This window comes from Chamaea fasciata, unplaced genomic scaffold (assembly GCF_029207755.1).
Source record: "Chamaea fasciata isolate MVZ Bird 193981 ecotype frontalis unplaced genomic scaffold, bChaFas1.0.hap1 SCAF_1, whole genome shotgun sequence".
Taxonomy (NCBI): Eukaryota; Metazoa; Chordata; class Aves; order Passeriformes; family Sylviidae; genus Chamaea; species Chamaea fasciata.
This window is the reverse complement of record NW_027094086.1, coordinates 130,101,708-130,223,603: the sequence shown is the minus strand read 5'-3', so window position 1 is coordinate 130,223,603 and position 121,896 is coordinate 130,101,708. Positions and strand designations below refer to the sequence as shown.

Genomic DNA, 121,896 nt, shown 5'->3' with positions numbered 1-121,896 from the left:
TATTGATAGTATAGTTATATAGGCAACTGACACACCTTCCTAACATTTTCCTCTAGTCTTCTAAGAAAGTGCTATGTAGAGAAATGTATTTCTGATACCAGTGCCAAGGGGTGCACGATGAAGGACCCGACTGTTGCATTATTTACCTTAAATAAAGCATTACAATCCATGAAAATTTACTGTTATTTAGGCCTGTGAAGTTTAGGTAGAAAAGTACAGCTTGCTAAGAAGAATACAAAATACAAGTCTCCTGTTCTCATTTTTAACGGCTTACTACTTTAATTTCTTAAACTGCAATTACTAGTAAGGTATGAGTTAAGTTACTATACAACAGCACAGTTCTTCACATTCATTTTAGCTTTTATTTGAAAACTTAGAGGCAAGTGCTTGTTGGGTTTTTTTTATAAAAGCTTTTTTTTTTTTACAAAATATTGCACACTGTTTTAGCATGCAGTTTACACGGAAGAAATAGTCAAGTGCACTTAAAACCCTGAAATACAACCAGAAACTTTGAAGATTTGTGTTACAGATATTATTTTAATTGCAAGGATATGTTTCAGACTGCATAGGATCCCACCTTACACTTGGGACCCAACTTGTTGAGCCCCAGCCCTGACTCTACAAAGAGCAGGCAGAATGCTTACAAACTGTATCTGACTTCTTTGTCATCTTCATTCCTGCATCCTGCACTGCTCTTAGCCTGAAGAAACTGAATTAATCAGTAGGAAAATTAATTTAGGAGAAATAACTTAGTACCTCCTCTATGAGCATTTGTTACTGCATATGTATTGTAATCCAGGGTAGGATTTATAAAACTTTCTGAAGTCCTCTGAGTAAGGTTCATCTGTAAATCCCTGTCTCACTCTCCTCCATACATACATTTTATATTGCACAGCAAAAGTAAAAATCTATTTTACAAAACAAGCATGCTAAACATTCAATATGGCTTCTGAATGATTTAAAGTATTTCCCTTTTGGCATCCTCATGCAGTATTTTAGAATAAATATGAATACAAAGTATGAGAAAGTTACGAGTAAAAATAAAGCGAGCTAAAATGTTTGTCAGAAACCAAATAAAAAACGGGAGTTTATCAAAAGTAGTTGCTCAAAGGTCTAACTGGTCTAACTGGTCTTTTAAGCATATTTATCAATATTATCTTAAAAGTACAGGGTGTCTACGAAATACTGCAACATATACCACCCCCTTGATGTTCCACGCAATGCACGAAAGGTAAATAGGTTATCTGAGACTTGCCTAATGGCACTCGTGGTCCCATATTTCTCTGGGAACAAAAGCTTCACTGGACTCATGCTCATCGAACTTGGTAAACCATTTACATTTTATCAGCTTTATTGGTTAAGCTCAAGCCCTACAATAGTTAATATATGAAACACAAAAATATTTATAAAAATAATAGATATGTTGTATAGTTTTTTTAAAAAAATAAACCATGCAGCTTCTGTACAAAGTTTTAAAAACTGTACAAATTCACTTTTCCATTGTGTAAAATTCATGTACATGGAAGTCCTCTTATGAGGAGGAACAAGTTGTTTTTTGCTCAGCCATCAGATGTCATCTTGTAACTACTGTTCATTTCCATCACTCGTTTCTTTCAGTAGGCATTAGCTGGCCATTTAATTTCATCAGGAGTTTTACAACAAGTCCTGCCTATGTAAAGGGATGCAATTAAATTCTATCAGCATTTCAGAACTATGGCAATCAAGTACATGACAAAAGCAATTCTCAGCTTTATCCAGTCTCAAACTCCATTACTTTCAATCACAAGGTTACTGGCTCCAGCTCTCTGAATCTCACTATATTTGGAATTAATCTAAAAGAATGAGGGATTGGGCATATGCAAGAAACAGTTTCAATTAAGCAAAAGGTTTATCCTAATGATTATAGATGCATTTTATGTATTTTGAATTCTGAGGCTTCACATGCTATGAAAACAAGCAAACATTCTGAAATATTAATAGTAAGTTTTTAAAATAATTTTTGTGGGGGCTTGTCTTAGGCTTCTTTTATACTGTGCAAGGGTGATCAATCTCAAGAGAAGAGAGGATCGTGTATCTAATTTAGGAAAAAAATAATTGAATGGAAAGGATGTAAAATGATAGTGCTTACCTGTTTGGTATGCACAATAAAGCTCATTTTGTTTTCCAGACTGTGGATTTGGAAACATGTATCGCCATCTCCCAACTGCCACATAAAGCAACCATACTTTAGGCTGAGGAGTAAAGCCTATGATCAAACGTAGGAAAGTGTTACTCAGAAAATATCCTCCATATTTGCAAACTGAACTTTCCTTCATTCACAAAGACAGGATTCAGACTTAAACCATTATGTTCCACAATGCAGTTGTAGTTCATAAAGTAGTAAAATGAAAAAATACAAGACTTGGTTAGTGACTTATAAAGACCTTAAAATCTTGAAAATTTTCAGCCAAGTTTAACTAAACATTTGGATGTGAAATTACCTCTAGTACAAAGATTTTAAGAGAAGAGAATTAAGTTTTATAGTTATCACTGCCAGTTCACTTAAGCTGACCTTTGTTTCCATGTTGAGGAGGTGCAGCCCTTTGACATTTACTCCTACGTACACTTTGATGACTTTATGGCTACTTGAACTTGCTTTGGTGAATATCTGTCCTGTGAAAAAAGCTGCTCCGTAAGTAGGAATTTCCCAGCAATTCTGCAAGAACATGCGCTGAAGGTGATGCATCTCCTTACTGACACCTTCACTGGTGCTGAGATTCTGAAAATAAAGAAACAATGGCAATCAGCAAGTCCTTCCAAACAGTTGTGATTGTTTGAAGAAAATCCACTGTTCAGTGCAATCCCTACTAAATGCGTATTTCCAAAGTGCCTTCCCATCAACCATCTTCCTACAGCTAAATAAAACCTCAGAGCCATGGAAAGGCTCAAGTGGTAGAAGAGATGGAGGCAAAACCCAGATACCAATCTGAGCCTTGGAAATCTGAGCACAGACACACAGCCTCTGAAGGGCCCCATAGCTTTGCCTCTCTCAGAAGTAGTTGGGACTTGGGATCAGCAGCTATGTACCCATCTGATACCGAATGCATCACAATCCTTAAAACTAAGTATTCTTCCGCCTTTAAAGGGTCCAATCCAGTGAGTCATGGTAAGATGAGCAAGTACCTCCTTCCAAAAACATGGATTGTTTTTTCTTTTCTAAGCAAAAGAGAGGTGCAGATCTCTCTTCATTAGTGGAGCCTTCATTCAGAATGAGACAGGCTTCTGTTCCTTCCTCTTCAGCAGAGTGCAGCAGTCAGAACAAACTATTGCTGGAGTGCTCCTCAAACCAGAATGATAACAACCACTCTAACAAACAAAAAACTGGTTGGGCCGTGGACAAGATCAGAAGGCAGACACAAGGGAGAACACAAATCTTCAACAGTTAGGGGGCCATGAATGTGGGTATGGTAGACAGGATCAGCCTCTCTGGATCCACACCCTGCCTTACAGCTTACCTGAAATCTACACAGGCATTTCTAACATGTGAAATCTTCAGAACAAAAGACTGCAACTGTCTTCCCCTTCCCCCCATGCCCCACCCCCCCAAATAATGTCCCAAAAGCAGAAGCAAGAAAGCTATGCTTATTTTTACATATGATTTGATGAGAGTAGAGATGACTTCACTACACCATAGTGTTAGTCCACCTGCACCCCCTCCTTCATCTCTATTAGAAAGAATAGGAATGATCTGCTAATTTCTGACAAAAAAGGTGTGGGCACCAAAAGAAAATTTATGACTAAGTAATCTCATCTCAGGAAGAGGGGCAAGGTTTGAAAACATTCCCTAGGCACCTCTGCAGCGTTTCCTGGCAGCTACCTTTAGTGATGCACATCAGCTGGTACAGTTCTCTTTCCGACATACCACACTTTTTCCACAATTACTTGTGAAGACCACGAATTTAATCTGATCTCATTTGGAACCTGCAGCCCTCAGTTAGATGCATTCTTACACAAGCAGCCCAAGTCCAAAAAATTTAAAATTTTTGTTTAATTAACTGCTCTAATCAAAGGAGTTTGTGTGTGCACACATGCACATCAGCAGCACTACCAGATCCCCAAAACACAAGTTACACAGAAAAAAAGGACTTTGGGGATCTGTTGCTAGAAGCAGACGTGGAAATTTAAATCAGAGTAGATCTTTTTCATGCCTGTGCCTGAATTGGAAGTGTGCCCAATACACAGCTAACACTGAAGGTAAATTAACAGATAACAAACACATTTACTTCCAACAAAGAAATCTGTAACTGTACAAGAAATATATTCCAACAACCCATCCCAAGAATTCAGAACATACACATTTTTAGCTTTTTATACCAGTAATTCCATTCACTAATTGGCAACCAAACAGTCAAAAATGTTTAAGAACAGGTTCTTCTACTACCTGCTTATTTATCTTACCTTGTATTCATGAAGTATCCTGTTTGTCCAATGAGGAGCTTTGCTTTTTAGTTTAGTTATTGGTACGATAGATTTAAGATTTTCTTCACTAAGAGAAAAACAAAGATGAAGAAAGTTTTTCTTCACTAAAAGTAAGAAAAAAGAACAATGTCTGCTACAGTGTACCTTCAAGTCACCTACTGAGCTAGACAGTCAGCTCCTACTCTATCTTGCCTCATCAGAAGAGATCGTTTCCTAAGAAACAGTCCAATTCTCAGTTAATGAAGATCCAGCTTTACATTATACATTTTGTGTCACACATCATGGACATGGCATGGAGAGGAAATGCCAGCAGGACACACACGACTCATACTTGGTTAGAGAGCAGTTTGGTGAATTCCAGGTTGGAAGCCAAAATCATATACAAAATGCCATTTACATCAGCATATCACATAGTCAGAAAATATGACAGACTGTAGATACTCTTCCTTCCACTCCTGCAGTCAGCACTACCAAGGACTCAGCCTAATTAATTTCCATGTTAAAGATATGTATTACATGACATGAAAGAGAAGCTACTTACATCAACTGCCTTTTTTAAAAAACCCAAAATGCAGGAAACAAAAAACAGTAAAAGGCAGAATGCAAGCCTTTGCTAGTTTGCTTTTATGTACAATTACGACAATCTCAAGATCTAGTGATGTAACCTATTTAAACTGTATTTGGAAGTATACATGATCTGCCAAGCAAAAACCCTGCACAGGACAGTGCATCAGATCTTTAAGGTCAAGGACACTCTCATACAACAACAGTCTGGATATATCTTTGTAATTACCAGTGTTTTAGTGAACATTTATGTCAACTACAAAAAGAAAAAGCTGATTATGAAACTCCTCATCTATATGAAGAAGAACTGTGTGAACATGGATGGAAAGCATGTCCAAATGGCTTTTAATCTAGCCCAAACTATCATTGCAGGTAGTCCTGCCTGTCGAGCCAAACACTTCCACTGAGGAGGATGAACTTGGAACCACAGTACAGATATGCCTCAGTGAGGAGAGGAACACCACCCTGCAGCTGCTGGGAGTCAGCAGGGAGTAGTTACATACAGAACTCAGCAGCACTGAACTGCACACTCGTACAGGAGGGCAGTCCCACTTAAACACCGTTCTCCTTATGCTCCATCCACCGGCTGTGCAACTGCAGAATGATACATGCAAAAACCTGCCAGGCCAAGGCAGCTCAGCTGATGCTGTGAATAAGGGAAGATGAGAAGCACAGCAGCATTCCAGAACAGCACAGCTGCTGTTCCATGAATGAAGTCAGGTGGAGATGGCAGGGGGTGAAGGTGCACACAGTAGAGAACTGGAATCTTCATGGGCTCAGATACTGCTGTAGAAATGTATGTGGGAAGAACAAGCCATCCCAAAATAGCTCAGCTACTGTTGTGCTGGCATGCAGAGGGAAGGGGAGAGAAAAATACCATCTGGCTGAGCCCTACTGGTGCTATGGGTTTGACCAATTTAGTACAGCATTTCTCCTACAAATGACAGAAGAGAAACAGTATCGCTGCATGGTCCGTCCCAAGCGGGAAAGTCAATCCCAGACATTGGTCTAACCACCATAGTAAGATGTTTCTTCAACATTGCTCAAAGCCTCAGTCCTGTCAGAACCCTTCAAATGAATACTGTTCTTTATTTTGGTATTACTGTATCTCAGGACAGATTTTACACACTACAGAACCTCCGCCCCTCTGTCGAGGACTGCAATAATTAAGATTAATACATTTTCACACATGATGTCCAACTTCTGTTAATGCTACAAGGGTTATGTGATTACACTGAACTATAACTCAGTGATGAAGAAAACCAACAAATATATCATACCTAAAGTTTGAAGGTTCCATGGTAAGTGCTATCTAAAAATACTTAACGTTACTCATAATTTTAAGTTTTAAACACATACTTACTTTAGAAAGCCCTGTTTATGTTTCTTGCTCTCATAATTTCCATAGACTATTTGCAGAAGCAGACTAGCCAGTGTAATCAGCTTTGCATCAGGTGATGTATAGAAACCTTTCAGTAAATTATATCTGGCCTCATCAAAAAGTATAAGAATAGCCAATGGATCTTCAATCTGTTAAAAAGATTTAAATAATATGATTTCTTTGTAAAAAGGAAAATAAGCTTAGAAACTATAAATACCATTTCTCACTGAGTCAGAGACAAAAGAAGAAGGTGTGATCCTGACTGAAGTGTACATTTTAGTGGTGCTTTGTAATAGAAGCATTGCTTTTCATTGACTTACTTCAACATTTAACTGATCTAACACAAATGAAAGGCAGCTAGCACACCATGCCCAATCGAAAAAGTTCACAAAAATACTGGTATCTGTGGATTTTTCCCCCCTATTATTTCATTTTTGGTAATAGGTTTGAATAATCCCATTGAAATCGACCAATTAAATAACTGAAAAACAACAGCACAAGGAAGAAAATCAGGCAGGTTGTTTTTAGCTGTATGACAGACAGAGACTGACAAATGGAGACATTGGATAAACCCAACTGAGAGGGTGAGAAAGAGAGAGAGGACAAAGAGATGGCAGGAAGACAAGAGAGAGAGAGGGAAGAATGTGAAGTCTCAAAGCATTACAGAAAAGGAGATGTCAGGTTTAAGTAAGTTTGGAAATTACTACAGTCACTATACACACTGAGTGCTGACAGTCAAAGTGTTCTGAGTCTGACCATAACTTCATTCACTTCCAAGTGCTGACCTTCTTTTCTATTTCCAGTGGAAGTCTCACATCCCTTCTCAGGAAAAGCTGTGAAGTTTCCCTTTGAGGATCCAAGTTTGTCAGTTCAGTGAATATTTCAGGCCAGTCTCGAATATGCTGCAAAGGCTTGTGATATGGCTTCAGCTGGAGACCTGAAAAATAACAGGTTTGTGTCTAAATAAACAAGCAGAACAACCCAGCACGTACATACACACACAAATGATTAAATGCTGCACCAAACCCAGAGTACCTGAAATCGAGGACTCATTAAACATTTTCCCTATGTTTTCTAAACTGCTATATAGAAAAAGTTTGGAAAATATGGATTTATTGACAAAACTCTAAGCATCAATTCGTTAAATGCAATGCTGTTGAAACTTCGTTATTTGCAGTTTCTCAGGAGTGAAGTGCTACTTAGAAATTCAATGGAGTACCAAGACTGATCTTAAAAACACAGTAATAAAACATGAGAGACTGTTGTCTCTATTATTATGGCAGAAATACGAAGTCCAATAATCTTATTTCTGACAGAAAAATACAAATATAATTTATCTTTTTTTCTCTTTTTGCATATATATAAAAACCATGAATTTTTCAGAACAGATATTCTTCTTTTTAATATGTAAAATGTCTTGATTCTTAACAGGCCAAAGTCAATCAGTGTTTCATGTTCTCCTGTGTATATGAGAGCTGAGGAATTGATACAGAGCTTTCAACTAAGGTCCTACAATGTACTAGAGTCTGTACCTTTGGCTTACTCAGTCACCCTGCCTGTCCTTGGATTATTGCTTGGCTTTTTCTGGGAGTGAGGTTCGAGAAGGCTGTATCTGCCTCACGCTCACTGCTCTGGCTTTCACACTGTGGCATTTCACATTTTATGAAAAACTTGTATGTTATAGCACAACATCTTTCACTGAGAACAATCTGTTCATTTAACTTAACCATCTTACATTCAAACACAGAAAAGCATCATCTGTCCTACAGGCAAGAAACCTAAGGTCCTTACAGTTGTACACAAACCGCAACATACTTTATAATGAAGCTTTCCATTAGTTGTTTCAAGCCATAAATCAGGAGCTCATTTTCAAATCTAGGCTAAATGTCTAGAGAATTACTTGCTTTTACACAAACAGTGTATCAGTGAGCTCTTCCCCCCAAATGCAAGCGTAATACCTCAATGATTCTATGAAAACATTATATACATATTTAAAAAAGGCAAAAGCAGCAACACTTTAGCCCTCAAACACTTCCTTTTCTTCTCATTAACATCTATGTTTAGCTGAGGGTTACAGTTGTCATGTGGCATACAGCAAGTAAAAAGGCCAATGGTATGACACTGGAAGAAAAAGATAATAAAAAAGATTTCCTGCAATAATTAGAGCTACTTAAAAAAAAAAAAAAAGTAACAATACCACTGTAGTGGAGCATTGGCAACAGTAAATAAAATTTTAAATGCAAGGCTTCTGTGTTAATGACACTGTCAACACAGTATCCTACCAGAACTGAACTAAGCTTTGCAATGTCCCATAGCTATCCTGTTGCAGCAGTATTGTTGACCACATTATCTGAAAATATCCAACCACACTCGTTGACTCTTTTGGGCTTCTATTTATCTTCTGCTATATATCTCAAATAAACTCTGTAATATCTTTTTTATTTAGATCAGAAATACCAAAAAATACCACAAATATAACCATGACATTTTACATCAGAAATCTCTGCCATCAAATATATTTGAAACCTTGTTTATCAAAAATTACTATCGTGCAAAACACAGGACAATTCATATGATTAAAGGACCTTATGAAAAAACATTAATCATCTTACTTTAATTAGTAGTTTTAAAAAGACTAAGCATTGGTAAAAACAACTACATGCATCCAAATTCAGACGCTCTGGGAAGAAAGATACAGATAAAACCGGGATAAGCTTCAAGTGAGGCCTATGGTGCCAAGTAACAGAAAGGCAACCTGGAACAGCCTCATCTTCCTGGAGGAAATACATTATAGGTGCCAGAGTGATAGAGTCAGACCTACTGAGGGCACCCAAAAAGCTAAAACAGAGAAGCTCTCCACAGCCCTGAAAGCAGTTTGGAGACATCAGGCCATAAAGCCTGTCAGAGAGCATGTCTCCTACTCTCCTAAGACAGCATTACTTTTTCCTAAAGGCAAACAGAAATAAACTATGATAAATATAACCATTAAATATAACCCTCAATATACCCATTGTCCTTTTTACTTACTGAGGTTCTCAGAACAGATCCAGATAGTGAAGTACTGCTGGGTTTCTTGGGACAGGCGCATGCCCTCCATGATTTGCTGGACGGTTGTGTTGTTTCCGTGTTTCAGCTCCACAGAGCGATATGACCCATCCATACGATAAATCCGTGCCTTCTCATACTACATAAAAATGGGACCATATTAAACAAACAACTTGTTAAAATCCTTTCTGTTGGTGTTTCTAGAGAGGAAAAGTAGTTTTACCATATATCAGCAACATCTATAATGTTGGGAAAAAGAACATTGCACAACTCCTACATATTTATTATTTACCCAAATTGCTTGTTTCATGTTCTGTGCAAGTTCTTATACTGTGCTTTTTACAACAGTAACTCCAAGAAAGATCTTGGTGGTATTTTGAAGACTTCTGTTGAACTCAAAGGTAAGTAGGTATTTAAAAGTTATCTGAGGGATCTGGGCTCTACTGCCTATGTATATCCCAAAACGTTCACTTTGCTATTACTGGCAGGATATGAATTTTCCCCCCTTATACTAAAAAGACTTATTTATAGAGGGAAGCACTGTTCTTTACTCAGAACCTGTTACAAGAATACAATCTCACTAAATCTTATAGCACTCCTGTAATATAATCTAAATAAATCTAATAAACAATAAATCATTTTTCCCTTCAGAACTCCCATAGGTTTCACTGAATTGCATGTGAGCCCACAGGATGCCTCCTGAAAGACATACATAAATATAAATCAGGTGCTTAAAGCATATATACACAAGTCATAAATCAATGAAATGTCTTGTTTTCATTTCTGTAACAGGTTAGATGCTTCAACTGCTTGAATAAAAATATTTCATGAATTTGTCAGTTCCTTTCCTCAAATCTACTAAGTCATCAAGAACTGAGTTCCTAAAAACTTCTGGAAAAAAAAGATGGATGGCTTGGAAAATGACAACTGATTGAAAATGAGGTTAGAATAGAAAACATCAGTCTATTTTTGCTGCAGTAGTCACTGTCATTCCTACTGTAGTAGTTTATAAGGGGACTTTATACATTGTATTAATTCAATAGCAATAAGTGACAACATAACATCATGCATTACACTCTGAAATCTACTTCAATATGTCCATTAGTCTTTAGAATCATTAGACACACACACCTTCACATGATCTACTGCGTAATAAGATCCTTAAAATAAAGGTCAGTTCCTTCCTTATTCATTTTGGAAGATCATTCATGCAGGTGAAATGAAGATAATTTAAAACATCTTGAAAAAACTGACAGGTTTAGTACCACCTACTTAAAGTGATATAGGTTGCATCTGAAGTCAGAGAAAAAAAACAGTGGGTTTATATCATTTGGCTAATTTTAAATCTACTTCAGGGTAAGAAGAATTGCATTGTAAATTTTGTTTCCCGTCATGGCTTAATCTCCACTGGCTGCCAAGGAAGCCTGCACTGACTAACTGAAGAAGAAAGCCTATTTCATAGAAGCCTACATTTAGCCAGCTGAATGCTCCTGTTTATCAACATATAAGATAAGAATGCATAAAGAAAGCTGGTGTTTGCATGATCAAAAATAGACATAAAACCAGTAGCTGATGTGATGCTCCTACAAATAAAGTGGAGCATCATGTTTACATGTCTTACATGTATTTCTTGAGCCAAGAAACAGAACAGAAACATTTCAAGAGACAAAGTGTCAGTTTGCCAATATTTACACCAACAATTTCAACTTGCTGCACATTTCCAGCCGGATGTGACTCTAGCTCTTCTGAAAGATTATGTGTAAATTAAATATAAACTTTAAACTATTTGGAAAATAAATTCATACAGGTTTATTTATGGCTTCCTTCAGTAGTTTTGCAGCTTCTTCCCACTCATTTTGTTTGTTCTCTTCACAGACATTCAGCGGAGATCTTCCTTGTTGATCAGTAATGTGCTACAAACAAACAGAAACACTGATTCTACATTGATTTCACTAGAGACAGGTAAACAGTTACACATTTCTGAGATAACTAAAATCCCTGATACCAAAGTTCAAACATTTAATTGATACACAATGGGAAAAGTAGAGGTAATGAAAAATATTTGACTTTTTTAGTAATTGCTTAACAAGATCATTGTGTTTATACATTGTGATCTGGACACCAAAATATTTCTCATACACAAGCTAGAAACTGTTGCAAAAACTGTTATTTCTATACACAAACAGAACTTACTCTGTCAATTTCTGGATGATTTAGTAGAATTTGTACTATTTCAGCATGCCCACCTCCAGCAGCAAAATGAAGAGGAGAGCTAAGTTGACCATTCAAAAGGTTTGGATTGCATTTCCCTTTCTCCAACAGCATTCGAGTAGCTTCAACTTTTCCATACCTGCAGATATGTTTAAATCAGAACAGACACAGCAAATACATAACCAATTTTTTCAGATGGTCCTAATTATGAAAAAGTGTTTTTTTCCACACTGAAGAGTTTTCAGCTTTCAAATTACACCATATACAATGGAACAAAATTAAGTTTGTAGAAATTAATATCAGCTCTACACTTCTTTGGTAATCACTGGTCTAGTAACTATTGACTGCATTCATTATAGACAAACTGAACCTTGCTTTAAGTTAGCTAAGTTTGGGTAGTTGCAGCAATTCAGTCATGGCAGAACAGAATCCAGCTTTGTCTGGAAAAAAATAATCAGCGTGAGAATCAGAGTTCAGCTTCTAATTGCCATGCAGATGGATCCTGAGAATTCTTAACCCCCATACATATAACTGGTAACTCCTGTGTATACTTGACGTATAAAGTATTTACAAACTTTCTGACAAACACTAAAAAGCAAGTAAGATTGTGGGCTTTTTATAACCAAGTTTGATTTTCACGTTATTCCTATCATCAGACATACTGACCATTATATGTACAAAAGACTAACTTCCATAAAGATAAAAGCATTTTTATGACTGAGGAAAGCTCTCAAGCTCTTACAGATTAAATCACAGAGTTATAGTCAGACATGCTGACCTCTGTAAAACACCTAGTCCAGCTTCCCACTCAAAGTGTGTCCAGCACCAAAACATGCTCAGCTCAGCTACTGCTGTGCTGTAAAACTGCTCACAGGCTTAAGCCAACACAGGCTGTGAACGTTACCATGCTAAAGCAGACCCAGTGCCTCCAGCAAGAATTAGAACAGACAGTCAGGACAGATAGAAGAGGCAATAAGTAAGTGATGAAATGATCTCCACAACTGGTCTCCCCAAAAACCATACAAATTCAACTTACCTTAAAACCTGAAGCAATGTTTCTCTTCAGAAGCTTAACATTAACATTATTATAATCAACAGATAAAAAGTCTAGAGGGTTTTTTTATTTCTTCTTTTGGGGGCTGATAAATTACATAAATGATAGCACTAAAGAATCATGATAGCTAGAATGCACTTGACTGGCAAAACTATCCTTGACTCACCAGCATGCATAATGGATTGGTGCCCAGTGGTCACTATCCAACTGATTAACAGAAAACTTTTTATCCAGAAGGTGGCTTAGTAAATCAGAGTCGCCTTCACAAGCACTGCGGTGAAGAGGGAAATCATCTACCCACTGGTGTTCCCTATGAATTAAAAGGGGAAACAGGAAAAACACTGTTCAGAAATATTACAACTGTTGAGAAAATCAACTTTTTAAAAATTACTAACATAGCACTAACCATAAATCTGCATGAAGAATAAAAGAGAAGTTCATGCAGCTAAAATTTGCCAGTATTCATACAAATAGGTTTTTGTCATGCAGAAATCAAGTCACAGCTGTATTTATTAGAGTAAGAAATACTTCTCTAATGTTTATGATTTACACCTTTCTTGGTTCACCCTTTAAGTATTGTGTTTCAATACTTCTATACTTTCAAATAGAAATATGTATTTATACAGTGAAGCCTAAAGTAATAGGAATCTCATTCTAAGTCTACCAAGTGCTACTGTAATAAAACAAAGCAAAGTTATCCATTAATGAAAAAGAAATGTAACATATTACTTGTCCTCTGTGACACTGCTCATGCTTCGTTGCCACTTTTCTCTTTTAGGAATCTGAATCTTTGAATAGTCTGGGGCTCCAAGGCCAAAGTATGGATTTATTACCACCTTGTCAACCTGTGAAGACATAATTTAAACACGGCTTAAAAAACATCTTACTGAGATTTGGCCACACAATCCCCCATTCCAGTCAGGTATTCTCTTGAAACCAAAGTTATGACAAAAACATTTTATAATGAAAAACATTTGAGAATTATGATCAAATATGAGGTTTTGAAAAACTAGTGCACACTCATTGCTAAATAAACAACTCTGATGTGAGCACACATTCATATAAAAAAAAAGAATGAACTTTAAAATGAAAATGTATGTATGTTTAACAAATACAAAATGGAAACATAGCTCTTACCCTATTAGTATACTGAAGGTCAGATCCAAATAAAGGATTATAGACACACATATCAGCTTTCTCCAATGCCAGCATTTTACTCTTTATTTCCAGGGCAGTATAACCCATGTGCAATGAGCTCTCTGTTTGACCAGGTTCTATAGCATAGGCAGGGTTTATTACATTTGTTTTGATTCTCTCAAGAGGAGATGGTCTGAATAAAGCTGGGATGGAGTGAGACTGGGTGTGCCGTTCATCCAACCACCTGCAGGAGAGAATGGGCAAGTAATTAATTTTCAGGTAGAAAAGGATCATTTTGGCCATGCTGTCCATTATTTTGTTTGATAAAGGATGGCATTTATGATAATCATGCATTTGAATTTAAAAAAAATTAAAATGTGCACAGCCAATTTTATAAGGCTAAATTACTCCCTGAATGTGAAATTTGTTAACCACACTCAGTTAAACAGTTGTATTTGCTCAGTTTTGTGCAGATGCAGACTCTCAAAGGGAAGGAAATTATACACTAAGAGTAACACTGTTTTATAACCACAAAATTTAACCATACCAACATGTCACCATTTCATTTACTTTCAGTTTATTAACATTGTTACTCTGAACAAATTTTGAAACTTAAAGCAGTTTCTTCAAGGGTGGGTTTCAATATCTGTGTACTCATGTGGTTCATTAGGGAAAGACAGGAAAAGGCAACAAACCAGAAGGTACAGTTTCCAAACTGCCAAGTCTCTTTCACACAGGCTACCACCCGCCTTTTTATAAAGTTCTGCTGAAGTTTATTCTTTTCTCAGTGCACTCCAACTGACATTATTGAAGAGTTTTAGAGCTCTTTATTCTCTGCTACCAGGGGAAGTCAGTACTGTACACCTGCTGCATTTGTCCTACCACATATGCAATATAACACAGGGCTCAGGACAAGCTGTTCATCTCAAGTTTTGGATAAATGTATTTTTACCAAATTGTTAAATTGCTTTAGTGTTATATTAAGAGGTGCATTAAAGGTCTAAAGCCAGGTTTGTATTTAGGTTTCTGCTCATGCTTTCTCACAAGCTTGAGGCAAAAATATGCTTTGCTGGAATACTATGAATTCTGTTTAGTGATTGAGCCTGGAAATACAGAAGAAAGAGAAGTAGGTACATGCTTTGGACATCCACTGACAGACCACTTGGATCTCGTCTGTCCCAGAATCATTTGTAAGGATGGCAGAAGATAACCTGCAGGTCAGTGCATATGCTTAGGCCTATTTAGTCCTAGATCCAAACTATAATGTCCTGCAAAAGCAGCATTCTCTTCACTTACTCATGGTCCTGGCAGAAAGAACAGTAAAATTGTAGTCATTGTGCCATAAACACCCTCTAAAGGTATTTTCAGGCATTTTCTCTAAATATTTGGTAGGTAAATTAATTATAGCAGTTTGAATCTTTGAGAAGTGTTCCAGATTATGTACATAGAGAATAAAAAAATATAAACTATTTTCTATTATACCTCCAAGACTTCTTATGAAGCTTGAAACATATCTAGGCAGAACTTGGAGCTTGAGGGAATTAAGCAAGCAACTAATAAATTTAACTGGTATGATGGTATACATGGAAATACTAAAACTCTCCTAATAAACTGTAAAAACCCTACACACAGAACCATTTAGGTAATAGCCTGTAGCATGATTTTTTACATTAGCCAGAGGTCTCAGCTAACTTCACTACTGCAAGTTTATACACACATCTGGTATTTCTTAGTTAAGGGTACATTAAAAAAACCCAAAAACCAGAAAAACAAACACCAAAACAACAAAAACACTGTTCATGTATTCAAATTTCAAACTACTACGAATTTGGCTAAAAAACTATTCACCTTTCTGAAAGTTAATTCCCTACTGCAAATAAATTTGTGTGTCGGGGGAAGATGCACTCCCTTTCTACAGGGAGATTTAATTTAAATGCAAATCTTAATGGTATACAATTAAAGGTTATTTTTACTACACTCTGGCAAGTGCTCTTACTCAAATGACAATTATGCCATTTACAGAAGATTAAACATTATGATTTTACAAAACATTCACTGTGAGCATGAACTTTCAAAAAGCTACTTGATTTAGATAAACACACCATTCTTCAGCTGGCAAAAAGACTTCTAGAAATATGTTGTTAAGGTTTGCATTTCTGATAAACATGAAAAAAATACCATGATGATTTCCTTTTTAACCACAAGAATGCTATAAAAACCACATAAATGCTATGTGTTACACTGACAAGTTATCTTTTCAATATATACTTATATTTTGAAATAAAATATCAAACTTTTCATTTTAATGTATTTTTTCTGATGGTGTCTCTTACTTATCCAAGGCAATTAACATTTTTGCAGTAAGTGTGGCAAAGTGTGTGCTGGATTCACTGCAGACTCTCATGATGTCTTGTAAACAGTAGAACACAGGGCACCCAGGACTGTATGTATACTTCGTATTATCTAAAAAAGAAACATAGTCTGAAGACACATCCATGAGAAGAATCTTATTTTCCCTTCTGCATCTTTTGTAGTTACACATCCCTAATTAAGACTATACTCTAACTTCAGACTAGAGTGACTTAATTTTCTCCAGATAATAATTGATAGCAATTACATACAATCCTTTCACAGCAATTCACAACCCAACAGGTTAGTCTTAAAACCCCTAAGTATTCTGTCACTATTCCATCGGTGTGATCAGGTTCATTTAAGGAATAAATGTTAAATGCATCCTGTTACCAGAAAAAAAAAGGAAGATGACTCAGGACTAGGAGGGGTATGTATTTGTACTCCTAACTCCACAATGGTATTTGTTTGATAGGTTTTATCAAGTCTTATAAGTAAAGCAAAAAATATTAAGTTTCCCCAAAAGCACACAGACATTTTACTTCAATATTTTTAAAAATATTTTCCTGACAAGTAATTTACTTGGCTTTCTAAAGAATTTATTTACTGTTTAGAGACTTACTAAGCATTCTTCTCTGAGCAGAGAACATTAAACTGTGTAGGATGTCTTAGAATTGCATTCAGCAAATTCTACACAAGTTAAGGCCTGTGTTTTGAAATATAACCAAGTGCACAAATACTCCTTAAACCAGAAGTGTGCTATTGTTACAAAAACAAAGGCAGTATATTAAACCAAAGGTTTCTTCCTTGATTTTAAGTAACTTCTTCAAAGTTTAAAATATTCAGGGAGTTTTGCACCTGCCTGCAACTTTCAATGTTTAAATACAGAAAAAGCCATATATCATATTAAAATATATTATATAAATATGTCATATTAAATATACATAATTATACATAAAATCATATATCAATGAGATAGATATATACAATTTAAATATACCATATAAAAAATAAACCCTGAAGTGAACTTCTGCTAAAATGGGTACAGCTTCACAAATCATACTCAATGTTACCTTTCACAACAGTTGGAACAATGTAAAGAGATGCCTCCTGGCCTGCCTTCTCTCCATCTAGAGGAAACTTCTTCATTAACACCACACGCTTTCCTAGCACATTATTTAAAAACACAAAACAGACAAACCACAAAACAATTAATTTATCATTAAAACAAAAAAAAAATCTGAAGTTGACTATCTGAAAGCTTACCAGACTCAATCTCCCCACTTTCTAGGAAGAAAAAATAATGATTATGAGCTATAATCTAAAGAAAATGAAGAAAATCGAAATGCATATGAAAACCTAAAGAACATAAATGCACATATACCCACTAACATGGAAAAATTGTATGACTGCAGCTCTTTTTAACTTTTCCAACCCCAGCTGCAAATTTTAGCAGTGTACAAACTAAGCTGGGCATAATTAATGCTTGGCCCATCTGAGTGGGTTGAATTAAAACTCTCCAAACTATGCAAGATCAGAGTTTTTGCTTTTAGAAGGCATTCCTCTATGTGTGTTAATTCTATTTAATTCTATTATTCTGTGTTTGCTGCATAATGAGCTCTGTTACATCCACTCAGCTTCAGTTATTGCCACCTGCAACATTTTACCACATAAACAACAGAAGTGAAGTCCACAGCAAAGACCAGAAGTCCTTTAGTCATTATACTTTATACACACCTGAAAATGTAATAAGCTGGCTAAAACAAATTTATCAGCACAAGTGTGAGGTTCTTTGCTAGATCAGCTATGTAACAACAAGGAAAAAAAAATGTACTCATCACATTCCATCTGTGAGCAACAGTTATGATAGAAGTATGTTCATATTGATAATGTCTTCTGAACAACTGACTTTATAATCTATCAGTTCTCCAGTCCAAGTCAAGTTTTAGCTAAAGTTCTGGATACAAAAGCCACTTTTGATCTGGTTTACTGGAAGTTTAGCTATAAACCTAAGCTGAAGAAGCAGCACGAAGATTCATTTATTAACAATCTTTTAGTAAGCATTTTATAGAGTTGGAAAGTAAAGAGAAACAAAGGTAAATGAAGGTTTTAGATGAATAGTTGGCTTATGTTTTTTTGATGAACCTCAAAACATACCTTCTTTCTTTATACTAATTTCATGCTTTTGCACAACCTTGCCATGCCAATTTAAAAAACATTTTTATGGTACTATCAACAGTATATTAGATTAAAATGGTTTTACCTTTAATACCCTGATTGGCTGGTGAAATTGGTTTAGTGGCTTCTAATACATAATCCAAGATGCTCTGGGTTATCTCAGTGCCTCCTTGAAGTTTAGTTTCCAGCAAAACTTTCTTTCTTTTTTTCTTTTGGCCTTCAATGGGAACTTCAAGCAGCAAAATCTTTCAAACAATAATGAAACCAAAGAAGTTTAAGCACAGCGGAAAGAAGGACAGAACTTTAAAAAAATATTATTACTATTATGCCACTGTAAACTTAGTAACAAAATTCAAGAAGTATTAAATGCTGAGGAGCAGAATGGTGAAGTCAGAATGACCTCTGCAGCAGACTAAATAGTAAAAGACAAGGCTACATTCTCTTCTGTTGTACTATTACACATTTACTATACTATTTAAAAAGCTAAACAACTAATACATAAAGTAAAGAAATAGTTTTACTTCATAGGATTTAGCTCGATATTCCCGAGAATTGAGGCTAGCAGTATTTTTTGGACGAATCACAGCAACATATGCATCTCCAATGTTTTCTGGGTTTCCCATCTCTCCTTCTTACTTTATCACTGGAAATAATGAATAAACAGGAAGAAAAGGTTCAGCTGAAAAAAAAACATCCAACAGCACACTAAACTTCAGGATGCAGTGCTCATATCCACTGATGCTTTGTATTATTCATTTATTGTTCTTTAGCTGGAGAAATGCCAATAGCTGATATAATTCTGCTTCCTTTTCATGAAAGGGGAAAATAGGATGTCATATAGATTTGATACAAATAAGCCTGTTCTCTAACCCATCTTTAAAATAAAAGCAATGTATTTTTCTTTCCTCTTTGTAACTATCTTCCCCATTTTGCAAAACAGACAAAAGGCCAAAGGAATTTTGAACTCTGGAAAACATATGAAATTGAAAAGGAGAGCTATTTCAAAGTGACAAGCAGTGTAATTTCTAAATTGTGCTGTAACAAGTACTGCACTTCTATGAATTCCACATCGATTTCAAGAAAACACCTGATTTTCATCTGCCCCCCCTGCAAAGTAGAACACAGTCTTGCCTACAGCCAAATAACAAAGCTGATAAAAAAAAACTACAATATGTATTCATTTTCTTAGTTTTATTTCAGTGGGGCTGCAAACTGGTGCAGCACAATTCATTCAAATAGAGTTTCTGAAAGGAATGTATCTTTAGTTTCTGAAAAAAGTGAATAGAAGCATTTAGATTAAAGAAAAAGCTTTGCTTACCCTTCTGTTAAACCAAGGTGACAATTCCTAAAATCACAAAAATGTACGGAAATTATATGGAAAACCTCTAAAGTTAAATCATATATCAGCTTCCAGAGAGAAGGTTATGTCTGACCATTTCCACCTTCCAGCTGATCATTTTCTTCATCTGCAAATGAACACCCTTTCAGTCCATAGCATCAGTAAGCACATGCTTTCTGCAGATTAATTCCTCCACATATTTTAAGTGTTAGTGTTTCTAGCTTCTCCACCTCTTCTAGAAGAAACAGAGGTCTTCAGATTCCTATGCCCTTAGTCCAGTATTTTCCCTGGGATCGAGACTACCTGAAAAGAAATTGAAAAACCTCAACATAAATAACAGCACGGATATTTTCACCATCAGTTAAGATAAATACATTAGTTAGAGGATTTAATCATAGTATATGAGCAGTATAATATCTGAAGAGAAACAGCTAATGATTTGCATTACAGTAGCATCCAAAAAACATTAAATAAGCAACATGCTGACTTACGAGAACTCATAGTTCAGGATATTAAGAATTTTTAAAGGAAAAAGGAACAACCGCCTCTTATGCACAGCTGGGAAAGGCCTGCTCCTTGGGTTTCCTTCCACATGCCTGGATACACAGGGTTTGGGTCATAGGCTTGTGTGGAGGGAACCTGCACTGGTACGGCCGGGTCACCTGGATGTCAGGTGGCAGGACAAGTGAATAAGCAGAGGGTGAATTCCCTCTGCCACTGCTCTGTACTAAATCCAGTGCAGAATGAGCATGTCTGTGAAACCGACAGCGCTGAGACTTGCAATATGACTCCAGAAAACAAAAAGTAAGAATGAAAAAGGGTGGGGTTGTAAGAATGTGACAACAAACACAGCCAGCTTCAGAAGACACCACCGCGAACTGATTCTAACCAAACTCAGGTGCCGACAGTTCCAGGCGGCCCCATTCCAAAGGCTGCCGGCCTGAGGCACACGCCGCACCCGGGCTTCTCCCAGCACCGCCGATCCTTCCCGCCTCCCGCAGCACCCGCCGGGACGAGGCGGAGGGCGGCTCCCCCGGGACTCCCGGCGGCACCACCCCCGCCAGGGAGGAGGGAGGCCGGGGGCATCGGAAGCCCCGCAGCGCTGCCTCGCCTGGGCACGGCCGGAGGGCGACGGGCGGGAGGCGGCCCCGCACCCCAGCATCTCCCGCCCCGCATTGCCCGGCCGGGAAGCACCCCGAACCTCCCCGGCCGCGCCCAGGAGGCGCCGGGCACCGGCCCCCGAGGGGGGCAGAATCCCCGCGGGGCGGGAGCGCCTCCTCCACCGTCAGGACCGCCCCGGGGCCGGGGTGAGGGAAGTCACCCCGGCCCCGCTCCCTCCCTGCCTGCCTGCCTTGCCTTCCTCGGTGGCGCCTGCCGCCGCCTGCCCGCCGCATCCTCCCGCCGCGCCCGTCGCCCAGGCCCCGCGTCCCGGCCTGCTCCGCCCCGGCCCCGCCCCGCTCCCTCCCCCGGCGCGGTGGATCCGCTTCCCGTCGGAGCCCCGCGGGCCTCGGCTGCCGATGAGTTTCCGGGTCGGCGGCCTGAACTTGTGCTGCCGCCGCCGGTTGTTGACCGCGGGCGGAGAAAGAGGGAGTGAGCCGAGGCTGCGGGCCGGGCCGGGAGCAGGAGGTGCGGCTGACTGACGGGCGGGGAGGCGCCGAGGCGGAGCGGCCGCCCGTGCCCGCGGAGCGCCGCCGGCAGCAGCTGTCAGCGCCGCCGCCGAACAAAGGGGTAGCGAGCCGGCGGCAGCCGCAGCGCCGTGCCCGCGCCGGGGGCCCCGGCGGGCTGAGTGACAGCCCCGGCTGCCCGCGAGGCTCCCACTGGAGCGGGCACTCCAGAGGGCGCCGTACCCGGAGTGGAGCGGGAGAGAGGAGCGGCCGCTGGGCACATGGAAGCTCTGGGTGGCAGGCGCGGAGGCGCCGGGAAGGGCCGGGGGGAGCCCCTGTGAGGAGCCGGTGAGTGCCCGCGGCGCTGGGCGAGGTTCGGGCGGCGGCTCAGGGAGGGCACGGCGAGCGGAGCCCGGCCGCTTGTGAAGCCTGGGGGCTCCGCACATCGGGGTGTCGGTAGTGCGTGCTGGGGGGGCCGGGCCAGGAGGCGGCTCCGGAGGCGCCTCGGTGCCGTCGGCAGGCGAGGGGAGCGGAGAGGGGGAGGCGGGAGCAGCCGGAGTGCGGAGGTGAAGAAGCAGCAGGTTACCGAGGTTAGTGCAGGGGGGCTGCAGGGGAAGGGGATGGCGGGAGCCGCGGGCCGCCGGGCCGGGGGATAAGGGGGCAGAGAGGCCGCCTCCGTTCCGGGCTCTCGGAGGGCGGGGGGCTCGCCCGGGAGCTGGCAGGGTGGGGGGGGATCGGTGGCAGCTACCCGGGGCGGCCGGGACCGTCGTAAAGTTTGCAAGTGCCCGATGGCCTGGCTTCAGCCAGGTCCCGCTTCTGGGCTCGTGTCCGCCTTGTCGGTAGCCGGGAAATCCTGCCTGGAAGGCAGAAGGGAAAATGTGTGAGGTGGCCGGAGTGGGAGCGTGGGCTGCGGGGCGAGCTGTGACAGTGACCTGGCTTCCTGGCTCGGTAACGCCGTAAGAGCAGCCATTGAATGCGTTTAAACGCTTGCGATTACCGGGGTGTGGGTATATATTTTTTTTTGACTCAGTGGAAAAAATTTAGTTTTGATACCGTAGCAGTTTTATATAAGTAGCAGTATCCCTCTCCCAGGCATGTCTAAGCACATACTGGAAATCGGGCAACTTTTAAAAATTAATCTTAATAATTCATGACTAGTCAGTTTACCTCTTATTTACAGTTCACATGGTATGCAGAGACTATACAGAGTCACGAAAACATTCTCGGCAGAGTAAAGCACTAATACTACTCAAATTGCTTGCATGGATCCCTCCATTATGACTAACCGTCCTTGATTGCACCTTCTTTGAGTGCATTTCTGTGCTTACCGGTTCCAGAAATGGAGTTTTAGTTGTAGACATAATATCAATAATGTGCTGTAATTTAAGTACATTCTCTAAAGAGAGAGACGGCTTTTGAGAGGATTTTGGCTGTAGAGGTTAGCAATGAGAAGAGACTGTGTCTTCCTTACAGAGATGGCTGTTTTATCCTTCCTTTCATCTTTTTGATTTTCAGTATGAACTGTGGTTTAATTTCTCTTTAATCCCTTTTGCATACAGGGGGAAATTACTCTTCTTCCTTGAGGGGGAAAAAAGGCTTTAGTCATAAGAAAAGCAACAGGATTTTTCAACTACTTAAGAGCATGTGACTTGTTTCGTTAAGATGTCTACATAGAAGTAAATTGGTAGAATTTATAGCAACTTTTTTTTTTCCTTTTTTGGACGTGGAAAGAGTAACTGGTTTTATTTACAAATCACAGAAGAGACTTCTGCAAACTTTAATTTCAGGCTTTTCTGTGATCCTGTACTCAGTGAATTCCTTCTTCAACAAATTTTACTTCACTCCTTAATCAAAAGACTATATTTTAATAATACAATCTATTATTCCTGAATTACAGTATTACTTTAAATCTCCTAAAAAGCTCAGCAGTGTCGGTGGTGCTTTGTATTCATGTATATATGCATCAGCAGAGTATTATGAATGAAAATTAATTTTAAAAGAAGGAAAAAAAAATTACAACAGTGCCACTATAATAATAATATCAATAGCCAAAACCCAAAAATTAGGTAAGTTTTATGCAGTCTCTTTTATTTTCACTTGTGCCATCCACACCCAGATAGCATACATACATACATAGGTATGTATGTATGTATGTAACTACATGATTAGGCTTATGACACAAAACATGGGAGTTTCCTGGATGTAGTTACATATTGCATGTGAGTTTACATGTATCTCTTACGTGTTCCTATCTGGCCTACGCACTTCAGAAAATTAAAGAAAACTAAGCATGTAAATATGAAAAGGAATGCCTTCTAAAGCTGTTGGCTTTTATTCAATGGAGCAGCTATAGAAATGGCTTTAGAAAATGTCATGATGTCTTTGTTCACTACATAAAGCCTTGTTAACGTTATGGTTGATTTATTCCATCCTGAGCAGTTTATCACTCTTGGTCTGTGACATCTCTGCTGTGATTGCTTATCACTATGTTTCTTTTTGCTTCACTAGTAGAGCTTTGTTTATTAATCATTAACTAGTTTGCCTAGCAAGTCTTGTGATGTTTTGGATTTTTGTTTGTTTGGGTTTTTTTAAGATTTTTTTTTCCTGTTTTGTGTATTGGAGGGGGTTTTGTTGTTTCTTTTTTTTTTTTGTTTGGGTTTGTTTTTGAGGGGTTTTGTTTGTTGGATTTATTTTTGCTGTTCAGATGTCATGTAGTTACCGTTACCTGAGAAGCTCATTATCTTCTCCTTGGAATCTGATAACTAGATGTTGCTGTCTGCAGTTGTCACTGTTGAAGTTTTGTCAGCTTTGCTAAGGTGACTCATGCCAGTAAGAAGAAAAATTGAGAAGCTGGAGGTTACCAATACGTGTGCTGAAGCAGTTACGTTTCTAATCATATTACTGTCTTTGCATAATTAGTAATGACACATAGCAAAGAGAGATCTGTTTTGCTTGAAGAGCAGCCCTGTGGAAATTCTGAAATGTTCAAAATGACATGGAAAATTCTGTTTTCAACATCAGTATCATCAGGCAAGACTCTTCCTGCTTTTGCTTCCTCCTCCTTAAATACGTACCACATAGTTTTCCATGAAGCATCATAGAAATCACACTTACGTGTAAATTTTAGGGGGAAAGATTATTTCATGCAAGATTATATTACGTTTTACACTGAAAGTTCAAGCCAGAGGTGTCTACCCAGTGTTTAACAACTGCTGGTTTTCTTCACAAAGCGAAGACACTGCTAAGTGTCTTCAAGAGTTATTGGAAACAGACAAGTCAGTCTTTGCTTGTTACAGTGGAAGGCCAAGTGCAAGGTCCCCACCTGGGTCAGGGCAACTCCTGGTATTGACACAGGCTGGGGGGTGAAGGGCTTGAGAACAACCCTCTCGAGGAGGACTTGAGAGTACTTTTGGATGAAAAACTGGACGTGAGCTGGCAGTCTGCACTTGCAGCCCAGAAAGCCAGTTGTATCCTGGGCTGCATCAAAAGCAGCATGGCCAGCGGGGTGAGGGAGGGGATTCTGCCCCTGTGCTCTGCCCTGGTGAGAGACACCTTGCCTGGGATGCTGCATCCAGCTCTGGGGCCCCTCAAACAGCAAAGACACGAACCTGTTGGAGCAGGTCTGGAGGAGGGACACAAACATGGAGCAGCTGTCCTATGAAGAGAGGCCAAGAGAGTTGGGGTTCCTCACCCTGGAGAAGGTTCCAAGGAGATGCTGTTGCAACCTTTCAGTATATAAAGAAAGCCCACAAGAAAGACTTTTTACTGAGACCTGTTTTGACAGGACAAGGAACAAGAGTTTTTAACTGTTTTAGATAAGGCAAGCACTTCTTTTGATCTAAAGCTTATTTGTCGTACTGCTAATATTCTTGAATTTTCTTTAAAGACTTTTGTTGAAGTTGCTCAAGAGAGATTTTTATTTGGTGGTGTCCTTAGATTTGTCTTTTAAATTCTGACCTCTGTTGGAGGATAATTGCAGCTAAAATATGGGAAGACATTGTAAATGGATTACTGGTGGGAAATAGGAAGGTCTCTCTGCTGAATGCTTGGGATCCTTCCTAGCTCGGGTGTCTTTGTGGAGCAGCTGCGTTACAGTGTTGCAAAGGAAAGTTACTCTTGTAACTTTTCTTTTTTAATTTTGTACTGAGAGGGAAGAAAGGGGACAAAATCAATCATCTAAAAGCAAGACTTACATTTGTGGGTAAACCTAGAAATCAATGTTTGCACACAACCTTCGTTATAGTAGCATTGTTCTTTGAGAATAACTTAGTGCAGTTTATATATTACATAGTGACAACTGAGGCACTATATTATAAATTCTGTATAAAATAGTTTTTATGTACAGGCTTCTGTGTTGGAGAAATTTCATTAAATTTCTTGGGGATTTTCCCTATTTAAAGGAGTTTCCTAGTGGCTTGTGATTACCGTTTTGACATACCTGAAGAACTTGTAGTAGTCATGATATGGTAGACTCCCTATGCTCTCTGCCCAGCTGAGTACAGTGACTTTAAGGGATATGGGGCAATGGTGGCAAGTTCCTGCCCAGTGCAGCAGAGGTGTGTCTCTTCTGTGACTGCTTTACCTTCCCAAATGCCTTTACCATAATGCTTAGGAGCCTCTGCACATGAAACCAGTCACAAGGATGATGGTTCATCTAGCTTGGTGCTGCCAAGGTTAAGTTGACCTGAACCCTGCATCAAATCTGTTCCCACAAAGCAAAAAGGATGGAACATTGTCGCAGGAGACTCCCTTCTGAAGGGAACAGAAGGTTCAAAGAGAAGGACCCACTTCTTGGGGAAGTCTCTTGCTTCCCTGAGGCCTGGGTTAAAGATATGGAGAGAAAATTTTCTATCCTGGAAGTTGCAAGAAGTATGAGGGCAATGATGAGAACATTCAGGGCCTTGGTTAAGGAATCAGGAGCACAAGTAGTGTACTTCTGTATCCTTCCAGTTGCAGGGAATGATGAGGGAACAATCAATTCCTGGCTCCAAGCCTAGTGTCACTGGCAGAATTTTGGGGGATTTAATCATGGGTTGGTTTACATGACACCAGGCCTTCTGGCGACAGACAGTGTACACCTATCTCAAAGGGAGAAAAAGATCTTTGCACAGGAGTTAGAAGGGCTCATTAGAAAAGCTTTAAACTAGATTTGAAGGGGGAAACTGATAAAACCAGGCTCACTAGAGATAAGCCTGGGGGCAGCACACCCATGTTTGAGGGATGGTGTGCTAGCAGTCCTTTGATCTTCCATTTCAGTGAAGACAGGGGGTGAAGATCCATGTGGCAGCAAAGACCAGAGTTTCTCCATGTGTTAGAAACCACAGAAGCATCTGAGAGTGGTCATACAGGAATTAGGACTTCTTCCCCAAAAAAGGTGGAGGTATAAATAGCCTGATTGAAGTGCTTCTGCTCCAGTGCATGCAGCACAGGCAACAAACAGGAGGAGGTGGAAGCCATTGTGCAGCAAAGACAATTATGATATAATTGCCATTACGGAAACATGGTCATTGTGCGATGACTCACAACTGAAGGGCTGCAGTGGATGGCTGTAAACTCTTCAGAAGGGTAGGCAGGGAAGGAGAGGCAGTGGAATAGCCCTGTGTTTTAGGGAGTGCTTGGATTGTCTAGAGCTTAATTATGGTGCCAATAGGGTTGTTTATGGGTGAGAATCAGGGGCAAGGCCAACAGCGCAGATATCCTGATTGGGAGTCTCTTACATCTAGCCAGCTTGCAGAGGCAGACAAAATATTCTCTGAGCAGCTGTGAGGAGTTTTACAATCACTAGCCCTTGTTCTCTTGGGGAACTTCAACTCATCAGATGTCTGCTGGAAATACAATGTAGTGGAGAGGAAACAGTTCCCAGAGTGTCTGGAAGAGAACTTCCTGACACAGTTGGAGAGTAAGCCAGCTAGGGAAGGTGCCCTGCTGGACTTACTGTTTGCAAACAGAGAGGCACTTGTGGGTGATGTGATGGTTGGAGGCTGTCTTGGGCACAGTAATTGTGAAATTACGGAGTTTTCAATTCTTGGAGAAGTAAGGGGGGTTCAGCAGAGCTGTTTCCTTGGACTTCTGGAGGGCAGACCCGCATATTGACGAGACTGGTTGGAAAACTTTTGGGTGCTGTTCCTAAAAGGGAGAGAAGTCCAGGAAAGATAGACATTTTTGAAGAAGGAAATCCTAGAAGTGCAGAAGTGGGCTGTCCCCATGTGCCTAAAGAAGAGCTGTTGGGGAAGATGACCAGCATGACTGAACTGTGTTCTGGTTTGAAATCAGGAAAAATAGGAGAATCTATGGCCTCTGGAAGGAAGGGCCAACAACTCAGGAGGACTACAAGGATATCATGAGGTTATCTAGGGAGAAAATTAGAAGGGCCAATTAGAACTTAATCTGGCTACTGCTGTAAAAGTTGATAAAAAGTGTTTCTATTAATATACCAGTAATAAAAGGGAGGCCTAGGAGAATCCTCATCCTTTATTGCATGAGAGGGCAAACAAAGTGACAAAAGATAAGAAAAGAGGCTGAGGCACTTAATGCCTTCTTTTCCTCAGTTTTTAACAGCATGACCAGCTTTCTCTGAGTACCCAGCCCCCTGAGCTGGAATAAAGAGACAAGGAGCAGAATGAAGGCCCTGTGATCCTAAGTGAAAGGGTCAGAGACCTTCTATGCCACTGACAGAGTGACCTGCCTAATGGATGAGCAAAAGGCTGCAGAAGTTGTCTACCTAGACATCGGTAAAGCCTCTGACACCATTTCCCACAGCATTCTCCTGGAGAAACTGTCTCCACTGGCATACTCTTCTTTGTGCAAAAAAACAGTGTCTGGATGTCCAGGCTCACAGAGTGATGGTAAATAGGGTTACATCCAGTTGGTGGCTGGTCACTCATGTTCCCCAAAGCTCAGTATTGCAGTCTGTCCTATTGAATATCTTCACTGATGATCTGGAAGAGGGGATCCAGTGCACCCTCCGTCTGTTTGCAGATGACACCAAGCTGGGTGAGAATGTTGGTCTGCTGGAGGGTAGGAAGGCTCTGCAGCAGGGTCTGGACAGGCTGGATCGATGGGCTGAGGCCAGTGGTATGAGATGCAACAGGGCCAAGTGCTGGATCCCGCACTTGGGTCACAACAGCCCTGTGGAGCACTTACAGGCTTGGGATGAATGGCTGGAAAGCTGCCTGCCAGAAAAGCATCTGGGATTTTGGTCAACATGATGTCAGCTAGGGGTAGCCTGTGATATGAATTAGTGGAAATATGATAAAAATAATTGTGTCTAATTGTGAAAATTCTTAGTTTTATTTTGTGGTAGTTGTCTTGATTGAAATAATGATTTTTGTAAAACGTCCTATTGGGATGTTAGTAATCTCTCACTTCCCCCCTCCCATCCTCACCTTTCTTGAGGAAAGATATAGTTTCTCTGGAGTTTTCAAAGCTTCTTTGGGGAAAATTCACTTAACATGTAAAATGCTAATTATATTTGTTCTGATGGCATATTTCTTGACTGGTGTATAAAGTCTCTGATCAATTGTGATTAAATAGACGTAAGTTGGAAACTGATTCTCCGCCCCAAGTACTTCACCTGATGATCACTCTTCTTGGAATTTAGCATAGAAAATAATTAGATTTTTCTAGTTTGTAATTCTGCTTTTGAAACAAGTCCTGCTTGTTCTTATGGCAGGTACTTTCAGAAATGGTAGGAACATCGTGTCCTGGTTTTGACCCTGGTTGTAAATTACTACAAATGAAATAACTTAGAGGAGAAAATTCTATTTGATATATTTATTAGTTTGAGTCCACTTAAGATTCCTGCTTCAGGGAAGTTCCATAGATGTTAGTTGGGATAAGCAATGCCCCCCCTGCCCTTTTATTTCAAATGGATTTCTTAGAGGAATTTTTGATGGCAAAGTTACAAACAGTATATTTCTATCAAAAACATTGTGTAGAAACTCAAAACTGACTGTATTAAGAAAACAGGGTTTTTTAGGATGCTCAGATGAAGCACTGATGATGATAATTGAAATATTTCCTGTTATGAACCGGCCTTTGGAGAAACAGCTGACAAATTATGAGAAAAGGTCATGATACATACTTGTCAATGTTTTTGCAAATAAAATACATCAAATACAATAAATAATCTAGGTCTAGGAAGCATTGTGAGTTAAATATTCTAAGACAAAGCATTTGTTCTTAATGAAAGAATTCCTGTTATTTGCACTCTCTGAAAGTTTGTGTATGGAAGTACACGGCCTGCAGTACTGAGACATTACTAATAGCTGCACAGCTTATTGCAGTATAAATATACAATGGCTCTTAATTTAGGCCCTTTTCCCAGACTTCTTGAGAGTCACTGACACAGATACTTTGTGTATTTAGTTCTCCATATTTAGAAGGATATGTTGGAGAGAAATCTTTCATTGGAGCTATTTCAGTGAGTCACTGAGTGCAAACTGCCCATTAAAAAAAATACTGAAGAGGCTTTATTTGGTGACTTACTTGTGTGTTGGAGTACAAGTTCTTTGTGACATCTCATTTACCAACCTGTTAATTAGTTAAAATAGAACTGCATGGAAGTCCTTTATCCTTTTCAGGACATGATAATTAGAATTCAGTAAAATTAAATAGTGCAACTTTGCATTTATAACCTTAATTAACTACCTGGATGAGGTGATGGAATGCACTGTCAGCAAGCTTGTTGATGACACCAGGTTGTGTGGGCTGGAGGGCAGGGCTGCTCCTCTAAGACCTTGACAGGTCAGAGAAGTGGGCTGACAAGAACCTCATGGTTGGTGTTCAGCAGAATCTGAACACAGGAACAGAGTAACTACACAGTAGTACAGCCTGGGAACCGACGGCTGGAGAGCAACATCGCAGCAAATGACGTCGCTTTGCTGGTGGACATGGAGTGGAATGTGAGTCAGCAAGGTACCTTTGAGCAAGAATGAAGGCAGTCGCTGAGAGAAGTGAGTATTTCTGTCAGCTTGACATTTGTGTGACGGCATCAAAAACAGTGTCTAGTTTTGTGCTTCTTGGTGTAGGAGAGGAGCTGACGTTCTGAAGCAGGCCTAGAGGAAGACTGCCAGGATAATTAGGCTACAGAAGCACATAATGTAAAAAGAGGAGCTGGAAGAGCTGGGTGTCCTCTGTTCAAAGAAGGCTAGGGCAGTGGATCTTGTTTTCAGTTAATGAGAGGGTACAGAAAAGACAGAACCAGACTTGGAGGTGTGGATGATAGGGAGAGAGACAACAGAAAACGTTCAAGCAAGGGATTTTTCAGTTAGACATTAGGAAAAATTATCATCATTGATATTGGGTCAGATGTTGGGATAAGTAGTCTGAAGAGGCTGTGGGATCTCCATGCTTGGAGATACTCTGAACTTAATTGAGAATGGTGTTGAGCAGCCTTTGAAGCTCTGAAGACTGCCTTGAGTAAAGGATAGAAGCTGTTGACCTCCAGAGGTTCCTTCTAATGTAAATAAGTGCTTGCTCCATATCTCATGATATGGTTGCACAATATCATGAGGTATGCTCTTTCCTCCCTCCTCTACTTATAACTGGTTCTGACCCAGCTGAAGTGTTTGGCCCAGAGAGCTGTGAAGTTCTGTAGAAGAGAGCAAAGCCATTGTCCTAAGTAAACTGTTCTGTATGGCTCTAACCCTGTTTTTTAACCTGACTTCTGCCTAGTCAAAGATTTTAAGTGATCAGTTTAATGCTTTGAGTTTTCATGTGTCTGTCGTGAAATAGACTAATCCTTAATGAGATTTTTTTCCCTGACTGTTGTATGTTAAGGGTTTTTCTTCTGTAATATGCCTTACTATTAGTAGAATTACTTGTGCATTCTTTCAGACGATGAAATAAATTAATAATTGTAATTGGGATACTGGCTTATTCTGGTTTTTATTTGTTTGTTGAAGTTGGGCGTTTCTTTCTGTGGTTGGTTTGTTTGGGTTCCCCCCCCCAAAATCATAAATATTCATAAATTCAGACTTTCTCAATAAGCAAGCTGCCTGAAGTTTATAATAACTTACTTAATAAAGGAATAGAAAGTTAAATACACTTGTCTGGAATAGGAGTTAGGCAGCATGCTATAGTATAAAATACTTTGTTGTAATCTTTAATTAAAAAGAGATAATTTGGAGGGTTTAGTCTTTGTTACTCTGGATGTATTTGCAATGTAAAGTGTGCAAACCTTAATAAAACAGTCACATAATTTTACTGTAAATGTGATGTAAGTTGCCTCTTGATTTAGTCTTTATTTCATGGAAAAACCTCTTTATTCAGAAATCCTGTTGATTTTTGCTGCATGTATGTTGCTGCATGAGAAAAAAATCAGTATGGAGAACCAGAGTTTAAAATTAGTTCTTATGAAGATGATTGGTTAACTTTTTTTATCCATCCCCACCTTCTTTTAGCTATTTGTTTAGTTTTCTACTATACTAATAGATGATGAAGATAATGAGTCAAGTTTCTCTTTAATTAGTCACAAGCTTGAAAAGTATACTGAATTAATTTCAGTTTTGTTAGGTTGTGGTATTAGGGTAGCCATGAAGAGTTACTTACTGATAATTATGTCCTTTGTTATTTTGGAAATATGCAAAGGTTCTTAATTTTAGAATCTGTTCATGAGTGCAAGGGAAGAAATGCTAAACCCCCAAATCATATGTTTTTTGGGAATAACTTCTGTAGAATAATACAATTTCTAGGAAAACCAAACAGTGTTTTCTGTGAGTTTTCAGCCTATTTTAACTTCTTCAAAGGAATGATGACATTCAGATCAAAGCAAACTGGGTTAGTGCTAAATGGAGGTGTTCAAAACAGTTTTTTTGAAACACAAAACCTCAGTATGAACTCTGAACAGAAAAATACTCTTGAAATAGTCTACCCATGGCTTACTGTGAAACTAAATCCTTTCACATTCCTAAAAACCAGACAGTCCACCCTAATCATGTCTTGTTTTAGCTGTTGTATCCTTTATTTTCCCCAGTACCGCCTGAGCCTGCTTACTGTAACTGTTTGATGATTCCTGTTCTCTTTCTGAACTGCCCACCCAGCTGCTGTATCCAAACAGCTGAGGGCACACAAGAAATGTTCTGATGCAATAATTGTATGTTGTGGCCCCAGTTCCCTACAGTTGAGAGATAACAAATCATTTTTATTTAAATGTGCTACATTCTATGAAATGAGAGTGGCTTTAAAATCTATGCACACAGATTTCAAGATATGAGAGCAGATATGATTTTGAATCAGTTTTCAAAATGGATTCAATGACATATAAGGCTGCAAAATGCAAAGTTTTGGGCTTCTTAAAATATAGTTTGCCATTCTAATTGATTAGGAAATAAGATTTCCATGTCACTCAGACACTTGATTACATCCTGAAAAAATGAGCAAGCTTTTGCATAGGTGGATTATATGCCTTTAGAGTAGGTGGTTCCATCACCCCCGTTTCCTGGAACATTCCAGCCTCATGCCTTTCTGTTGCAACACAATAGATTTTCACACAAACCACGGTTTGAAAAGGGAGTCTCTTGTATTTATTTCCTCTCTTTATAGAGGTATATTCTGATTACTGTATATTGTTAGTCATGGCAGGTTTTTAAGCTGTTAGATGTTTGCTTCAGAGGTACTTCTTACTTTATAATAAATAGTCTTCCATTTCTCTCATTTCTTCTCTATTGCTTTTTTTGCCTTTATTTCCTAGAGAGTAGTTTAGTGCAATTGGAACATCCTTCTTGCTGTGCAGGATGCTGTATGAGTACACAGAGTGATACCAGAGTAGATTTTTAAAGCTGTTCGTGCCTGTTGAAATTTTTAGAAGACCTTTAAACTTAAAACCTCTAATGAATATCTCAACTACTGATAAAATATTGTTTCTTCATATCTAGCAACAATTGAAAATCAGATCCACTGATTGTTCCCCAGCAAGTTTTAAGTCTATTATGAAACAGGGGTGCAACAGGATTAGTGTTACTGGGGGGTGGGGAAGGAAGGTATTGTTGTTGAAACATCTCTCTTTCCCAAAGTGCAAGTGGAGAGTGACTACATTAGATATGTTTCTCACCTCTCCCTCCTTCAACACGGTGTTTGTTCAAAAAGCTTTGTGCCAGTTTAGTAGTTGTTGTTCTCACTGGAGTCCTGCTGGGCCCCTGCAGTTACACTAAAGCTTTTTCACCAGTACCTGCTTTTTGACTGTCAGGGTAGGAAAGCTTGGATTTTTCCGTCTAGTAAATGCAAGCTCACCTTTGTCCTTTCACTGCCCATTTGAGAGGGATTTTAGTTGTCTTTCCACACAGGTCTTGCTTGCCTAGTGTCAAACACCTGAATAGCATGAGTTGCTGCTATTAACAATCATGTGGGGTTTTGCTTAGTGAAATTAAAACTGGACTCAGACAGGGGTACTCATTTTGCTGACATTTTTGTAAAGGGCTGAGGTGAAATTGCTGTATCAGTTACTTGTTGTGACTTTGCATCCTGATATAATTTGATACTCCTTTGTACACTGCCCAACATGGGTTATTGCAAGCTTGGGTGCAGTTTGCAGCAGCCAGTGCTGCCTTTGGTACTGTGGTGTCTGCTCTGTATCTGCAGTCTCCCACTCCACCCAGAAACATCTTCTAGTCCATGCTCCATCTACTATTCCTTTCCCTATGGCCACTGTCAGAGTCATAGCTGATAAAATAATGCTGGACTACAAAAGAAATTTCATGAAAACTGTTTTGACTTTAGCTAATGCAGTGGTACTGCCTTGCCTCTAGCAGCCAACCAACTGTGGGCTTTGCACAGTTTGCACATTGGTGATGTTTCTGCCTCTGTCTGAACTTCAGTAGGAATAAACACTGTTTTGAATGTATTTCCACTCCCTACAGTATGCACTGGTACAAATAGTCCTGCCTCCCTGTCACTGCTGCCATGATCTGGCTGTTTGGACCATCAGCATCCAGGAAGAAAACCCAGAAGAGGGAATTGATCTGAGTTAGATCTATTCTGCTTCTCTGTACAGTCACCAAAATAAACCAACAAGGGAAATCATGGAAATATGGATTAACAGAGGGGATGGATCAGAAACAAAAAGGGCAGTATCAGCTCTGGTTAGAAACTACAGTGTAATTTTCTCAAGCAACATTAGTGTCATACAAAGATACTGGAGGCAGATTTCCAGCTTGCTAAGTGCATGCTTCATAGTAACTATAAAATTTACTTCATAAATTTTGAAGCTTTTAGGGAAGTCTGATACAGGTCTCACACTGATCTGGGCAGGGAAGTGGGCCCTAGGGAGGAGAAGAACCCAGGAAAAGAATAAGAAGTATAGGGGGGAAATAAATGCAATTTTTTGTGGCTTTTTTTTCTGGCAGAGAGTGGGGGTAGGGAACGTTCTCTTGTGGTGCCTTTTACTTTGCAAGCAGGAAGAACTATTCTTAAATAAGTGCCTGTGTGTTACATTGGCACAGGAGCAGGTTTTTCATGAGGCGGTCACCAAGGGATTCCTGAGCATCACAACTCTGCAAGCTGCTGAGACTAATACAGCTGGTTCCCCCAGCTTTCGTCTCATCTGCTTGTCTTTGCTCCTGCAAATCTCTGCAACTGGCAGTGGGATTTTTCCTTTAACAAACTCTGTACTCTTGGACCTTACCCCAGTGCATTTGTGTCTCATTTTCAGACAGCCAAATATAAGTTTGCTAGTACCTAGCAAATGCAGAATTGATGATTGAACTTTTCCTAGGCATAGGTCAGGCTGCATAAGAACTGCTTTATGAGTCATGGTAGAGCAGGCTGAATGGGCTTGTCAAGCTGAAAGAGAGACATGATGACTTAACAGACAGCAGTAAACCTGCTCTTCTACACCAGCAGGCTGGATTCCATAGTCTCAAGTGGCCGTGCGCCATCTTGGGCTGGATATCTGCTGTCACTGCTTGCAGCCAGGTTTGGTAACCTTTAAAGTCTTCCCTTATGTGAGAAGACATGCCTGGCTCTGGAGGCAGCAGGAAGGGAAAGCATGTCCCAGTCCCAGCAGCAGCACCACAGCAGGGAAAGCCCCTGTGCAGATGTCCTCTGTGACTTTGTGAGTGGCATTCGGAAATAGCACTGGCCGAAAACCTCCTGTGCAGCGTCACTGACACCTCCTGCGTCAGGAGGGTGACCTGGATCTTTCTGTTCTGCATGACCTCCCTGTCTAATGTAGCAGCAAGTGAGGGACACAGAGGTCCTAAAAGTCACCTTACCTAACCAGAAATACCAAATCCATGGGTGAGGTAGCTGTGCTTCAGCACTGTCAGTCATTCTTTTCCTAGGACTCTGGGATCTCTATGAAGCAGATGTGGAAGGAACAGAGGTGGTGATGAACCCAAACTGTGCGAATGCCGCATTATGTATTTTGATAGTAGATGGTGGTGTGAGCGAGCAGTATTATAAACAAAGGGAATGTATGTCTAGTGAATGCTGCTTTTCAGAATGCTTCCTTGCTGGCACAGTAACTATCTGTAAAAAAAAGTAAGGCATGAGTTTTCCATTAAAAAAACCCTAAACAAGAGAAACATCCTACTGAAATCTGGGCAATACACAAGGGTCAATGTGTGGACAAGGCATCAGAGGATCTTGGGTACTGGATACCAAGCCAAAGGCTTTTGCTCAGGAGGGGAGCATTACCGTATGACCATTAGCAGTCTGAGATTGAACAGGCTTAAATCTGGTACCTCAGGGGATCTGATTCTGTGACAGTCCAGCACAACTGTCAATTACAATCTAATTTTTTTTTTCTTTCTTTTTTTTTGACTGCAATGTTCTGGTTCAAAGTGTGAAAAGTAAAATGTTTTCTGACTATAAATAGTGTTGAATGCTTAAATCTGTTTCTGAATAGAGAAATTTCCTTCATATTTGGAAGACTGGTGAAATTTTTCAAGTATGCTTCAGCCATGCAAGGGTTTTCTGTGAAGTGTCTCCTTGTTCTTCCCCAGGAAACATGAAGTGAAGAACAGTAGAGAGTGACAAGCTTTACTGACTACAGGAGAACATGGGAACAAGAAAATTGGTGGAAGAGAGGCAATTTTGGGAGGAAGTTTCCTTTTATTTGTGGTTGCAATGAAGTAGAGAGGAGTAAAATGAAGTGAGGTCTGCATATGTGATACTTTGAACGTTGCTAGAGTAAGAGAAAAGACTCATAAGACTGCTTCTGCTTTCCTCCTTCATAGCATCTAGCTGTAGTCTCTCCTTGATAATTAGTTCAGCATTTCTCAGAGAAACAGGTCTTTCATGAGAAAATGAGGAGGGAAGTCTAAAATAGTTCAACGTTCTTAAATGACAGAATATCACTATTCTATCTCAATGTAATAAATATTTTGGATGTGCTTTAGAGGTTTCCTCATTCTGGCTGAATCTAGCAAGGTAAAAGGAGATTAGCAGACACCATCCCTTTATCAGTTATTGTTTGCCGAAGTACTTGGTGATGAGAGCCAGGGTCTGATTTTTTAGGTCTAATCTCAGAACTGACGATCTGTTTTAAATCTTGTGGAGAAGCTGTAAAAACTCTGTTTTGGATTATTTTTTCAGGGCAAATATGATTTTTTTTAGAACTCATTGTTCTAAAGAAAAGACTGTGCAACCCCCCTGCATTTTGTCATATTTAACCACTCTCTTAAGAACTAACTTTGTGAATGATTATTGGAGGTGGGTTAACATGAGGCAATTTTTAAAGATTCCGAGACAGACTTGTTGGACAGCAGATGCCTTAAGCATGATGCTGTTCCTGGAATATTAGTAGAAATTACGTAATATGATGTAATAATTAGCAGTCATGTCAATAAATGTGATGTCCTGAGGATCAGTCAGTGTAATACCATGTTAGAAAGTCTGATCTCACAAACTTACTTAAATTCTTTGAAGAACTTGGCAAAATACATTTGTTATAATCTGGTTGAATTTTCAAGTGGTGTATCCCATGATCCCTTACTTGGAAGTTTTAAAGAATCCAAACAGCTTTGGGAAAGAGCAAGAGTCCATTGCATACAGAAGTCACTGGTTTAAAGATGATTATGGATATGGATGGAAATAAAGAGGCAGTTTTCACAGTGGTTGAAGGTTACTGATAGAGTCCCAGAGGGATCAGTGCTAGGACCTCTGCTGTTGAATGTGAGGATAAATAATATAGAAAAGATAGTAGTTAGTGATACTACAAACAGTGCTCACTGCAAAAAGATTTTATGAGACACAATGGTGGGTACAAAATTCAATATAGCTAAAGCTGAAAGATTCAAATGGTTGGGGGGGAAAAAAGGGTCCTAAATTTATCCTAATTATTACAGTTTATAAACAAGATCTCAAGGTTATATTAAAAACTATAGAGCTTAGTCCTTAGTGTCACTCGAAAAACTAAATGAAGTGTCAAAGGCTATGCTGCCATGATGTGAATCTGTTCATTTTGCATGTCCTTAATTAAAAAGGTGCTGGTGACATTGGAAATAGATCAGAAAAAGCAGAAATAATCCTAAAAATAGCACAGAATCCATTTCTTCAGAATTAGGGCTAATCAATCTGTGAAAGAGCAGAAAATTGGTATGACATAAGGGTGATCACCTGTAGAAGGTGATGTGATAGGAATCTCTAAAATCACAAGGGGAATGGAGAGAGCAAATATGAAAAGTTTCTTTGCTGTCTGCCTCTCAGTTCTTGTAGACAGTTAAAATGAAATTTAACAAATTGCCAGTTAAAACCAGATATTTCTTCACAATGAATAATCAAGCTGTGAAATTTCAGGATGCTCTATCTGTTAAAATTTTCCATAGATTTGGGTAGGTTTTGAACAAAATTGTGGAAGAAAAATGCAGTACAGGTTATTAATATAAACCTAGCATATCTACCTCAAAATTCATCAAGTGGTAAATTGCTTGAGACTGGGAGTGTGTTGTGTAGAAGTATCCATCTGTTTTTGCCCAGTTTTTGCACTTTTCATTGGTACACTCTGCTATTAACTCTGGACAGGGAAAGAGATGAGAAGACAAGGAATTTCTTGATCCAGTATAGCCATTATGTTTACAATACTTGAAAACAAAATGGGAAATAAGAATGCATATCTTGGTAACAACGAGCTTTTAAAAGAAGTGAAGTTGTATATTATCTGATTTTTTTATTTGTGAAGTCTAAAACAAGTAGAAATTTGGCTGCAAACCAGAAATGAAGCTGTTTCATGAAAGCCTACAATAAATTGTATTAATTATTAAAATGTTGACATGTAAATAGTAGAAGTGGTTAATGAGATAATTAGATTATCTAGTTATCATTAATAATGTTTGAGTATGTATATAGTGAAAATAATTTTCAGCTTGCCTTAGCTAATGTCTTGAAACAGAATTGCTGTTAGGGATCAAATTCTTTCAAAGTAGGAATAAACTAGTTTTTTCCCCATTTAGAGTCTTAGATATTTATTCCTAAGCAAAATTCAGATTTATTTTTGAAGATTAGCACTTTTTTTTTACAAGTCGGTCTGAAATAACTTCCAAAACAGCGGAGGATTCTTACCAGTCTTTGTCAGACCTAATTTTTAATTTATGCTACAACCCTTCCAAATCTACAGAGTTGAAAAAAAAACCTGTCGATTTTCCCTTTTTAGTTTTGTAAAGGCTTGTTTTGTGGTTTTGTAATTCCTCTTTTTTAAGTTGTGCGATGGAGCTATAAAAGATTAAAGGTTTTACTGTCATAGGCTCTTGTAGAAGCCAGGTAATTTTTCAGATCTTCAAACTGAAAATCAATTGAACCCAGAATCTCAAGAACACATTGGCTCCAAGAATCTATTACAACTTTTTAAGTATTGGACACTGTGGATGCTAACAGCAAGAAGATTCATGAGTAAATATAAGTGTTGAATGAAGAATTCTGATTTCAGGACAGGATCACTAAGTTGCTGGACTAAAGAAATTTCTTCCCTTAGCCGATTATTAATTGTCTAATTAAGCTTTTTACAACTCTTTCTGTAATAAATGGGACTGACTGCTTTTGGGAAATATAATGGATTCTATCAATTTCTAGGTTTGCAATCAAGGAAAACATTTTGTAGCATGCAGAAGAAGCTAAATAAAACAGGACTGCAAGTCCTGCAGGTCTTTAACATATTTTAAACTCATTTTGATGTTCCCACAGAATTCCTTTGGAGAGGATATCTGAGATTCTGCCAGAAGTTCAGCGCCATCCTGATCCTTTCTTGTCGCCCTGATTCTAATTAGTTAAATCTCAATCTTCTTAAGTGCAGGGATAGGAACCCTTATTGCCATCAAGGATTCTTTATTTCTCAGTACCTAAAAACTTGCTCTCTTTCTTCTCTGGAAAATCATGGACTGTTTCACAAATCTGGGCACTAGTTTTCATCTGGAATCTGCTGGTCTACATCTTTATCTTTTGCTGTATCAAGTAGCCATTTACCTAGGTCAGACATTGCTTTGACATAATAGTTTTGGGTCATCAAGTTTGCCTGAGATTATATCTTGCTTCAGATACCTTTGAACAGCCTCCTTGTCTGCCTGCCTTTAGCTTTTAGCATAACCACAGGACCAAAGAGATGTTTGGATCTGGTTTAATCCACTCTTACGAAAATTGCTGTTAAAGTTGAAAATTGTTAAAATACTTTGGAGGATGAATAATTCGATTATATAGGCTGATTATGTGAAGTATGATGTAGTCTGTGTGCTAAACCAGTGTAGCAAAACCATTCCTAGCATTCTACAACTGTATTGCAATAATTTAAGATGAAAATTTACTGCAAACTGGTTAGCCTTAGTACAAATGCCACTGGATTTGTTGGAGCACAGATGCTCTTTTATTGTTATGACACATTTCTGTGTGAACAGATGGTTTTTTGTTTTCAGTCATAATAAGAAATTGAAACAGTGGATGCAATAGTGAAATGTTCCAGCAGACACAAGATGTAAGAACCTGGTGACCTGGATGTTGTGCTTCAGAATATAAAGAAGGCTTTATATCAAGTTCTGCTATTTAAGAAAGACTGTAAGAGACAAATGTAACAAGACTTCTAGAAGAATGATTAAAAGAAAAAAATTACGTCTGTGATTCTATAATATTCTTAGGGCATTTGAGCTGAAGTGTATGCCAGGCAGGAGTGAGCAGGAAACTCCCCAGTTGATGTGCTCAAACTTCTCAACAATATTAGCTGTGAAAAGAACAGAGAAAAAAAAGTAAAATTAAAAATTACTTTATTTCTGTGATAGAACATCTGTTTTCTTTGCTTATGTATTGGATTTTTTAATATAAATACTAATTTTGGAGCACATTATAACATTTGTTTTTCCTTAAGCTTAGATGTCGGGAAGGGTAGTCATATTAATTGTTAGTTTATTTTTCTCTTTGTTTCTGAAGGAAACATCATTGTCCTGACTGGAGGGAGCATTGTATTGGTAAGCCACATAGGTACATACTAATTTAGAAATATTCAGCAGAAAAAAACATCATAAGAGACTTATGCAGCCTCGGCCATTTTCTAGATATAAAAATATGTCAGAATAAGGAATGTTTGATCAGGATAGTCACAATTCACCTACTTGTGTAGGCCCCTTATTATTATGTCCCTTAGTTAAAATAAATACCTACTAGTTTTGCCTTATTTGTCTCCCATGGCAATGGCCCATGGATGAGGAAAGTTGTGTAGAGTCCCTTCTTTCAACCTACTGCTGTTTTCCCTCGTTTCCTGCATTTTTCTTGCTCCTGGCAGTTCAGCCAGGCTTGTTACTTCTGCTGCTCTTTTTCCACTGTCTTACCTGGTTGCCAGAAGGAGTAGTGAGAGCTTCGGAGAAATGGCATGAGTGCAGTTATTGTCTTCTCTGTCTGGCTTCAGCATAACCCCTGGATATGATCACAGGGAAAGTTCCACTAACCATCAGGCACTGTGTCTGTACAGTTATTTATGATCCCAGTGTCTGTACAGTTACTTCTGGTAAAAGCTTCATGGAAATACTTGAAGAACTTCTCTATTAAAATGATAAAGATTTTACTACTTGGGTAAAACAGAATATTTTTTTCAGACGGCTTCTTGAAAATCTTTCTGATATTAAGACTGTATAATGTTCTGTTTCATGTAATTCTGATGCCAAATGGGTCAGATTTTGCAAAGTAAGTGACTCTGGTAGCTTGCATTTCTCCTCCTTCTGTTCCTTGTCTTACATGAGAAAGGTCAGTAACAGTCTGTTCTACAAAGAACAGCAGTCATTTGTATTGTAATAGTGTCTGCATCAGTCCCTAGGTATCTTGATTATGTTAGTAGGAGAACTAATAAGTAATAGAACTGCGTGGCCAGCAGGTCGAGGAAGGGTACCCCCGCTCTGCTCAACACTGCTCTTGTGAGATGCCACTTGGAGCAGTGTGTCCAGCTCTGGGGTCCCCAGTACAAGAATGGACCTGTTGGAGTGAGTCCAGAGGACTTCCACAAAAATGGTCAGAGGCCTGAAATACCTCTTCTATGAAGAAATGCTGAAAGGGCTGGGATTGTTCAGCCCGGAGTAGAGGAGGCTCTGGGGAGACCTTGTTGCAGCATTTCAATAATTAAAGGGGGTTCTGTAAAAAAGATAAAGGCTTTTTACCAAGGCCAGTTTTGGCAAGGCAAGAGGCATTGACTTCAAACAGAAAGAAGTAGATGTGGATCGGACATAAGAAAGAAATATTTTATGATGAGGGTGGCAAAGCTCTGAAACAGGTTCTCCAAAGTTGTGGATGCTCCACGACTGGAAGTGTTCGAGCTCAGATTGGACAGGACTTTGAGCAGCCTGGTCTACTGAAATATGTCCCTGACCATGACAGAAGGGTTGGACGTTTCGATCTTTAAAGATTCTTTCCACTACAAATCCTTCTGTGATCCAAGCTCAGGTAGTATTGGATTTCTTTAGCATCTTTATTCTCTTTCTGTTTTCTTTGGCTAGATACTCATCTTGAAGCCAAAAATCGTTATACAACAAGGTTGTGTTTCATTGTAAACATTTCATTACACTGGCGTCTAGAATAATCTTCCTAAATACAGACCGTATATGACATACTATAATTAAATTTTGTTATCCACGGCCTTTATGTAAATTGCTAAACTGTTTGTATGCAGTGGAAAAAACAGCCAAATATCTCCGCAGAGGTGTTCTGGCAAAAGCTAAAAATACTTCTTCAAGTTATGTGTTTGTTTAAATTAATTTTAGATTAGATCCATTATATCTTTTGCCATTTCCCTGCCAAAGTAAGAGTTTTGCTGGTGGGTATATTAAACATTTTATCAGAAGTTCAGCAGTCGCAGTTCTCCTAATTTTCTGGTGTACATAAGATGCAAGTGATGATCCTTGTCACTGCAGTTAGCTGAACATCTCATTCTTAGTTAGCAGTGATGACTCGAGATTGAGGGGAGTCAGCACAATGATAAGGAGGGTGCTTGGACTAAAAAGAGTTAAATAGTTCCTGAAGTTGTCTCTCAGAAATGTTGTAGAATGCTTCTTAAATACTGTGTAGAAAACATACTTTGTTAGAGGAATCCATCTCATTTTAGACACACAATGATCTCCCAGATTCTGTGTTTAGACCTTAAATGAATGTGTTGCTTTGAAGGAGTGCTGACTAGTTAAATTACCTCTTTGTTAAAAGGAAATTGATTTGTTCATTCATCTGAAAAAAAATCAAGATCTCTTTGAAAGATCAGCGGGGTCACATTGTCTTTTAGCTTTACACGGAGCAAAACTAGCACGTAAGAATGCCTCCAGGAAACAATAAAAGTATGTGCATGTTTCTTTCTGCTCCAGTATGTTTTTGAACAATGCTCGTCAACTGTCTCAGTTGAATGTGCTTTCTTTACCTCCCACTTGAAAACGTGGAAATAGATAGTCCTTTCATGTAACCAGAGCATATTTTACAAAATTTCATCCGTAGCTATTTATGCTGTTAATATACTGCACTAAGTAGAGATTTAGTCTAGTCTTCAAAGTGTACCTTGCTTGAGTGTTAGGAGGCAACTGTGAAAAAATTGCATATTCCTTGAAATTATGTGCAGTGTTCTTTTCAGTGCTTTAAGTTATTTGGGTAATAATACAGAAATTACAGTAAGGGTTGGTTATTTTATTTAAAACGTGCAACCTGTGGATCTATCACCAGTAGATAGAGCACTGGTCCTCTCAGTAGTATTGTTATGAGCCAAGAGTCAGTGGTAGTATACTGTGATGGTTGCTTTCCTCTGACATTCTCAAATACAGTATATTTTGTGAGATTGGAGATTGAAAAATCTAGATTTATTTGTTTCCTCACCTTTTTACTTTATTTGAAATGCATTGCTGGTTATAAAACCAGTAGGTTTTATGTTGAGATGTACTGACTTAAGATATTCATTATTTCCAAATGAGACAGTATGTTTTTAGAAAGGAACAATGTTTATTGTGTGCAGTCTTATTGTAGGTGCCTGACCTTGTGTAGCTTCCTTACATTTGAAGATTTACTATATAGGCCTCTTTCACATTTACAAGATCCAGTAACAGTATGACTTTACAAACTGATAACGCTTGCATATGAAAAAGCTTCCTCAAACTGAGAAACTTCTGCTTCAGGAAGATGCTAAGGTTTCCAAATGTATAAGGGATTTTCAGATTTTACTGTGTAATGTCCTCACGAGCAACTCTGTGTTGCCATCCTGTTTAGTTTCACTTTCTGTGGCTGTGCCTTGGCAGACAGTAAGTTTTGTTTTCAGTTCTATCAGTTTAACATCACTGAAAATGAAGTTAGCATTAAAGCTTTTGGCTGGTCAGATTCTACCAGAGGTTCTCCAGAAGGCTGGCTTTGGGCCCTCATGCAATTTCAGACTTGTTTCCTTGTGCTAAGCTGAGCAAACATACTTGAAAAATACATCCTGGGCTCAGTCAAGGCCAGGCACATTGCACCCTATAGAGATTGGTCAGTCAAGTTCCCTGTGAGGTTTTCCATAGCTCTTTATGTTGCCATCTCCCTTCCTCCTTTCATGTTCTAGCAGTGCCCTGTACCAGTTGTCTTTACTCGCACTTTTTCTGGGCAGATCAATCTGACAGAAATACACAAATTTCTTCAGACTTTCTGCCCCGTACAGCGTCAGTCTGTGAATCCCATCTGTCCCTTACTCTCTGAACTGTTGCTTTGTAACTCTTGGTGGAGGTTTCTCTGTAGTTTTTTGTCTATTGAATCTGATTTCAGAGAGGACACACATTTGTCTTAAACAACAACTCAGCTCAGTTCACTTAATCTCACATCCAAGCAAAGTGTGTTCTTTGCAGAGAGGCTCCTGTCCTCTGGGCATGTGTATGTGGGTAGGGACAAGCCAGAGAAACAACCTGGTGACTGAAGTATGTTCCCATGCTACCAGCATGGGAGGTGTTGCACTGGTTAAGAACATTACCAGTCTCTGGTTCATATTCTGCTGTATTTTATGTCTGGAACCTAAAAATACCATTAAGAAGAATATCTTCACCTGGAGGGTAGTTGGGCACTGGAACACACTCCCCAGGGAAGTGGCCTTGGCACCAAGCCTGACAGACTTTAAGAATCTTTTGGACAACACTCTCAGGTACATGGTGTGATTCTTGAGGTTATCCTGCGCAGAGCTGGGAGTTGGACTTCGATGATCCTTGTGAGTCCCTTCCAACTCAAGATGTTCTGTGATTCTGTGATTTCTCTTATAGCACTGACTAGAGTACAGCACATTAAATCACTAAGATTATTAAGGCTTCAACAGACAGTTGCATTGGGAACAACTCCAAAGTGTAATCTGAATTTCGCAGAACTTTGAGGGTTTTGTTGTTATTTAAAAAAAAAAAAAAATTCTACAGACATGAGGCCCTGGAATGAATTTTTAAATAAATTCACAATTACAGTTGAGACTAATGGATATTCCAGAGCATAATTGCAGAATGATGATTCCTTTTTTCCATCCTACTGAACTGCTGTTCACTAAAGGGAAAAAAAAAAAAAAAAAAAAAAAAAAAAAAGGCTACATCACAATTGATTGCTCCTTTTAACTTGTGCAGCTGGATTTTTCCCCACCGGCTACCTGCAGGAATGCTGTCTTTGTCCAGCTATCGCAAGGTACCTTTGATTTGGCTTCACAGTATCTTGTTTCTCCTGCCATGTGTGTACCTACCCCACAGTGGATTTACCATATTTCATTTAAATGGTGAATGCAAGTATTGTAGACAACACAATTAAAATTAGTGTAGCAATTACTTTAGCTCCATCTATGCAGATCAGATTTTTCTTAAACTGGTTCTGGTCTATGCTGCAGCTGCCCCAGTTGCATCCCTTTAAATGCAACAGTGCAAAGAAAACCAAAGCCATTCTTAAATTCCTTTTTTCTCCACAAACTACAATTCTGAAAGAAATGTGTCTGAAAGAAAATACTCCACCTGGATGAAGGTCTTTATGGCTGAGTCAGTAAGCCAAAGTCTCAAATAACTAAATTGAGCAATATCTTTAACCTTCAACTTGTGGGTGCATATGCCAGCATAAAGAGATTGTAACCTAAGTTGCTAGACTCTCTATCCCACAAGCATATAAATGAGGAAATAATTAATTCTCTCACTAGCTCACACTATGTTTTATTCAAGTCAATTCTCAACATTATTGCCACTTTTCAACCTTAGTATTTAAAGTACAGAGAAGGTTATATTGGTGATCATTGTATGAAGGGTGAGATGTTGGCATAGCAATTTTTTTTGTTGTTGTTCTGTATTTTGATGTGTAAAATGTAACAAGAGTTTGATAATGGTAAGTCCTTTTCACAGAGGTTTAAAGTGACAGAGACGCTTTCCTTATTTCCTGCTGATGACTTAGAACTTTTGGCACAAAACTTAGCATATTCCACTGTGTAAAAAAAAACGCTAAACGCCACCACTCTTTTCTGTAATCAATTCTCAAGCTTTACAAGTGCTTTTGTTACTTCAGACTCTGCAGAAAAGTTCTCCCAGATACAAGTATCCAGAGAGAACAATTTGTAATGAAATAAAATTTGACAAATATTTCTTAAATATTTATTATAAACATGTAAAAATTCGATTTAGGCTAACCTTTTTCTGCTGCATCTTAATTACAGCCATCTGTGCCATCCATACGTAAAATAGGTGTGCACATTCGAATGCTTCATTTTTAATTTTGTCCTCTTGGTAAAGTGAGATTTTTTTTTAATTCATTCTGTGTAGAGGGGAGGAGGCAAGAGAGGAAGAACAGCACTAACCAGGACTTTTTCTGCTGTTTCCAGGAGACAGCCTGGTATTCTGAGAGTTCTTGACCATAACTTTTGACTTGCTTCATTTGTGTTAGTCCATCCCAGAAGTGAGGATTAAAGTTACCAACATCACAATGTGATACTCATCCTAAGCATACAGGTCAGAAGGCTTTCTCCTAAACCTTGAAGTTGTTTGTGGTTCCCTTCTGCAAAAAAGTATGATTTATAATGTAGGACAGACTCTGCAGTAAGCATTTTAGATACTCAGCTTTTAAAAATCAGCTGTTTAACTGCAGTGTCCAAAGCAAATAAAACAGCTACCTTTTGAGCTAACTGTGCTTCAAACAGAAGATGTTTTTAGAATGCAATTTCAAAGTATTTCATACTTACATCAAAAGCCAGGTGCTTTTGAAAAATAAGTATTTTTGGATATCTTTTTATCCTTTTTCTGTAACCAGTTTGTTATCATTTGTTTTTTGAAGGGTTCAGAAGCTATGTAATGTACACTAATTTTAGTTAATGTATTTTATTTTAATAACATTAAGATTTAAGTATGAGGAGCTACATACGTAGTCTTACTTCTTTAATCTTGACTCACTTAACTTTTCCACAAGAATATTCTCATAGTTTACATGACAGACTGCTTAAGAAGTAGTTTTTAAGGTTTTTAAAGTCCAAATTGTACTTAAACTTTTTAAGGTTAAATTTTAATTACAAAGTGTTACCTTTTTAAAAAAAAGGTTGCACGTGATTATTAGCTTTAATCCTGATCTTTGCTCATTATATAAACAGTAGATTTTTTTGGTACAAGAAATATATAGCATTTTCTTCTCATAGTTAAACCCCTGAGTATTTTGTTACTGGTTTTGATAGTTTTTTAAGCAGTGTGATGTAGTACATTCTGTCTCCCTTTTTCTCATTCCCCAACCTTTAGAACAGCTGCTGTATCAACACATGCTAGTCCTACATTCAGTAAGAAATTCTGCTTCAGTGTTAAAGCAATTAAAATGTAAATTGAGAAACGTGTGCCATCTCATTAAAGATATGGTTCCTAAATGAGTGTTAGATGTATGGTGTTTCCAAAATACTGACCTGATTCCCCTTGTACAACATTTTCCCATTTTTTTCAAATTTCTAGCAAGCACCTAGAAAGGAGGAACTCCCTCTAAAATCCCATGAAGTCATTGCTGTTCTTCTTCAGACTCACTTCTATGATGATGTCCATGAAAAAAAATCAATAGTAATTGGGCAGCTGGTGCAACTGCTCTCAGAATCTCATTGCTTCCTTGCTCTACCCATGTCTTTCTTTATCCAGTCTTTTTTCATCTTGTACTCAATCTTCAAGCTCCTATGAGAATGGCTCTCTCTTTGTTAAATTTTTATAGAGCTGTGATACCAAAGTGTTGCTAATAAGCCATAGAAATTACTGTTCATTGCTAAAGCAGAGAAGTGTGATGGCCCTTATGGAGTTTATAAGAAACTTTCCTTAAATTTTAGGGTGTTTTTTAGGTTTTTTTAGGCTGGAACTTCTATTTGGCAATATGTTAATAATTATACTTTCAAAGTTTGAATTAGATGGTTGATTTTGGAATTCAGAAATAATATGGGATATATTTTCCGAGCATTGCATTTAGTTTTTCCAGTGTTTTTTTTTTGGTATAAAATGATGTTTGTGGTTATGACAGATGTTATAAGGCTATGCTAAAGGCTATGATACAGTCTTTCTGTTAGCACAGAGCTTGAAGATTCAGTGAATAGATCTCCGTACCAAAAAAAAAAAAAATCTTGTATTAATCCTGTAAAATTCTATTCAAGTCTTATTTTATTTAGATAAAGTACTTGAAAATTGTCAAGTTTGTGTGGTCATTTTTTTTTTCCACTGTGATGTGGACGTTAAAATATTGCCTAAGGATTTTAAATGCTGGATTTACAGAAAGAGGGAAGCAAGACCAGTGACACTGACACTGCACACTACCCATGTGAGCCCAGGAGCTGCTGAAACTGCTTTAGCAACACCTGAGTTCAGCTCACAAGAGCTCCCCAAGTCTCTGAGGCTGACTGGCTGATAACCTTCCAGACCACTTCCCTGCCACCTGTATCAGAGGAAATGTATGTATTATATGCCCTTCACCTCTAAAAACACAAAATGACAGGCTGAAGGAGTGAACTAAGTTTCCTTTCCCTTAACGCCTGGTTCCAGCTTTGCTCATTACCTTTCTGTTCTCTGAGAACGTAACAGGTTGGAAGCTCTTCATGGAAAGATAACTACACTAAAAGGCATCAGACTGGGCCCCTTTCAGCCATTCTCAGGTCAGAATTTTGTTGCATCAGCTGATATTTTGTCCTTTTTCTTCTTCAGTTGAGGTAGAGGTTGCTTTGGTGGCAGATGCAGTGGGGCTGTTTGCTGAAAGATGAACTGACAACTGCAAATGGACAGATCTTGAATATTTTACAGAAGGGCACTCATCAACTACAGCAGTTTGAGAGAGGCAGCAGCTGTCACATCTTTGTTTCTTCTGGACTTCCAGACATGCTGGGAGCCAACTGTTAGAGCCAGAGTACAGAGGCAACTTCTCCCTTATCTTTCTGTGTTTTTGCTGATCTGTTTAATTGCAATTCAGAAAACAAAAAATACTACCATGTGGCCCACCAAATTTCCAAAGCATAAAAGGCTAATGCCTGTTGTAGTGTTAAAGATGAAAGACCTTGTGGATACTATATGAGGGTGACAGACATTAATATAGTTTAACTTATCATGTGTTTTAAGTAGAGAATTGTTTTGTGGTTTAATTTTGACCCTGTCACTTCACTCCTTGCATTCTTACAGAGATCAGTTTCTTGCTATCACATCAAAAAGAAGCTGTTTAACATCGTCTGAAGGGCCTTCATTGGCTGTGCCCATTCAATCATCTTTTTTTTTTTTTAATAATGTGATGACTATATTTACATTAGCCTTCACTAAATTTTCAATACCTTTGCTTTCATTCTTGGTTCTGTGTTGGAGTTCATTTGTGTGTTTTCAAAGCCATGTCATAGTTCTGTCTCATAATCCTTCTTAAAATTCTCCCTTTCCTTTGACTGAGATTCATTTCCTTTGGAGTCTGGTCCTTTTACACAGGTTTTTTACTCTTTTTATTTCATTCACTTTTCTGTATCATATCTGTGTCCTATTTAGCCCTTTATTGGACTCATAGGCTGTAAGAATTTTTTTAAGAAAGCAGATGTCACTACTTTTTTCAGTGACTTATATGGTGCAGTCTGCATATTCCTAAAATTTCCAGATGATCTGATAATGTACATAATAGTTCAAGCAACATGCCTACATCTTTTGTATTAGTAGTTGCTGATGTCAGTACAACATTCTAATATATCCATACTGCATCAAAAGTAAATAAAGTTTATTCGGTGTACAAAATAAATAATGATTTTTGCCTTTTCTGCACAAAAATGACTTGAGCTTTTCAGCTCACCCCACAGAGACCCTCACTTCTCCTGTGTGTTTTCATACCCCTGCCTAAATCCATTCAGATCTCATCTTGAACATCTCAACAGAAGCACCCTGTCCCAGATTTCTCTCAAGTGCCTGGGGGGCACCATCTTATCTCCTTTCACTCTAAGTGTTCTCATTCATCCCAACCCAAGTTTGTTAAATGTTCCAGTTTGGGCAAGAAGCAGCATGTTCTGCAGCTGATGCAAGTTATCTGTGTGCTACTTTCCAGAAATAAATGCATGGAAATTGGCTGTTACGTTCTAATTTCAAATGATTTGTGCTCTTCTTAGGCATTAGTGGGATCTTCATTATTGATTTCCATGACAATTCTGTTATCTTTTAGGCATTTGTTCTCATCTCATTTAGTTTATAGTCTTGAGAGCTACTGGTGGTAGATAGGGATTAACAGATAATATAACACCACAAATGAATCTTGTTAAACTTAAGTGAAAGTCATTCTCTCAAGTTTTTTTTGAAAGAATGTTGAATGTAATATGAACTGCTGGTTGACTGAGAAGAGTGTAGAACTTTTCTTCATACACTAAAGAGTTTGTTGACTAAAGCCTGAAACTACCCAGTGTTTAGAGTAATGCAACTAGTTTTGCATGTGAAAACACATTAATTCATGGCACTGAGAGCTGTGACAGTAATGTGAACATGCAGTGACATTCTTGAAGAATATAAATATTATATCTGCGTATTATCTGCATGCTTATATTTTAAAATACATGGATGTCAGATACAAAATGCTGCAGAGTCTGTAGTGTGACTGAATAATCTAGGTTTTGGTTTGTATATATAATTAGATAGATGAAGGATGTCCATTTGGTTTTGGATGAGTGCCTACTTGGTTCTTCTTTAGGTAACTCTGGTCTCAGACAACATGTTTAGTACATGGAGGCAGCTGATACAGCAGTGTCATGGTTACCTCACAACAGTTCGAGATGAGGGCTGTCTTACCACAATTTTGTAGGAAAAAGGATTAAAATGAAGGCCACCAAGGCCACCTCCCTCCTTCTTGAACAGACCTGACCACACTAATGAGATTAGCTGGTGAGGCAACTGGTGACAATAGCTCTGGGGTAATAAAAGTGTGTCACTGCAGCTGTTCACCAGGTTTCCTCAACTACTTTTAGTGTGAATTTTATCCACATCCTGATTCCCTTGGATTCTCTGCAGCTCTAGACCCCTTGTATTCCTCTGTTTCGTCTGTCTACAAGGCTGGAGGGGCACCAGTAACTGTGTTGGAAAGCCAATGTAGAAATAGTAGCTTTGAGATAGTCCCAGCAAGTTGAATATAAGGTACTGGGCAGCTCCTGCCCTGTCTGATTTTATGTGCACAGCATTGTCTCAATCCCCTAACCTGCTGTGCTTGGCATATTTGGATGCCTGTGTGTGCTTTGTGGGGTGAAAGGTCTGGCATGGAGCAGTGTGGATGGGATGACACATGCACAAAAAAGACCCCCTAGAAGGTTCACTGTGCTACCAGCCACAGTCAGTGCTGACTCCTCTGCCTGTCCCCTGACATAAATCAACATGTGCTCTTTCCATCTGCACATCTGGATAAGCTCCTGCTGTCCCGTGTCATGAGCAGAGATGCTCTCTCTGCCCTTTTTGCAGCTCAGTCTGCTGGTTGCCTCCATGAGGTAAAGGTGAGAGGCTGGGGAGCACAGCAGCTGGAAAGTACTTTGAAGTACTGTAAGGTGCAGTTGGTTTGTGCCAGTACAAATGCCAGGCGTTGTATGGACCCATTCATTGTAGATCTAAGTGTAAGGGGTTAGGTGTTTAAAAGAGTCTGCTTAGCAGAGCTGTTAAGATTGGGGCCATGGTAATTTCTGTGTTCACCAGCATTCATCTTACTGGCACAAAAGGGTGCTGTGTACACTCACCTACACAAGCTCGGGTACTTCAAGCATATTTCAATATGATTTTCTTCAATTAAAAGTTAAACTGATGTCTGCTTTATTGCATGTTTTTGAAGAATTTTTCTTCCTTGTGCAAGAATTTTGCTTTAGATCTATTCTGGTTTTGAGGTAATGTCTAATTTTTAATTATTTCTCATTAATGGAAATTTAGTGTTCATGCTAGTCTTCTTATACAGGTTGATATTAGCCATTTCTTTTGCCTATACTTAAAGAGGTAGTGAAGATATTTGCAGAGGGAGGGAGGTCCACAATTTATCAGGGAAATGATCTGTGAAGAATTGGGAATTTGTGTGCATTTACCTGGAAAGATTTCAGCAATTCATGAGGAGAGTTTATGTACTATGTACTTCTTCACCTGCCTATTTACAGTGCTGTAGCTCTGCATTTTTTCTTTTCATCTAGGAAAAGGTATTTTACACAATAACACGAATATTGTTTGTCTTTTTTAGGCTGTGAAGCATGTTACAGAACCATACAAGTGGATGAAGGGGAAAGGAAGAAGTGCCATTGATAGCTAGGATAGCAACATGGGAAATACAACCACCAAATTCCGCAAAGCTCTTATAAATGGAGATGAAAACTTGGCCTGCCAAATCTATGAGAGCAACCCTCAACTAAAAGAAACTCTTGACCCAAATACTTCTTATGGAGAAACGTACCAGCACAATACTCCGCTCCATTATGCTGCTAGGCATGGAATGAATCGTATCCTGGGGTAAGCAGCATTTGAAATTTGGCTTGGGTGTGAAAAGCTGACCTAGCAAATGCCAAGAGTGTCAGCAGGTTATAAACACCTGATGTGCATGTGCATAAGTGAACACATGTATGGGCATGTGTGTGTTGCACAGACAGAATTTGCAACAAATTCGAGCAGTAATAGAAAATGCAAATTAGTCTGTAATTGCAGGTTGGTAGAACAGTCTTTAATTTTATTTCAGTGTCCGTTCCTTTCTTGTAACATTAGTCTGGGGCAGTTTCAGCTTGCTTCCTGAAGACTCCAATACCATGGTTCTTTGAAAATAGTGACTGTTCCACCATTCTTGATATGTTTTCCTGTCTTTAAGTAATCTCTTTGCAAAGCTGTGTGGATACCACACTAATTGTAGCTACTTCTAGATGGTGCTATATATTTATTCTTGTGTTATTCAGGCAACTTTTATTTTTTTGTGTTAGACAATAACAGTGAACATTAATATCTTGATAAATAAGTAAGTTTATTATTGCTGCAGTCAATATGGACAGCAATCCCTAATATTAGCTATTTTCATTCTTTCATATTTTTGTCAGTGCTCTAAGGTCAATTAAAGATTAACATCTTACCCATGTCCAGACATTGCAGACACAAGCTGTTCTCATCTAGTGTTTTTGTGAAGGTAGTACCAGGCAGACATTGCTAAAGCTCTTCTTCAGTAAGCGCTATTAGAGAGAATTTCATAAATATCCTCTTCTTCATATTAGGAAACAGAACAGAAATAAATAATCAACTGTGTTATTGGTAATATTCTTTTCATCTTTGTCTTTATGTCTAAATGGGCCTGTCGTATTCATAAGGTTTGTTTTGTACCTCATATGCTGTAACTTTACTAGCTTTCTGGCCTCTCACCATAAATTTTTACTCAGTGTTTTAGATTTATCTAACCGTTTTTTTTACTTTATAATATCTCACTTACCTCAGTTTTGGCTAAATATTTTCCTCTTCTTCCCTATCTATTCTGTGTTTCTATTTTTAATTTGATGTTTTCATTTCATCACTGGTGCTTTTTGTTTATTTTCCTCCCGTTCCTTATTCTTGAATTCTAAAAAGGAGTCAACTAAAATGAATTTAAAATAGTGTCGAGTTTTTACTTACACTTTCCATATGGTTTTTCTGCTCTGAGATTTTCAGGCTATTTCTCTCAAGAAAATACCTCTTAAGAAATTACAGCCTCATTGAGAAAACAAGGACACATGACATTGCACATATGAAAAGAAATAGTCATAATTACTGACTTCTGAGCAGTGCATTGGTTAATTGATATTGCATCATTATGATGGGTTCTCACATAACTGCTTTGTATATTTTAAAAAAGGTCTTTTAGAAATGCCATTTTGCTATTAGCTACATAGGAGCTTCAACATCTAAGTCTCACAGGACAACTTTTTTTTTCACATATTGCAAACTAATGATCAAAAGAATCATTCTTTTGCCTTGTTTGAGTCAAGGGTCTGTAATACATTTTTTGTCCCTAAACATAGGGTAGGTGCCTTTAGCTGCTGGAGTGTGGGTCTGAAAACACAGGCTGTTAAAACTGTAGTACTAGTGAGGAGTAGTTTACTGAAGATTTTTTAGTATTAACTTTTCTGATGTCTTTCTACTGGCTTCTCTTTAAGATGTGCTGCAGATAAATGTAGCCTTTTTATCTAAACATAGTAGTGGAAGTGAATAAATATAGGCCTTACAGTGTGTCTATTTGCTAAGTTGATAGCAGAAAGGGCACAAGCGCTTTGGAGTTAAGTCACTTATTTTTGATGCAGGAAGTCCTGGATATGACAGGGGTTAAATGAGCTGATTATTAAAAGGAATGCTTTGATTTACTGATAAAGTTCAGTACCTAAAAATAAATTAATTTTATTCTCTTTATATTTTGAGAGAAATTTACAATTATGAGATGTCCATAGTAGTATAATATTTTATGTTTATCACTTCATAAAACATTTTAAGTGTTGGGATGTCTGTAGCAACACTCAGTACAAGCTCTGGTATTTACTTGTATGCATACTGTGTAATTCAGTTTTTCTTCATAGCCTGAGATTTGTATTATTGTAGATGGATATGAACAGACTTGTGTTTACAGTTTACTGTGTGAGATTTTCTCAAAATAGAGGAGTGTGATGCAGTTGGTACACCTTTTCCATTACAGAATGTACTGAGAGAGATATTCTGGGATGTTTAGAAATGTCCTATCTGGCAATGCTGAGGCAAAGGGACAAATTCCCTGTTTGTACATGTATGGATGCTGTGACTGGCCAAATGCCTTTGGTGAAAAAGCACAGGCGTTGAGTTTGCAGTGAAAGGGAGTTGGGGACATCCTGCTGCAGCGATCTCAGAAGGAAAGTAGCAAGAAACTGGAGAGGAGGTGTAAGGGTCACAAAGCAAGACTCGCAACCTGCACAAACTTGGTTTAATCCAGCATGAAGTGTACTGGCAGAAACTTAAGCCAACAAAAATTTCTCAATGATTTTGAGCTGCGCAGTAATTATGCAGCAAGTATCTTAGTCATCTGGATGCTGCACTTTTCATCCAACATACACAGCCCAGAAACAGGATCAAGCTGTAAAAATTTGAAAATTTGCTGTTAATTTCTTTTCACAAGATTCAGCAAGCATTTGTTAAAATGCTAGGATTGTTTCTTGATCATTTTAATGAGTATCATAGGAAACTTTAGTATACTAGGAATGTTGAAATAAAAAACATTCCATTAATGTATAACTTGGTCTGCAGCCCTGAATAATGTTTACCTGACATACCAGTTTGTTTTAACATAGCATTTAATGTTTAAAAACCAAAAATTGCTGACCACAGCTAATTAGCACAAACAAGAATTTTCAAAGACTTGATCTCAGGCCAGTAAGCTTATCAGGAGAGAGAAGTCCCTGCTCCAGGGCTGTCACAGGATAACCCTCAGCCACCAGCTGTGACACCTCTCAGGAGGAGTTGACAGAAGGGCACTGTACTGATTTCATGGGGCAAGGTTCTGGTAGCAGGGGGCTGTGGGGGTGGCATCTGTGAGTAGAAATCAGTGTGCACCACACCAGGCACAACTGGCTTCTGCCACCTCCAAACCAGCCCCACCACTGGCCAAAGCTGAGACTATTGGTGATGCTGGTGGTACCTCTGTGATTACGTACTTAAGAAAGGATGAAAAATGCTGCACAGCATCTGTAAGAGGAGTGAAAAAAATGTGTGAGGGAAACAGCCCTGCAGAGACACCAGGCCAGAGAAGGAGGGGGAGGAGGTGCTCCAGGTGCTTGGAGCAGAGATTCCCCTGCAGCCTGTGATGCAGATAGTGGTGAGGCAGGCTGTCCTCCCACAGCCCCTGGACATCCACGTACAGCAGAGATCCATCCGCAGCCCCTGGAGGACCCCACAGCAGAACAGGTGGATGTGCCCTGAAGGAGCCTGCAGCCCGTGGAGAGCCCATACCGGATCAGGCTCCTGGCAGGAGCTGCACAGCCTGTGGAGAAAAGCCCACACAGAAGCAGCATTTCTGGCAGGACCTGTGACCCTGTGGGGGAGCCACGCTGCAGCTGTGTGTTTCTGTAGCCTGTGGAAGAACCCACGCTCGAGCAGTTCATGAAGCACCCTACATACGGATTTTGAGAGCTTTATACAACATCCACACTGGTCTCATTCTACTACAAATATTTATCATGTTTCCCTATGAATTAAGGTCTTGACAGGAGATTCGTTTTCAGGAAGATAGTTTAAATCTCACTCCCTAAATATGTGTAAAAATATTACAGACAAAGCACACTGGAAACATGTTTTCATTAGAAAACGCGGTCTTCGGTTGATCAAGCATATCCAACGCCCTCAGGCTTTTTTTCCTAAGGTACAGTTTAGACTATATCTGACTGCTTAGTTTAAAAGAATTGCTATCAATGTGGAAAGTTACTCACTAGAGTCTGGCTGTTGGTGAACCACTCCTGAGCTGTGACAAGAGAACAGACTTTCCAGAGGCTGGTTGAGATGGAGTGTCTGGAAATCACGAGGACTTGCCTGACGTTGAAAGGAAAAAAAAAAAAAAAAAACCTTAGATAAACTGTCATTTTGCAATATATGTGGTGCGACTTTGAGTTTTGCAGCTTTGCTGGGAAGCTTTTTGGATCAGTGACAGATTTTCCTCATTGTGTGTTTCATATTGCTATATCTGAGCACTTTGTGAGTATTCAAGCCAAAAGTGGATTGTTGTAGCAGTTGCTGCTGGTCCTGGCCTGAAGAGGGGGGAGGAGGAGATGACAGAAACATGGAACTGTGGGAAGACAGGACAGGTTTATGAAGCTGATTTTTTCCTAGAATTGGAAAAACAAGACTTTCTTGTTACAGAGATTCTGGAAGTTGAGGTGATTGCTGAAACTAAAGAAAAAAAAATGAAACCCACTTCTTTTAACATTCTTGATGTCTGCCATTCAGTAATTGTGGTAAAGCAGCTCTGACAATGAAGGCATAGCTAACCCAGTCAGAGAGAAACACTGGTAAATGTGCCTGGGACTTGCTCTTAGGAAATATCTCTTGTTTCACTGCTATAATTCGGGAAGTATATTTCACTTCAGAAGAATGACAACAAAGAACATCAAAATAGTAGTGGTTTCCTCTAGGCTGAACTAAATATGCATCTCGTGGAATTTCAGCCACAGTCCCCTTCTCTTCTTACTATGTAAGAGGTTTCAATAAGGACTCGTCCAAGCAATTGTAATGCAATCAAAAAAAGTATGTTGATAATACCAGTATGTTATGGAGGGTGAATTTGCCAGAAAACTTGTTGACCCCAGAGGGAATGTTGCATTCGTCACAGCACATTCAGGAATGTCTCTTCCCATGCCAGGTTTTCTTGGCTTTTCATCCATTTGCAGTCATGTTGAAAGTTAGTTTTGGATGATTTTGAGGGATATGTATATGGAGTGTTTTTCAGAACAAGATTTCTCTGAAGTTTAGAGGATATTAGAGGATTTTTATGCTGCAAAAATATATGTTAAGGAAAAGTATTGTTGAAAACCATGCTCTTTGCAGGTCATCTGGCTTTAGAGGACTGCTGTAGTCGCTTGTTTTCTGATAGGGTTGAAGCTGCTCTGAATTTTTGATAATTTTTTTTTTCTGGAGATGGAAATCAAAAAGAGGCTACTTCAACGTTTTGACAGACAGAAGTTCTGTAAATATTTAAGCTTTGAGATCCAAATAGACCTAAATTATTCATTTGAATAATTTATTAGAACGTCATTGTCTAGATCATTCACTTTGAGCAACAAAAAAGCAAACTTGTTTTTAGTTATCAACTATTTCAAATATACTTCTATATAAATTAATTTTATTCAGAGAAGTATGTCTCCACTCGTATTATTCATACTAGGTCTCTTTTGTAGTCAATATAGACATAGATAATAAATCTAGTCAGAATAATTAATGAAGGCAACAGCACAATTCATGTATTGTGAAGGTGACCATAAAGTATTTTAAATTAAGTATGTGTCAAAAGTGTCTGTTTCTTCCCATTGATTTCAAGCAAATTTAAGAGAACTGGATCAGCTGTAGTTCTCTGGACTGCGGGTCACCAGAGCTGAGAAGGTGGATCTAATCCTATTTTATACTAAATATGTAAAATTGAAAGCACCTGCAAAGTTTTAAATTGAACACTTTGGCAGTTTTACGATATGAGACATGAATGTACTTGTGGGAGATAACTGCTTGTGGTATAGTTTAGATGTTTTCCTTTCCTGGTGTGTGGTGAAAGATCTGTGCAGTGTTTGAACCTGTCCGAATGGGAGCACTGGTGTTTATCCAATTTCTTTGTTATCATTGCACTCAACTGCTGAATTGGTTCTGTAAAGTCCTTTTTAGATTAGTTATTTTGTGTGGTTGAATCTTGATCACCTTTCAAATTCCTTGGAATTTGAAATACTGAAGGGAGCTCTTGATTAGATGAAGGAGAATAATAAATGAAGAATATGATCTCACAGGGCTTTGTGGGCATGTTTATAAAGAAGCAAGAGGACCAAGTGAATTGAGCGCCCCTCATTTCAGTAGCAGAGCATCTGACTGGGTGGTAGAAAATAGTAATTTATAAGGTCGTTTTCATCATAGTCTGAAAAGCAGTCAGGATGATGGACAAACAGTAAAAATAGGAAGCCTTTAAAAGTGATCAAATTTTTACTGTGTCTGAATCCTGAAGAAAACTGCCAAAGGCAGAAAAAACTCAGAGGAGACACTTAGAGGAGCAGCTACAGATGTCATGTAGCAGCAATAGCATTTCCTGTGTTCCTCAAAGGCTGCCACCCAGCTGGGCACTGTCTTCTAAAGTACAATAAGGCAGGCTGAAAAACTCAGACCTTTATCTGGCTGACATCCTTGTTTTTCTTTCCCTAAAGCTCAAAATCTCAGTTAAAAGCAGTTCTCACTGAATAGATGTGTGTGGCCTCCCAAGGTATCTTCCCTGGTGTTCCTCAAGACTTCCTCACAAAATGCAAAACAGAAGGTAGACTTTATCCTAATCATAGTCTGACCTACAAGCAAAGATCAAAAGCCAGTCAGCTGCTGTATTTTGAGGTCTTAAAGCTGACTTTTTTTTCTATCTGACTTCTGATTATTTTAACCTTAGTAGGTTAAAGATACATGATGCTTATGAGTTTGCTGCTCACAGCTCAGCCTTTGCTCTCCAGTTGCAGCTGCCACTCTTGAGAGTGTTATTGCTTCTTACTACTAGGGTTTTTTGCACCCAGAGGAAATTGTTCTAATTTTCCTTTCCTTGGTGGAAATCACACATTGCAGAGTAAGACTTCTTTGGTAATGATTGGTGAAATGAGATCTATTAATGCAGTACACTATTAAAGGTTTCTTTTCTATGTTGTCTGTTCTCCTTAGTAGAGCCATCATGAACATTTTACCACAGGCAAAGTAAAATTTTATTTGGGTTATAGAGGAGTACAGCTTTGGTCCTTGCCAACCAGATTGACCACATCTTTATTTCAACTAATTTTGTTGCCAGGTAGAGTTTGTTACTCCATGGAGTTGATTGGTAAATACTGAATCATTGTGTCAAATGGCTTCACTTCACCCTGGGGTTAGAGGCACATGTGGCTTCCTCACCAGAGATCTGTTGGCTCAGATTTTTCAGAAATAACTCACTAATTTTTATATCTAAATGCAAAATACAAGCAAAGTATTCAGTGACATTGTATATAGACCCAGTTTTCCTTTTGGCCAAGGTACAGATTGGGGATGATTTGAATTTTTAAATTTGCATTTTTTTGTTTTGAATTTCGTGTAATAGTTACATCATTGGGACATGCGAGGAAAATAAAAATTAGTGTAATTAAAGATAAAGCAGCATACAAATTGAAAACATTTTTATGGAGGGAGAGATGAAGATGAGACAGTATCTGTAATACATTTGCGGTTTTTAAGAAATAGAAATAATGCAATGCCTGATAGTATTCACTGTTTCATTTCTTCATTATTGCTATGCAACTAATACCAACACTAGATATCATACACTGCCGGGTCATTTACAAACTGATACAATGGTAGGTGTCCTGTGCAGAAATACAAATCTGCGTGTTTAAAAGGTGACAATGAACACACTTGCTGGTAGTTTCATGTTTATTATTTCATCTCACATTTGTTTGAGACCAATCTAAAAATAATAGTCAACAGTTATGTGAGAAGAGAAATCAGCGTGTATGGTCTCAGAAAAAAATCTGTTCAAAGGAAGGATTTGGAGACAAGGCTGGAAGGATGGCATCTATGTTTGAGAATTGGTTCTCGCCATCAAGTGATGTATATAAGAAAGGGCCAGAGACAGAGATGCAAATCACACAGATTTTGCTTTGCAGAGGACTGTCACAAAAGCTGCTGGTAAGTAGCCAGCTTCTGTGGAAGCCACTTCTGATTTGGCATTCAGCTCTATTTCTTTTGAAATCCCACTCAGAATATTGAAATAAAAGCCAGAACAGGCATGGGATCTTGGAAACAGAATTCCTGACTGTCCAAGGGAATGCTAAACTTAAGTAACTCATCAATAAAAACAATAGTGTTCTGGTTACAAGAAAATTACAGATGTAATTGATACATTTTTGCTTTAGGAATTGTTTAATCTCTGTTTTGCTCTTCTTCCTAACAGTCATAAGAACCATAAATAAAGCATAACTTTTCTTTGGCCTGCAGTATAACAAATATAAAGATTAATGTAAGAAATGCATAAGAATCTTAGTGAAACAGAGAAGAAACTTTTAAGTACTAATAAATAACTTTCTAGCACTGTATAATGAATAAAAATACCAATAATTATATTTATTAGATCTGGTTTTCAACATCAGGTAAAAAACAATACTCTTCACAAAATTATTTAAAATAGTAATGACTAAAAAGATTTCTTAAAGTGGTTGCTAGTACACTGTGGTTGTTTATAGTGTATTTGGGAGGAAAGTGCTTTTAGTGAAAAGTGCTTTTCATGGTTATTCAAGGGTTGAATGCATCAGTATTGGTCTACTGTGTTGAAAGCTGAATGATTCAGTAATTGTATGAATTAATTCATTGCAAATGAGCTTTAAATTACTGGGTAACATGACTTGGCTCTTCTGTATGTTGTTGTAACTCATGGCTTACCCATTCTTCTCTTAATGCTCTTAAAATTCTTCTGTTAATACTCCTACTTCTCTTAAAGCTGTGAGCTTTAGGTTCATGCCTGCACTGGAGTTTGCAGTGTAACTTTCTTTAGCAAGCAGTACTTACAAGGACTGTCTAAGCCAAGAGTAGATGGGATGTTGTGAAAGGGAATCCTGTGCAGTTTATCCTGTTGCTGCAGCTCATCTTTTTCTAGTGCCTTCCTTGTCTTGTTTAAAGTGAGAATGCAGTTTTCTGTGTACTTTATACACAGTATATGTAAGCGCTTTGCTTTCAAAATTTGTTACTTTCACTTTCTTTAAGCATATTTAGATATGCTTTAACCTCCGGCTGTCAGAATTGATTTTATCATTTCGTTTTACACCAGTTTTTAGTTTTTGTTTTATTTTTCCACATATGGGTACATTTTTGTATGGTTTTTTATGCATACAAATAGAGCATAGAATCACAGAATGGTTTGTGTTGGAAGAGACCTTAAAGATCATCTAGTTCCAGCAATGTGTATCTATATATAGCTAAAATATAGACAGCATTTGTTTAGAGAGAGAAAGAAACTGTAAATATGGTGGTTTTTATGTCCCAGATATTAAAGATTTTATCAAAACTTGAAAAAATTGTTCTGTTGTTAGTTTCCCAAAGTGAGGACTTGTCCCAGTTGTTTATTATTCAAGTTCCCAGCCTTGTGATCTTGAGTTTCTTGCTGCTTTTTTGCAAATACAGATAGTAGTAGGTGTGAATGTTACAGCCCTTTCCTTTTTGTCACTTTTTCAACACTTTTATGATGCCTTTGTCACCTCAAGTTTGGATTCTGCAAAGTGCTAGAGATTGAAGCAAAATCTGGAAACTGCAACTAGAGTAAAGTCTGTCTGCCTTGTGGTTAAGTGATATTTCCCATAGGCAATGCATATTTTCACTCTCTCGGTACATTTCCAGGCAAAATTTAGCTTCTCATACCTCTGAAGTTACGAGCCAAATTGCAGGGATCTACAGCACTGCTCTGTGAAAGGCTTACGCACCAAATATCACTGTTAAAAATGGAGCCTTGTTGAGTAATGAATTTGTGGATGTAAAATGTATTAATTTGGCCATTTTTGGATGCTAGTCATCTCTGAACTTTAAGTCATGGGTTTGGCTGGGCTTTCCCGGCTTGACTTGACTTCCTTTATGCTGAAGATCTGATCATATCCAGCTCATCATATCCATTGCCTCTATAGAATTTCACTTCCTCTCCCTATCTTCTCTCTCTCTCCTTCTCATTTCTCTCTTTTTTGTTTCTGACTTTCACACCTTCCTTCCGCTACTTTCATTTTGTCTCTGGTTTCATACTATTTAAAGCTAATTCAAACAAGCAGATTCACTTTGGAGAGTGTTTGATACTGGTTAGTCTTACCGTTTCAAACAATTGGCTCTGAAGCATTTTGGCTGTATAGCTAAATCCCTTCCCTCTGAAAACAAACGAAAAGCCTCAAGCAAACAAAATATGCTGTAAATTTTTTTTGACAAGATCTTTAATCTCCAGTTTGGCATATTTGTATTTCCTAACAAATGCATCTATCATGTCAGCTATTGTGGAATGAAAGAGAGATTTCTCTAAGGAACATTTTTTGTTGCCAAAATAGGGCAACATAGAGGAGACTGTTTTGTGTTTTCCTCTGAATACTTTGTTGCCACATATTTAAAAGAATGGCGGTTTAGTAATAAGTTTTATTTGAAATTCAAATCACTCAGAGATTTTCAGGAGGAAGAAAGGACAGAAATCCAACTGACCAAACAGTTATCAAGACATTCTTCCATTGCAGGACCAGATCATCTGTGCCTAGTTTCTTGTACTGAAATACTTGTCTAGACTATTTTCAATGCTATCTGAAAGGGAAATTCCTGTCTACCCTGTACAACCTCTTCCTTTATTAATAAAATAGTTTCAGGATTGTTCTTTGTCCTGAATAAAGCATGAGTGAACTCTGAGAGAGAGAAAGGTGGTATGTATTCAAGGACAACAGAAAGAGGAGACGGCATTTAGACTTGTAACTATAGCATAAGGCAACAACTGAAGTAAATAACTTTTTTTTGGTCAAATTTGGTACATTTGCCAAGTTCTTATCACAACTGTTCTCCAAGAGCAACATTGTCTGATTTTGTAGGTAGGCAGGACCTGCTTTCAGTGATTGAAAGTGTTTTTCATTAGTCTTGGGGGTGTGGTCAGGGAGGGTGAAACCTGGTCCCATGCACTAACTTAATGGGGTTCCAGAATAACTGTTTCTTCATATTTGCAAAGTGTTTGGTGGGAGGGAACAGCCTGGAGAGGAGACATACAGTGACTTGTGCAGGTTTTATGTGTGAGGGGGTTTATGGGAACAGTGCAGGCATTTTTGCAGTGACTTCTTGAATGCATGTGCCATGCTTCAGATTTAGCCTGGTATTACCTTTCTGGGAACCTGAGGGAACAATACCTGTTCTTCCTCCCTTCACACAAAGTTCTTTTACCATTGCTGTCTCTCTGACCCCAGTCTTTCAATGAGGTGATCTTTCCTCTCTGCCATTGCCTACCATTTACTCTCCCTTAAGAAAAAAAGGTTTCAGTATACCTCAAAAGGCACGGAGCTTGTATGATTCATCTCAATTCTTCCACTTCAGATCTGGATTGTAACTTCTGTAACCCCTGCTGACAAGAGGCAGCAAGAGAGCTGCATTGTCTCAGGTGTTAGGATTCAGAGCTGATTCTAAGAATCAGCCTGTTCTCCTTTCATTCCTAAGGTGATTCTTTTTGTTGGTAATATTGTTGACTTTGAACTGCGTCAAAAGCATTCAAGAGAATATTTAAATTCTTGCCAGCTTCTGTCACCTGTGTAGGGGCATTATGTTGCACTTCTGTATTGAAAAAGTCAATAGTCATTCCTAAGTGCGTGCTGTGCTGGCAGGAATAGTATTTATAATATTTTAAGAAGTAGTAAGTGCTGCATCTACATCTGACTAAAGATACAGCAAAGGAGAAGGAATTTTTTAACAAATTGTTCTGTCATTATCTATTTGCAAACTACCAAATGCACTACTGTTCAGGACAGAGCAGAAGAAATAAAGTCCCTATTTCATCAATCTTATGCCTTAATAACATTTATCACAATGCAACACAGGGTTGTAGAATAAACTTTCTCGTATACTGACAAAGTAATTGTATATGGTACTTAGTGATATTTCAATAATTCACCCAGATCTTGGCTCTCAACTCCTAAGAGAAACGGAGGAGAGCTGTCCAGTAGTAATTCTCTGTTAAAGAACATCTGTCACTAACACAGGTAATCACAATCTTTGCAAGAAGGAGAGTTGTCATAGTCCACCATTCCCACTTGAAGGAAATGAGTGGAATAGTGTGCTAATTAGTTTTCTTCTATTTTTTCCCCTGTTGCAGAACTTTCCTTTTTGTTCGAGATGGCAATCCAAATAAAAGGAATGTGCACAATGAGACCTCTATGCACTTACTGTGTATGGGACCTCAGATCATGATCTCAGAGGGAGCTCTTCATCCCCGCCTGACACGACCCTCAGAAGATGACTGCAGAAGAGCTGATTGTCTGCAAATGATCCTGAAGTGGAAGGGGGCAAAGCTGGATGAAGGACAATATGAACGAGCAGCCATTGATGCTGTTGATAACAAAAAAAATACACCTTTGCACTATGCTGCTGCCTCAGGGATGAAAACCTGTGTTGAGGTAAAAGTTCACATATAATTATAAGTTCATATATATATTAAAAGTAACTGACATGCACAATGTTTCACAAAGCTTTTTTTCATGGGAGAGGGAATCTGATCTGTTAAATTAATTTTAAATTCTGTTTTTCATTAATTGGAAAAATTGCCAAGATAAACAGCCCAAAACAAACGCTGTAGAGAAAAATGAAAGAAAAGGATTACATATACATTAGCTTCATGAAAATAACCCCTCAACATGAAGAAGACTCACGTAGGCATATAAAAATAGGAATTATTACAAGACTGTAACAGTGGAGAAAAGGCTTTAAAGGTAGGCATAGGCATCCTATATGTGTAAAGAGAAGTGAAATAACAACCTGAGAGAAAATTGAGGCTCTTTTTGTTTTGCTGTGCAGGTGAGACTGGAAATGCTGTCCATGTTTCAAGAACATATTTGATGTCTTTAATTTAAAGTGTCTAGCTTTTTTAATGTTTGTGAAAGGAGTGGATAATAATGAGTAATTGGGAATGACTTTTGAAGATCTTGCCTCAGATTTTTTTTAAACTATATTAAGTAATGAGAACTAGTATTTCATTGTGCTGGTAATTTAATATAAAGAACGTGAGCAGACATCTAACATTTTCAAAAACAGTTAACATCCTCATAAGTCTGTCTATTTTAACATCAAAATTTGTATTTTCAATGGCAGCAATTACTTCACGGTTCAGCATTTGTATGAACTTCTGTTCATAATTTCATTATTCATTATTCCAACTATGCTCAGTAACTTAGTATCATCAGCAAAGCTTATCACCTCTTTTTTCACCTTCTCTTCTAGAATACAAGTTCGTATCTTAAACAGTCAGGTCCCAGAACCTCTGGGACTTCACTGGTGACCTCTCTCTGCAGTAAAAACCTGATGATCTTTCCTGACATTCTCTGGAGCTGCTTTTAGTATTGGTGTTACTTTTGCTATCTTCTAATTTTGTACCATGACAGATGCAGTAAACTGCATATTATAATAAATAGTTCAGAAGTTTCATATTTGAGCTTCATTAGGACTCATGAATATAAGTATGGTATACCATAAGATGGTACTTATGGTATAAGTACCATCTGATGCTGGGTATTTATATTAGTATTTGGTTTATTGATTTTTCTAGAACCTCTTGTGCTGAGACTTCATTTTGAGAGACTTTCTTTTGTGTCATTCATAAAGTATGCGTGGTACATCCACAGAGAATCCAACAGTTCATCCTGCTGTTCTGCTATATGTTATATGAGATTGCTTTTACACTTTGTCCAGCAACCAACTTTACGAAAACATTGAAAGATTCACTGTGTGATGTTTTAAAATTGTTTGTTCTGAGTTTTTATGCACATGGTATAACATCTCAAAAACCTGTCAGAGTCTTCTTTATTGGGGTTTTGCATTTACCTTTCCCAGACTTTGTTCTTTACGTATTCTTCATCTGGACATAACTTCAGCTTCTTATTTTCCATATGATTTTGTCCTGTTTCTCTCTCTGCAGATTCTTCTGATGTTTCTGGAATATTTTTCCACGCTTACTTAGTATCTCCTTTTGAAAGTAGGCAGTGGATTTCTTGACTTATTTAGTACTGCTTTTTGAAAGTGGGTGGTGGATTTCTTGTCTTTTTACCGCTTCTGCCAGTTTAATAAATCCTTGAGAATTGTTAATGAGTGGTTCTTTGACAGTACTATTTTGAATTAGGTCTTGCAGACTACTCTGGACAAAGTCAGGAGGTGCTTCTCGTCTCAGCAGCACTTTTATTCTTAGTAGCTGTGTTACCTTTATTGTTACGGTTTTAGTCAGGTCATTCACCAAAGCTTGCTTTTTTTTAATTACACAGTTGTATTCCACTGGTATTTCTTGACAGAGTTTGTTTGGGGTTTATTAAAAAAAAAGGTATACAGCATCACCTTCTTTGTGATTCGCACATTATGTTTGCTGGTTATATTCTGACAAGTTTTCAGATATTGTCTGAGAATTCTCATTTAAAGTTTGTCATTTCAGTTCCCCAGCCTCAGCTGTGCACCCTCTTGAACCGAATGTTCTTCTTTCATTAGTCTTTTCTGTAGAAGTTCAGATAGTGTCTTTTTATTTCCAATATCCAGCCCTTCTTTCATTCTTTAGTATACAGATCATCGTTAGTTTTTTGAGCTTCTAATGAATGAAAACTCATCTTCCTGATGCCATTTTCTAAGCTGTTATTTAAGCTCCTGCCTCTCTTGTTCCCTGCTCAGTACTGAGAGGAGTTAAGAGGATGCTGCTGTCAGATGTCCATACTTAACCTCCAGTAATACAGCCTGAATCTTGCCCCTATACCTTTTCTTGCCTCAGCCCCATGTTGTTACAGCTCCTCAAGCTCCACATCAGCAGTTTGTCTTCAACATGTGCTCAGAAATTATTTACGTACTTACTGATTTTCACCAGAGAGGCAAGTCACCATGCAGTTCTTGCTAGCTGAAGTATACTCAGACCCAGCTAGCTCTATGAATGGTAACTGAATGACATATAGCTGTTGTCTGGCTCTTTCTTTCATCCAAAATAAATCATGGTTACAAGATTGATTTAGAGCCTCTTGTGATATGATTTATTTGTAAACAAATATCAGGCTGTCTCCTAGGTCTGTGTTACTACTGCTTTTATTTTGATTGTCAAGTTTTTATACTTTCAGATTTCATAATGGAACTAATTGCAAAGGACTATATAAGTTGCTCTTGTTCTCTTATTTTAGTGCCACTTACTTGATCCAACTTCCTGATAAATTCTGCCTACAGGCATTTCACTTGCATGTGTTATGTCTATCCTTCCTCAAGATGAGACATTTGCTTTTAAACATATTTTTATTTACATTATTATACAATAGAGGACAAATGTGCATATCAAATAAGAAAATGGGAGATAGCAATTAGCATTGAATGACCTCTGAAAAAGGTTGGTGAAAAACACGCACATAAAATGATTTGACATAAGGAAGGTTGTTTCTGGTAGAGAAATAGTAAACAGAAGAAAATTTTAGTAACAAGTTTCCAGCATATTTCAGTATCTTGTATTTACAAACTTAGACTTCAGATTTACAGGGGATTTGAGCAAGGAGTCTTCTGCCTGTTTCTGCCTTCATGTCCCTACATGGGGCTGTATAGTGGTGTTAGAGATAGACACAACAGTTTATAAAAAGTTTCAGTTTCAAGAGAATGAAGCAAATGGGCTCATGCAGTAAGATCCAGGCAGACTATAATGTCAGAAAGAATAACAGCTGCTGCAGAGTGAATTGTGGTTCTGGAGCTGGGCTGCAGATTTTAACTGCAGACCAAAGTCAATTTGTTTTAAACTCATCATAGAAGTTCATGGTTTGTGCTCCTTTACAAATTATCATTCTATTTCTCAGTGTCTGTAATGCGATTCATTAGATAAATCCAGTTACTAGATGGCTAGTTCCTCATTTAATTATATAAACTGGGTTATGTTATCTTAGCAATACGTATTGTAATTGACTAAAGCTTTTCTAATTCACTTTCAGTTTGTCTTTGAAGAATTTATAGTCAGATCCACATTAGATTGCTATTTGCCAGAGTTATGTAGTCCTAACTAGTCATGGTTTCTGCATTAGATACAGTGTACACCCCAAGTTCAAACTTCTTTATGTGCCCTATCATGGGATAGAGGACCTTGGATCTGAGATATCTTAAATACTCCAGTCTGTGCTCTGTAGTCCTTCTAACTCCTTCAACAGGAACAGGTTTATGAACAAGAACACTACATGCCTTCACCAAGCCTGAAACGGAGAGATTGGTGAAGGAATTTAACAATTATCTCTTTGTTCCTAGAAATATTTGAGGATTAAAATTCTTAACAAAAAAAAACAAACAAACAAGCAAAAAAAATCAGATAAAGAAACTGATCCTAATCCTCAAGTTGTCCTCCCTCTTTCCAGAAAACTGAACGTCTGTTAGAACCTTAGGAATGCCTCTTGCCTATTTTTTGCGGTGGTTCTCTCAGAGCCGCATTCCTCTTTATTGTCTCCTTCACTTTCCACCACTTTTCAGGAAAACCACAGTTCTGTATCTTTGCCTATTCCCACCACACCCAAATAAGGAAAGGAAGCCCCAAATATAGATCCTTTTCAGTGAAGTACCTACTGGTTGACTTGTTCAGAGTTGACAGTCAAATGTGCAGTCTTGATACTGCTCCATTCACATGTGTTGGATTTTTCCTCTGAGCAGAACAGCTGTGTGGAACCCATTGCTAAAGATAGTTTGGGTAAAATTATGTGCTTACCTCAAACTACTGAATAGACAGTAATAACTTTCATGCTGAACAAATTTGATTTTATGCAGATACATTCCACACTATCACAGTATATTTGGCATATTAAATGGTATTTATGCAATTTTGCAATTAAATTGCTAATATGATTGTTTAGATTATTAATCTCAGTCAAGCAACACAAGACTTTTGATCAGTGCTTCTAGAGAAATACGGCATCATTATTAAAAACTCTTTGCTTTGCATATTCCTCATCTTGCAGATTAGATTTTGAACTGCATAAGTCTATGGAATGTTCTTTCAAATATATTTATTATTCTTCTTCCTCAGAAGGTGTCTTTAGTTGCCTCAGTTAAATTTCTCTTAGAGGTTAAAATGAACAGACAGAATACAATACTCAGGTTAACAAAGTTTTGGCAATGTTAAGCAGTTCAGATACATCAAAGGTTTACTGTTGACTGTGTATCTTGGTAGTTGTCCCAGCGTCATCTGTATTTCTGCCTGATACTCTGCTACGAAGATCAAACACTCAATGACACTAATACCTTCTCAACTAAATCTTGTTGTTGCACTGGTTTGTGGTATTTTTGGTATTTTGTTTTGGAGAACGTGGGAAAGCTTTCCCTATCTACAGGAATGAATCCAGGTTTGTAGAAGACATTCTGTATTGTGCAATGACAAATGAAGGAAATTTTCTCTTCTGCTGAAGAAAAATTTAAGAAGTATCTGATCATGATCTAAAAGGTTTCTATGAAGAACAGATCATTTTAGAGAAATTTGGAGGGGTTTGGAAGTGTAAAAATTAGAACCTTAGTTTTGAAATACCCTGAATAGTGTTGCTACGATCTGAAGGCAAGATGCTGTTTATAGACTTTATTTAGAAACAAGATGAATCATTTTAGTAATGATATAAAGGTGTCATAATAAATCAGCAGAATGTTTCACCTGGACCTTTAAAATCTGTGGCATATGCTGTCCTTGCTTTTATAGCAGGTCAGTTTATATCAGGAGACCAAGTTTAGCAAGTTAAGGAGAGCAGCACAAGGGTTTAATAGTTAGAGACTGAATTTTGGAAGAGTTACTGGCAAGAGTGAAATGACAGAACACTGGACCATATTAGAACTGCTCAAATTAGCATTATTTCATTTCACTTTTTTCATGTCCTCAAATACAAAGTAGAGCTGCCAGTAGTGTTGCGTGCTCCCTGTGAATTGGGATCCTTTCATCTCTGCTACCCAAGGAATCTCCTATTTTCTGTCAGCACAAGTGTACAAATGGTGGAGTTGTACGCATGTAGAAAGAATATTTAAAAGTGGTTTTAGTGCCATCTTGACACATGCTTGAGGTCCTCAGACCCCTCATTTTCTATGGAGCACTGACCATATCAGGGAAGCAGCATTTTAGTCTTTAAAACCTAACTAACATATTGTGCAGCATTACCTGGTAGTGTATTTCTTAGATTTTGTGGTTCTGTGGAATTATGGTGGATATAGGTACAATTATGCACAAAAGCAAGCATTAATTTATTTAATAACAATATATAATCGTTGTTTCTAATGACTATTATTATTATTATTATTATTATTATTATTATTATTGTAATAATTGTTCTTTTTTTCTTGTTCATTTTTCTGTTTGTTTGTTTTCTTCTTAGTTCACATGCCTTTTCTTTAGGGTATTATTAGAGTTTCTAATTGATAGCTGCTTGTTTTGCCATTTTACTTTTCAGCTTCTAGTAAAACATGGTGGAGATTTGTTTGCAGAAAATGAAAATAAAGATACCCCATGTGACTGTGCAGAGAAACAGCACCACAAAGAGCTGGCTCTCAACCTGGAATCTCGAATGGTATTTTCACGTGATCCTGAAGCTGAAAGCATTGAAGCTGAGTATGCTGCTTTAGACAAAAAAGAGGTCAGAGGATACTTTAAATCTGAAGTATTTTACACATTTCTGTTTGTAGCAGTTCCATTGTGACACAAGTCTGCATGTATTTCAGTAGGTACTGTACTTTGTATTGGCAAACAGTTTTAGCACAGCTCTTTATCATTTTCAAGTTAAGCTCTGAGAACACGACAAATTCATTGTCAAGAGTAAACAGAAATTCTATTCACATCTTAATTATGTGGACTGTCTTGCAGGCTGTGAGGCTGGAGGAGATACAGTGAGGCCAGTATGCTGAGAAACAGTTTCTCTAAACCAAACATTATTTAATGTTTTTTTAATAGTTCTTAAGATGCCTTTTTGTCTCAAAAAATATGACAAAAGAAATTCTGAAAAGGAGAAAACCTGTGGAATCGAGTAGGGAAACTTTTCAGGTGAATCTTCCTGGTCTGAGACTGGGTTGAATGTTACAAAACCACTCAAAACTGACTAGTGCAGGCCTTGAACATAATGCATTTACTTTGTTTTATAACATGATGCCTGAAGCTACTGCATACCAGAGTTTATATGAAAAACAGGTAATAACAGGTGGTGTCACTTCCAAGTACATTTTTGAAAGAGAGAGAGAATTCGCTGACAAAAAATTGGCTTGAATTCTGTTATGCCTTACAGACAACTGTGATTCCATTAAGATAATTTGACCAAAAAGATTCTGAGTACAAGCTCCCTCCCTATTCATTATCAGATTTTAGTTAACTAAAATTCTAAATAAGAATACATAGATAAATTATATGATTCAGTAAATATTACAAATTAATTCTGTTTAAATTAAAGGACAATAGATTTCTCTATGGTTACTCCCTTACTCCCTTCAGAATTAGCATGGCTTGCCTTTTTACTAGTTTGGCCCACTTATGACCTGATGATGTTTAAAAGTAAATATGTGAGTAGGCTTAGATCACATTAACTGTTCCCCTGAAAAATGCCATTCGTGGTCACTTTTATTTGAGAGTAAGAAGGTCCTTGTAGGTTCCATTTAATTTTTTGACCATTTTTCTTGGATAAATTCAAATATAAACAGGCTTAATTAGATAGTTTATTCCTAGATGAGACATTTAGAGATGAGGTTTAATATACTTAGTACATTGAAATAGCAAATGTAATTAACTAATTTTAATTTCTCTGAATATTTCCATGTAGAGGCATCCAAGTTGTGAGAAGATAGTTTGAAATTATATTTTCTCTCTTGGCAGAAACACTTTAAAAGGCGGCAGCCATTTCTTGCCACAATTGCAGTTTACCACTCCTCTGGTTTTGCAAATAGAACTATTTGAAAGGTTATGTTTTCAGCTGGATCATAGCAATGTTTTGGCTTAAAAAGAAGAAAAAGTTTTAAAGGGTGGTAATAATGTAACTGTACTATTTAGGTTGAGTAATTGTTATCATCATATTTATACCAGGGTTTGCTGGCATATACACCAGCACAGGTAAGAAGATGAGGAACTTACAGATATGGGTGGGACTAATCAAGAGCCACTTGAAAAGGCTTTTCTGCAAGAGAAGATGTTGTCTCATGCCTATTTAGGGTAGATGCTGAGCAAAACCAGCTTAAAGACTTGATAGTTACAAGAGACTGCACAGTTGTCCATCTCACATACCAGGGCAGCTTTCCCATGTGTTCCAAATGTTCAAAAGCCAGAAAATGTCAGCCTGGAATTTGGTACACCAATTGATGGCCTTGGGGATTTACAGAGAGCAATTCTGTCTTCACATGCTCTCTTCTGGTTTTTCCCCCCTTTCTTTATGACTTTCCAGTGGAACAATTTCTCTAAGATCTTGTTTATCTCTAAGAAAACAAGTGCTGGCACAAGGGAGATGCCAAAAGCATGTAGCCAGGAGACATTAAACTTTCAATTTGAGCCCTCAGAGTGGCCAAAACCAGTTGAAGAAACAGCCTTAGAAAGAGTTGCACTGAGCTGCAATCCAAATGACTGCATGTCCTCGTCCTCCAGGTCGGTGTACAAATGTCAGGGATGGGCAGTGACAGCTGAACTTACCACTGGCAGTGGTGATGCCTCTGTCAAAAGCCCCAGAGTACAGATGCTTCACCAAATTGCCTCTCAAGGATGATCCTTTACTTTTTTTCTCTCCATTTCATTTTTATATATTATTAAACACTGAGGGATGGAGTGTACAAAATGCTTGTTTAGCATAGTATTGAGCTTGTAATTGTTGCCATTCAACACCCTTTCAAAACAGAAAATATTCATTCATGAATAATTAAAAAACTTTGAACACTAAGAAATGCATTTTCAAAGGAACTGCATCTTTTGAATGAAGGTTACAGGAAAAGATAAAACATTTGAAAACCATGAATAGGATTTCTTCCCAGGCAAAACAGCCAAATGGGCTTAACTCCAGTGTTTAAGATTTGCACGGCAGTATCTGGAATGATAATACCCAATACCTCCCCTTCCAAGCCTGCCATGTTTACAAGAGAACACAATCCTTTTTTTCTTGATTCTTTGCTCTTACTTTGTTGAATAATCTCAAAAAAAAAATTCTTTGTTATATAAAATCTAAATCTATCTTTTAAATCTAATTGACGATATACTGAATAATATGACAGTAAGTGATTGTTCTTAAGCTGCTTTTAATAGATTTTGGTTGTTCTTTTGCACAGTCTTTTACATTGTTGTTTGTTGTAGCACGAGAGGATATTTGCCTTGGTGATGTATCCCTGGGAGTCCTGAGACTGAAAGGGTCCTTCCTTTCAATCAAATCATGTAACGTTTTAAATTTACGTAAGAAACACCTGGGAATGGGCAGTGCCTCAGAGCAGATCATCCAGAACAGTTTTGGCTCTCAGTCAGACACAGTGAAATACCTTATGCAATAGCAAAATATATGATTTCTTCATTCCTTTTACATATGTCACTGAATACTGAAGAAATACACTACTAGTGAGTGCATCACAGATTTACTGAGTGAATAATAATTGGAATGATTTTTTTTTCAATTCCTGAATTGAGGTCATATAAATATATAAGTAATATAAACACCATAAGTACAAAGAGTTATCTTAAATTATACAAATTTATTTTATCTCTACAAATAGAGAATGGTTTATGAAGAGAAAGGAGAGAAGGAGACTACATTTAGTTAAGATATATGTAGTCTCGGTATACATATAATGCATATAATTTTACTTGAATGAGTTAAATGGAGTATGAATAATATTTTAATATATTACTCCATTAACTGTAGATCTCCATCCACCCATAAAGAAGGATGTTTACATGAAGTGTTTTGACACCATTTAATTATATAGTCATCACTGTAGCAAAGAGTTACTTTGCCCCTGTCTATTTTGATGGTGCTTTAAAAGAGAAGAAAGTAATTTCAGTTTGAAATTACTGTTAAAATAATCAGCTAATGTACTAGAAGTGCTTTCAGGAGAAAAAAAATAATTTATGGTATCTAAATATTAGTAGTAAAAACTGGAGAAGAAAATTTCAAAGAAGTCTTGAGAATACAAAAGTGTTGGAATCTGTACTGAGAAGCAATGCATTAAAGTAGTAACTCTAACAGTATATTTTGAAATCATTATATAGTTAAATGATGCTAATATTGAACAATGTCTTTTTCACAGCAAATATCAATAGAGAGTTCCTCCATAAATGACCATTAAGAGAGGTCTCCAAGCACCATTAACTGTAATCAAAATCCTTTACAGCACATGGAATTGCAGAGATAAGTCAGCAGTGTTTGAAGTAGTTAAAAACAAACCTCTGTGATATTACGTACTGGATAAAAGAACCTCTGTGATATTACATACTGGATGTACATCCTCGTAACCAAAGACTGTATCTTCACAAACCTCTACAAGACTGTCTTGTACACATTAACATTTTTCGGGTTCCCATTGTATAAAGTCTTCACTCTGGAATTTCCAGATTAACCTTCTTAATAATACCAGTCTAAAATGTCTTTTCTTTCAGCTTCTTCTGTGGGCTCATATGTTATTTTATGAAAAATAGTGTCATGTTTCAAACACAGTCTTAGGGAATATTTCCCTCATTACTTAAAAAGATAAAATTAGGATTTTTAAAAACTAAAGATCCAAAACTCCCTTCTGGGTTGTGTGGAATGCTCCAGCTGAGATAATATAGTAGTCTGTTACTCAAGGGGACATACTTGAGTGGTTGACCTAAAACCAATCAGTTAAAGATAATTTGAACATATCTATATTTTAGGATAAAATACCAGGTCCTAAAATATGCTTATATGTTCCAAGTTTAACAGAAAAGATATTTTTTCTTATGATGTGTATGGTCTTCAAGAACTGAGTACTGTTGTGCTGACACAGCTGATTGCTTTGCAATTGCAGTTCAAAATGGAGCTCAGATTCAGTCATGATCATTTTGTTTCTATTTTTTTGCTGTACATATAGCACAATTATAATCATTCTGGCACACAGTTGTTTCTATCCCTGTCTCTCTGAATTTTTTTTTTTAATTATCTCTTCTGTAATAAGTTAAGAAGGTCAGTCAAATTCCAGCATGCTATTAATCCAAGCGGCCCAGATTTATTTCAGTGCAAGCCATTAACGTTCAGATTGTCCTTTACTGAGTCATGCATGATCAGCACAGGAAGGACATAAAGAAATTGCCTGAACTTGAGCAATCATGATACAGGTCAGGAGACTCACACGTCATGTCTCTTCTGCTCTGCTTGCTTTCTCAAAAAGAACAAAGACCCAGTGCAGATCTGTGGAGCATTACTCTTGCTTGATGACAAAGTTTCTAGTATGGAGAAGCCCCTGTTTGTTTCACTGATTAGCTAACAGGAGACGTCCTTGTGTGAGTCACTTACGGTTTTAGATGCATTGTGGAGTTAATTATGATGTCTGGAGTACAGGAAGCCAGTTACATTTTTACAGTAGGTGTCTCAAAAGAGCAATATCATTTAGAAACCCAGAGTATCCATTCTTCCCATCACTTCTGCCTTCTGCTTGTTATCCTTAAAGGGGACAGCAGGCTTTTACTTAGACTGTAACTTTTCAAGGACAGAACCAGTCGTTTGCTTCCTGGCTATGTATGTATGCATGCTTTTGAGTCCTTATAATCTAGCACTGGAGAGTCCTGGGCTATGGCCTACATAAAACCAAAAGACGGATAGTAAATAATGGTGCACAGTCCCAACTATTGTTATCTGTCACCACTGCTGCTGTGTCCTTCCCTCTCTAAATTGCTGGAGACGATTGCCATTTGGTGGCAAACTTCCTGATTAGTTCTTAGCATGTAACACTTTGTCAAATGCTTTAAATATTTTGTTAGCTAGCGTTTAAATAAATAAATAAAATCAGTGCATGTAAGAATAGTGGTTTTTACATATCCTTTCTGTATCCATTCTCTTTACAGACTCTCCCACTTTTTTTTTTCTCTTCCTACCTATGGGGCATTTTCTCTGTGCAGCACTAACAAATACATTATTTGCTGTCATAATCTTCCTTTCTTTGTTTTAAAAAGGAGTCGGCAAACTTACGTGTGTATCTCTGCTCTCTTGCTTGGAGCTAATTCAGAATCCTAAAATTACTTCTTTTTGTCTTTCTGATTTGTTTGGTTTTTGGGTTTTTTTGGGGTTTGTTTGTTTGTTTGTTTTTGGTTTTGGGGTTTTTTTAATGCTGTAATAAGGGGATGGATATTCAGACCAGAAAGGCAGCTAGATGATCTGCTTTCTGTAGGGCTATGAGAGTTGGCCATTGTTTCTCAAAAAGAGGTTTGATATCTCCATGTATAATATATCCCCAGCCTTGGAGATATCCAGAAGCCATCTAGACATGGTCCTGGGCAACTGGCTTTAAGTGACCCTGACTGAAGAGGAAGGTTGGAACAAATGACATTTGAAGGTCCTTTCCAACCTCAGTCCTCACAGTGTTTCTATGAACATCTATTTGCATGTCTCATCTGACCTACTCAGGACTGACTTCGCTTCTGGAAGGGTGGATATTGCCTCAGAAGATCCAGATACTGGATTCTGCTCACAAACTTCTCACTGGCTAATGTCTCAATGTATCTTCCTCCAGACAGTTCAGAGTTAAGGGATCTCAATTAATGTATAGTGTCAGAGAATCTATATGCAATGTATGATAACCTGTCCTTTGTTTGGCTCTTCTATAAATCCTTAGTTCTAATCTAGTCATGCATTCTCATACCTTTTCCACAATACCTGAGGCCTAACCACTGAATCAAAGTTCATCTAGATTCTGTGAAAATCTAGCTTTTTTTGGGAGAGAGAGAGTCAGCGTTAGGCTAGCTTATCATTTGAAGATGGCCTCCTGCTATAATGGAGAACTTTAGAGTTCTCCATTTTACCTGGAAGAAATGCTTTTAGATTTCAAAGTTTACAAAAGTCATACTATAGATATTACAAAATGACAGCGTTTCCATATAGCTTTGTGTGGTCGTTGATGTGCATGGTGAATAAATTTTGTCCCATACTGCCTCACAGTTGAGATGGTGATCAGTAACAGTGCTTTTTTTTTAATATTCTATTAGAAACTAACTTGAAAATATTAGACATAAATTTTCTTTCTTCTTCTTCTTAAAGCCGTATGAGGGGCTAAGACTTCAAGACCTGCGAAGGCTTAAGGATATGCTGATTGTGGAATCTGCTGACATGCTTCAAGCCCCGCTCTTTACTGCAGAGGCTCTACTTCGGGCACATGGTAATCCCAAACTTTAACATCTAAAGAAACTGCTTGCAGCAAATTCAAAACCACAGTTTTATGTTTGCACTTCATTTCCAAGTAAAAGAGAAGTAATGGTTAACAGCAGGAAACAGATCACACAATACTTCAGAAAGGAGTACAGCTGCAGTATGTCAAAAAACATTGAGAAAGACAGGGAAGCTGATAGAAAAGTGATTCCAACTAGGAATTATAATGGAAGACAGTTTAACTTAAGCAGTGTGGAAAAACAGAACTGCCCAATTTTGGTGAGAGACACAGGGGTAAAACTTAAATGGTTTCATATGTCAAAAAAGTCAAATTCATCAAACCTATTTTTGTCAGACCATTGGTTTTCTGCCACTATGTATTTGTGTATCAAACTGGATCAACTTTTTTAAATTTACTTTTTCTTGCAATAAAAGCAGTGTGACTATTGTAGTAAGTGGTTGGAAATTGCACTGGGGTTTAAATTATTTGTGTATGTCCTTAGGAGGATTTTCTGTAGTTACACTTTTAATGCAGGGTATGCTTTTCCATGTGCATATCTGCAACTAGTTTATTTTCACTGAAATCAGTCTGCATTCTTGTTCAAGTTAAACTGGGGTGGTCCGAAAGGGGATATACTGAATTTAGTGTGTTTTCTCTAGACAAAAGTATCTCTGAAACTCGGTGTAAGCTTTAGGCTTTGATTCAGTGATTCAAAACTTATGCTTACTGAAGCATCTGCATTGTTACTTTATGCCAAAGGAACTACTCAGGCAGTTAATGGTGTGCGTGCTCATCACTGTGTTGCTGAATTAAGCTTTCCTACCCTATTTTTTTTGTGGACTCCTTGTTAAAGTCAGTGGGAGAGGGAAAAGTGAAATAGACAGTATTTTAAACCCACAGCTTTTGTTGCACTTTCATGAGGAGTTGTGGTACCTGAAACTCATCTCTTTTACATTATTATCCATACCTGGTATTTATGTTACTTTTAACACTGAACTAAGTAGGCATGAACTTGTGCCAGTATGATGATATTTAAGGCATGGTCCTTGCATATATATTTTTTTATGTTGATTGTTTAATTCTAATATTGTGTTTATAATATGTTCGATATTTGAGTACTATGTTGTATTTCCAGAATAGTCTCAGTAAGGCTAAAAAATATAAATACTTGACTGAGTAGGCTCCATAACCTGTGCAAATATTTTGAAGAGGAAAATTGTGGCAATACTGTTCAAACTCTAATCTCAGTCTGCAATTAGTTGAAAATCAGTGAGGTTGATGTAAATTGTGGAGAAATGTCTGCTAGCATCTAGCAAGCAGGAATTGAAAGTTGAGAAGAAATCGGTCTGTGTTGGAAAGGTCATTCTACTGACGTTGCCTTAGTGATGTTCTGGTAACTTAATGCAATTGGCCAGAGCACAGAAAGAAGCACGGACAATTAGCAAGTCATGAGAAAGTCAACTGTTTTGCCTGTAGCTGTATTGATTCAGCTTAGTAAAGGAAATAGGTATTCCCAGAGGTTTAGAGAATTGACATCAAATGACAAATTGTAAAACTTTCTTGCATTAAATCTTGAAATTCACAAAAGAATAATGCGGAATCTTGGTTTAAGTTACACAAGGTATAAAAAGCATATTTTAAATTCTTGGAAAGATCATACTTATATACTAAGTTTAATTAGTTTTCAGGCATATAATATTTAATCCACCAGACTTTGCTTTCTTTTATTGTACAAATATATCCATTTATTGACACAGACATTAAGGGGTAAGAGTATATTTTCCTTTTTTTTTCTCTTAATTGAGAGACAGAAGTATGTAGAATTAAAGGCAGGATAAAAAATGCTTTTGTGGCAGTCACAAAAGCAGATAACTTTGCAGTTTTCCTACAAGTGTTTTTTTCAACATTGTTTCTCTTCTAGTTCATTTTACAGCAGTGGATTTCAGGATAAAAAATAGGCAATTCAACAAATAAAACTACCTTGTGTCTTACTAAAATTCATAAGTTAGTAACGAGAACACAGTGGGTCCATTTAGTGACATGTCTTAACCCTTGCTAATTTTAAAGATACAGTGCAACAAAGAAGGTCAAGAAAATTTCTAGCAAATCTTATCTGTATCTTAACATCAATAATCTCTTCTCTGAAAGGTTATAAACTCAGGGTAGTATGAAAAATGCTGATTAAATTTGTAATTTTTGAAGTGTAAGAGTGTTCATGGTCCATATCTTTAAACAAATGAAATTAAACTAACCTTTGATATGTTTTAACTTAGATAAGAAAGGACCTGATCAATAAATCATCTGCAGCTCAAAGAATTTTTTTTTTGACAGAGGCAATGCTTTTACTAAATTCAGTGCTTAGAACACGTATCTTTTTTTTCCCAGCACTAATACAGTATAGGAAAACTATCTTTTCCTTATAAAAATAAAATTCAATAAAAATTAAAGATCTTTTGGTTAATAACATTTCTTTGGGAGTAGCCAGCACTTAAAAAAATTTCCAACCATTAGAATATTTTTTAAAGCAGTAGGAAAAATTGGGAAAATTCTCATTGTTTATAAAATTCAAGTTTATCTGATCTGCATAGGAATTTGACAGATTCATATTTAAATGAAAACTTTAAAGTATTTTTGGTAGAAAAAAATGCTATTCTGAAGATATCTTTAGTATTAATTGTAGGAATTAGAAACAATGCATTTCAAACAATTGTGAAGAAAGATTTGATTTAGTTTTAAGATATATTTTGTTTCACTAGGGTTTTTTTGTATATAAATGGGCAGTGTTAATTATGAATAAAGATAAAACATTCACTAGCACGTAATTATAGAATAAAATGTAGTGAGAATATATGAAATTTTCTTTGCACTCAGGTGGATTTTTTTTCCCCCAGGAACACATCATTTATATGTGTGTGTGTGTGTGTGTGTGTGTATATATATATATATATATATATATATATATATATATATATAAACTGGAAACTCATTAAGTCACAAATCTTCTTGTAATCCAGTTAGATCTTTGTCTTCTTCCTGTATTTCCTGGCTTCATTAAAAAAGAAAGAAAAAAAAAAAGCAAAAAAAAAAAAAGCACAACAGATAAAATTGAATCCATATTAAACAATTACTTTTTTCCTAGAAAGAAAAAATAATGAAAATTCAGTGGTATGAGGGTTGCTATATTTTCATCTGTTTGTGAAAGTCAGTACAGTTCTGGTTTTCAATTGAGTCTTCTAACCACTACAATTGCTGTAAATAGACAGCAAAAATAATGTTAAGACATATTACAGGGAAAGGAGATGCTTGTGATGCAATTATTTTAAAAACTGCATTGCACTACATATTATCTTGGAACGTGTTCTCTGAAATGTAATGTCTAAAGTTCCATTCAATCACACTTTATTATAGTTACTTATTTTAAAATATTTTTGTTTAGTATTCTTTTGAGGGTGCAGTTACAAAATATATTTTAAACATTGTCAGGTGCATAATTTCTTGTATCTCTATATTTCTTGAAGACTGGGACAGGGAGAAGTTACTTGAAGCCTGGATGTGTAACCCGGAGAATTGCTGCCAGCGTTCAGGCGTTCAGATGCCAACTCCCCCTCCGAGCGGATACAACGCATGGGATACGCTCCCTTCTCCACGAACTCCACGCACTACTCGCTCTTCTGTCACTTCCCCTGATGAAATCAGCCCCTCACCAGGAGACATGGAGACAGCTGTGGTAAATTTATAAATAGATCTTAAACCAGCAGGGCAAAACAGCTGATTCCTAAACGCAGTGCACCTGCGGAGACTGGGGAGCTGCCAAAAATACCTTTGTGCAAGTATAAAGTGTTTCTCTTTCCAAAAGTGGTGAACACAGAAGTGGACACCTTAAACATTCTATATGATAAAACAGTTGAGCATCTGGCAAATGCAAATCATTCTGTTTTTACCCTGGCTGTCACTCACAAATTCGCGTTTTAGACAGCTACAGTCACATCAGTGCATTTGGCCCTTTTGAACTTTTCATCTCATCCCTATCAAGATGTTCACTTTCATTGTATCCATTTCCCGGAATGTACGCAGCTCTGTGAACCCTGCCTTTTGAAAATTTTTTCTTTAGAAAACAAAATTGTCTTTGTCTGCATTTTGAAATGTCAGCCCACTAGTGTACTGTAAGCTTATAATTACTTTTACTATGTGTGGGCTGCTTCAAGCGGTTTACAAAGCTATTGCAAATTTGAAATATGAAAGCGCCTTTCATTAAAATCAGTGTGGCTCTTTTGGTAGACAGAGTTCTCTTTTTAATAATCCACAGCTGCAGCATTATAAAACTATTGCTCCATGATCTAAGCATTTTTTTTAGCATATTACATGCAGTCTTTCAAATGGATCATCTCTAAGTCTCATATTAGAATTAAGATCTTCCATTCGTGCATAGAAATATTTTATTTCTTTTATTGTAAAATGCTGTAAAAGAAGCTATATAGAAGGTATGTTTTTATTGTACATTTATTCGCATTAGCAGTTAAATATTGTCTCTGAATAATTCCTAATTAAAATGTTGAACAGGAGATTATGTGTCCTCAGTTTTACATTGTGTGTTTTGTTTTTCATTGATGGTCCATTAGCCAGGAATGCAGGTTTGGATAATGATTGCCATTATAGATCTAGTGTGTCTCAATCCAAGTCCAGAGTTACACATTTAGTGTTGCTCTTTGTTTAAGAATCTTATCTGAACTATCAAATCTCATTTTGCCAGGAAAATGAAAACTGAAAGGAATAGATAAAATAAAGCCACAAGGTATAAAGCTCTTTACATGTTTTGCACTCACATCCTATTTTATAAACAGTTCTAGTAAATGTTTTTATTTGATGTTTTGAACTCAGGCCTTCATTAAATTCCTTACTTTAAAAATACATTTTAAACAAAATTTACAGCTCATATAAATTTAATAGAGATTATTTTTAATGCATTGTCAACTTTTAAAATACTTAATTTTGACAAGACAATAGGGTTAAATGACTGAAGGAACAATACATATCTTAACTGATTTCTACATTTTAAAGGCTGTTTTTGTTCGTTTGGTTTTGTTTTGGCTGTAGTGTAAGTGTTTTTAAAGTGGCATACCACAGGCTAACTTTGTGAAAAGGTCCTGTGTGTATATAATACCTAATGCATTGAAAGTTGAAATGCATTTTCATGGTGTCTTTGTTTCAATGAAAAGAACAATCCTTTTGTATTTCTTGAAGAACATTAATATTTATTTCCACACATAACCATAAGCAGAGAGTATTTTCATGTATTTTCATTCCTACACTTTAACTCTTTTAGAGTAAGGACCTCAGTATTCAGTGGGTTGGGTTTTTTTTTAGTACCTACTTCTGTAAAATTCAGCAATTAAATCTTCTGTTCAAGTATTTGTAGTATAACTTATTCTTCATTTTGAGCCCAAAAACCTCAAAGTCCTTTTGAAAAAATAATATGTATGTAGGTTATTACTTAAAAGTATTTGCAGCAGCTGCTCACTCAAACTGCTCCACCTTGATTTAGACCTGACTGTGTGAGATGCTAAACGTTTCCTGTAGCCTCTATCATCTCCAAACTCGTTTCTGGATGTCTGTGAAGCTGATGATAAAGGCAGCTCCCTTTTGCACCTAGAACTCTTAACTCTGAGATTCCGGTACTCTGCAGGGTGAAGCACTTCCTGAGCTCGAGGATGCTGCAAAAAGCAGCCCAAAATACACTCTTTGGATAGGGAGTTATAGAAACAGAGACACCAAATCTTCCCATTCCTATAGCTTTTTTTTCTGGATACCGTTTCTAGATTTTTTTCCCCCTTCTGAGTGCTTCTTTAAATTTTTGCTGCGAATTTCCAACATAGCTCATTCTGCTAACAATACAAAAAGCTTTAGGGTATTTCTTAATCAGAAGCATTTTTGTCATTTACAGTGTGACATTTGCATGTGTAATATTTCTGTGTTTGAAGACCCAGTGGATATGCCTTGTGGACATGACTTCTGCAGAGCTTGCTGGGAGGCGTGAGTATATCTACTTCTATTTTATTTGAGCAACTTCCATACTTGCTGTGTTGAAGAGGAAGGGACAGAGACCATAAACAGCTAATGTTAAAGTACTCTTTGGGTTTCAAAAAATTGCTAGTTTGAACCTATCCAATATTTTAGTTGTCACTCAAACTACCATTACCAACTGGTTTAGGCTAATGTGACGTTTGTTTTGGTTCTGACTAAGCAAAATTCTTAATCAAATGTTTTAAGCTTGTGTGTAAATAGATAAGCCTACTCTTGATTTGTTCAGTGTGTGTGTGTGGTGTTGGCAGCGTTGGGGTTTACAGTTTCTAAATTAAGCACATACTTAATTCCATCTCTGAGTTAAGCACACTGAACTTAGGCGTTGTGAATCCATTTCCAATCAGAAAAGCAATTAAAATTCTTTCTTTATGTTGAGGTTTAATAACTGAGGAGTTGATTTCACTTAGAAGTTCTATTAATCTAATGTTCTTCTTACTGCATAGGTCAGAGTAGTCATGCAAGTGAAAAAACTCAGACGTGGATAATTATGGTAGTATAAATATTAATCATATTTCCCAGGAATAATTATATCTGTATGCAGTGCTTTGTATTCATCTGTGTCCCCATTCAGGAGATTGTACTACTTGATCTCTATCCCTGTAGTGTCTTGTTACAGCACCATTTCAGCACAGCTATTCCTACTACAGAACAGCCCCATTTCTGTGAACCCATTGGCCTGGAGCTAAGGGAGAGCACTTTCTTTTCCATATGAGCTTTCCAAAGGCAGTTCTGTTCAGTGGCAAGAAAATTGTTAGTCGTGCTTCTCTTGCCTTACAAATCCCTGGGCAGGATGTGGGAGTTACCAAGAGATGGCTGGTTTCATGTGGTGCTTCTAATTTGGCTGCTGGACTGTGTGTCCTTTGTGCAGGACACAGGGTCCAGCTCAGAGCCACGGGCTCAGAGCCACTGCTCAGTGGTGTTTGTGGTGGCACATCGAGGGTGGAATTCATCTTTCTGAGCCAGTCATTCCTAAGTCACTTGGAGCATAGCCATGAGTGAGAGTTACCCAGCTCTAACATGCGAATCTAAGATGGGATGAATTGACATACCTTAACAATTAAAGGATCTCAGGTGAGATCCTTAAAACAATTGCCTATCCTTTAAATATTAAAGTTAGAATGCTATCATCCTTGATGTCAGATTCATAAGCTTGTTACGCTTTGAAACAAAACAACAACTGTTAAAGACCAGCTTTCAGCAGATTTTTGAGCTTGTTCTATCTTGTGTTCTGGTGGTCAGGGGCTAATAAGGTCACCATTTAGACATTCGTGTCCAAAAACAGACCTAGTTTTATTAGCACAGTTGTAGAAATTAATTGCATATAAATTAATTATTTCCTAGATTAATTACACTTACATATTCTGGTTTTGATTTAAGATAGAAGTAATATTCAGTTTAATTAAGCATTGCAGAGCTGTCTGATAAATGGCAATGATGGAAACCACAAACATAGGGCTAAATATTGCTGATGATGCTTACATTTGAATCAAGACAGTGTTATTCTTTTGTAATTATGCTGTTCATCAAATTTGTGGCTCTTTTGAGCAAAAAGGGATAGTTCTTATTCTCTGTTTAAAAAGTAATCATTGTGAATACCTGTGAACATAGTGTAAAGTACTCAATAGCTTTTTTAACTTTTACTTTTTATTCACAAATACTGACTGGCAAAATTCTGGCAGATTTTTGAATCTGAAAATTCAGGAGGGTGAAGCTCACAACATTTTTTGCCCAGCATATGATTGTTTCCAGCTTGTGCCTGTAGACATCATAGAAAGTGTGGTTTCCAAGGAGATGGACAAGAGATACCTTCAATTTGACATTAAGGTAAATTATCAAACTGTTCTTGTACTCTTGAACTCTATTCCATTTTATAAAAAGTAACTTAAAGCTTCTGTATGAAATGCTGCAATATATCTGTAACTTTCCAAGTAGAAATTCATAAACAAATATGTACAAATATGTATTTACTCTTATATAACATAATATCAATGTTTGCTGCACCACAGAGAAAAAAAGAACATTTTATGTATTCCTTAAGTAGAAATGCCATATTTCCATAGTATGTTGCCTAATGCAGAATTAATAAAGTCATTTAATCCAATTCATTTTTTTAACAGGTGATATGAAGGTTTTAATCAATCAGAGTTGTTTGTGTTTGTAGTCTGAAATTTTAAAAAATTTCAGATTACTTCATTCAGAAATAGTACCTGTTTCTTTAAACAAAACTTCCTAGTACAATGCTTGACATGATTGCTGTGTACGGGCAGAGGAATAGGAAGAGCTTGATTTGGTTTTCCTGGGTTTTTGAATGTATTTGTTTTCATTGTCACAATTTGTTTTTAAAAGCAATCTTTTAATTCAACTTTCTTCTTTTATACTAGTGTAGTAATAAACTAGTCTTGAGAAATGTGCTATTTTATCAGTGGTGGCAGGGCAGAGGTAGAGAAATATTTTTTCATTTACAGTACTGTACTTTCTCTGCAACAAGTCTCTTTAATACACAGTGAGATGCAAATTAAATTACCAGATCTGACTCATCTTTTGCATTATGACATTTTATTTCAAGTGACTGGTAATCAGAATAGGTTTGAAGCAAAGTAGTGGAAGTTCCTTTTTTCTCCTCATTTATTAGATACAGTTTTTACAAAAGAAGGCCTGTTACATTAACCAAAAAAGGTGGGAAATAAATTACTGAGTTAGTCAAGTTCTGATTTCTGGTTTATTGTGGGATTTTTGTTTAATCAGTAAGGTTTTCATTCTTTCCAACTGAAAGAATCAGTTCTGTTAATGAGTGTATTGCCAGTGCATATATAGTAGAAATTTACTGTAAGCCACATCACAAAGGAATTAACTTCCAGAGACTGAACATTCTGTTTGGAATGTAAGTAATTTCATTCTCAGTGTAAGTCTGAAGTACTGTTGTTACTAAAAAAAAAAAAGGTAGAAATTAAATTATTCCCTTTCTAGAACGATATTTAAAAGTCTGTCCTTGTAGCTGCAAGAATGTCCATATAGTTTTTGGCTTTGTTCCTTCAAAATAAGATTATGAATAGAGATTTTTTTATATCAAGGGTGAAATCTGATCTTAAATGGTACAATATTTTGCTTTTTTTCTTTGTTTTTCCCCCAGGCCTTTGTTGAAAATAACCCTGCTATTAAATGGTGTCCTATACCTGGCTGTGAAAGAGCAGTAAGGCTAACAAGACAAGGGTCAAATTCAACAGGATCAGATACGCTTAGCTTCCCCATGCTAAAAGCCCCTGCAGTCGATTGTGGCAAAGGACATCTTTTCTGCTGGTTAGTACTGGAAACTTACTGCATCTACATAGACTCACAGACACTGCTATTCCAGGGGCTAATGAAAACGTCCCACATGGCACCAAGAGTGCAACAGAAATTAGTATGGAATGGTATAACCCTAACCCTATCCACACACTAAATAACCTCATGCACACAAATATTGCAGTGTTTCAGGGCACTGCAAAGATTTATAATCCAAGAGTCATTACTGGCTCTGTTAGGTGCAAAACAACAGTATGGACTGTAGTGATGCTCTGTTCTGAGGGGACAGGGGAGAAATGAGATATTGGAACAGGGATTTTTGTGTCTGGATAGTTGTATAATCAAAACATGGCACATTGTAGTGTAGAAACCCAGCAATGTTTAGCTCTTTCTGAATTTTGCTAGAATCACATCAAAGAAGCTGAAGTTTAAATAGGGTCATGAAGGACTGTTTCCTTCACACATACCTATTCTGTTTGCAGGATCACTCCAATCTTCGTTTCACTTCAGGTTCAGCACTTCTTCTTTCTGTTATCTACTACTGAGTTTTAAGACGAATACAAGCTCAAGGAGGAGTAAAAAGCCAGATATTTTTTAAAAAATCCCTCAGATAGCTGAACTTCAGCACTTCCTAGAAAAGGACATGACAGCATCAACAGAAGTAAAAAAGATTTGGCATATTTTTCCTTGACATTATCAGAATGACAATTTATGACTATTGTAGGTGGAGCATCTTTATGTTCTTGGAAAGTGAAAAAGGGTCAACCAAAGTACAGACATTCAGACAAGCTCAGCAATTCTTCTTTTCATTTTTCAATTGAAACCATGATACAAGGACATCCTAAATCATCTGCTTGATTCCAAATATCATAATTCTTAATGAAAGATGCTTCTGATTTTAGTTCTTTTCCCATGTTAATGAAAAAAAGAAGGAGGGAAAAAAAAAAAAACAGACCTAATGAAACAATCACAAAAGCCAGAAAACAGGACTTCTTGGGAAGAGGTTATTTACAATGGATGGAGAACTCAGAAAGAAAGAAATCCCATGGACACAAACCAGAAAATCTTTTCTACCAATGAACATGCAATAAAACTTAGTGCTATTCCACAAGCAGGTACCATCCTCCCATCCTTGGTTCTGATAATAGAGAATCATTTTTTCCATTAACCTGAAGGAACCTGAGACCACTTCCGTGTCATATCGACATGAACCTTCAGACAATGGCAGCTTCTGCTTCCATTACATGAAATGAATGCACTAGCTCCTCAGAATGTTCTCTGAGGCTGAAAATGTCCTCTCAGTGACTAATTTTTAGGAGAAATGGTGTTTTTATGTTTCCTGCTAATATCTCTATATATTCTTTTCACATTAATGCTTTGAAGTACTGCACAGTTAAGGTCTTGAAAAATACCTCATGTTAGCAAGAAGATGTCCAAGAAGGGCTTTCCAAAGCCTCTTTTTTCATTCCCACTGAAGTGAATAGATAGTTTCAGCAATGGCAAGCAAGTTCTGCTAGCAACAAAAGCATCCTGCAGTACCTCAAATCAGAACCATTTGCTGAGGACACCCCACTAGTCTTACAGTGCAAAAACTCTATGCATGAATTCCTCTGAGTTCCTCTGGAGAAAAAGTGTCTCCTCAGTTCAATAGTTTTCATCATTACTGTCTGTTTAAAGGGAGCTTGCTTTGTCTCTTTAAATTTCAATCAGCACATCCCACAGTCCCATATTTCTGTCAGTTCTGCAAGTTTTACCCCAGTAATCTACAACTTAGACACTGTAAGCAATTAATGCAGCATTTAGTAAGAGATTCTTCAGAATCTATGTATTAGAAAACAAACCTCTAGATAAACATCTACTTTTTTTCATATCTCTAGCTTTCCTGCTCATAAAAGCAAGAAAATTCTCTGCCTCTATTGAACAATTTCTTCTTTTTTATTTTTATTGTAGGAGTAGGAATGTTCCTCTTCAATAGAGTTTCCTAGAATTTATTCAGTTTTCATTACTCAGCACTAACAGCACCTTCAACAAAATGTAATCAATTGTGACAAATACAAAATTCTGTTACTTTCACAAAAAAGCATTCTGAATCATTTAAATGTAGTATACATTAAAACTGCACAAATCCTACATCAGTTTATTATCAGATACATTCAGCATGTTAGAACCCCCTTCATGCAGTTTCAGAAGTCCAAGGAATTGTGACAAGCAGACACTTAGCAGGGCAGTGCACCCTTAGTTTTGTACCATCAGTTCTCACTCCATTTATCCTAGATATGGGCAAGGGGCAGAGTCTCATTCTGCAGGTGCGACAACTCTGCAGGTGTACTTGGGATGCCACTTATAAGTTGCAACAGTGTTTTGCTGTTTTGGTTCAGTATATATTATCACGAGAGGGCAAAAATCCAGAACTGCATTCTTCTTTGGTGATGTTTTCAGCCCTTCCATGAATTTTAACTTGTTGTGTTGAAACTTGCTACAATTTTAATAAGTACGTACTGCGCCTCCAAATAAATCATCCTGCTGAGTATTGAGCAAGGCGTCTGGGAAGGCTCATGCTGTTAATTGGCACAGCTGCTTGCTGTTAGTTCCTTTCATTCACTGCTGTCAGGAAGTCTATCCAAAATACAACTTTCATAAAAACTTTCATGAACTGTAGGCTCAATGCTCTTACTGTTGTAAAATGACATCCCAGCATAGAAATGCTTGTTGTGGGGTGGGCCGAGGAAAGAGCTTCTTCCATGAGAAGTTGTTCTGAACTAGTGTTGTAACTGTCATATATAGATATGACTGAACTTCATTTAAAATCCACAAATTTACAAATTTGAAAGTATCAAAGACACATGACCCTCTTCCCACCCTCCCATAAAAGATTGACTAATCCATCAGCTTTTAACTTAAAACTGAGCTTGTCAATATTAAATCTTTGCTAATTTCAGTCCTATATACTGTGAGAAGGTCTTGGCGCTCTTGAAGTCAGTGATTTAAGTGTCCTACTGTCCCACAGATGTGAAAGGTGTTAACTTCCAACCAAGGCTGAAATCACCTTACTAGAGCCCAGTTACTCATTCTAGTACAATCTTTCCCAGCTAAGATCTTAAGTCCAAACCAGAGATGCATGCATGCTGAATTTAAGCTTTTTTGTTAGCAGACTAGCTAAGGGAAAAAAAGTTCAAAACTCTTCCCATAACCTTTTCTTTGTTCCTGAGTTCCTGCTTACAATGTGGACAAGGGCAATCAGAAGAGTATTGATGTAGCTTCTGAACCTGCACTGGAAGAGAGCAGTTTACCACTGGATCTGCAGCAAACTTGTGTATGCTCTGATGCAGCTGGTGCCCATCTGAAATTATTTGCTTTGATACGGCAGATGGCTGAGGCTATTTGCTGCCATTCCAGTAGAAGAAAAGGAGCTATTACAAATCCGGAGTGAATATTGACACATCCACACTGAAGCACCATCTGGAAGCCATATATCTGCTGCCACTGCGTAGTAGTGATTGCCATCCTTAATCCTAGTAGGAACTTCAAGAGAAGCTCAAGAGACTCATTACTCCGCTGTGTCCATGTAAATAACTTCAAACCCCCATTTAAGAGACTCTGGTGGAAGGAGTAAATATCCATAAATACTAAGGGCTGGCGTTGAAGGGCTTCAATCTTGTTCTACATTAAAAGTTTGAATCTAGTTAAAGGTTGATCATTGCAACTGAACACATCCAAGTAATTCTACATAAAATACATTTCTGCTATAGCAACTACCTACTTTTGGATCAACTCTGTAGTCTGGTTTACCTTTATCACAGAAACCATACAAGCACTTTTGTGGCACTAAAAAAATGTCCAGGTATAAGAACAAACTGCAAGCCAGCTGATTTCTTTCAGACTGTAATTTTAAGAAGCTTCTTTCCTTTCCTGTCTCATTTAAATTCTTTATAAATAATGGTCATCTCTATGCTTGTGAGCAAGTAGTCTAAGTGTTTTTTAAAACACTGTTATTTAGTTGGCTTTTGTTTTCCTGACTTAATTAAGTTCTGAGCATGTCTTTTATTTTTCATGTTTTTTAGCTTGAACCAATTTTGACTGTAATTCTAAATCTCTGAGTTATAAGAAATTGTGTATACACCTTCTTTTTCAGGGAATGTCTTGGTGAAGCACACGAACCCTGTGACTGCCAGACCTGGAAGGACTGGCTACAGAAAATATCTGAAATGAAACCAGAAGAACGTAAGAGCCGTGCAGGGCTGACAGGGAGGGCACCGGTGTTTTGCTTTTGTTTTGATCTTTTGGTTTTAGACAGAATTTTTTTTAGTTGAATTAAGTAAAAACTGGTTTCAACATTGGTTGAAAAACAGGGTAAAAGGGGAAGAAAATTATAGTCCTGAATGAGAGGCTGCTTACACTTTAACTACAGCACTATGGTAGACTGTTCTTTGTAGAACGTTCCTCCCCACAAATACATGCGTGGTTCAGTATGCAAAACTCCTTCCTTTCCTTTTAAAGCTTTGTTTCATTAATTCGTCGATTTATTCCTTGCATAGAACTTCATTTACCCTGTCCAAGTTTGATTTTTAGCCCAGTCTGCTCCCATGATAGTTTCCCATGAAGATTTTTATTGCTTTAAAGCTAATTCAAGCCAATAGGTGATAATAATAAGTAAGGTTGAGGGTGAACTGCAAGGCAGTTGTAGGAAATGGCTTAATGATATGTAGTATTTGCTAAAAAAAACTAATAAAGGTTGGGTTTACACAGGACAGATATTTTCTTAGTCAACATTAACAAAAAAAGTAAAGATGACAGCAATTGGAATACATACCTAACTTGGTTACTGCAGTTCAGAGCCTTTCCATAGTATGATATAAACATTTTGGAAAGCATAGAAAATATTACAAAGAGGCAAAATACACCCTACTTTGTCAAACCATACCAATTTTTTGTATATGTATTTGCACCTTTATATATTGTAATTCTCACATATACTATATGTAAATTTGTATTAAAATAGATGTGTGGAAATACATTGAAATAATAAGTGTATTAGTATTATATAGGTATAAATTACAAAATGTAGTGATAAAATATATGTGAGAAATATGGAAAAACTTCAGTTTTTGTCAAGAAATAGGGAAACTTGTATCATTCTTAATCTGATTCTCACAAAAGATTGCACAAGTACAATTTCAACCTCGGTGTTTTTGCATGCTCCACATCCTCCTGTCACCCTCTAAAAAGTTGTGGGAGTGAGTGAGGCCTATGAGGACGCTGCCAACTGCCTGTGGTTACTGACCAACTCCAAACCTTGCGCCAACTGCAAGTCTCCAATCCAGAAGAATGAGGGCTGCAACCACATGCAGTGTGCAAAGGTAAGAAGGACCCATCATGGGATTTCTTGAGGAATCATAATTCAGCTTTGTATGTCCTGTATATATTTTAGGATCACAGAGGTCCAAAACCTCTGAAGAGTCATGCCTGATAGCTAGTGAAACCTGTTGCAAAAATTAGATAACAAGCAAATCTTACATGTATTTAGAAAATGTTTAATATTTACTGAAATCTGTTCGGTTGGCAAGTGTACATTTTATTGACTGAAATTTCATAAACACCTAAGAATAATTACCCATACAGTATGAAGCAGAAATAATTGATGGTTTAATCATCATTAATAATTTAGAAGAGAAAGGACAGAATTGGCAGATGTAAGATTTTAAGGAAGGCTTAGCTCTAATGAAGGTTTTGCCTTACTGTATTTTTCTTTCGCATTATTTCTCTAACACAGCAACAAAGCAAAAGAAGTTTAGGTGGAAAACTGTAAACAGGAATTAATCAGTAGGAATGAAAAGACAGCAAAGAGTGATTCCAAAGGAAATTTATTGATGACAGCAGCCAGAAAATTAGTCACAAGTTTGCACTGTGCTACCAAAATAGAAGAAATATTTTTGCCATGAGTTCAGTATCATTTGAAAATGCTTTTTTGCTCAAGTTAGTTAAAAGCAGCATATTTAGAAAACTGTTTCTTTATGTCAGAAATATCCTATATAACTACAACTATTACCTCTTTGAGGAGCATCATTAAAAATAGGAAAGTAGCGAACACTTGACATATTTGGCCTATAATAAAAGGCTAAGAGATTTAGAAAGTAATTCTCTTTATTTTTCTGAAAATATGCAAGTCTCTCTCTATTGCTGTGCAGATCCCATTTTCTTTATATTGTCACATATTCTCTCTCTTTCTGTGATACGAATTGGAGATTGGGGCTTTTTTTGGTATCACTGGCAGCAGAGAACATTCTCCTACACTTTGATTTATGCCAAGTTTGCTGGCTTGGGGTTTTATGGGGTTTTTGTCTTAAATGATTTTTAAAAGCGCTCATAAATTCTGTGCTTCTAAAACTCTCTAGAGTATGTATACACTATAGAGAGGAACACTATAAGGTATGTTTGTTGCAGCTGTTGCCAGTGAGCTCAGCTGAACCAAGTGCCTTCAGGCTGGAGAAGACTTTGACCCATAAACACTGATGGATGTAGGTAATTTGCCATTCTAAGGCACTAGCTGACAACTAGAGGTCTCTTTTCTTTTTTGATGCTTATAGGCAGCTTGAAGTGTCCTTAAAACAGATTGTTTTGTCATGGAGAAATCTCTGCAGACAGCAGCTGCCTCCCCTCAGAATGGTGAGGAAGGGTGTTCTAAAGATCATTGCAGGGCTTGGACACAAGGAATAGTGGTCACCTCGCTTGTTGCTTCCTCTGCTGAAGTAACAATCCCTGATGAAGCCTCTGCCTTTTTTTGCAGGGTGGTCTGCTCAAGCCCACTACATGATGGGCTGTGGCTTCTTAGCAGAATCTAGCATGTCCTTTGGTGGAGAGGGGGATACTCCTTACTCATAAAACCCTGTTTTTTGTACTTAAGCAGGCATCTTCTTGCTGTTTTATGAGTGCAGCTTCTAACGAGGCAAGACTTACTCAGCCCTGCTCTCTCACTCCACTATCTATAGTTGTTTTTTAGCCTTATGGGTACTTTGATTTCAAGGAACAGGAGGAGGTTCATAGATAATAAATTGCTGCAAGTTTCATGAAACTTGGTAGCTGTATGGTGCAGAGACTTCATTTGTTCTGCCACCAAGAGACAGGCTGAAATACCTACCCAGCTGTTACCTGCTAGGCAATTACCTGTTCTGCTTGGCTTAGACCATGGCCAGGCAGCAGATGGGATTTGTTGAGCCCAGGTGGTGATGATACAAGGCTCAGCCATCATAAAGACACATAAAATGGAGCTCAGGAGTTAATCCTAGAATATGCTGAGTTAGAAGGGATCCATCAGGATTAACAAGTCCAACTCCTGGCCCTATGCAGGACACCCCAAGTGCCACACCATGTGCCGGAGAGAGTTGTCCAAATGCTTCTTGAACTCTGTCAGGCTTGGTGCTGTGAACACTTCTCTGGGGAGCCTGTTCCAGGGCCCAAACACCTTCTAAGTGAAGAAACTTCCCCTGCCTTTGAGGGAGTGGACAGCTCCTCCCAATTTAGTGCAAACTCAGTATTCTTTTGAGTCCTGTGTCCAAGTGAAGCCATTGCGTAATGCGATTATCCAGCGCTGTGCTGGACGTTTTGTCCAGAAGGAGGCTGTGAGAGTATCAGAAGTTCTGCTGAAATCCAAAAAGGTCACATCAACCTGGCTTCCCTTGTTCAGCTGGGTGGGTTACCTTGTCACAGAATAAAATCAGGTTTGACAAGCAGGACCTCCCCTCATAAAGCCGTGCTGGCTGTGACCAATGACTGCGTTGTCCTCCAGGTGTTTCTCAGTACCTCCCAGGGTAATCTTTTCCATGACCTTAGCATGCACTGAAATGAGCCTGACAGGCTGTAGTTTCCAAAGTTGTCCTTCTTGTCTTTCTCGAAAATGATTTTGAGTTTGGGAGGTGTGTAGAAACAGCTGATGTGGTTTTGAATGTCTCATGAGACTGAGATACTGGGAGGAGGGACTGGGAACACTGTGTGAATCTTGGGTTTTGAGGAGGCTTTTGGAGATATGAGAGATTTAAAGATAAATATAATGGAGTGGTCAGATGGGAAATAATTTGGGAGAGCTGAGATTGTTGCAGTAGAAGCATATATACATAAATTCATAGGAAGTTGAGCTTTATTAGTTCAGTTGCTTGTGAAATACCTTGTTTCATATGATCTTTTGAATATTTTGTAATGATTTTTTCTTACAATGAATATGAATGGGTTTGAATGGTAGGCAAATGATGCAGTGATACTCACTTAACACTTTTATACACAGTTGTTCTTGTACTTCATTCTCAGCACTTCTCACCATTTTTTATAAGCCAGCTACTTTAAAAAATGCTTGAAAACAAGAAGGAACAGCACAATAACAAGAAGAAACATTCTAGTCTTCATTTCTTTTTAGAAGAAAATCGGCACTGCTGATTTTTGAGACAAAATTAGCAGAAGTACAATGCAAGAATTAGATTTCATTCCTTCCTGTAATATATCTAAGTGATTGTATAAAATAACTACAAACAAACACATCTGGTACGGAGTAGGTATTCCTGGAAAGGTTAAACTTATCAAAGAGACAAAAAATGCAATTTAATTTATCAAATGCCATTAATAATACTCAAGGCCTAATATTAATTAATGTAAATTTTCTCTCCTCATCTATAAGACAGATGAAATAAATACGATTCACCAAATTGTGAAGTCTTTCGCTTATCCATCCATAAATAGCTTCCAGTTATTTTGAAATTAACTAGCTGAGAACTCACTGCTAAATTGAGAATATTTGATCTTCTCTGATGCAGAGAAGCCTGAATAAGTCACTTTACACCTCCTTGTAAGGTTTCACCTATTTTGAAAGCACTTTAGTCAGTGCAGAAAAGTTTCACCTGGAAGTAATCACTCATCAAAGTTTATGTTCAGACTTCTCTCTTGCTTTATTAGTTGTCATCAATATTTTGTATTAGGAACACCACAGGACAAAAACTTGAGTAATCATGTTTTCTTAAGTAATATTGGGAAAAAAAAAATTCATTCTTTCTCATGAATAGTTTCTGTGTTATTTAAAGAAATGGGACTGTTTTTTTAACAATAACAAAAACCTAGGCCTGATCACCTGTATTTACCATTTCATTTATTTCCTTCACTTAAAACTTAACATGTAGATCCAATGCAGTCTAATGATCCAAGGAACAAAAATGATGACTGGCATGGTTTGATAAACAGATCTCCTGAGTAAGTAAAATAGGGAAGCTTTTTTTTTTGAGGCTCCTCAAAAATTTGTTTACACCTAGAATGCTTTTAATTGAGTTGTCCATAAAGGAATAATGATGCTTAACTGCAAACCTAAGACATTTCAACTTCTTGGGTGTTTTTTTTTTCCCTTTTGTCTTTTTTTTTTTTTTTTTTTTTTTTTTCTGAAGTGCAAATATGACTTTTGCTGGATATGCTTAGAAGAATGGAAGAAGCACAGCTCTTCCACTGGAGGCTACTACAGATGCACTCGCTATGAAGTTATTCAGCATGTAGAGGAGCAGTCCAAGGAGATGACAGTAGAGGTAACAAATGAATGTGTGGATTTGAAAAATAGCACCAAGGTTGCAATTGTCCATTCAGGCTAAGTTCAATCAAAATTCTTCCAAACCACAGTTCTAAATGGAAAAGTACAACCTTAAACATATCAAAGAAAGAAAGGACTACTTATTTGTGGATGCATAAGATTTCTGCTTTTGACTTTGTTAACAACCACTGGTGACTTTACTCAAGTCATTTTACTTCTCTGTGACATGGTTTCCTTTTGTGAAATGAGCATGCTGGTCCTGTAATTAGCTGCTGTGCGCTACAGAAGATGTGCCTTAATTTTGGCTTCTGGAAAGTTGCTTTAAATAGCAGGCACAGACAGTGTATCAATTCTTTGGCTGCAGTATTTGCAGTCTTGTGAATTTCAAAAATTAAGATTTTTTTCTTTGCTTATGTGGCACTTAGCACTGTGTACAATACTTTATATATAGTCTAAGTAGAAACAGTTCATTATTTAATTATATCTAATGGTGATTGTTGTATTAAATTATAAGATTTATTTTGGTTTCTTTTGTTTCTCCATTATTTTCCAGGCTGAAAAGAAGCATAGAAGATTTCAAGAGCTTGATAGGTTTATGCACTATTATACAAGATTTAAGAACCATGAACTTAGCTACCAGGTGTGGGTCAAGCCATTTTTATTGATGTTTGTTTCTGTTTTATTAGTCAAAAAAGAATTATCTTACTGTATTTATTTTCTTTTTCTAGTTAGAACAGCGCCTTCTAAAAACAGCCAAAGAAAAGATGGAGCAGTTGAGTAGAGCTCTAAGTGGAAGTAAGTATTTGCTATGATCTGTGCCTTTGATTTGAAATCACATCAACACAGTTAATGGCTAAACTGTTCCTTTTTGGATAGTGCTCACATCAAGTCTGCTGTGTGATGTCATCCCTCCAGTACTAGAATTTGTAAACATTGGATGAAAGTTAAATGTATTGTAAATCTTACCTATTCCAAAGCCTCAAGGAGGAAGTAGCATTAGAGTAAGGTAGAAGTTAATGTTCTGTGCTTATTTCTTTTAGTAAGAACACTCTGCAGCCATTGAGAACTTGCTGCTCTTTTCTTGCAAAATATTTAACTGATATGCACAAAAGTAATGCTGACATCAGCAGGAAAATACTTTCCTAATGCTTGTTTCATATTGCAGCTGAGGGAGGCTGTCCTGATACCACATTCATTGAAGATGCAGTGCAAGAGCTTCTAAAAACTCGCCGCATTCTTAAGTGTTCTTATCCATATGGATTCTTTTTGGAGCCTAAAAGCACAAAGAAAGAAATATTTGAACTTATGCAGGTAATGCATGGATATATTTTACTTTCCTAATGGCACTTTTTAATATATATATTAGTTATCAGTCTGTTTGCCATTTTTGTAGTATAAAACTGACATACCTGTTTTATATTTGTAACCAAGTTTGAAAAAGTAGCATATTTTTTATATCACTTTGCAAAGGAAAAGGATAAGGACAGATGGAAGGGGAAAGTAAGAAAATTTACTGTTAATCTGCTTTCTCAGGGTAACATTTTAGCTTCAGTCTTCATCTCCTTCTCTAGCTTCTCTTTCCTTTCATTCCCTTCTGACGTGCTTGACATCTGGGAGGAGGCAAAACTGGGGGAATACCTGGGACTGCTGCCTCCTTTCCTGTCCCTTGAAGATGTTCAGTATTTCAGAGTGCAGGGAAATCCTGCTTCAAGCTGGAGGGCAGAATGTAGGTCAGTAAAAGAGTAGGCTGTGGGGCAGATATTTTGGGGTATGTCGGGATTTCATAAAGTATTTTCAGGAAAATGGGTATCATTCTGCTCAGTATTTATGGAGAAGAGCTCTTCCTGATTTACATTTCCCCGTAAAACTGTTTTTTCTGTATTATTAACTCCTGCAGACAGACCTAGAAATGGTCACTGAAGACCTTGCACAGAAAGTGAACAGGCCTTACCTTCGGACACCTCGCCATAAAATCATCCGAGCAGCTTGTCTCGTGCAGCAGAAGCGACAGGAGTTCCTGGCCTCTGTGGCCCGTGGGGTTGCTCCTGCAGACTCTCCAGAAGCACCCAGGCGCAGGTAATCCACCCAAAACACTGCACAAGTCAGAAGAGGTTCTTCTGATAGCTGCCAAAGTGGGTGAATCCACTGCTGTCCTCTGACTGTGAGGTAGATGCTAAGTGTAGCGCTTGTAAATATCTGTAGTAGTGATATTTTCTTGGACATTTCATCCTTGTGGAATTACAGCCTTTGGGGAAAAATGTATTTTTCTTTTTGAGAATCACTTCTCTGTGTGTTGCAACCTAAATTGCTTCCCCACTTGTGATACATTAATGATTAGATGTCATGGCTTCCATTTCACTTTTTTCCATCAAGATTGTCACTAGATCCCCGGTACACTTGAAAAATCTCTTTAAGTATTTGATAAACATAGCAGGCAGCTCTGGAATAGTCAACAATTTTTCAAAATAAATTTTGAGTTAAGAATTAAGGGGGAATACTTGTTTCGTTTAGAGAGCTACAATTGCACTGGTTTTCAGATTTCAATAGGTTTTGAAGCTCTGGAGGTTGTTCGTATTTTTTCTACTTCTAAATTTGATGGTATATCTTTCCATTTTACAGCTTTGCCGGTGGAACATGGGATTGGGAGTATTTAGGATTTGCATCCCCAGAGGTAAACTATTTCTTTTTAATTTTTTGACTTAGTTCTGCATATGCTAGAAATACAGGTATGATCACAATCTGCATGAAGAGCTTCCTTATCTTGAGTCAAAGCATTTCAAGTTGGTTAAGCTTTCCATTTCATTTACTTCACAATAGAAGGAAATATATTTGTAGCTAATTGTGCAGTGACTCTAAACAATGCCTCCAACATGGATGAGTAGTCTAAGGTGGCATTAGACAAGCTGTTTTGCATTTGTTTTCCAAGTACATAACCAGTTTTAAAATTGAATATAAACTGTTGTCTGTGTGCTGGAGAACTTCAAAGTAATAAATGTATGAAATTGTGTAAATTACTTTTGGATGCACTATCAGTTCAGCAGAATTTGACAGAAATTCTAAGAAATTTCCATCCTCTGTCACAATCCCAACAAAAACATACAGGCATACTCCTAAATATGTTAAATATTTCAAATATTTATTTTTATTGTTATGTATTGAAGTAGGATGAAAATTGCATACTCAAATGACATTAATTTTTCCTACTTTACCAAGAATGAAAATCATTATTTTTTAAATCAATATTTTATGATCTGTAAACGGGAAAGAATTAGGTAGTTTTTGAGACTCTGCTCTGAAAAATGAGAAGCTTCCTCTAAGGCCTTCCTTTATCATCCTAATTTTTAGTTAATGTTTTGAGAACATTAGATTAAAGCATTCGGTCAGGAAGGAAACTTCATTTCAACATTTCCTTGTTTTCCTTCTAGCTAGTCATTTTTAAACATCCTACAAAACTCCATGTACTTTTTCCCATATATTTCCTTTGCTATTGTTGGTGAGCATCACGCTGGTGAGAACATGGCTGGCTTCTCTGCAAAAAAATCAGCTGCTTCTCCTGTCCAGTTCCTTTAGTTCTTTAGAAATAATTCCACATCTGACAACATCAAACTCATTGTGATGTTGTTACTGTATCATCAGTGGAACCGTTCATGAGAAGAAGCTGGTAAGAAATGTGCTGAAAAGCTGTTTAGCAGGAGGTGCAACTGCAGCTGTGCTTAGATGATCTGCTTATGAGTTTTTATGATTTGCCTAAATGTGGCACTGTGTGATGCAAGTTGGTTTCTTTGCTATGTAGCTGTCACAAATACTTGCAACCACCTATGCTAAAGGAATTTTAGAGAATTAATAATAGTCATCTTTGTTTATTTTAGTGAATTTCACTGCAAAGTATTTTACCTAGAGCTGTACTTTTACTGACAAGTAGTAGAATGACTCTGTAAAGCAGATTATTATAGAAAAAATTTTACTGGTTTTAGCAAGGAATGCTGGTTGTTGTAGGACACTGTGTGAAACCAAGATGTTCCTAGCCAATAAAATTAAAACTTCTTTTGCTCACATGTAGAAAATTGTTCTATGTAATAAGAAATAAGTTTTCATAAATAGTAATTAAGATCTCTTTCTAAAGGTCAATAAGGAACCAAAAATTAAATGGCTCTTGGTAAAACCGATTCTTTTATTGCAAACAAATGAGAGCTAAGATCTGGTATGATGAACAAATCTTAGTGTTCAGTGATCACTTGCCATGATTTCTTTTCTGATTCAGCGTGATATAATTATGTATTTTTTAAATAAATCAGTTATACTGTTCTATATCCAGGTTTGATTTTCTGTTGTTTGAGGCACTGCCTTGCATTTAGAAAATCCCTAAGATCCCTAAAAGTTGGAAGAACATTTTAGAGAAGAATCACTTCATGTTTGCCTTGTTTCTTTACAGTGTTCCATAGACTAACAAGCATATACTACTAACCTCTGTTGAAGACAGAATATTGGGCTAAATGGACCTTTTGTCTGGTTCAATAAAGCTACTTTTTTATGTTCTTACAATTTCCATGGATGAAAATCTGCCCACACACGTGATTTTGTGACTATTCCTTTTCTCTTGCATATGTCATTTATGAGGAAGTCTCATAATTGGTCTGAGAAAGTTCATGGAAAAAAAACATAGTCTCATAATACCATCTACATTAAGAAGGTCATCGTGTAAGAGAAATAACACTTCTGGATTTAAGTTTTAGGTACTTTAGATGTTGATGAGGAAGAGTTAATATAGGAAAGGAAAACTAATGGTACTGTTATCTTTCTCAAATCATTTGGCCAAATGAACCTTTTGGATTACAGATTTCCTAACTTGGAGCTCACCGAAATAAAAAACAATATTCTTTTTGCAAGAGGATAGTGAGTACCTGTGTACATAGTTTTATTGCCTTGTGTGTATGAATAACTGAAATTACACAAGGTGCTACCTACACAGGTTCAGTGTCAGTCATACCAGAAAAGATACCTGGAAACTTCTCTTCGAGCATTAAACTAGTTCTTTCATATTAGGAAAGATACGCAACTTGATCTCAGTATTAAGATAATTACCCCTGGAGATGTTAGCTTGATGTGGTCAAGAGTCTTTTCCATAAATGCTATATAAACTGTCTAAGCACACACAGTAGGAGAAAATACAGGCTGCAGGAGTTCAAACCCATAAGGTATGGCTCGTTAGCAGTTTGAGTTAAGCAAAAGTAGAGGAAATTTGTAATTCATGGAATAAAAATCCATCACAGACTGTCCAGTAGAAGAGTGTCAGATGTGGCTTAAGAAGGTCTGGAGCCATAGTGTCCTGGAGACTGGGAAAAATACTTCAAGTCCCAGTGAATGTCTACTAGCTTTCTGTGGTGTTTTGAAGGTTGTTTTCTACTGCCAATTGCTGGCAGTAGAGATTCTGAGACAATCTATTGGTCTAATTCACATCAATTGTTTCTATGTTCTAAAATCAGTGGGTATGCATTTATTAAAAAGTGTGTCAATGTGTGCATATATAAAGTTCGGCATCAAAGTTTTTAAACAAGAAATGTGTTCTTGGAATTGGTAAAAAAGGAGATTGCAAGTATTAAAATGTTGGTAGTACATCTAGGTTTTTTGTTGGTTTTTTTTGTGGGTTTTTTTTTTTTATTTTTGTTTTGGGTTTTTTTGCTAATTCATTGTTTTATAGATCTAGGATTACCTTGGATTTTTTTTGTTACTTGCGTTAAGAGTCGCATGATACAACTTGCAATTCATTTTTCTGAAAGTGGGTGATTTTATAATAAGCATATAAAATCACACATTTTTTTTATAAAAATGTGATGCTTGTTACTCAGAAAAATAGTACTGCATGCTGCCCTGTGTTTTGTAACCTTTGGTTTATGCAGGAATATGCTGAATTTCAGTATCGGAGGAGGCACAGACAGCGTCGACGTGGAGACATGCACAGTCTGCTGAGTAATACTCCAGACCCTGATGACCCCAGTGAGAGTACATTAGGTACGGACCTCTCTGGGGCTGCTTTTTTTCCTCTTCCCACTTCAGAAATCGCTAGTAATGACCACAGTGTTTGTTCTTCTGTGGATACACTTGAAAGAAGTTTCAGATACATTGCTGTATTTTCCAGGATACAACGTAAAGGCTTGTCTCTGCAGGTTTTTTTATGTGATCCTAGAAGTGTTGTTGACTTCACTGTGGCTGCTGCTGTTCTAAAAGAGAAATGCATTGATCTTCCCACTAACAACTCCTCAGCTGTCCAGCGCAGGTTTGCTTTTCTGAAGAAATTTTGAAGGTCACTCAGATACACCAGGTCGTCCTCTACACCAATGAAAAGAGCCAGTTGTTCATAGAATGTAGAGGCTACAGGCCTGTGGAAGAGTACCTTAAAGGCTGTATTCCAAAACTCTGCTCAGAAGCCGTATTGGCAAAGGCAGCCAGGAAAGAAGTTGGCCTGAGCTGTGACTTCCAGAGTGCTGCTCTTCTGAGGGCTGGTAGTGCAGTCCCTTAAGGTCTCTCTGTGACTTGGCTGTCTGGGCTGGCTCAGTTCTACCAGAACCCTAGCAAAGGCCCAGAAATAGCTCGAATCCAAATCATACTGTGACTCTGTTTCTGCAGAGCTGCCAGTCTGTGTGCTCAGTCTCAGCCATGCTGCACGAACTCTCATTACCATGTCTCAGGAACTTAACACACAGCTTTTTCTTAAAAACCAAATGGAGAGATCCATTATTGAGGAGAAAGGATCACATGCACCTTTTATTTTAGAAAAAGTCATCAAAATTTTGGTGAACTTCATTTCTTCCCTATTACAAATAAAATGCAGAACTTGATTGTTAGTTCAAGGACTAGATTTTAACTGAATGCTTGGATATAGTACTGATGGCCAAGTGCACACTGTTAAAGCATGCAAGAGAATATTATTTTATTTCAGTCTATCACATTTTGAGTTTTGGACTGGAAAATTCCATTTTCCAAAGTCAAAAGAGTTATATTTATTTTTATTACAGAGCAGTTTTTTCTGGAAACAGCATTTTACTTCTATTTTTTGTTGGATTTAAGAAAACAGCAAAGTCAGTAATGGCTGAAGTATTCGCTAACAACTCTACTCTTAATTGTGCTGCAATGTTACAGTAAAAATTATTACAATGTTAACATTACAGCTGAGAGAAATGGACAAAAGTGATTTGTAATCCACCTGTAAATGCATCCTGTATTTTTGTCCACATGCAGTAATTTCCAGGGCTTTCCATAAATCATGTATGTGCCTTAGAAGCACTTTGCCCCTTCTGCCCATGCTTTCACAGAGAAGGGTACTGAGGGCAGAAAGGACAAATGAGCCAGGCAGTCACTCCTAAAACAGTGGGACTGGTGTTTGACCACTGTGTAAGAGCTGATGTGGAAGGAAGGGGTTGGATTCTTTCATTCTGAGTGAATAAAGGAGTAAAATTACACAACTAGAATCCAAAAGGAAGAAAGAGATTCTGTCAGTAAATCATAGCAAAGGAGGCTTCCTGGCTGGTTTTTCAACCGCTTTTGTTTTGATTGCCCAAACAGACACTCAGGAAGGTGGCAGCAGTAGAAGACATGGCACCTCCATGGTGAGTTCAGCTTCTATGGGTATTCTGCACAGCTCTTCGCTTCATGACTATACCCCTGTCAGTCGCTCTGAAAACCAGGATTCTCTTCAGGTATCTCCCCTAATCTCTTTTCCATTCTCTCTGCATTGCTTGCTCTCCTCTGCTCTGCCTTTCCGTGTCATTTTGTCTCTGCAAATTTTCTTAATTCTTCAAGGAGAAAGGGAGAGAATCTAGGACAACAAATTACACATTCACAATGGTAAGAATTGCTAAACAGTCACTGACATAACAATAGTTCCCTTTTACATCGTGTTGTCAGCTCTGCTGGTAAAAATTGATTTTGATAAAGGACATGTAGGAATAATGAATGAATTTCAGATTTGAGTCAAAATGACTTTTCACCCAAAATATGTAACAAGACGCAAGTTTCAATCTGAGAGCAACCTTATGTATTTCCACAGGCTCTGAGTTCTCTGGATGAAGATGACCCAAACATCCTGCTAGCTATTCAGCTGTCATTACAAGAATCTGGCTTGGCCATAGATGAAGAAACTAGAGACTTTCTAAATAATGAGGCATCTTTAGGAGCAATAGGTACCTCTTTGCCTACAAGACTGGACTCTGCTCCCATAAGTATAGACAACCCAAGGGGTGCTTTGAGCAGCTCTGAGCTGCTAGAACTTGGTGACAGTCTGATGAGACTGGGTGCAGGCAACGATCCCTTCTCAGCTGATCGTCTTCACTCCCACCCCTGCAGTGAGACAAGAAGTGGATTATACTCAACATCCAGTGATGCTGATTCCAGCAGCCAAGATCCCAATACCAATGAAAACCTGCTTGGAAATATTATGGCCTGGTTTCATGACATGAACCCACAGAGTATTGCTCTGATCCCCTCAACAAGTACAGAAACAGATGAGGAGTCACAGCAACCCAGTACTGAAGACGGGTCAGCAGGGCAACCAAATCTTACAGACACAGGGCTGGCGCCTCAGGAAGAGCATGCACTGTTTGAGGATGCACTCAAAAATGAAGGCAGAGGAACCCAAACGGAGGAAAGCACATCTGAAGAAAACATTATTCCAAGTGAAACAGTATCACAAATTGGTGATAATAACAGGGAGGTAACAAGCACCCTAGATGCTTCAGGAGATAGTTCAAGTCAGACTCCTCAAACCTCAAGTGAATGGACTGAACATGTGCATCTGGTATGAATAAATATAAATGTGGAGTAAAAGAATGGCAGTGACAGATGGTACAGTATGTGGAGTAAGCATTATGGAGGCTTTGATCCACATAATTGCAGCTCAGTTGTAACCACTGACATAACAACGGATATTTAGGAGTTCTCTTGAATTGTAGTTCTTCATAATAATGTGAACCTTTCAAGGAATATCCTTTGCATTTAACTAGGTAGTACTTGCCTTTTTGCTCTCAAGAGAAAAGGAATAAGTAGGTTGTATTCCACATTCCTAATACAATGCAGCATCTGTTTAGCCTTAGGTTGATGATCCTTAACTTGAAAGTACGGATTAAAGGCTTACACTGATTATTTTGGTTGGTTTTCCTAAGAAATAGTTTATTCCATTTTTTAGAACTCATAATTTCACCAAAATAACATCTAGTAGTTCATTTGCATTTTGGTTTTGTTTTCCATAACTTTTCCTTACTCATTTTTCATTTTTGTTAGCAGTGTGAACGGAGGTATTTAATGCTTCTCTGTAGTACTGCTCCAGGAACAAGTTTTAGGGGATATTATTTCCCTTTAAAATCAAAGATTTTTTCATGTCTATTTACAGTCCAAATGTGCCAAACTGTGAAAAGTTAACTGGCAGTAGCCTAATGAAACAGTGCAGTGTTACTCTATCCAACTAATCCCACAATTCTTAGCAGTGAAAGAAACCACTGGGTAGCATTGCTTCTCTAAATTTAACTGGCATATGTTGCCATGGTGACTGCATTTAATTAAATGTAGCCTGTATCTTAAGTTAATAAAACCTAATGCTGCTGTTAAACAGTTATTTTAAATATTAAAATACAGTGAGTTAGCAACAGCTATGCTGTATTTTAAGAGACACTTTAATGGAAGTGCAATCATAGTTCTTTTTTTTTTCATAATTCTACGAAGCATTTTATGCACTAATAGTGCAATTACTTTTAATGATAACATTTTATAAAAAATATAGGAATACAGAATTTTCATATATTAGCCAGTCCCACAATTAAAAGTTCAGATAACACATCCTGCTCAACATGTTACGGTGCCTTTGCCTAACCCAACTGGATAGTTGCCACAGTTAAACAAGTAATTCAAATTCAGTGTTTGTTCTGGAGTAACTATGCTATTAATTGCAAAGACCTCCATGAAACCACCCATGGCCTTGCCTTTACAGTAAATAACTAAACGTTCAGTCAGTGTTTTTGCATATACAAAACACTACTAGGTATTTGTTCAATTGCACAATATTCATTTGCTGTGTGATTACTGTTTAGTGTAAGGAAAAAAAATTAAAAATTAAAAAAAAAAACCACAAAAAAACCTTTTCCTAGTTGTTGTACCGTGAAAAACAAAAATACTGGTTTTAGATTTGCTTAAAAGCATCAATCTACAGTTAGTGAGATACAATGGTACAGTATGTAATTACAACTAGAATAAGTTGTTCAAATGGCTGTTTTAATTACATATAATCAAAACTTTTCATAACATGAGCAAATTGCCTACACTCCATTTTAAGTTTTGCTTAACTGTTACCAGAGATTTGTTGATATGATATAAAAGTTTACTACTACTGAGTGTGTATAGGCAAGTGTCATGATAGCAAAGTTTATGTATTGATTACTGTGAGTTCAAGTGAGTGTTTTGGTAACTAATTCATGCAAATCCAGCCTTGGAACCTTGCAGTTACAAGGTTCATATTAGTAAAAAATGAAATAAGACTATTTTACCCTTATCCCATAAAAAACCTTGCCCATTTTCAAGCATCTTTAGAGAGAATGAATTAGAGTAGTCTAAATAATTTTTCCAACTTTTCCTCTAGCCACCCTACTCCTGACATAATATTGAGCCTTTGAAAAATACCTATAGGTATAAAGTCCTTCAGCTGAAACAGTCCTTCATGAACTGTCATCATGAATTGGTCTGAAAGTTGTTTAACTCACATAGCTTCCTTGAATGGTAATTTCCGAATAGAAAGATTCTCACAAAAAGATTGTGTATTGCATTGAGATGTCTTGCAAAGTTGCAGTAAGATATGTAAGAGTGCTCTCTGTGAAGATAGTGAAGTTTGTGGGTTCTGGTTTTATGTAATTTGGTTAGGTTGTGCAGTATATCCATTGTTTCCGTGTTACTCTTATGAGCATGAAATTAGACTATTAAATTTGTATTTTCTTGGTACTTATTTTAACACCATAGTCATTGACTTTCCAATTCAAAAATAAAAGTTTGGCAAGACTATTTTGTAAACCTGTTAATTTTATAATGTAAAAAAATTACTCTAACCTTGAATTGTTATTTGCACTTTCATAGTCTATACTTGATACATTCCCACTTTATATACAAGTAGGATACTACAACCATGTAGATGTTTGGCCAAATGAATGCTGTTAATAATATGTAAAATTCTTTGATTAAACATTTATTACTTAAACTAATTCCGTTCTGTCTCATTACATCTTAGACTTACTTTAGCAGATCTTGGAGACTGCTGATAGACATTTTTAGGGTGTGTTCAGTACTGTGCAGATTAGTTGGACACCATGTAGTAAGCCGAATGTTTTGATTTGTAAATATAAGGTACCATCATTAAGCTTTGAAAAAAATCTAAAATAGAATTTGTCTTACTTGCTACAGCCATACTGTGCACTTGTTCTTTGTGGAGTAATGCCTTGTCACTACAAATAGTGGTGCTGAAGAGGGGGGACTAATTTTTGTGAAAGATTCTGTTAATTAGTGTTACTTAAGTGCCACTTAATATCCACTCTCCATTGTTAGCAGGAAATTCCAGAGTGTCTCTGTTACATTAATAACACTAAACTGTTTTGTTCATTGTTACAGTAATGTCATCAACTTCCTCCACCGAGCATGCCAATGATCTGTGATTATGGAATCACAGACTGGTTTGGGTTGGAAGGGACCTTAAAGACCATGTTGTTCCAATCCCTCTTCCATGCACAGGGTCACCTTTCACTAAACCAAGCTGTTCAGAGCTCCATCCAACCTGGCCTTGATCACTTCCAGTGATGGAGCATTCCCAACTTTTCTGGGCAACCTGTTCCAGTGCCTCAGCAGCCTCACAGAAAGCATCCCACTGTAATACTCAGGGAGGCTGGTGAGAATGGAAGCCAAAACACGGACACAATGATACCCAGTTTCTTTACAAGCAATTGTCTGGCTCAAGAGACAGCTTTAACATGCCTTGAAAGAACCAAGTACTCGTGGTCATTTTGTGTCATTGTGCCATTGCTTTACCTACCCATGTCCCTGATGAGGGCCAAAAACCAAAGACCTCACAAAATCTGGGGTGAATTCTTGGCTCTACTACACCTTGAATGAGTAATTAAGACCCAAAAGTTGCAAAGACAGATGTATGTTACTTATGCAAGTAATAACTGGGCAACACATCTCAAGAACAGCATCAGTTGTCACTCTGGGAGTTAAGGGAATGCAAACTGCTTTTCTCACAAGAGAGCTGTTCACTACAGAACCTAAAACAGAACCATGTGGAAATGCACAGTGCACCAGTCCATCAGATTCATACCCAATTTCATGCATTTACAACAAAAATATTTCTGGGGAAGCACTCCGTGTGCATCCTCTGCAGCTGACTGTGGAACAGTGACATACACATAATAAGAATAAAGGATCCTTCAGCTGTGAGCCAGCTGCCTGTAGGATAGCAGTAAGAAGCTAGGAGGAAGCGATGTAATCAAATCCACTGCAGAACAATTCAACTTCTGGAGCAGGAAATGAGCAGTGTGTGTGGATGTGCATCACTTCCAACAAAAACCACTCTCACCAAGAGTTCCCAAGAAGAAACAGTTCTGTACTGACAGCCAGTGTATCCCTAACACAGTCCCCCTCCACAGGCAGAGCCAACATTTTATTTCCTCCACTCCTTTGTGGAGTCTACATTGGAAGTTTCACAGAGCAGGGATGGGCTCTGACTCCAAAGGGCAGCCCTTTTTTTACTGCAGTAAAAATAAACTGAAAATACACATACATTGGAAGAAAACACTCACTCTGCAATTTTAGTCGAGCTTACACAGCTCAAAAGGCCTCAGCTGCATCAGGCACTTCCAGTCAGGCCTCAGACTGAGTCAACCCACTCCAGCTCCAAAGAGAGGCTAGTTATGTTAAGGACAATCAGGAAACTGGAGTGGATGCTCAAACTTTGGGACATTGTAAAGCTTGGGATCCTCTGGAGAGTGGGGTACTTTAAGATGTCCTGAGCCCCACCTCTCCTTCTACCTATAACTACCACATATTCAGCAACGCTCAGAACATTTCAGCTATTGCCTAAGATAAAAGACATGCTGGGTAAAATTTCTGACAAACATCATAACCGCTGTTCTTTGTGTCACCTTCCAGGTGAGGTAGGGATGATCAGAGAGCACTGACAGCAGTCCCTGCCTCTCTCTGGTCTTGCACAAGGCCAACAGAATAATCATACCAAGAACACTGTAATCTCAAGGTGTTGTTTTGCTGTGGTTCCATTGAAATGACAGAACCACTCTTGTCAAGAAATACTGATCTAAAACTTTTTGACAAGCTAAAAATGGTTGTCTAAACCATTTTTTAATTATCTTAAACTGTCACCTCAGATTAGGTTTCTTAAAGCTTGAGCTTTATTGATCTGGGTATTTTTTAATCAAGTTATTATTTAAAAGCAGAAAGAATAATCACAGTGGGTAAGTTATCTACAATATACAGTAGCATATTTAATTAAGAGTATATACATGTATGTAAACCACACACATCCTACATCTGTGACAGGAAAGACCCTGCACATGGTTTCAGAAAGACCAAGGGGTTAGAAGCCAGGAGTCAGGAAGATGGTAGAACTGGGGTTGAAAAAACAACTATTGCAATTTTTATTTGCTATCCATTAACAATAATCTTATAAAACTCCACAAAACAAAAACCTTCACGAAGTATTAGACCCTTATCTGGACAGAAATGGACATTGTCACTCATTTCTAGCCCGTTCCTATGCAGACTAGTGAAGCTATGCCAACATGATGGCAGTGAGAGAGGCCCAGCAGTGGAGGACTGCTGAGGTGAGTGGCTGGGAACAAAAGCAGGCAGAAGCTGCATAAAAAAAAAAAAAGTGGTAGGAAGAGCTTAAAGGGCTCTGAGAGATCACTGATCCACAAAATACCACTGCAGAGAGATGCACTGAAGAAACAGAAAACAAAATAACAGCACCCATTAAGTTTAAACAGCTTGAAAAGAGACAAGGGTAAATCAGGACTTAAATCAAAATTGAGGAATACATTTGGCACCTGAGACAAGAAAGTCAAAGTTGGTTTGAAAGAGACATGCAAGAGGTTAAACATAGCTGTCCATGAGCCAGTACCAACCCAGGCACACCCTGCATCCACTGCACGCTGCATGAGGGGAGCATCTGTTAATAGATGCCTGCAAATTATGGCTATTTGTGTCCACTGAGGACAAGACAAGAATCAAGTTCATTTGCGCCAAAGAAGCTTTAAATAAACCCTAAAGATGGGAACTGAATATGGGAACTAAGAAACTGCAAATCCTCATGCATGACTGGGCATTTCTTTCCTAATATCCAACTAGAAAAACATCTACATGGGATGGCCTGGGGCCATGTGAGTAGCAGTAGGTGAGGAACCACTGTTAGATCTGTGGTTCCTACATTTGGCTCTCAAAAGCTTCACAGAGGCAACTGTTCATTCCCTGGCCTTTTAAACTACTTGATACACGACTGAGGTTCCATGCAAGAAGGGCATAGAATCACAGAGTGGTTTGTGTTTGAAGGGGACCTTGAACATCATCTAGTTCTAACCACTCATGCCATGGGCAGGGTCACCTTCCATTAGACCAGGTTGTTCAGAGCCCCACCCAACCTGACCTTGAACACTTCCAGGGATGGGGCATCCACAACTTCTCTGGGCAGCCTGTTTCAGTGCCTCAACACCTTCAAAGCAGAGGATTTTTTCCAACTATTTAATCTAAATGAAGACCATAACTAGCATATGTTGAGGGTAAGGTCCACCAACACTTTCTCCTGAATCAGGGCAATCATTGCAGTCCATCTCCTGTCCCCTGATTTTCTGCTGAGCCAGAAGAGTGACAGCTTTAAATCCTTGAATTACAGCACCTGGCATCCCCTGCAAACAGGAACAGAATCAGAGACGGCTTCTGCTGCACAGAATCACAGAATGTTAAGGGTTGGAAGTACCTTAAAGATCATCTAGTCCCAAGCCCGCTGCCATGAGCAGGGACACCTCCCACTAGAGCAGGTTGCTCAAGGCCTTGTCCCGCACGGTTTTGAACACTGCCAGGGTTGGGGCATCCACGGCCTCCCTGGGCAACCTGTCTCAGTATCTCACCACGTTCACAGTAAAGAATTTCTTCCTAATATCTAATCTAATCGAAATGCTCCATGTTCCAATTTGCACCCGTTCCCCGCTGTCCTGTCCCCGCCGTTCCTGACGAAGAGTGCCTCTCTGGCTTCCCTGCGGGCTCCCTTCAGACCCTGGAAGGTGCTGCGAGCTCTCCCCACGGCCTTCTCCAGGCCGACCAGCCCCGACGGCGCCCATCGGGCCCGGCCCTGCCCGCCTCCGTCCCTCGCCGGCACTGACGGGACGCCGCTCTCTGCGCCGCGGCTCCGGCCGAGGCGGGAGCAGCCCCTGAGAGCCCCGGGGCCGGTTTGTGGCGGGGGCCGGGGCCCGGCCGCCGCCAGCAGAGGGCAGGCCCGGCGCCGCCGCAGCCACATCCGCCGCCGCCGGGAAGGGGCCGGCGCCGGGGCCGCTGTGGGCGCCGCGCTCCCGCCGCTCGCTGTCGGGCCCGCGGGCCCCGCGCCGGCCTCAAGATGCCGCTGGGGCTGAAGCCCACCTGCAGCGTGTGCCGCAGCACGTCCTCTTCCATGTGGAAGAAGGGCGGGCAGGGCGAGATCCTGTGCAACAACTGCACGGCCCGCTCGGCGCCGCCGCCCCCCGCCGCCTTCGCCACCACCTCGGCCGCCGCCCAGCACAGCAACGGCGGCGGCAGCGGAGCCGGCGGCGGCGGCGGCGGCGGCGGCGGGAAGCAGGTGAGCAGGCTGAGGTGAGGGCCATGGAGCCCCCGGGGCCGGGCTGGGGCCGGGCTCTTGGAGCTGTCCGCGCCGTCCCCCTTGTATTCATCCTGCCGTTCCCTACAGAGCAAACAGGAGATCCACCGCCGCTCCGCGCGGCTCAGGAACACCAAGTACAAGTCTGCGCCCGCCGCGGAGAAGAAGGTTTCCACGAAGGGCAAGGGCAGGAGGCACATCTTCAAGCTAAAAAACGTAAGGCGGTGCGGGGCAGAGCGCCGGGGCCGCGGCGGGTCGGGAGCCTGTGCCGGGCTGGGGCGGACACGGAGCCCGCGGGAGGAGCGGAAAGAGAAACGGGGCGTGGGAGTTGAGCGCTCGCTTCTCCACATAAAATCCTGGAGATGAAAACGTTAGCTCTGTTGCTTTGAGCTTCGAAGTAATAATGTTTGCCAGTTATTTTAGAAGATGATGTGTCTGTATGTTGTCTAAAAGGAAAAATAATTTCTGGAACTTTACGGTTGATTTGTTTTAATGCTCTTGATTTTCTATTTCTGTGTTCTTTTCTTAGCCCATCAAGGCTCCTGAGTCTGTATCCACTATAATTACAGCAGAATCAATATTTTATAAGGTATGGTTTATGCAAATCTATTTGCAAAAATGATTATCCTGTTTCTGTTTCCAGTTTCAAGAATTATGGACGGTGAAAGGACTAGGAGTATAGTCACAGAAACTGTTCTTCCTTGCCTAACAGTTGTGTAGGATTTTGGTTTGCCATAGTTATTGATGTTTAGACTTGCAAGGCAGTTTATTTAAGTAGTTTAAATAGTTATCATTGTCCCAGGTTTTTCTCTTCCAATAAAAAATGCTTTTTTTTTTTTTTGTTATTATTGCTGTCAGCATTTTTAAACTTAACTTACACTGTGCAGAGGTCAGGTGGCTGGAGATGATCATTTAAATTTCTGTGATATTTCCTATCTTAGATGCAGAACATACTTCCCATGGAGGGGGCGGGTTGTAATGCTCCAGCATCTCAGCTGGTTCCATTTGAGAGATGGTGCAAGCAGTCTCAAACACCCTGGGAACAAGATCTGTTGGCACTTGCAGTGAAGCAGGAGGGAGCCTTCTCACATTCATGCTTGAGAGCAGCTTTACCAGCATTCCAAGGTGTTGGTGTTCTAAAGTTCTGAAAATTGTTTCCCAGCAGTACAAGCAAACAGAATGTCTTTTCTCCGTCCCGTCCCCCCCCCCCAAAAAAAAAAAAAAATCAGGGTAGGCAGTGGGAGACTGCACAGCCAGTGGTGGCCTGAGATTCCATATATTCTCCAGAGACCTGATGTATCATGCCTGGCATTCCAGATGAATCTCTTGTTCGCTGTTGACCAGTTCAGAAAAGAATTACTGTCTCGTGTGTTTGTTTTTATCAGAAATTCCTAAGAATTATATCAGAACTTTTGTCTAGCCTCCTTACATAAAATGTTGCTACTTTGGTACTTTGCAGTGTTGTTGTGAATTGGATTGTTTGGAGTTTTTTGTGTTCTTTTTATCTGTTTTAAAAACACACACCTTTCTTTCTTTCTTATGCCACCATTCTTTTGCATGTGGCTGAATTGAAGCTGCATTTCAAGACTGGCAGAATTTAGGATAATTGAGGCTACTGATACTTAAGATATGAATGAATGTGAAGTGAAGCTGACAAAATCAGGTTGTTTGATTTCAGTGCCATTTGTATGTCTTGTAGGGTGTATACTACCAAATTGGAGATGTTGTTTCGGTGGTTGATGAGCAGGATGGAAGAACATACTACGCTCAGATCCGTGGCTTTATTCAGGACCAATACTGTGAAAAGAGTGCTGCACTAACCTGGCTCATTCCTACACAAGCCAGCCCCAAAGACTGTTTTGACCCAGCATCCTATATCATAGGTAATCTCTGAGCCTTCACTTCATACAGCTACTTGGATGTACCTATGCTAATGCAGAGTTGTATTTTTTAAATGAATATTTTAGCTTCTCAAGGTATTTTGTGAAAGTTCCACCTTTTAGACTTTAATCTTGTAAACATCTCATTTACTGTAATAACACTATTTATTTATCTTGTGCATATAATGTGATTACCGCTGTTGCAGTCTGATTATCTCATCCTGTGATTATCTGGGTGTTTGTGGGGACAATTACAGTTGTGCAGCTTTAAAGATCAAATTACTGCTCTTCAGATAGGTTTAAACCATAGTAACTTTGATTCTGATATACCAGTCCAAGTTATTTCTTCTAAAGTGACCTGAATTACTTGTTCTTTATCCTGGGTATTCAAAATACATAGCATGCAAGCACTGGCATAGGGACTGTTCTGCTACTGATAAAATGATAAAATTAGTAATTCAGAAAAGTCCTTCTAATAGTCAGGGCACAAATAGAATGTATTTTAAATATATCAACTACGGATCAGCCCAGCAAAATTAAAGGTAGAAGTTTCTTGCCTAACACAGGAGGCTGCCTTCCTAGGACAGTAATGGATTGCAAAGACAAATTCTGTAAGGGGGTGTTGGCATTGTGGCATATTTTTATTCAACAGACTTAATTTTATGCCTTTAAGTTTTGTCTTTAAAGATTTTTTTTTTCCTAGGACCAGAAGAAGATCTCCCAAGGAAAATGGAATATTTAGAATTTGTTTGTCATGCACCTTCGGAATATTTCAAATCTCGATCATCTCCCTTCCCTACTGTTCCTACAAGGCCAGAGAAGGGCTATATATGGACTCACGTGGGACCTACTCCTGCAATCTCCATTAAAGAAACTGTAGCAAATAATTTATAAATTTTTTAAGGAATACTTTGGACTAGTTATTTTGGGTGTAACCTCCAGTTTGTAAACCCCATACAAGAAGTTTTAAAAATTATGAAATGTGCCGACTTACTTTATGGATTATGGTATTTATTTATTTTAGATATATATCAGATCTTTGAAGTGGAAGTTTTCATTCCAGTTGATGCATCATTTCAGTGCTCTGTTCTTCAGACATTATTGCAAATCTTGGGACAAAACCACAAGTTTCAGAAGTCGTCTTTGACTTCTGAAAGTTGCCTGTAGTGTTCATTCTTACTTTTTAAGTTATCTTCCAGAAGAGGAGTTTAAAAGACATAATCATCCAGAATTTTATATAACTGTTTAATTTAGTTAACTGTGACTGCTATTTTTATCTCCTTGTTAAATAATTTACGACTAGCTTCTCCTAAATACTAAAATGGTCAGTGATGCAGTTAACAGTTTTCTGTTACATGGAGAAGAGTGATCTACCTGGATTTCTCCAGACTAAAACCTCACCCGCAAAGAGAGACTCCAGCAGTCACCTTTTAAGGGGAACTTTGTTCATCTGAATCTGAAATGTGGGCCTATGTGTGTAGCTTTCTGCTATCCTTATATAAGGGCGTAAATTTCCTGGAAAATTGGATGCTAATTCAGAAAGTAGTGTTATTTGTCATCCTGGCATCTTCATGGCAGACGTATCTGCATTTCCAGCACTGACATACGATTTGAGTTTCAGATTGTTCGTATTTGTTTGCCTGTTAGCTTGGACTCATAAAATTGATTTTAAATTGGTTTTTTTTCAGTCTTCACAATTAATGATGGTAAGGAAAAAAAATGGTCAGGCAATTCAAATGAAAAAAGAATTGGTAAGGGAAATAAAAACTAATTTTATGTATTGACAGGCTCAGCATAACAAGGAAAATGTATAAATAGTAGAATGTGAGAAATGCCACATACTAAAATACCAATGCAGTTTTCTGCCCTAAACTTCTTACAAGCCAGTCAGCTCCAAACACGATGAGATGTGCCTGTATGGCCTGAATTCCAAGGGCTTAGTGGTTCCTGCTGCCTGTGAAGGATAAGAGCTGTAAGTGGCCTTAAATGTAAATGTACTGATCTTTTCTGGTTTTTTCCTTTGTATGAACATATGTGACCAGCACCCAGAAGGCCCAAATCACCTTTAAGATACTGTACAAAAGCGTAAAAATGTTGCACTAGGCTTATGTTCTAACTTTATGAAAGGCTTTGATTTAAGATGTAACATATTTGAAAGTCTCAAGTATTGACAACTTTTCATACAGTGGGACTTGTGAGTGCAGGAACCAGATAGATTTGTTTTGGCCTGCAGCCTCTCTTCTGCCCTCTTCAAATACAAACCGCAGTCAGCCTTAAGGGAGGGGATCTGAAGTTAAGTGATACTGTCAATAATTCAGAATGCTCAAAAGTTATCTATATATTGCTAATACAGAGTTAAATCTTAATCCTCATTTGTTTACAAAGATGAGATGTGTGCCCATGTTCAGTGTCTTGCAGTAATTAATCCTGAGATGACCTCTCCATTCTCTCCTTTCAGTTCCTCTGAATTTTTTTTTTATTTCTTTATTAACAGTTACAAAAAATAAAAATAACAAGTCTTACATTTACTATAACCAGAGTGACTCCCTTGACTCAAATGTTTTCTTTTCTCTGCAGTCCACAGGGTTTTCACTTGGGCTCACTGTGAAGTCCCTGAGCTGCCTCAGCATAATCCATGGACCTGTCCTCTTCTCTCAGCTGTTTTTCCTTATCTGAATTATCAGGGTTGGGAAAGACCTTGATGGTCATTGAGTCCAGTGAGGCCTAGCTGCTTTCCTTGTCAAATCTTCATAGGAATAAGGAGGAGAACAATGCTTACATTGGTTTGGTTTTTTGAGTTCCTGCAAGGCACATCAAATGAAAAGTACTTTTTGCCATTTGCCTTATTTGTCAATAAATTGTAATATAAAAGGGACAACTCATTTTTCATCAGAATACACCTTTCTAAAATTCAGTGCTGCTGGTGATGATTCAAGTATTATGCTTCCAACTACAGTGTAAACAGACAAAAATATCTTTTTTTCAGAGCACTATGGAACAACTTCCTTTAGTAAACACTATTTTTAGTTTAGTTTTTATTATACTGGAAAATGTTACAAAATAATAAAATGAGCAAGAATTCTGATTGTAAGTTCTCAAAAGAGAGTGAATCTGCAGGCAATGACTACTACTAAAGTGTTACAGCTTCATTTATAGGTATTTGAATGGTTGCACTGTCCTGTTTTCCTTGTGTTCAGAACATCACCCGGTAACACAGGGAAAATGACTGACTCTCCAGACAGCTTCTTATGGATGGACACAGCTGAAGAGTGGGACCTCCGAGAGCAATGTCTCTGAAAATTCCTCATCTCTCTTATATTAGGAAAATGGAGGACAAAAGGAAGACCTGGAAAATGGACTCAACAGCAGAAGGGATATCAGAAGATCCTGTGGGGACAGGCTTTGATGCCCTGCAGCTGAGGGAGCTGAGCTCACCCATTTCTGTCTTCTAGTTTGGTAATCCCCCATGCCAAAAAGTAGGGAGGTTTCATATTTGCATCACTGGACTCTGAGTGGATGCACTGCTACTGAATTTATGGCCTTGTGTTGAGCTCCAGAGTTTTGTGACCAGGCAACAGTAGTTTTCATCAAGGCATTTTAGTTCTAAAGATGGAACTTGTAGCCAAGAGCAAAAAGCCACAGAGCATATGTAAAATACTGAGTACCACATAGACACGTGGCCCGTGCTCCAAGGAACACATAGCAGGAAATCTGTGGGAGGAGTAGCCCTTAACTCTGATGTGAACTGTGCTGTACCAAAACGATGCGTAGTGGAGAAGGGTTTCTGTCTCTGGGCAATGGCTTTGTTGGGAGCAGAGTACTTGCTGGGAAAACGTGATGATGCAAACCCAATGGATAAATAAGTGTGTGGTTCCTTGGGCTCCTACAATGAGGCTGGGATTCCTTTCTTACTGCCGTGCTGTGCTACATGACAATCATCTCAGTCATCCTGGCAGAGGCTGGATTAGGCCCCTACAGCTTAGTATCCAAGCCAATCCAATAGCTTTGCCTTCATGTAATGCAGCCTTCAACTTTAATATATGAGAAGCAAAGAGTACATTTGTTGTGGTTGGTGGTGTATTGTGTATTATGATTAATAAAGGCCCTAAATAGATTTATACAACTGAGAACAAAAATATTAATAGGTGTAGTTTTGAAGTTTCAACTGCTCTTTACAGTTATTGAATTAGAAAGTCAAATTATAATCTTATTTTATTTTCACACAGATAGAATTGGTACATCTATTAGATCCCTCCAGAATTATGGAAGATGAGCATTATGTGCCAAAGCAGAAATACTTTTACAGTAGTTAATAGTTAACATTTCTTTTTGTGTGCTCCCCCACTACAGAATCTCGTGATCACTGACAACAGAATCTTATATTTGGCAATTGTTTTTCTTTCACCCACAGTCACGCTTACCTTCAGGAAGACTATTTTTTTTTCTCAGACCTTCTAGTTGGTGATTTGTTATTCTTGAATTTGGTTTACAGCTTCAGTGAGATTATTTTTCTATTTTAGTAGCTTCAATCACAAGAACAACTTAATGGACAACATCTTCAGGCGGTTCATGCATCTTTATCAAACGGTAAAGTGCCTCAATGTCTATTTAATCAAACAGAAGTATTACTGGAATCTAGTTTTGATAGAAAGGTTGTTTAAACCTGAAAATATCAAGATTATCCTGTGCAGGGCGTTTAGACTCAAGCACCTGCTTACATATGGCAGTTTGGGCTCTTGCAACATCTTTTGAACTTCATTTAGGGAGAGCAGAGGAGGAGTGTTCCTCTTTTTTCATGAAGCTGTCTAGGGGCCAAGTTGCTTTCAGTAGTTCCACCTGTCTTCCTACACTCTATCAGTGTCCATGGACACTTCTTTGCTGAAGACCATCACACCTCTCTGACTTCATCAGTGTAAAGTACCCTGTTGTAAACTGACCCAGGTTCCAAACACACACACGATACTTTTAACACAAATCTTCCCCTGGGGAACTTCAGTAGGAATGTTTACTTTTGTCTTTGGATGGTCAAACCCTTGATAATCCTTTTCAGTGTTTGTAGAATCCTACACAGTCAATGTTCCCTTTCTTTCTGATTAGGTTGCTTTCGTATAAAATCGCACTGTAAGGCTGCTTGTGGTAGTGAATCTGAACTATGTAAGCAGAATTTGGGAGCCTCTTCTCTCCCAATCTCTCCCATTAGATTTCAGTGGGTCATTAAGAATTAAAGCAAAGAGTAGCCTGTCCTTTTAAGCCATGTGCCCTTCTCAAGTATCTATTTCCCAAGTTGTGGGAACCCACATACAGAATTTTCCAGTTACCTCTCCTTAAGGAGTTTCATGGAGCATTCTTAGGGCTATTTTTCTAAACTGTGTCATAACAGACCACTACTAGGCAAGGTAAAAGACTTGTTTCTTCTTTATTTTTGGCCTAAACAAAACCAAAAGCAACCACTTCATACCTGCAGAGTTTGCAGAGCCTGACTAGGGCTTAATTGCTCCCTTTATAAGTGGAAATGATATGTTGAAACTTAACATATCCATATAAGGCTATACATCGGAACAAATACTGGGACAATGCCAGGGACACATACTGCAATGTACTTCTTTGGTGGGCTTTCTATTAAAGCTTAACCCAGCAGCTCCTGAATAAGTTGAGACCATCAGGAAAGAAGCGTCCACCTCAGCTTTTAGTGACCAGCAATATTTTTGGCACAAAGGTCAAAGGTAGAAAAAAGTAAAAATGTCTCTTCTAGAAAATTATTGGGAAAGTCAGTGTAAGATCTGGGGAAAATCTATTTTTAAAAATCTTTTGTCAATTTGGTTTTACCCACTCACATTCCTGCCATAAAGAAGTGGCACATGTGATAAGCTGTTTGTCTCTGACATCCCCAGTTCTGCTCTACCCTTTTTGATGCAGTGGGATGTAAGCAGAACATTTAACAACACACATGCAGGAACAGCAAGGGTTTTTTTGAAAGAATGTTTTCTGAAGTCTCTGTCTCTCTGTTTCTTCTCTAAAAATTTCTAACATTCAAATTCCTCTTAACAGGCTGGTGTTTCATGGGGGATCATCACTGAGGAGTAAGGAGCACTAGATGTTATCACGTTATTTTTTCTTTCCTTTAACAAGGTATTTCATCTGCAAAGTGCAGTCGAGTTTTGTGAAGGTCTTCTGGAGTGTTTTATTACCAGCCTTTGTTTATCACGGGCCTGAAAATCTTACTCAGCAGGGGTTTTTTTGCTGTTGGTGCTATTTCACTGTTCAGTCCCTGCCAAGGTCAGATGAATATGTTGAACATCACAGGGGTCTCTGCACAGCACTGGTGTTACACACGTGCAGTGCTGGGGCACAGGCTCTGGGCTGGCCAGTGAAAGGCATGGACATACTGAACAAATCCAGCAAAGGGTCTTACCAGTGACTGAGAGACTGGAAATACATGGAGTCATTTGAAATTCTAGGAGAGGGTGGGAGTTGGGACTGTTCAGCACGCAATAAAGATGACTTGGTGGGGGAGGGAAACTTACTGATGTGTCTAAATACTGGATAAAAGCATCTATCAAAAGCACGGGGACCCACAGCAAGACAATCCTACTGAGCCCCTATAGCAGCATTCTGTTGATTTTGCAGTTCTAGTTTTCTCTCACCAAACCTAAATAGGGGAGCAAACAGGGAATTAGTTCTGCAAATACTTAAAAAGAAAACAAGTCAAAAACAATGCAAAAGAAGTCCTCATATAATGCTGTCAATTCAGTATACATTACAGACCTCAAAGGGTTTTTTAATAGTCAATGTATGAAACTGCTATCCAATAAATACAGGCACACAGAAATAATCTGAAAGGGAGCCCAGAAGCCAAAATTAAATGCTTCCTCAGCACTCAGCATGCATATACAGAAAGGCGTATCAAATGTTTGAGAGATGTATATGTTTAGACAGAGCTCATGAATATAGAAAAACATTTTGCCAATTAGAAAAGTTCAGCAAAATTTGAATATCACCTGATTCAGTATATTCAGTATTCTGATTAAAATACAGAGTCCACAAGACATTGTAATATGCGCAACTATAGCACAAGCTTTGAAGACTTTAAACATAGCAACATGAGTTGCCATATTACTTAGTGCTTGGGATAAACTTGAAATTAAATAATCATGTTTTGTTTCCACATTTTTAATGTTTAAAAAAACCTCACCCACTGCAAATTCTCACTCCACCCAAGATTCTCACAAATGACAGTATTTGCAAAGACAGCTCCTAAGGAACCCCAGGAAATAAAAGTTCACTTATGAGGAGGCCCTGGTATTTACTTTCCCTGCCACGTGCAATGTCTTTGAGT

At 38.2% G+C, this 121,896-nt stretch overlaps 3 protein-coding genes across 7 annotated transcripts; 2 read left to right on the top strand and 1 right to left on the bottom strand.

Annotated features, from left to right (window-relative positions):
• Positions 1 to 339: 339 nt before the first annotated feature.
• Positions 340 to 21,160, bottom strand: KRIT1 (KRIT1 ankyrin repeat containing). 3 transcript variants are annotated; one of them, XM_066197671.1, is made up of 18 exons: positions 21,073 to 21,160; positions 19,696 to 20,019; positions 18,899 to 19,020; positions 18,463 to 18,622; positions 17,273 to 17,365; positions 16,184 to 16,313; positions 13,851 to 14,094; positions 13,443 to 13,558; positions 12,880 to 13,023; positions 11,642 to 11,798; positions 11,254 to 11,361; positions 9,431 to 9,587; positions 7,189 to 7,340; positions 6,386 to 6,552; positions 4,438 to 4,525; positions 2,552 to 2,758; positions 2,129 to 2,245; positions 340 to 1,669 (listed from the first exon to the last, which is right to left on the bottom strand). In XM_066197671.1, the coding sequence occupies exons 3-18, from the start codon at positions 18,998 to 19,000 to the stop codon at positions 1,601 to 1,603; spliced, it is 2,211 nt and encodes a 736-aa protein (XP_066053768.1). In that variant the 5' UTR covers positions 19,001 to 19,020; positions 19,696 to 20,019; positions 21,073 to 21,160; the 3' UTR covers positions 340 to 1,600. The 3 variants fall into 3 exon arrangements, with proteins under 3 accessions (XP_066053768.1, XP_066053777.1, XP_066053788.1); XM_066197680.1 differs by lacking the exon at positions 21,073 to 21,160 and adding an exon at positions 20,606 to 20,622; XM_066197691.1 differs by lacking the exons at positions 340 to 1,669; positions 4,438 to 4,525 and having other exon boundaries at positions 2,159 to 2,245.
• Positions 21,161 to 21,205: 45 nt separating this feature from the next.
• ANKIB1 (ankyrin repeat and IBR domain containing 1) lies at positions 21,206 to 108,034 on the top strand. 3 transcript variants are annotated; one of them, XM_066197648.1, is made up of 20 exons: positions 21,206 to 21,668; positions 52,374 to 52,639; positions 64,707 to 65,007; positions 71,011 to 71,193; positions 77,776 to 77,893; positions 81,403 to 81,611; positions 83,826 to 83,914; positions 85,645 to 85,789; positions 87,096 to 87,262; positions 91,380 to 91,468; positions 92,474 to 92,604; positions 96,664 to 96,798; positions 97,354 to 97,440; positions 97,529 to 97,595; positions 97,966 to 98,111; positions 98,698 to 98,876; positions 99,420 to 99,471; positions 102,716 to 102,809; positions 104,361 to 104,494; positions 104,845 to 108,034. In XM_066197648.1, the coding sequence occupies exons 2-20, from the start codon at positions 52,452 to 52,454 to the stop codon at positions 105,595 to 105,597; spliced, it is 3,267 nt and encodes a 1,088-aa protein (XP_066053745.1). In that variant the 5' UTR covers positions 21,206 to 21,668; positions 52,374 to 52,451; the 3' UTR covers positions 105,598 to 108,034. The 3 variants fall into 3 exon arrangements, with proteins under 3 accessions (XP_066053745.1, XP_066053735.1, XP_066053754.1); XM_066197638.1 differs by having other exon boundaries at positions 102,698 to 102,809; XM_066197657.1 differs by having other exon boundaries at positions 21,207 to 21,668; positions 102,698 to 102,809; positions 104,361 to 104,404.
• A 4,330-nt stretch (positions 108,035 to 112,364) lies between these two features.
• Positions 112,365 to 115,553, top strand: GATAD1 (GATA zinc finger domain containing 1). The gene is made up of 5 exons (XM_066197627.1): positions 112,365 to 112,662; positions 112,771 to 112,896; positions 113,210 to 113,269; positions 114,380 to 114,563; positions 115,264 to 115,553. The coding sequence occupies exons 1-5, from the start codon at positions 112,444 to 112,446 to the stop codon at positions 115,452 to 115,454; spliced, it is 780 nt and encodes a 259-aa protein (XP_066053724.1). The 5' UTR covers positions 112,365 to 112,443; the 3' UTR covers positions 115,455 to 115,553.
• Positions 115,554 to 121,896: the final 6,343 nt, after the last annotated feature.

Coding starts and splice junctions, on each gene's coding strand:
- KRIT1 (XM_066197671.1), bottom strand. CDS start 19,000: ATGGGAAACCCAGAAAACATTGGAGATGCATATGTTGCTGTGATTCGT. Junction 18,623..18,898: donor ATCGAGCTAAATCCTATGAA/GTAAAACTATTT, acceptor ATTGTTTGAAAG/ATTTTGCTGCTTGAAGTTCC. Junction 17,366..18,462: donor AGCCAATCAGGGTATTAAAG/GTAAAACCATTT, acceptor ATAATGTGCTAG/GAAAGCGTGTGGTGTTAATG.
- ANKIB1 (XM_066197638.1), top strand. CDS start 52,452: ATGGGAAATACAACCACCAAATTCCGCAAAGCTCTTATAAATGGAGAT. Junction 81,612..83,825: donor GAGACATGGAGACAGCTGTG/GTAAATTTATAA, acceptor TGTCATTTACAG/TGTGACATTTGCATGTGTAA. Junction 85,790..87,095: donor ACCTTCAATTTGACATTAAG/GTAAATTATCAA, acceptor TTTTTCCCCCAG/GCCTTTGTTGAAAATAACCC.
- GATAD1 (XM_066197627.1), top strand. CDS start 112,444: ATGCCGCTGGGGCTGAAGCCCACCTGCAGCGTGTGCCGCAGCACGTCC. Junction 112,663..112,770: donor GCGGCGGCGGCGGGAAGCAG/GTGAGCAGGCTG, acceptor CGTTCCCTACAG/AGCAAACAGGAGATCCACCG. Junction 114,564..115,263: donor CCCAGCATCCTATATCATAG/GTAATCTCTGAG, acceptor TTTTTTTCCTAG/GACCAGAAGAAGATCTCCCA.